The sequence below is a fragment of the Amblyomma mixtum genome, chromosome 5 (genome assembly GCF_055824585.1).
Source record: "Amblyomma mixtum isolate Tamu chromosome 5, ASM5582458v1, whole genome shotgun sequence".
NCBI lineage: Eukaryota > Metazoa > Arthropoda > Arachnida > Ixodida > Ixodidae > Amblyomma > Amblyomma mixtum.
This window is the reverse complement of record NC_143016.1, coordinates 96,901,312-97,045,490: the sequence shown is the minus strand read 5'-3', so window position 1 is coordinate 97,045,490 and position 144,179 is coordinate 96,901,312. Positions and strand designations below refer to the sequence as shown.

General features: G+C 46.7%; 1 protein-coding gene across 3 annotated transcripts; it reads left to right on the top strand.

The window, feature by feature from the left end:
* Positions 1-51,734: 51,734 nt before the first annotated feature.
* On the top strand, positions 51,735-127,928 carry LOC149343101 (uncharacterized). 3 transcript variants are annotated; one of them, XM_089545614.1, is made up of 7 exons: positions 51,735-51,930; positions 81,567-81,733; positions 87,139-87,275; positions 115,058-115,157; positions 116,001-116,071; positions 117,431-117,556; positions 122,800-127,928. In XM_089545614.1, exons 1-6 carry the CDS (start codon positions 51,898-51,900, stop codon positions 117,535-117,537), a joined length of 615 nt encoding a protein of 204 aa, XP_089401740.1. In that variant the 5' UTR covers positions 51,735-51,897; the 3' UTR covers positions 117,538-117,556; positions 122,800-127,928. The 3 variants fall into 3 exon arrangements, with proteins under 3 accessions (XP_089401740.1, XP_089401739.1, XP_089401742.1); XM_089545613.1 differs by having other exon boundaries at positions 116,001-116,075; XM_089545616.1 differs by having other exon boundaries at positions 51,736-51,930; positions 116,001-116,065.
* The last annotated feature ends 16,251 nt before the right edge of the window (positions 127,929-144,179 follow it).

The window sequence follows — 144,179 nt, the reverse complement described above, 5'->3', positions numbered from 1 at the left end:
GTTTTTATCAGACGTTGTCCAGGCGCTCCTACAAGAATACCGTGTAGTTCACAGAACAAGCACGGCGTGCCATCCTCAGAAGAACGGGCTGACAGAGAGATCTAATCAGACGCTCAGTGACATGCTCCCGATGTATGTCACTCCCGACCACTCTAACTGGGACCTCGTACTGCCATTTGTCACATACGCCTATAATAGCGCCGTCCAGTCTACTACTGGCTTTTCGCCATTCTTCCTCATTTACGGACGCGAACCTACCTGCCTGCTTGACACCATTCTCCCCTACCATCCTGATGCCTCCGACTGCTCGCCTGCTTCTGAAATCGCCCAGTATGCTGAAGAATGCCGCCAACTAGCCCGATCCCTCACGTGCCACGATCAACATTGACAAAGAGCGCCGTGATTCTGGTCAACCCTTTACCCGCCTACCTTCCGGCTCTCTTGTCTGGCTCTGGGTCCCTTCTGTCTCTCCTGGCCTGTCATCCAAGTTCCTCGCCAAATATCACGGCCCTTACCACGTGTTCTCTCAGAGTTCCCCCGTGAAGTACGTTGTGGAACCGTTAACATCCCTCCTCTGACCACCCCCACCGTGGCCGTGAAACCGTTCACATTAGCTATCTGAAGCCTTACCACCAACCCGTGATATGCACCATGCCTTGAGTCGCCAGGATGGCTCCTCTTTCATCGGGGGCCGTTGTAAAGACGAAGAAGCGCCCGCGCGGCAGCGGGACTGTTCTCTGTGAGCGCTTGCTTCGGGTTGGCTGGAAGTGCTGACTGTCAGTGAACGCCGTTCTGGGCTTTGTGCTCTGTGCATTGCTGTGCTTTGTGCCCGAAAAACCCATTGCAGCAGTTCCATTTCCATAGCTCTGAAGTCGTTTTAGATATTATGCTTCAGTTTAATCTTTATCCAGTAGTAAGCGAACCTACACGTGTACACGTGTACAGGGCACAACGTCCAACATACTTCACGTAATATTTTTGAGTTATCCTTTTTCAGTAGACGCAGCAGGACTCGAAATCATTGATAACATATCAGACCACAAGCTAGGTCTATGCACTACCCCTATATGTAACAAAGATGCTTCCACTAGATAAAAAATTACATAACTCGACTACAATAATGCACAAGATTCTGGCAATCGATCACCTCATTGATGAATTCGCGGTATTTGAAGAAATGTCTGAGCAGCCCTCCGCATATATTGAATCATTATGGCCCATGTTCAAAGACACCGTATACTTCTGCCTTCATAACTACGTACTTACTAAAAGAATAAGAACTAGGAAACATAACCCTTGGATAACACGCGATGTGATTCATATCAAACGCAAAGTAAAACGGCTGAGGAAATCTCTGAAAACAAAAAAAAACATGGAAACAGTAGTCGCCTTGCCATGGCCATTGGTGATTTGAAATCAAAGATCAAGACAGCAAAAACCAATTATTTCACGAAAACGCCGCCCAATTTTCTAAAAAGCTCCCCCTTAAAATTTCGCAATTTTCTAAAGCCTAATAAAGGAAGTAAGAACGCTAATTATATGAACAAGGTACAAATTATGCCAATATTATGAATAATTACTTCAAATCCGTCTTAACTGTTGATGGTGCTATCCCCCCTACAAGTCCTGTATACAGAGCACCTTTGACACCGATAAGTATAAGCGAAAGAGGTGTGTATCTTACTTTACTTGGACGCAAAAAAAAGCACCTGGCCCTGACAACATACCTAACACAATCCTCAAACGATATGCCGAATGGATCGCTAAGTACTTATACTTACTATTTAACAAATCATTATCGACTTGCACTCTGCCGGAAGAATGGAAAATCGTCAAGGTTATTCCTGTTCACAAATCTGGAAACAAGAACGAACCCTCTAACTTCAGACCGATATCGTTAGCTTGCACAATATGTAAACTTATTGAACACATCAATACTAAGCATATAACCACATTCCTGAACAAGAGCGCATCCCATCCCCCTCCGGCATGGTTTTAGAAGTGGTTTATCAACAGTAACTCAGCACCTGGAACTAATACGTGGTCTGTCTTTGAGCACTGACTACCAAAAACAGGTAGATATGATTTTTATGCGAAGCATATTGCTAGAGCTACCACTCACGCCGTCGCCGTGGGACCCCCACGTGACACCGTGACGTCACACCACGTGACACCGTGACGTCACACCACGTGACATCGGATGAGAGAGCCGGCCTCCGCCTCGCGCCGTCGCCGTGGGACCCCTAGCCGTCACGCCACGTGACACCGTGACGTCACACCACGTGACATCGGATGAGAGAGCCGGCCTCCACCTCGCGCCGTCGCCGTGGGACCCCTAGCCGTCACACCCGCGCATTTCGAACGCGCGTTCACACTCGGTGTAGGTGAAACGCTCGCTCCACCGGGCAGGCAGACGCGGCTTCCGTAGCAATCCAGGCGCTCACCCAACGCGCGTCTCGGGGTTAGTCGGCGTTCCGCTGTAACCATGCCGTTGTCTTCCCCCACGACTAAGGCTTCTAGTGGTTGTATTAAAATGACCAAGTATTCAACCAAGGAAAGCCATGTATTACCAAGCCTAGCCACTAATATGCTTCGCATTCCCCAGGCTTAGCCAAGCTGAGCCTCAGCAATTTTTAAGCATGAAATGCTTTTAGCCCCCGTTGTCGGCAGTGTGGTGACGTCACGCCGAGACCGAGAGCCATCATCCGGGCACTGAAATCCAGTCATCCGGGCACTGAAATCCAGTCATCCGGGCACTGAAACCCAGTCATCCGGGCACTGAAATGCAGTCATCCGGGCACTGAAATCCACTCATCCGGGCACTGAATTCCAGTCATCCGGGCTCTGAAACGAGAACATCCGGGCACCGTACGAGACTTAGCGAGATTTAACGAGACTCCGTAAGCCCTCCTACGCGACCGGCATGCAAGCGCTGGTTGGTCTCCAAACGAGACAAAATAACTGCTGCCAGTGCCTTCTCAATGTTTATCAAGATATCAGTGGAGCTGTGGGTTTGATAACGCACGGAATTATAATTTCCGATTTCTAATAACGCGTGCAAAAACCCCATAAATTGCATGTTGCACTTCGTTGTCGTACGTGATCCGGGGGAGAAGCGCTGCGTTCAAAGGGCAAGGCATCGTGCCGAACGGGTGGTGGCGTTCCTCCCTTCCTTTACGGTGCGGTTCGGGTGTCCACCGAGATGGCAGAGAATTACTGCGCCATTTCCTTTCCTCAAAAAACCTTGCGTTCAAATGACAAGGCATCGCGCTGAACGGGTGGTGGCGTTCCTCCCTTCCTGTACGGTGCGGTTCGGGTGTCCACCGAGATGACATTAGGCCCGTAAACATTTCATGCTTACTCTACTCTCGGTTACGGGAGAGGCAGAGATTTTTTAAGCATGAAATGCTTTTAGCTCCCGTTGTCGGCAGTGTGGTGACGTCACGCCGAGACCGAGAGCCATCATCCGGGCACTGAAATCCACTCATCCGGGCACTGAATTCCAGTCATCCGGGCACTGAAATCCACTCCTCCGGGCACTGAATTCCAGTCATCCGGGCACTGAATTCCAGTCATCCGGGCACTGAAATCCACTCATCCGGGCACTGAATTCCAGTCATCCGGGCTCTGAAACGAGAACATCCGGGCACCGTACGAGACTTAACGAGATTTAACGAGACTCTCTAAGCCCTCCTACGCGACCGGCATGCAAGCGCCGGTTGGTCTCCAAATGAGACAAAAAATAACTGCTGCCAGTGCCTTCTCAATGTTTATCAAGATATCAGTGGAGCTGTGGGTTTGATAATGCACGGAATTATAATTACCGATTTCTAATAACGCGTGCAAAAAGCACATAAATGCCACGTTACACTTCGTTGTCATACGTGATCCGGGGGAGAAGCGCTGCGTTCAAAGGGCAAGGCATCGCGCCGAACGGGTGGTGGCGTTCTTCCCTTCCTTTACGGTGCGGTTCGGGTGTCCACCGAGATGGCAGAGAATTACTGCGCCATTTCCTTTCCTCAAAAAACCTTGCGTTCAAATGGCAAGGCATCGCGCTGAACGGGTGGTGGCGTTCCTCCCTTCCTGTATGGTGCGGTTCGGGTGTCCACCGAGATGACATTAGGCCCGTAAACATTTCATGCTTACTCTACTCTCGTTTACGGGAGAGGCAGGGTTTTTTTTTTTCGATTCCTCGAAAGCATTCGACGGCGTTTCACACACAAGCTAAGAAATTAGAATGCACACTTGGTAACAGCCCCATTGTTAAGTGGATTAAGGACTACCTATCTGGTCGCTCCCAATACGTCTGATTAACTATCAGCCTTCCTCATTAGAACGTGTAACATCAGGGGTACCTCAGGGCTACGTCTTAGCTCCAGTTTTATTCCTGTTCTTCATCAACTATCTGCCCTCGTATGTCAATGTTAATATTAAACTATTTGCTGATGATTGTATAATTTACCGCGAAATTAATACACCAGATGACCACACAGCACTAAATCTCGCTGCAGAAGCCGTATCTAGGTGGTATAAAGACTGGCAGATGGCCCTTAACATTAATAAGTCCGCTCTTCTCACAATAACAAAAAAAAAAAACATCGGTCGTCTTACCTGTTGTTAAAACGCCCCTATCACTCGAGTGAACAGCTATGAATACTTCGGTGTGATAATATCCCATGATCTCAGATGGTATTCACATGCCACCTATGTAACATCAGCCGCCGTCAAAAGACTCCTGTTCGTCAAAAGACATCTTCAACAAGCTCCTCCTCCAACAAAACTGATTGCATACAACGCTTTCATACGACCGGTACTTGAACACGCGAACATTGCATGGCTTCCGCATACTGAATATCTCATAGGAAAATTAAAAGGTATACAAAGAAAGGCAGTAAGATTTATGTTTAACAAATACAGGCCTACTGACTCACCCACCGAACTACTCAAGAAAGCCGGCATTCTCATTCTGGAAAATAGAGCTAAACTTGCACGACTAAAACTACTTTACCAGCTACTCCACTATCAACTTAACCTTGATGAAACCAGGTACCTGATTGCCCCAGAGACAAGACCTACACGTCACATGCATTCAGTAACATTAAAAAGCACACATTTTGTACTGACTGCCTGAATTACTCCTTTTTTCCACTTACAATAAGAGAATGGAACACCCTTCATCATTCCATTACTAGCAGCACATCATCTTTACTCAGTTGGTAGAAAATTATCTTCACTCGTAATCAGACTTCAATTCTGAGCCTTTGTTGGCAGCTTCCTTTTTATTGTCTTTCCTTTATCACACTAGTGTTTGTGTGTTTCTAATCTACACACATATCCCACGTATTGAATATGTGATCGTGTCTTCAACTAACTGTAAATTCCGTCGTTCCTATTGCTGTGTCCCATGACTATATATTTATGTACTGAACATTAGTTAAGTGCGGCACTGTAGTCGCTTTATATTGCCCTTCAATGCTTTTTCTTGATCACTTTTTGTGTCAATAATTTATTGACGTTGTTGTGGTTTTTACTTTGTCATGCCTTGTTCCGAGCGCCCTTCCTGTTAAAATCCCTAGTGGATTGACAGTATCTCTAAATAAATAAATAAATTAATTATTGAACCGGATGTGTGTATGATCAGTGGTTAACTTTACTGTCCTTTTCTTTTTATCTTCTTTCTGCCTTCTTGCTCCATCAACTGAACAGACTATGTGAGCAGACTGATGCATTTCGATGAGCTAACCTCGTTCGCTTTGCCCAACCCGGTCTGGGCCGAGCAAACAGAGATACACCTATAGAGACACTTATGGGCGGACCGACGAACCCAGCCTACTACCAGTGGTTGGAAAATTTAAATTGAAACACTTTCGGGGCGTACACAACGTAGTGGTGTTCGGGGCTCAAGAGCTAACAATCGAAGGAACAACGAAAAAAAAAGGCCAGACAACAAAGCCAAGGATGAGAAACTAGCTTAGTAAAAACGAAATAGCAGCTGTGTGGGCACCAGCGACGACTAGCACAAAAAAAAAAAAAAGAAAGAGAGCGGTGAAAAGCGCAGAACACGCCGAACGTCAGCAGACCGACTTTTCACTCCTCCTATTCTGTTGAATAACGCGCCGTGTTTTGACGCGAATGCTCGGAGCATATAGGAGTGGCACTTCGGAGAATCCAATAAGGACACTCACTGGAGCGAATAAATCTTGCGGCGAATTTATGCAACACGCCAAGCGTTTGTGGCCTTGGAAGCATAGGATGCGCTCGAGCGACTGACGTCTCGGTTTTTGGTCTCGATGCTTTTCTATTACTTCTTTTTTTTTTCTTCTGGGGAGCGGAATGCAAAGGACGTGATCCGCTCAGTACAGTGTCGGTTGTCGTTCTTTTTTCTTTTGTGTACATAATTGAGGGCCTGTTGTTGTCGTGGCAAACAATGACCAGTAAGCCAGTTGCGCCATTCTCCCTTTGTTGAAGCGAGGTTTCTCTAAAGCTTTGCAGTTGGCTCCAAGCCAGGGCAGTGATCCCTCAACGTGTTAGCTTTATGTCTGCTTTTTTTTTGTTCTCCTGTGGCATATGCAGGGCGGTGTACTTCTATCTGCATATTTATCGCATTCGTAGCCTCTGGCACAGATTCAAGCACGGAAAGCTTGCTGCACTACGTACGAGAACTACATATAAGTCAGTGAAGCGCGTCCTTGAATTGAACTGATTGATATAAATGATAACGCGAAATGTCAGAGGCACTTTTACGGTTCTCACTTCCATGGGACGCAGCTATACCAAAATTAAAAAGAAACACAGGGAGGATAATAAGAAAGGTGACATACTTTTGGGCAGGTGTTCAAGAAAAAAAAGCAACTTGCGCCCTTTACATGTAACATGTGGGAATTGAATAACGAAATCTACCAAAAGGTCTCTTGCAAACATAACTGAAACACAAAACCGAAATTGAAGGAGTCAGCTATATATAAATGAAAACCGAAATATTGGTCTACTGTGAAACGAAATACGGTAGAACTATTATTAAGGCGAAAGCCGTTAATGCCTCATACTGTCGTTAGCAGACGCGTCGGCAGCCGTGTCGACAGACGCGTCGGCAGGAGTGTCGACAGACGCGTCGGCAGCCGTGTCGACAGACGCGTCGGCAGAAATGTCGACAGACGCGTCGGCAGCCGTGTCGACAGACGCGTCGGCAGGAGTGTCGACAGACGCGTCGGCGGATTCATCCGCCTTTCGGCGTCACTGCTTAAAAGGCTCACGGTTCCAGCATGAATAAAGGCGCATCTAGTGAATGCATGGGCTTCATAAATAAAATAAAAGGAGTAAAGTCAAGAAAACGAAAATAAAACATAAAATAAGGAAATAAACAAAAATAAAAACAAAATAAAAATAAGATGTGAAGACAAAAATAAAAAAAACAATAAAATTAAGAAAAAGAGCAAAAAATAAAAAAATATGAGAAATAAAAAGTAAATAAAAAACAAATAGTGGGCAGGAAACGCTTTCGCCTTGCAGCACTTTAGAGAGCCAAAGTGCCCCTTATGTTTTTAACTTTATACCTACATTTTTGAAATATTGCACTGCTTTTAAAATTAAAGATGAAACATGTCTTTGCTTCGCTCAGCTTCCGCTCAGTGGAGGGAAATTACGAGTGAGGCGACGACTTCCACAAGTGTTTTATTCGTAGCGAGTCAACCTCATAGTTCTAGAAGCCTACTTCTATCAAGTTTAACCCCCCACCCCCTCCCCACACTCTCCCCCCAGCCCCCTTCTGCCGCCAAGTTGCGAGAGGTTTATGGCCGTCTGAGGTGAGGTTGGCTCTCGGGGTCGACCGCGCTTTATAAGACATAGACGTTCCCTGGAAAGAAGCGTCAGAAACTGCCATAACACTCAGATAATCATTGTAACCATCACTACCACATCATTATCATAATCATCATGATTAAATGTGGTCAGAAAACACCAGAGAAGTAAGACCAGCTGTCAGGTTCCGCTGTTCTTCTGAGTGACGCTAAGTTCTTAACTGCCGATGAAGCTCGTCGTATAGCAGACCGCTATACGTGGATAATACAGCTTAAATGACGGTACAGTTGGTGAAACATAGTTTTGCGCAGAACGCTTGTTGGGCTTTCAGAAAGCGGTACATGCAATGGGCTGTTAAGGAGAACACGGGCATAAGAAGAATTAATTCCAGACGTCAGTCATCGTGAAGCAAGATGCGGCGAAGGCTAAGCAGCAGCGGAAGCAGCGGCGACGGCGGCGCCGAATGGCCAAGTCTGCCCTCGGTTCGCCGGACGACGGAGTGGTGCTGCTAATTGAAGGACGGCTGTGTCCTCGACAGAAGTCTCGTGCTTCGCAGATCCGGCGAGGGAGTTCGGGGACGTTCGATCACCTGCTGGGAGGCAACGTGCAGAAGACTTGCCGCAGTGACCAAAGTGACCCATCAATGTTTGATAACTCTGTCTCTACCCCTTCCCATCCCCCGAGCTGCGAGAGAGCGAGAGCCCAGCACCACCCCCTGCCGTGGGTGGTACCCCACCCTGGGTGGTACCCACCCTGCCGTGGGTGGTACCACCAGAGTCCTCAATTTATCATCCGATTGGACCTCGTTCTTCGAACTTTATTCCCCAGTCAGGGGTCTGGGGAATACGAACCCTATTTAACGGGATGTTGCGTTGTGATCGGAGCACTCCCATCTCGGCTGTAAATATGTAAAATAAACCTTCTGTTGAGTTTCCTCCTTAATGGAGTTCGACAGCGTCTTTCGGAGCCGGAACCTGCGGACCTGAACGACCCACCCAACTCCATACTCATATTTGAAAGGGTGTGCGCTAAAAAGACGTACACAGCGCTTCTTTCCTGTCGTCTCTATCTTTTTCCTGTGTACGTCTTTTTAGCGCACACCCTTTCAAATATGAATATGTACCAACTAGCCCGTCAAAAAGCTTTACTAATACCCAACTCCAGGGCCTCTCCGTCCTCAACAAGGCGCATCGTCTGCAAGTGTCGACAGGGAAGCCGGATCGACTAACGAGCTTAACTGCAGAAGCGAGACCAAGGAGGCATTTCTAAGTGACCCATTCGTGCAAGCCCACGGGTGCATTCTTCGAGACGATCGGCTTTAAGAAAACCCAGGAAAGGAATGACTAAGGTACAGGACATTTCCGTCCTGTCTATTTTTGTTTTGCTGAATATTCAGTGGAAAGACTGAGCCTTTATTTCGTGCGCAGTGTATCTGGACTTTGGAGCTTTGGAGTTTTTGAGCTGAAAAGCAGGAATGTTCCAGTATGATAGCAATTCCTTTAGGAATAGGACCGATACTTACTTCGCAGATCTTCAGAGTAAGCGATAAGATTGTTGTATCACTTTGTGCCCCACTCTGTGCGGGATGATGAATAAACCACCGACTTTTCGCCATTCAGCGGGACAAGGACATTGCGAGTGGCAGCAGATTGCAAGCGCCTGGACGTCAACGATAGAGGTGGACTCAGGCGGAGCGAACGCATTTTCGAATATTTGCATAAGCTTTCAACAGAGCCAATGACATCAACAACTTCAGATAAAACGACACGCAACGCCAACAAGTATCGAATCTAGTCAAAAAGATCAAAGCCCTGAGTCAGTCAGGTTTCTCTGGTGCAGAACCGTTCAAAGCACACAAAGCGCGACTCAGTGGGGATTTTCGCGTGCGCCGTGCGCATTTCGCGCTTTCTGAGACCAAATCTCGAGCGGAATACGTTATATCAATGTCACCGGGCTTTTTCCTGGTATTTTGAATGCACAATCTGCAAACAGGATTGGACGACTGGAAGCACGAAAGCAGGAACGACTGGCTTCTACTCCTTGTATTCTAGGGTAGTCGCAAAACTTCCTCCGCGACCAGTTTTCAGGACGAGAAGAGAGTGAAAAGAAGCAAGCACACAGAGGAGGAATCCAAGCGTTGAGGCGCGAAAACTCACAGCGTGGTCGCGCAAAGTCGACCTCACCGATCCAGACAGACAAACAGATAAGCACGCACACACTCTCACGCAGCGCGGGCATCGGAGCGCATAAACTGGCGGCAACCGATCGAGCGTGACAAACGACGCCACGCGTGTTTAATGAATGCAGCCGATGGAGGCTCCTCGTCCACGGCCGGGAATTTTCGGGGGGGGGGGGGGGGGGGGGTGGAGAAGGAAGGGAGGGAGGGCGGAGACAGCCGTGGTTGCGCGACAGGCGAAACGCGGAACGCCGGGACATGCAAACACTCGTTCGACCAGACAGATGATGCGTCCTGGACACGCCATACGCGAGAACGTCATTGGCGCTTCTCCGACGGCATCGGCGTTCGCGCTACTGCGGGACTGCTGCGCCTCGACCGCCGAAGAGGGGAGGACGCGGATGAATGCTCGCGCCAGCGGCGGCGCGCCGGCGCGAAGCCGTGATAAGTTGCCAGCCGGGCGAGAAAGAGAGCACTCGCTCGCGCCAAAAGAAAGATAAACGCAGGCCGCGTCGCGAGAAGGTCAGGGGTGAAGGATCAAAGAGGCAAAACCGAGGCCCCGGGCTGCTGCTCTTCCTCTCTCCATCTTTCCCGCTTATCTTGGTATGTGACTGGCGTCCTTGGTTGGGCGCTGTGCGGGGAAGCCGCCCGGCAGTGTGTATAGCGCGTATATGTTGCGTTTTGGGCCGCCCGTTTCCAACGGTCTGGGACTGTGTCTATTTCGCCCGATGATGCTTTTTTCTGCTCCGTTTTTTTTTTTCGGTTAGGGATGGATATAGGTTTATTTCTGGGGCGAGCGCGAAGAGTGGTCGAAGGTTCCCGGTCAGATGCGGAGGAATTCAATCGTTACCGCTGCAGGCAGCAGCGGAAGAGGACGAAAGAGTTGAGCTCCGGAGAATGGACATAATTCAAGTGAAGTGAAGCCTATGATCGCTTATGTTTTACAAAATTATGTTGAACAAAAAAAAAAAAAGACGAAGGCAAAGAAAAACGCGTGCTTTCTATTTACATTATACTTCCGTCTTACTCGACTGATTTGAGCATGAATGTAAGCAGGCACGCACCCCTTAACATCCCCCCCCCCCCGACGCACGTGCACACCCATGTACACAAGAAGCAAAAAAAAAAAAAACATGTATAGGATATGACTAGGGCCCGGAAATTTAGGCACTAAAGAACTCTGTAATAGGCTGGCATCTAAGCTCTAAAAAATGCTGTAATAGGCGTTGCAAAACAGAAATAGGCGCTTTGAATAATACACTTTATTCATATGTACAAGATTTGCCAGTCAAGCACGAAGCGTACGCAGTCCTCAACTGAAGCAATAAAGCGCATTCTCAGGTTTTCGAACTAGAAGCTCCTTCGGTTTTCGGTTTGTACTTTTCGATGTCACATGAGGTTAGTGGCGCGAACCTAAAACATGAGAGTTCATACGGCTCAGGCCTTCAAGTGATGTGGCCGTATCGTCTCCGCGTATTAAGTCTCTGATTTGGAAAATTGTTTCTAGGCATCTGTTTTTTTCTACCAATTGTTGCATCTTCGTAGCAGCAGTAGCGCCCTTTCCTTCCACTCCCCGAAGTGCTGCTGATACTTCTGCCACTACCTTCAATGATTCATCTATTGAGAGTCCAGCCGTTTGCAATTTTGTGATCCTTTCCGTCAATGATGAGTAGTTTGCAATAATGTATGTCAGGTCTCTTTCCAAACTCGCCTCTTGATACACTTCGAGATAAACACTTCGTTACACTTCGTTCAAAGCACTATTCGACAAAAACGTTCGACGAGACCCCCGCCTTTTGTGAGTGCATCGGCGCGCGTCTTTCAACATACTTAGACAGATGTCTCAAAATTGAAAAACAGCACCGAGGACTGAAATGCCGGATTTAGGAATTTATAGGCAAAAACTACGGTTAAATAGGTAGTATTTCCTAAAAAATGACAGAAAGGCAGGCAAAAGCAAAAATCCCCCGTTTAGGCATTTATAGGCATGTTTAGGCAAATGCCTTAAGTTCCGGGCCCTAGATATGACGCACACTGTTTCCATGTCAGCTTTCTCAATAAATTTTACGCTTCACATAGCATTCGATTAATATATGCTCTTATCAACTTCGTAGTGGCAGTTCATTAAGTAATAAAATTTAAAAAAGGGTTTTATTACAAGGAAGCGCCAGGAAGTTTCAGACCACGCTGAGAGATTTACAAGGGCCCGAAGGACTGAAAGTTTATACAGCGATGAGCGAGCGTTCGATTTCCTATATTGCCATATGTGAAAGAAAACTTAATTCGTGCATTCACAGCTCAACCTGAAAATTCGTGATTATTTCTTGGAAATTATTTTGCACTGCTAAAATCAAAGTTAAAGTTCAAGATAGGAAAAATGCAAAAAAAAAAATAAATAGACCGTGGCGTAGTATTTCTGATGCAACCATACGTACCACGTATTTACAGATAAGTGATACGTAAACAGAACAGGTTCTGGGTTCAGAGGGAGGAAAACCCAGTCAAGAATATAAAGACGTAGTGCTGCCTATTGCGGTAGCCCATTGTTCTTACAGCCGCCGTGGTAGCTCAGTGGTTTTGGTGCTGGGCTGCTGAACGCGGGTTCGATCCCGACCGTGGCGGCCGCATTCCAACGGATTCGAAAATCTAGATGCCCGTGTATTATGCGATGTTAGTGCACGCTGAAGAATCCCAGGCGGTCGAAATTATACGGAGCCCTCCTCTACAGCGTCCCTCATAGCCAGAGTCGCTTTTGGACGATTAAACCCCATAATACCAAACCAAACTTCAGTAGAACGGCGAGTTGAGCGAGTTGGTACATACTTGAAGAAACCAAAAATTGTTCTAAGTGGCTTGTCGTGAATTCGGGGAAAACTAAAACACAACGCTATGTGCCACACCGCGTCATCTACACGTCGTCAACCTATACTCCGGCGTACATTTTTTAGTTCATTTTCACATGCTTGTGGTCTTGAAACAGATGCTCTGAATCTGTTTCCGTTGCATGCCCCCTTTAAAATCACCCCAGCACTTGATACTCTGGTCAAAATTACCCTTTCCTCATTTAGGCCAGTGTTGCTTTCGCTATGAATCGAAGTGCCCTTGAAACTTCTACACAGTTCTGTTATACGCAAGAAGTTGCTTAGAAACCGTCGGCTTTTCTTCGCTTTCAGTCGTTTTGTTCTTTTGCGTTAGGTAGCCGGTTGTGGTTACGCTTCGTAAGGAACAAATAATCATTGTTAAGCAGAAATGCGCGAATATTGGAAAATTTTGAGTAACGGATTGAATATCGTGCTATTCGATTCGCTGAATGAACCAAATAGCGCATATTCAATATTATTCGAAAAGAATGGAATATGTCCTCACTTTTTTAAGTAGTTTACGAATTATTGGTGCTGCTGCGAACAGCTAAATGCTTCGTCAGCGCCACGTGTGCCCTCTTCCGCCCTGCTCATCTTATCACACAGCGTCACGGCCAAACACAGCTTTCCTTTTCCTTTCCTTCTCGTTTTCTTTGACTTGCTACAAAAACGCAAGCCAGGAAATAAACCTCGTTCTTTTTGCTCCAGCCACCCGTCTCGTTTCATCCTAGCGGGCTCCGTCGCCAGCCCGTTTGTAACAGGTGCGAAGTTCTAAGAAGGCTCGCCATAGTTTTCTTCGAGGATTGTTTTAAAAGTAGGGCCTACTCCGACGCCACACAGCATGCCGGTGAGTGATGGAGGGTTAGGTGCGGCGACGCGGCCCACGCGGTAATGCTCATTAGAGGCCTCCAAGATGAGCCGACTCTGCAACGCTCAGGAAGACTGGGCTGCCTTGACGCCCGGTACAGTAGGTGATGGCTCATAAGGTAGCTCTTGCCCCTCTCATCTAATGAGCCGTGGCGCTTGTTTATTCTCTGTCATCAGCAACAAAAGGTAGCTTTCCTGTAGGTATGACATGACCGTCATGAAGTTAATCTAAAAACTTCGCTTTCCATACCTTGTAGTGAAGATTATTGTTACGCCTTTAAACAGGTATAGCTGTAACTCCTTAAGTTACAGCAGCGTATCGCAGCGCCCCCGCCAGCGCTTCGTCGTTTAGCATGCTCATTTGTTTTTGTGCGAATATTCTAAGCAGCAGACATTATTGGTAAAAATATTCAATTTAGATTTGCTTTGGTTCTAGCATTATTCGATTCTAATTCGATTCGTATTCGATTCGGTTTTGAAAAAGTACTATTCGCACACTCCTAAAGATAGAAGTATTTATTCAGAACTAATGAAAATGTCGGCTGCATTTAATAGGACGGGCTCTCAAGCACCAAAGTATGCTATCAGTCGCTTTTGATAAAACAATGATGCCAACGTACACTTATTACTTATTTAAATAACCTGACTGAGTACCCCATGTTGGCGTATTACACGAGGAACATCGTGCAAGCAATGTTCATTATGTAATAGAGAGGTCCCGTGCAACAGTAAGAGCAAGACGGGAACGAGCTTTTTCTATACGCTTTATTTACACTGTTTACGTTATGAACATTAACTATGCAATGTGCATCAATGAAAGCACGAACTTCGCAAACAACGGACAGCATCCATCCACGTTATTTGTGTGCAAGAGCAGGTGAAAGTGAGTAATAGCCGAAAATAATTGTGTAAGAAATGCGTTTAGCAGCAAGCAAAGCTTTGAGTTGTGCGTGAAAACCATTCCGCAGGCCTCAAAGCTTTGGTAGAGATAAAGGCGATCGTATAGTTAATACAGTCGTTTATGTAGGAGGTATTCTTCCACGTAACGTGGCCATACAGACAAATAGCGACTAACATAATCCGACTGCTGTCCGCATGTGCTACCAGCAGCCCCCCCCCCCCCCCCCCCCCCCCCCCCCCCCGCCCACCGTTCCCCCTTTCCGGAGTCTGGTGGCAGAGGTGGTAAAGGCTACTGGTGCCAGATTCCACCTTTCTGACGCAACAGCCAACAGTCTCCTCCCAAACGCATTCTCCTACCTAGAGGGCTGCCCACCCTCACCCTCCAGAAACACCCTCCACGTCCTACCCACCAAATTTCACCCCCCACAAGGCCTCCAACCCTCGAGAAGCCCTCGCAAATCAAATTCAAGACGCAATGCGAACACCAGCTGCCTTTCAGAATTCCCACCACCTGGAAAGGCTTCAATCACAGAAGCTTTAACGCAAAATCACCACTGCCTACACAGGATCGTCTAATCAGACTGTCTAATCGTCTGTACATTTTTGCGTAATTAAACTGATGGTCGATGGCGGAGAATTGGGTTGAAACTCCGAGTTAGTGCTGTCGAACAATGATCATTTCATGCACATGAATCACACTGAGTTAGGTTCTCCCCAGACAGCAGATTTTTTTCGCTTGTGGAAAGTTTTCTCCTTGCAGGCCAAGGCGTGTCAAACCTGCTTGCGTTAAACTTTGGCTTTGACTTACACAACCCAGAGCAGCCGTACACTGAGCAAGGATACGCCCGCAAAAAAAGAAGGGCTAATTCGTGAGCAGGGCAGCAGGAAGAGGAGTTATGCAAATGTCTACTGGGGCAGTGTAAACGTGGATACCTTACGTTCCGGTTCAGAGCAGTTGTTGCAGAATGATATGCAAAACCAGGTATTACCATATAGTAAGAGGGACTTCCTCCTGATTTAATGGCGTTTCTGGAGTCGTAAAATCTCGCGAGTAAAATCAGAATTAAAAAAAAAATCGAGAGGAGAAAAGAGAAAAAGAGAAAGAAAAGGAAACAGATAGTTGTTCCAGTAGCCCTTGTACACAGAAAGTCATCCTTTGGACGGATCTATATTTAGCACAGATTAGCATACGCGGACTCGAAGCACCCAGAAAATGGCGCGCCCGGTTCAAGGCTATATTATTCCTCTTTGACTCTCAGACGGGCTTCTCCTTAAAGCATACGAATCAAGCGAGTCGAGGCTCGGCGAACTTTTCTCTACCTCCGAATAAAGGGACAACAAAAAAACCCGTAACGCAAACAACAAATCGTCCTGCGAGCCGGGAGGTCGCCAATTCGCACGCTCTTTTCTCAGAAGCCTGCTGCACCAGCCGTCCGCGCGGGAGCAGTGAAATTCGCTCCGGTCTCCCGGGCAACGCATGAATAATTGTCACTCGACTCGCGGTCACGAAATGTGACGTGCTGGGCGCTAAGCGCGGCCGTAATTACTCCGAGTAGGGAAGAGAGAAGAGAGTGAGACGCCTGCATTAACTGGTTCAGTGGCGAGAATACATTACCGCGCAGCGGCGGCGGTTAGCGAGGTGTTGCTGGAAAAATACCGGGGCCGGTAAAAAGCCACGCACGGCAGCGACAACAGAAAAAAAAGATTTTTTTTTTTTCACTCCTCTGTGTATACAGTCCTCGATTTCTGTGGCGGGAATCTTACGAGAAGATGCCGCAGTTCAAGATACGCTCTAAGCGGAAAGGAGTCAGAAAGGAGTAAGTTGTTCTCTAGCGCGCACTCCCTTTAAAAAGGAGTGCGACAGAGAGCAACTTACTCCCTTCTTTACTCCCATATAGGCGTATTCCTGTTAAGAGTGTAGAGTGTAGAGATAAGGCTGAAGATATTGCGAAGGGCTGAGTGCCAAGTTGATTAGACAGATTTCTAGCCTCTTGCAAGAACAGACGGCAGAAGTTCTAAAGCTACGCATACTGACATACTCGTCGAATACAAACAAAGAAATACACGTCTTGCAGACAAGTTAGTTGTCCCGACTTACCTGCAAGGCGCTTGCGCGCTTGTTATCTGCGATGACGAAACTCGTACGCTGGGCTAATTAGCGCGGCATGAGGCTGCGCCCCGAGCTTAGGCGACAGCTCGCTTTTGTCTCAGCGTGAAGACAAAAGGTTGGCGGGGCCTGCGTGAAGCCACGCTGCGCTGCGGCGTTCCGAGCCGCGCGTATATACAGACAGGCAGGCAACAGCTGCGCGGGGGCTCGGGCCAGACAGTACGCCTAGCCGGTCTACGGACTGCGCTAACGAATCTCGGGAAACGGGCCGCCGGCGAAATTGGTGTTTTCCCGTGGCGAAATTGGAATCTCTCGCTTCTTGAGAGACTGCAATAACGGAGAACGAACAGGAAACCGAGGAAAAGAAGGCGGAAATGTCGCTAACTGGGACACACGGCGACATGTCGGTGCGTCTTCGTTCGCGTTGCTCGTGTTGTGACTGGGCTAATGCGCCGCTCCACTCTGGTCTCGTTATTTATGTGCACGTGTGCACGAGCGTGCCGAGGGCGCGCTAACTAACTAGCGAGCAACGTCTAGAACAACGGTGGATGCAGAGTGGGCGTTGCACTGATTGAGAAGTATAGTCGTGGGGCTTTGTCTGACGTCATCAGCTGTTGACAGGAGTGTGATGTGCGGGAGTAGGTCCGCCAGTGTCGAAATCGGTAACAAATTACCTTCAACGTGGAGAAGTTGCAATAAATATCTTTCAGAAAGAAAACGTAACGGGCGACGAGCGAAATATCGAAAATTAGACACAAGAGTGAAGTTCTATAGTTTAAACAATGTAAAATTTATTCCCCCCTCGAGTGAAGGTAATAACTGTAGGGCTTCATAGTAAGTTCAATGGCACCTTCGCCAGCCTACCCTTATTAGCGCCTAGCGTTATTGATAACCAGTCGAAAAACACAACAGAAGGTGTTCTGCCATCGCGACAGACTTTTGGAGTATTTTTGGCCATGAACGTGCAGTGAAAAGAAATTTTTGCTGCAACAACAGATTTTTTTTTGTGCAATTGTGCTGTCCTCTTCGTAGCGGCAGAACTACGAACAACAACAACAACAAAAAAAACGCCACAATTCTATAAAAAAAATCCGGTCGTTACGACAGAACGACAAAAAGTTATTTTGGGACGATTCTGTCTTTCTTTATTGTTTTGACCAGGTATAAATAAAGAAACAAAATAAATTATGGTGAGAACTGAACATCCGGTGCGATTTCTTACAGAAATGACTGCAACCGAAAACTGTGAATAATTGCTTTTAAGCGCACAACGATAAGCGAGAGAGCGGAGGCCTTTATTTAATTTATCGCCGCCAAACTGCAGTAGCCGCACGCACAGAATGAGATACCGGTGGTGAAGTAATCGCTGCAGGGCTTCAAGAAAGAAAAAAAAGAAACTGCGAAGAAAAGAAATTACGAAACGAAAAAACAGGAAACTTTTAGAACGAAGGAATAAATAAATAAAGTAAATGAGAACAATTAAGCAGGGCTGGCGTAACCAAGAACACAGAGCGAAGGTCAAAATTCGGGCACCCGGTAAAAAGAGAAGTGCGGTGAATTCCCGATTCAATTGTTACTGTTCGTGTTTTAGTTCCCTCTATTCCCCACAAAGCCAGCTTGAACGAGAAAAGAACAACTAAACAACTAAAAACTACTCGTACTTCGTCGATCCCGATGCACCAGGCCGCAAAATTACGCAGTGGGCCTTCCCTAATCTGGACTTGGGGCGTCCAAAACCGGTCTGCGCACGGCTGACGCTCCGCACGGCGGGTGCCGACCCGAGCAAAAGTCGGGACCACTGCGGGATAATAGCCAGGCGTGGAGGCGGCGGCGAGGGCGCAAAAAGGTCAGCATAGGAGAGCCGCTGGAGCGAAGAAAGCCCGCCAAGGCTTATCTGGAGACCGAGCCGAGAGAGCACTCACCGGAGGGGAGGTATACAAGAAAAACCCCTTTATTCCCCCGACCAGTGAGGCGTGCTCAATGCCTTAGAAACATCACGCGCGGCTTGCTTCGGCTGTAGCGCCGATATATGTTGCGCTCTGGGTATTTTGTTCCACCCCTTTGTTTCTTCTTCTCGCTATTTATGTGCGTTTCGAGCTTCTTTTTTTTTTCGTCGGCGCGATAACCTCCCGCGTCTGCGGCGGCTGGAGCAATGTTCGTCGGCGGAGGCCCATTGTATCGCGGGCGAATATGCGGCAAAGCGATCGTCGACCCAGTCTCGCGTTATGGGGCAATCGCGGCACGTGTTTTCATGCAAAGAGGCGAATAGGCGAAGTGTTTGAAGCTGTGTTCTTTTTTTTAGATTTATTGCCTTAGCGAAGACGAGTGTTCTTGTACGTATAATACCACGACTGTTATGGTCTCGCACAGATGCTTTTTTTTTCCAGGGCCGCATTTATTTGTAATTTTGTACAACAAGGTTACGGTTTAAGAAATAAATGCCGGCTATGTACCTATTGGGGAGTTTTACTACCCTATTTGTGCACAGCGTACAAAGAAGGTTCCAGGTGTTCCGACCTATTGACTCGAGCAGATTTTTTTTTTTACTTTCTGCACCGCGCGCCCTTGTTACCAATGCGTTACAACCCGGTTGCACGGTAGTTTGCAAAATTTTTACTTATTGCAGCGTTGCGCATTTCAGCTGCCGGTACGGCAATGTATACAGATTGCGCCATTTCCGTGCGCTAGCAACCAATAAAAAAGGTACAGGTTTAGGTTTTCGGGGGTTCAACGTCCCAAAGCGACTTAGGCTATGAGGTACGCCGTAGTGGAGGGCTCCGGAAATTTCGACCGCCTGAGGATCTTTAACGTGCACTGACATCATACAGTACACAAGCCTCTAGAATTTCTCCTCCATCGAAATTCGACCGCCGCGGCCGGGATCGAACCCGCGTCTTTCGGGTCAGCCGCCGAGCACCCTAACCACTTAGCCACCGCGAGGTCCAATAAAAAGGGTTATACGAAGCTTGGGTAGAACAAATTTCAATATAAGGGCGGCGTATAAGAACTAGATGGTTTGGTGGGCTCGAGTACACCAAGTGCTTATAAATCTTGCAGCTATATGTATCACCCTGGCACACTGAGAGGGAAGAACGTAGTCCAGCAAACTACTTGTTTGGAACTATATTCAGTAGTCCTAAATTTTAAGAATTCGAGTAACTGCGACTTTGTTGGTATACCATTGCGAACTGTTAAATATGTAATTAACGAAATTGTCCCTGTTCTAGCTCACAAAAAAGGTGACAGGCTAAATATGAAAGGAGCACCCTATATTAGTGCTGACCATCTCGAAAAATTCGGAAAACTAATCTTCGACCAGTTGTCTTAATTTTTTAATAAACATAAACTGACTGAAAATCCGTCTACGGCTTTCAATAAGTCCGCATAACTCACACTGTTAGAACAAAAAGAGCATATTGTGCTTAACTTTGAAGGTAAGCGACTTACTGTAGGCGTATTCGTGGACTTAGGCCTTTGATGATGTTAATCACTGAATTCTACAGAAACTGAAACCTAGGGCATTAGACGTGTACCATTTGAGTTAATGAAGTCAAATCTAAGCAATATGCGTCAGTTTGCAGTTTTAAACTCAAATCAGTGAAAATAGCATCCGGCATACCACAAGGCAGCACACTTGGAACTTTGATTGTTATATTATTTACAAATGATATTGTGTCCATTAACTCGAATGCAAAGTTTGTTGATAACACTAATATATTCCTTTCGTCTAACACTTACTAGAACTTGGTTAGTGCTGCAAATGACATAACCCTTCGATGCAAATGAAGGCCTATACAAATTTGATGCTTGGTGGGAAAAAAATTCCCTGAAAGTAAATTTAGAAAAACTAAAGCTCTAATTTTTCCTATAAAGGTTACATATACTCTCGCTAACCACAACTTAGAAGTTAACTCAAGAAAAATTGAAGTTCTGAACGAAATAAAAGTGCTCGAAACTATTTTTCAAAAACGTATTCATCGCAGGGGGGTGAACAAGTTAAATTTATTCTGCAAATGCTTTGTCATGTCATTGGTTTATTAAATCATAATAGACACCTTTTACTCATGTCAGTCAATTTATTAATACAATATACACTGCTCCTATCCCATATTTATTACTGGCAGCTTGTCAGGGCAACGACGACTAACACAAATCTATATAAAGTGCCTATCGTTTCTTACAACAAGCACTAGAATTACATATTTATTTATTTATTTATTTATTTATTTATTTATTTATTTATTTATTTATTTATTGTACCCTCAGGGCCAAAGGCATTACAGAGGGGAGTGGGTTAATTAGGATAAAGAACAATGAATATAATACAGTGAAAACAGGTAGTACAAAATAAATTTTCTCCAGATAAACAACATTCAAAAAGCGTAAATAACATAAAATCAATGTACATAACACAGTGGAAACAATATAACACATGATCAACTTCTTTCAGAATAAACAATGTTAGTTAATGCGTCGTGAAAGGTTTTGTTATCTGCAATGGCTGCAATATCGGGGGGAAGGCGATTCCATTCCACAGATGTGCGAGGAAGATATGACTGAAAAGATGATTTGGTGTGGCATGTTGGGATGCCAACCTTGTGGCGGTGATCGATGCGACGTGAAATGTATTCTGGGGGTGATATGAAATAATCGTGAAGCGTAACGTGATGATATAGCTTGTGAAATAGTGTTAGGAGACCAATTTCACGGCGAGATTGTAACGGTGGGAGTGACACGTTAGATTTCATGGCTGTGATGCTTGCCGTACGGTTGTAATTTGAAAGAATAAAGCGAACGGAATTATTTTGGACTAATTCCAAGGAATATGCAAGGTTATCATGTGTAGGGTCCCATATTGATGCTGCGTATTCTAGTTTAGGACGTATAAGTGTTTTATAGAGTATAAGCTTAAGAGATGAGGGAGCGGCTGAGAAATTGCGACGTAAGTACCCTAACATGCGGTTAGCGTTATTAATAACGTAGTCAATATGAATAGACCATGTTAAATTTTGAGTGATATGAATACCTAGGTACTTGTATGTTTTTACCCAATCAAGAGGAGTGCCGTTAAGATAATATGAAGGAAGAGCGTTAGGTGCACGGGAAACACGCAAAGCTTTACATTTATTAATGTTTAATTCCATATTCCATGTAGTGCACCAGTCTGACACCAAATTGAGGTCTAACTGGAGAGTGTCAGTATCGTTAACGTTATTTATTTCCCGAAATATCACACAATCGTCAGCAAAAAGGTGAATGTTGGAAGATATGGCAGAAGGAAGGTCATTAATATAGATTAAGAATAGGAGTGGTCCCAGGACCGATCCCTGTGGAACACCAGATAGAACGTTAGCAATCGGTGAATTAGTGTTATTAGCATACACAAATTGCCAACGGTTAAGAAGGAAAGATTGAATCCAGTCGAAGACGTTAGGATTGAGATTAAGATGGCTCAATATATGTAGCAGTAATTTATGACACACTTTATCAAAGGCTTTCTAAAAATCCAGGAAAATGCAGTCAGCACAAGATGAGTTGTCAAGTATGCGGTATAGCTTATCAGTAAAGGCAAGTAATTGAGTTTCACACGAGTATGTTTGACGAAAACCATGTTGCGCAGGTGTGAAAAATGAATTCTCATCGAGAAAGGTAACGACATGCTTGAAAATGATGTGTTCTAGTAATTTGCAGCATGTGCTAGTGAGCGAAATGGGACGAAAGTTTTGAGGGGAGTGCTTACCACCGGACTTGTGAAGTGGAACCACCTTCCCAATTTTCCAGTCGTTAGGAAGGCTTTCTGTGTCGAGTGACTGTTGAAAAAGTTTGGTTAGTATAACTGAACTATAAGCACAAGTATTTTTTAGAAATTTAGCGCTAATCGCATCAGAACCAGGTGAAGAATCATTTTTCAAAGATTCAATTAATTTGGCTATGCCAGGTGAATCGATAGTTATAGGTGACATTGTCGGGAACCTGTGGTGCTGTATGTGAGGCAGATTAACGCTTGAAATGGAGGAAAAGCTTTCAACGAATGTGTTATTCAGCACGGAAGCACAAAGATCACTGGGGATAAGGTTACCGGAGGCATCTTGTAGTCTAATTAGTGGGTCGTTCTCAGGGTGTATAACGCGCCAGAATTTCTTAACACTCGTTTTCAAAATAGTTGTTAATTTGGCAGACAAAAAGGTATTCTTTGTTCGTTTAATCGCGTTGACGTAAGCGTCGGAAGCAGACTTGTATTTCGCCCATCGCGCGTTAGATGGTGAAAGCTTCGCGCGGCGGTATAAACGTTTCTTTTTGTTAGATAGTCGTTTGATGTGAGAGTTGTGCCAAGGTGCTTGTGGATTAGAGGTGACGATGCGCTTAGGGATATACTTATCAGTTAGTTTGTGAACCTTCGTTTTGAATGATATCCAGTTTTCTTCGACAGAGTAGTAGTCAGAGTTAGCAATAAAGTAATCAACAAATATGCCCAGTTCATTGTTAATAGCGGCAAAGTTGGCGCGTTTGTAATCTAGAATGATTTTTTTTATTTTGCTTGGTTTCGGACGTGGTATATTAATGCAAAAATTGAGCAGAACGTGATCACTGATGCCTGGAAGATAAGTTATATCAGTAGCTAACTCTGGATTAGTTGCTAGAATTAGATCAAGAGTGTTCGAAGCGTTATTTACTGTCCTTGTGGCTTTTGTTACTAACTGAGTTAGCGAAAACATGGTGCATAGTTCTAAGAATTCTTTAGCTTGATACGAAGGGGAAGATGAAGAAGGCGGCTGAGCAGTCCATGAAATAGTTGGAAAATTAAAGTCTCCAAGTAGAAAAAGTGGCGATGAAGGAAATCGTGCGCGAACAAGATTGATAGCATCGTGAAGTTCGTTAGTGAATGTAGACGAATAAGAAGGAGAACGGTAACAGACGCCAATAATCAGTTTAAGATGACCTATCACTATTGACGCAAATATTAGTCCTAATTCGCTGAAGACTTGGATACATGAAGATGGAATGTCTTTAGAAATAGCAAGTAAAGCACCGCCGCCACGTTTGGCTATTCTATCGCAACGATATACCGAGTAGCGATGAGCGTTTTGGAAGATTTCGGAATCCGATACATGCGTTGGGAGCCAGGTTTCGGTTAGCGCTATAATGTCAGCTGAGCATGTGTCTATGGCAGAAGATAAAGAAGTATGCTTGTTAAGTAGGCTCCTGACGTTAGTATAAAGAACAGATATCGACGATGGCAACTGTCCACTACCCCTCGCGATTCCCTACGGTGAAGCGGAAGATCCAGCCGCAGAATCCAATCTAGACGATTCGCCACGTGCCACAATTTCCTCAACAGTGTCCTTGGTAGGGTTATACATGAAGCATTTTTTATTGATATGCAGCTTGTTATAGCGTATCTTAAAAGAGCGAGGGCCAGCGTGAATATTTCCGAATTCAAAAAGTTTTTTTCCGAGCATGGCGCGTAGCCGGTGAGAAATCTTCACTGATTGTGATGTTATCCGTTTTAAATTTGTTACGAAGGGTTAATATCTTGTCTTTCATTTTAGTGTCAGAAAATTTAGCTATGATTGATCGACACTTCTCATCAGAAAAAATGCCTAGGCGATGTGCACGTTGAATTGGACTCGAGGGGCATACTTCGACAATCTTAGTCAAGGCTTCCAGGAGCTTAGATTCAGTGTCTGCCCAAGTCTCTTCCTCATCGGGTATACCCCTAAATATTAAATTTTCACGTCGCGATCTATCTTCGGCTTCGCCGAAGATAGATCCAGGTTTCTTATTCCAGGTTATTTATCCAGGTTATTTAACCAGGTTCCAGGTTCCTTGCTGTAAAAATAAAATTGATTGACTGTTTGATTGAACCAGTATAACACAACTAAAGTACAGCTCTTATGCAAATGAGTGTTGTTGAAAAAATTTAATTTTACTTCAGATACAATAACATGACGCTATTAAAAAAAATCTGCATATGTCACTCGCTCTCTTGGATTCTATAATTTTCATGACTCCCGAACAAACTATGACTGTGAGATGATTTGCAATACTCTTTGTAAGTTATTGAACTCATACATCGCACAATTAATAAATATTAGTAGAATGGAGAAACCTGTTGAAATATTGTGCCTAACTAATCTTTTCCATGAATCAAGCAGTTTATTTTGTGTTTTATTTTGAGTGTACGGTATGTCTCTGCACATATTCAAAAACGTGGTAACATGTTCGACTATGTGTGTCCGGAACATGGTATACCAAGTGTGCTGATATTGCTGTTGTATTTATTTTGGATCTCGGTATGCGTAAAATGGCACACATGTATTAGCATACCCCGCCCTGCTGTCACTGTAAAACTTGGGTTGGGCCTAGTTGGTACATGATGTTGTGAAGGTGTAGGTTGCGCAACCAAGGGACGAACCACGAAGAAAGACACAGAGACTCACACAAGCGCACTGTATTGGGTTTGAGGGCCTTAAAGCAGCTCACCGTTTTTTTTTTAAATGGGAATAAAATGCAATACTCCGGTACTGTCTAAATCCCGAACATCTCCTTAGTGTGACATGATTCGGGAAGTTGCCTGTGGACGGCTGAAGTCGGTTTGCGGCCACACGACACCATCTCGTTTGGTGAAAACGATGAATAACGAGTGCATAGTCGAGTTAGCGGTTAAATGCTATGCGTTTTTACGTGCGAAAAGCGTTATGGAGTTGCTCCATACACGGTTTCTGAGCCGAAAGACAAGAATGCCCAAATCTCTATAGTTTAGTCATCGCCCATAACCATGAACCTGCTCTGAAAAGATCCACGGTGAGCAGTTGCATGAGCAGATGCATGTACTATAGGGGTCAAAAGTCGAGTACTACGCAAACTTCAGTTCGACTACATCGTCTTACTTTTCTCTTGCAGTGCCTGCTGTCGGGAGTGGTTAGGAGGTGACCTTATTTAACTAGATTTACGTCAGTTTGCTCATGTACATTCGGCGCGCCTTTTTGGCGAAAACGCCGCAAGCGCTGCTAGGGCAGCGAGCCACGGAACAGTGCGCGGTGTACACGCCTTTTGATCCCGACTGTATGTGCTCCGTATTACAACTCCAGGCATAAAAAAAGATTAACGAGACTGTCGTAATCAAGAAATATGATTATGGTGGCAGCAACTTTAGTTTGCTTGGTTTGCTTTCAAATTACTACCCGGAGCACAGGCCGCACCGGAGCTAATGCCTCAGGACATCAAAATTGTTTCGCTCATGCATTTTTTTTTATTGCAGACCGGGAAGTGCGTCGCCTGGTGGCCTTAAACTTGGCGGTGCCTTACACAACACAGCGTAGCTACCACTGAGCTGTGGAATCAGACAAATAAAATTCGTGAAAAGGGGCGAAGAAGGCAGAATTATTCTAATGCCTCCGCGACAAAGGTAAACGGGGATGCCTTAAGCTATTTTTTGTGGCAGGCACTAGAAAAAATAAGTGATTACCACATGGTACAAACGACTTTCTCTGACGTTTATAGCGCCTTCGGCATCGCTGCGTGAAGTAACAGTGTGACGTAACTGTGTGCTCGGAACAACGTTCTCCGAGTGGGCCTGAGTAATGTGGGCTGGATGGGACATGCTGCTATGAGAAGTGGAGAGAAGGCAAGAGGAAGGCAGAGAGAAAGAGAAGGAAGAGGGAGAGGGCGCATTGAGCTGCACTTAACTGCCACCATATCTTCCACAGCGAAAAGCCTTGTAGCTCTTTAGTAGGGAAAAGTGTGGTTCGAAGGGTGGCAAAGGTAATTTTCGATACCAACACTGATAACCTTTTCAGTTTCTGATATGCTGCCTTTTATCATGTAGTACACGTTCGCAGCCTTGCCACGCAATGCAAAGTATCGTATGTATAAATGGAAGCTTTATTCTGCGGTTTAACTTTAGAGCTCCAAATAATCTTATATGGCAGTAGATAAAGCACTGAATGGGCCGTCATGGACATAAGCTTACGGAGTACGCTATCGCGCAAAAACATTTACTTCTGATGTGCCTTGCTACAAAGCCAGATGGTATTTGTTCCAGTGGGTGGAACAGGTATGTCCCGTCGTGCTTCTAGTCTTTTCAGCAAACTGGCTTCTCTGACCGTGAAGAAATAAATTGTTTCCTGCTAATTCGCATCTCGTAAGGTTTTGCTAACGATTGACCGCGAGAAGTTTCAATAACGTTTCCAGGGCACCAAAAGACACTAGGGAAGAAGAAGAAGAAAAAAACGGTCAATCGAAGTTCAAGGAATAGAAATATTCTGAACTATTTTTTCCACTCTGTGGAGGGCACGGGTGTAACTGTGGAGGAGCATAAGATTGCATGCTGCTAGCGCGCGCTGACAGCCATTGCGGTCTAATTTCTTCAAGTATTTAGTTTATGTTACGTGCAAAAATTTTCTCTGAAATAAGCCCTAGTTTTAAACGACCACCTACAATCTCGAGCTGCTTTCCATCTGGAAAAACATATGCTAAAAAAAAACAAACAAAAGAAACTAAGTTATGTTACATAGACAATCATTTTTTACGTATCGAGAGGACAAATGCCTCGATAGCAAGTACTCTCCGAACCGGCAGAGGCAGCGTGAATGTACCGAGTTCTAGACGAATGAATGCATAAAGATGGCTTAAAGGACCAAGGCTAAGCAAACAGTCATCTACAAATTCTCATATTTGGTCCGAGTCGCTGAGACCTTCAAGGAAGTGTTTTTGTCTGCAAAACTCCAGAGACCTCATTCATTAGTTGCTATGCTTGTCTTACACCCTAAATACTTTCCTTTGTGTTTCAAACCCAAACAGTCACAACTCATCTCCGCTTGGCTTTTGGGCAGAAGTGGTCGCGACTTGTTCGGGGCCTCGAAAACAAGCTTTATCGCTTTTGTTTTTGGGTTCCTTTTATGTAATGTCAGACATCGCAGAAACACACAGTCAAGGACGTCTGTAATGAATTGAAAGGCAGAAAGAGTTGGATTCGTAAGAAAGGCTCGCAGAGAAATATTTTTCTCCGCCAGTGAGCAATGGTAAGCGACATGAACGAAACAAAAAGAGACACCCTTTCGAGAAATAAAAGGACTAACGGAAGAAAACACAGTGTACTTAAAAAAAAATGCATTCAGTTGAAAGCAGAACTAAAGAAGAAGTTACAATAGGAACGACTGTTCTAACCATATCTGCAGAATCATAAACACCTGCTTGTTATTTTTATTGCATGAATGATAACATTACGTGGTCTTTCATGAAGAACTATCGCCAAGTATTACTGAGGGTAAAGTGATAAAATACACAAGAAGCTACATTCAGCGCAGTTGCTTGTTCCATCATTTTTGTGTAGTAGTTTCGAATGTTGATCGCATCGAAGATTAGAAAGCGCTACTGCTTCAATTTGTACCTGGATTATTTCCACACAAACGTACTTTCAGATGCCTCTTTACTAAATAAAAATAAAAGAATAGAAGCGAGGACATTTATCACTAACATGTTGTCAGAAAAGAAAGAAGAAAAAGTAGAAGAAAAAGTTTATCGAATCTACTTTTGACGACTCTGAGCCGAGGCACTTCTGATAATGCCAAAAAGTTGAAAGTGAACTTGAAACACGTTATTTCATCCTGTCACTTTCTTATCTCCACCAGACACAGTGAAAAGGACGAGCGCGCGGCGACAGGCAACGAACCGGACCGGAAGACGGAAGGAGCATCCCTAGGCGACGGCGAGAGGCGTCGCCGCTAGACGGCGCTCTCGCCTCCTCGGAGGCGCTAGTGGGGAGGACCGGTCTTTTTCTGGGGCTTCCGAAGAGCGCCGTCGCAGATCCACGCCGGCCACTCGCGGGGACCCGGCAGGATTCAGAGCGGAGCACCGGGATCAATATGGCGCCGGATGGAGTGTTGCCATGACAACGCCCGCCGGAGGCTGGGCTCAGGTTCAAGATCGCCCGCAACGGTGGCGGCGGCTGCGAACGCTGCCGGGCCACTGGCAAGGCCGTCGGGACGCAACACACTTCCAGGGCTTCCGTGAGTAGCCGCCGGCCCAGCCGGCCTTGGTGTGCAGAAGAAAAATGCTCCGTGTCAGTCGACCGGTTGTCAATCTGAATGCACGCTTGTCAAGCAGGCGTCGGCACGCGTGTTCCCTCTTACCGTTCGCAAAAAGAGATGTCAGACGCGCTGGAGCCGAAGTGTTTATCTGAAACTGCTCTGAGAGTACAGTACTTGGCGCTTTGCAGAAGTAGGTCAGCCCATTTCACGTTGCCGGCGTGGGTAAACAGCCGCCATGAGGGCTGATAACTGGGTTTTCTCGTGACACTGGCTTAAATGTGCGCATATCGCACTTTGTCTTAGAAAAAGAAGTATGGCATGAAGGTTTAATTATTTCGATTAACACAGCATAACCGGCGTAGACAATAAGAGCAGATATTCCATCGGATCTACCCCGTAAAGTTCTTTATACACATGTTTGGCTTTGCCTCACTTTAAGTGTGCACATAGTGAAGTACTCTTTACAGGCATATAATTACATGTAACTATGCTGTTGCAAAAAAACTGACAGAACAGTTAAAAATCTTGACAGCATGCTTGAGGACATGTATATTTTTAATACAACAGTTACATAGACTTATACTTTGAGTTCTCAGTGCTGAAGTATCTTGAACGCACTGTGCACCGGCGACATGGGTCACCTAACTCGTTCTTTGTTTAGGTGGAGACGAAATATTTTGACAAGTAATTTAATTAAATTGAACTCGTTTTCACGTTTCTAAGTTACTCAAACAAGCTAATAAACTGTTTTGTCCGGAAAAAACCAAACTTTTTACGGCGTTGAGGTCCTGCTAGAGCCAGAGCGCAAGAATTGAAACTAGTCATTTCATTGCGCCCATATTCCGATACAGTGGTTGACCAGAATAAATAGAAAGCTTCCTACTACTTTTTATAAAGCTGTTTTGTAATTTGTTATTAGGGCAATCTCAGCTCATTTATCATCTCGTTTCTATTCCGCTTGACATCGCTTTGAGAACTTAGACATCGCTGCTGAATGTATTCCGTTCAAACTTAATTGAAGATTGATTATGTGTAGCCAGTTTTATTTTAACTAAACTTGTCAGTGCATGCGTGAGTGATTTCTGTATTCTTTTTATAATCTATAATACCTATTTAAAATACACGCATGCGACATCGTTAGGGACATCCTTTGTCCAATTGCACCGGTACTTTCTGGAGTATGAATGACCGCACTTTTTGACAGAGATTTCAACACAACGCATCTCTGTATTTTTTTCTTGTGTTGAATCTGAGCAAGTTTGCTCTCACACAGTATTTCGTAAAGAAGCACAGTGTGTTAAAAAGTGTAGCTGCGCCGAAAGCAGCGCTAAAGTGAAGCGCAAGCGCTCAGTTCAAACTGGTGTTCAAGAATGTCTGGCGAGGAATGATATGACTTAGTTAAAACTTGATGGTTCATGTTTTTTTCTCGAAGAACCTCAGTACGAGCGCAGACACGGAGAGGCGCTTCTGTCTCATACAGTTTCATTGCCTCTTGATAACTGTGAGTAGTTGACCAGAGAAACACCCGGAACAGAAGCCTCACGTGCGAGGCCGATGGGCTGCCTGAGGCCTGAGATACTTATCTCCTTTCACTTGAAGGTTTCAGCGCGGTATATGCGCACCCTTCGCAATATTTTGAGCTTCAATGGTGAACGAGTCGCATAACAAGCACTTTGTCGATTTGAAAACAGTTCTCGAAAAACGTTATCAGGCGCTAAATTAATCCTTCGTCTTCTTTATGAAAGTGAGACTGGTCGGAACACTTAATGTCGAATAAAAATGCATCGTTCTTAGAGCACACCAACAGCTAAGAAAAAAAATGAAATGTAACATTCAAGCATATTTCACGCAATTTTTTAGATGCCCCTTTAATAAAAATCTTGTGCTATGCTTCTAAACGAACCCCTTTCTCCTATGTAATTTTTTTTTTCTGTGGAATTCTTTCTGTGGAACTCGAAAGGAAAAAAATCAGTGTGGCTTGATATAAATGCAAGGTTCGATTAACCTTTGCACCAGAAGATTCTTTATGCCTAGCGCAAGTGTATGCGCTTCAGTTACAGCTTGTCAGAACCAGCAGCTGTACTCTCCCTACTGGATGAATTTGGTCTAAGCGTCTACACGGGGTTGCTCAGCATATATTTTGCGTGCAATTTCTAAGAGCTACTTAAACATCATCCATTGTTTGTTTATACAGCTGCGCTACTCCAAAACGACCCCATAATAAAGCAGCAGAATAAAGCAATGAAGCTGCCTATGATATAGCAAAAATGGAAAGATGAAACCACGCTTTTCCAAGAGTTATTTCTTATTCTAGCGCAGCAGCAATACGTTGTTTACGAATTCACTCTTTCTTAGAAGGGGGATCTTAAAAACTCATGAACAGTCTGCTATCAGCACCAGGAGGTGCAAGATGCCAGAGGAGTTGCTGTTCGTGACGCGTCGGGCTTACTTTTTTTTAGAAAGCGATTTACTTTACTGGCGGCTTTGTAGGAGAAATATAAATAGCAATGTTGGTCAAATATTTTAGGGGAATCCCCCAAGGTGTAGTAGATTTTCAATAAGGGAGTAATTACTCATTGACATCCACCCGAGCGCAGCCATACGGCTAAAAAGAAACGTTATACAGCTTTCTCAGAAACTTCGTAGTTAAAGAAAAATTCGTCCTAGTCCGGGGTTCGAATAATAAGCTTGCCGTCCCGGTTAGCTAAATTGGTAGAACGACTGCTCCGGTGAAGCGGTTGTCCTGGGTTCGAACCCCGGACCAGGACGAATTTTTCTGTAACTACGAAGTTTCTGAGGAAGCTGTATAGCTTTCCTTTGTAGCCGTATGGCTGCGCTCTGGTGGATGTCAATGAGTAATTACTCCCTTATTATGAATAGCAATGTGCAAACACAACTATAATTATATCAGCGTCGGTATGGTAACAAAGGCTAATTTTTTTTTCCGTTCTTGTACGTACAAGAAGAAACTAGAGCAAGCCTAGGAGGAGAACTAGGAGGAGGGCATTTTGCCTCCTCGCTTAAAGTGACTGAGAAATTGGGGAAAATGATCCTACTGTAGAGTCAGCATGTCGCACTACGTTTGCCTCACAATGTGGACCCACTTTTGCATCTTTCTAGGAACTCAACATCAAAGCCACTCTTTTTTAGGGACAAATTTTGTTTCAAACCAGCACCAGAAAGACTCGTTTATATAGCCCCCCCACCCCTTGAAAAAAAAAAAGTAATTATTCCTCGTCCATTAAGATTCTTTTCCTTTTCTATGTCCTTGCTTGCTGCGCTTGTCAAATATTTTAAGCAGGTACTTCTCGGTGATTAGTGCGTATAGCCGGTTATAATGTGCAGAGAGTTGGAAGTAGCAGTCAACACTCCCCCCCCCCCCTCCCTCTTATCTCCCTGCCACCGGTTTAATTTCGCTCTTTTTTATCAAATCCACGAGCTGTCGGTGGTCAAAGCGTTTGTCTTTATTTTTATAGGAGCTTTTTTTCAGCGAGAAAATTAATTTCTTTAGGGGGCAATTTTCAGCGCTGCTTTTGGCATGTATTATGTTCAACATAAAGGAAAACTGCAAACGACCCTCCCCCTCCTCTCCTCTTCTTTCCCGAGGTAAAAAAAAACCATTTAAAAACGTCCATTTACATAGAGAAATTCTTCTTTGTTTCAGTTTTTCGGTGTTTGTTGCAATAAATCTCTGCGTGACACAGCTCGGCACATAACAACAGAGCGCGGGAAAGCACAACCTGGCATAGCGTCGAATATTTATCGCAGCATACTGCGTTCTTCATATGCACAACCAAGTTCAGATACGTACTTCACAGCAGAGCGTCGTAGCGTAGCTTTGTTTAGACTTGCATAATAAAGTGCAATGTAGCATACGTTAGCATAACGTTGCATAGGGTGCATAACATCGCATTGCGTATAACCGCGCAGCACTATACTATATTAAGAGCTGTTCTAAGTGTTCCGTGACTGATTTAATTCTAAAAGCTAGTGCGTACGTACCATGCTTAATATAGGTGGGCTTTCTAAAAACATTTTTCCGACATCATTCATTTCTCACTTTGATCCATCGCTACTACCATTTCTGGAATAAGGTTACGGCGCTACTTCTAAAACTTCTCTTGTGCTACCAATACACTCCTGCAAATTATGCATCTTAAAGAAAAACGCGGCAAATAAAATGGCCTGTTGGGTCAGAATGTTCAATTTCTCAGTTAATTTATTTTTGCGTGACTTTCAGGTCCTCTTCTTTCTCGTGGCGAAAAATTATAGCGGAGTATACAGTAGAAACTAAGAGAATGAGTTCTTTTTTTTTCATATCTAGAGTCGTCGAAAGTTCTGAACAAATCGCGCTTCGGATGGTCCCAGCACATCGCGGATTCAGAGGCTTTCGACGACGGAGCAGAGCCATCCTAGTATCACCGCGAAGAGGCGTGATTAGAATTACCGCATTTCTCTGTCCAAACGCAAACGAGGTGAAAAACGAGGCAAATTGGAGATTAAACTTTAAGCTTGGTTTTCTCGTCTTTCACTTTCTCTGAGATTGGTACCGCTCATTTTGAGCATTTCGTAACGAATTACAGTACAGTGACTCTGTTTTTTGCGCATAAGTCCTGAGACGTTTAGGAGTGGAATAAAACTTTCGATTTTTCTGTTTAGAAGCGCCACAGCTTTTGAAAGTTATTTTTGCAAGGAACATTTTCGTTTTACTTCCGCTGCATCCTTGCTCTGCGGACTGCAGTCACCATTATGTGACAATATGCATGTTGGAGTGGAACTATTGTTTTCATGAGCAACGGGTACTGTAATAAAAGAAGCTAATAGTTTTATTAGACAGATCAAGGCTTTGTAAACATTTTGACATAATCAACATTCGCATTTTCTTCTTAATTATTTATAACCCTTGAAATGACTTTACGAAAGTGTTAACTTAATTACTCACCAAATATAAAAATAGCTGGACTCAAAATGCTGTTCTGAAGTAAGCATAAAAACTTACACAGTTGTGCCGAATTTGGTTGCATTTCATGCATACATAACTAAAATAGTTTTAATTTCCGCGTCCGCCTCTAGGCAAACAGAAGCTTAAGAAACTCGTGTCCAGATTGGCGAACTGGTGGAATTGACAGATGCCTAGCTCATGATCATGCGCTTAGTCACAGTGCACCATGGTACTGTTCCTCAGCTCGTGAAGCGGTTCTTAGCTGACGAGAGCAGGATGCAATATCTGTCCTGCTATAAGATCCACCCGTGGTGTCCCTGTCACTGTGGCTTGCGTGGAGGTTTTCTCTCGTCTGGACATTTCAGGACTCACGCTTAGGAGCTTTCGGTAACAGGCGTTTCCTGTGGAACAACTTCATTATGCAAACCTTCTTGAAAAAATGCTTCCTTGAAAATAAAAAATGATTAACAAAATTGTTAGCTCGCGTGAAAGGTGAATTCTTTGTGTGTCTTTGGATGACAGCTTTGCTGCCTATGTAAATTTCTTAAAAGAACGAAACATGGTTTCACCTTAGGAGCAATAGCGCAAACAGGACAAGCGACCAAGAACGAGTAGACACACACAGCGCTAACTCTTCAACACATTTTACTAACATATCAAGTATGCACCAACAAGCCCGAATTTTCAACGTTGTTAAAGCATAGTTTCACCGTACGGGAGAACTTTATATCTCGAAATCCTGCCCAAGCAGCTCAGGTAATTGGCCCAATATTGGAAACATGTAGGGAAAAGCCGGTCCTATAAAGGACCAAAGTGAAATCATCTATTTGCAATACAGAGCTGATTTTCTGGGCTGCTTGGATGATTTTATTGACGCGAGGCAATTTTACTGAGCTGCGCATGGTTATGCAAACTAATAACCAAAGAAGACAGACGCAGGCAAAGACAGATAAGTTGACAAGATATCGTCGGGCCGTCACTTTTTCTTTTTCGTCCCATGCCTTTCCCTGCTCATTGCATACTAGTTTCTTTTTCTTTCACTCACAAGAACAAGAAGAATCCATTTTGTTGCGACCACCACGCAAACCAAAAGGTTTCTCGCAGCCTCAGTAAATCAACGCTCGGAAGGCTACATATCTACTACGCTCAGCTGCGTGGATTCTCTTTAGTCAGCTAACTAAAGCCTCAACTTCATTAACCCTGTGCCGTGTTGAAACAGCCAATGGAAGTCTGGTTCCCGGCTCGTCACCCTTCTAAAAATATTTTTTTTTTTTGCATTCTAACAGTCGTTTTAGGGAGGAATCACCAGAGACTCCATTGCAGTTTTCATTCTCTACGTGGTGGTCTTATACACTCGAAAGTTAAACTTTGCTTCAGACGTCCGATCCCTCTCAAAGCTCATATTCTGCACACCTACACGACTGATGGTACCGGCCAATAAGGAAACAATCAAGCAGGGAGCTAAGGTGCTTACATGGCTGAACAACTCTGGGAATTTTATCTAATAGGTCTACAAACAAATAGTGAAGCTAAGTTGTTTTCTTTAAGAGAGCCCAAAAGCAAATAGCACAGCACTGGCGTAATGTTTCACGTCGCTCTTAGACGTCGCTCTTAGCTATGTATTCCGCCGCATGCTGTTCACCTTTCGATTACAAAACCTCTCTTTCTGCTTCTCGTCGCATTTGCGGCTATTTTATTGCCTCGCCTTTTCTTTTGTCCCGGTGTTTCTTCTCTTGCTGGTGCCTCCATCGCGTTCTGCTGATCCCAGGGTGTCCTGACGCGTTCTAGCAGCGGCGAGCGCGCGTTGAAGGCTCACAAGGGGGCTGTACATCGGAGCCGCTGCGATCAGATTGTTGCCGGATGCCCGCATTGCGCGCGGCTGGGAAGTCAACAAATGTGCTAGGATGTGGCGGGGGACAGCTGAGCTCACCGCGATACTTTGAGCAAACAGGCCTCGCCGACGAGGCGGCGTTACGCTGGATGCGCTACGCCGGATGCAACGAGCCGAGAAGGCAGCGCGCTCGATGCTGGAGCAGGGCTGTGCGGTTCGCGCGGCGTCAGCTTAACGTCCTGCGCCGTGGGTCGTGCAACTAGGCCTGCGTAAGCATGTGATTTCATTAATGATTAAGAAGTGTTTTTGTTATGTTGAGCGACGGAACAGATGTACCTGACACCGCAAGTCAATATCCGCTGTTTGCTGTCGGTGATGATGTCGCTCTACATGAATTGCGGCTGTGGGAGCTGCCAGCACCAAATAAAGTCGCGCCAACTGAATACAAGCTGGATTTTGACCGATGTTCAACATTCAAGACGTGCCGGTATAAAGTTTAACGAACTATGCTGACGTGCAATGGCTTAAACGTATCACGTGAACGCACTTTGGAGAGCCCAGATGTCAGAAAACTTTGGTTGCACGTAGCTGAGCGTGGGCCCTTCGAGTTATACGTGTTATTTAGGGACATCTCTTCGATACAAATCAAAAGAGAAAGATATGTAAAATTCAGCTGTTACTTATGCCAGTGTAGAACAAATATGTCCTTGGTCATTCACGTGATTGCGTGACTTACGTGATGCCTAACCATCCACGTGGCATATTCGATTCAAGCGTGTGTAACGGACTGTAACGGAGAAGTCACCTGGACGACTTGTCTGTTGTTCGGCAGTTTTCAGAACTGTCTGTTTTGCTCGGTCGGGAAAGCGAAGACTCCTCTGCTTTGTAACAATGGACATGCGCTACACCTTTCGGAAATGCCGAGAGGCTGGTCACTAGGGATGGAAAGTTCTTGGACTACATGCAGTTTGTAATGACTGGGGCAAGTTGAAATTGTCTAGCTGCCTTAAGAATCAATAAACTACGATCTTCTCTTATCTCTCAGGGCAGTTATAAATACCAACCGTCATAATCTGAAGCTAAACTCGTCTCTGGGAACGCACAGGTAAAAACAAAAAACAAAACAAAATATAATATGAATCGAGCCGCGAGTAAAACTACTCTATAGCCGTTAGAACACGTTGGTGTCGATATCCGCAGAAATCCTAGTCTACGCCACGCGCTGTGTCAGGTTGGTTGGTCGTCCGCAAACAACCCGACATTGTTTCCCAAGGCTGTCCTGGTTCAAGATGAGCCGAAGGCGACAGAGGATAACAAAGAAAACGACAAAGAACAATACTGCCACCGAGAAGTCAAGCAGGAAGCGTAATTCAGGGCTCCGTAACAAGATTTTGCCGACCATCGCTAATGAGAGAAATACGGCGTCCGAAGGCCCGACGTCCGGCTGATGCCTGGCCAGGAACGATGGCGTCGTTGTCGCCGGTGCAAATGTCAGGCAGCCGCTAGTTTATTTCTTTCGGGAAGGAGCGGAATAAGAACTGCACGAATTGTCGCCCATGACGATATTCCTCTTCTTCTTGTGGTTTCTTGCCGCGGCTGGGGCTGGCTTTGCTTAATTAAATGGCTCGGCCTCAATTAAGGGCGCGCGCCCTAATGAGCTTCTGTTTTCCGAAGAATTCTCTCCTGATTAGCAAGAAGCGTATCGATAACATAATCTTTCTCTTCCCGCCGGCTGCGCTGTCAGCGGAAAGGGCGACAAAGCGTGCAGAAAATCAAGCCAAAAAGAAGAGTCCCCCAAAAAGCAAACCTTGGCCCCGATTGTGCGCGTCTGAAGTAGGTCACTCGAGAAAGCCATTTCGTATTTTCGCAACTTTCAGTGTCATTTAGAGTGAAGAGGGCTCCGTCCGACTTAATGAATCGCGCCGGGAAGCGGGCGCCTCGACTCGAATAAGGAATGATGCAAGTGCAGCTCACGGAGGGGAAAGGAACTAGCGTATTTGACGCTTTCACTTAAAGAGTAGCTCTGACAGCGTCCGGCCATCGCTCAGACATTGACACTCGACTGCTTCGCGGCCGGCGCTTGCGACTTTTCACTCCGTTGGATGGCGCCAATTTGATTAATTTACGCTTTTTGTGTTGGTTTTTAACCAAACGGAGTGCGAAGAAAGCGCAGAAAATTTTAGCTGTTATATTTTCTATGTATCTCCGAGACAGCTATTTCAGTCCTTTATTTTATTTTGGTCGTGGGTGCGTTAAAACGGCCTCTAAGGACCCCCCCCCCCCCCCCCCTTTTCTCGGGGGGAAAAATTCACAGGGACAACGGATTATCCTTTCTGTGGGCAATGGGATAGCGTTCGAAGCTGTTGGCACTTTTACCGGACGTGACGTCACTTCCGGTCTGATGGCGTCACAGCCAATACACGAATTTTGTGATGAAATTTTTTTTCCGGATGAGGGTTTTAATGTTATCGCATTAAAATATCGAGCATGATAGCATGGTGACAATAACAAAAAAATCGGGAAAACAGCAGGCCCTCGGGGCAAGAGAAAGTAAGGAAATATGCTAGCAGAAGTACTACAAATGCAAGCAATGAGCTATGCCGTTATACTGCTGTGTCTATGCGCGCTCACAATTTCTGAGACAAAGGACTCAGCAAAGGCCAGACAGTTAATTTACGACAGCGAGACTTCATCGCATTAGACAAACGCGAAGAGCGTTTGCAACGCAGAATCCCGAAGAAAGTTCGGGCATTAGCGTTTATTCGATTCCTAATCACCGTGGACCTCGACTCGCGGCTTCTATTAGGCACATTGATGATGACGATGTGTTTACATACACTCGCACCTCTCTTCTGTATTCGCCGGCCATGATTACCATCTTTCTTATCTTTTCCCCTCCCCTCAGTACAGAATATAAAAAAATAGCTCGGTACGACTTCTCTGCATTTCTTTGTAAACAGATCTCTCTCTCGATCGTCTTTCAGAAGCAGGAAACCTTCGTTTGTCGAATTGTGCTTCTGCTGTATAAAGCTGTAATAAGACCGAGGCTTGTGTATTGACGGCATCTGAGGGCATTATGCGAACTAGAATGGCGGAATCGATTTACAGCAGCCCAGTTTTTGTGTACTCGCGGGGCCTTGCAGTGTTTTATTCACTGGGGTTAGGAAGAGTTCTTAACCCTTCCCGTTCCATAAACAAACTGACCGGAGAGTTCAATTTCTTTGTCAACTTATTCATTTATTTATTACGCAGTCCTACAGCGCCCGAAAGCATTATTGCAGAGGGGCGACAAATAACATTGGCTGGTAAGGGCGAAAGAATAGCAACTAAAATACCAGAAAATAAGGAAGATATCATGACACAAGTATTAATGAAGAGTGGAAAACATGCACTGAAGGAAGACAGCTGCGGGCCTCAAAGAAAGTGTCACAAAAGTAATGAAAAACACGGGCAGGAGAACTGCACACCACGTCACACATCTGATAAAAATGCGCGGAATAGATATTCCGTTCAGCGCTCAGTGACGCCATCTGGCAGCTAGTTCCGCTTATTGATCGTCAGTGGAAAGAATGAGGTCCGGCCTTTTATCTGTCCGGCCTTTTATCTCTCGGATCTTCCACTGATGATCAAGTCGTCTAGTATAAAAGTGAGGTTCAAGCCGGTCTTTGCTATGTTTTCTGTGGTTTGCTAAAGATCCTTAACGTGACAGTAGTTAAAAAGCTATAATTGCTGGATACAAATCTCGCAGCATTATTTTGGACTTGTTCGAACATGTCAGTTAAGTAAGCAAACTGGGGATCCTATGCAGGGCATTCATAATCAAGAATTAATTGGTCTTATGTAAGCGAAATAGAGCAATATAAAAATAAATCAATAAAACATGAAAAAAATTACATAAACACACAGATGTGCGGGCTGGTCTTCTATAGATGAAAAAGTCCCCGCAGCAGAGATGAAAGATAACATCAGAAGAGATCAAAGGCCTCCTTTGAAAGGCTTTCGCCTCTGCGTTTTTGAGTTGTGCCATTCTATAGTAGCTGCTGTTCAAGGTATATCTACGACTTCAGAAAAACGCAAGAAAAACAGACCTAAGAAAAACGGAGTGTTAATTAGCGCAGAGTTTATCCGTGTTGCAACGTGTGCGCTACATTTTACGTAAATGACAGCACGACGCATGCAAGTTCGATGCCGAATACGCTTCGCAACACTGTCACGTAATTACATGCAATTGCGAGACTTTTTGCTCTCTTCTCCAGCTAGGCTGCAGACCTCCAGGCAAGAGCCCCGAGCCCTTGATCACACACAGCAACAAAAGAAGGAAGACATGTAAGGAAAGAAAGGCATAGAGAGACAGTGAGAGAAGGAAGGTCGGGAAATTACGAGGACACAATGAGGATGGACGAGTGACGTTCAAGGGCTCCGCAGGGGACCGCTGGAGGAGCTCTCGCCGGGGCGTGGCGCGTGCCGGGGCGCTGAGTGAGGGCGTGGTGATGTTGTTTCAACGGCGTTGGAACGGCGGCAATCTACTGACGCCAGGGTATGAACGTCACGTTGCTCGCCGCCAAGCGCTAACGTGTAGAGCGTATGCGAGTGAAGAGAGGGAGGAAGAAGTGAAAATTGAGCGTCAAGGGACGAGCATTTCTGGGTTACCAGCAAGAAAGAGAAACGAATTAACGAACTCTTGCGTTAACAATAAATAGGCGGGCTATGAGGTTCGCCGTAGTGAGGGACTGCGGACTGGTTTAGAACAACGGAGGTTGTTCTAATGTTCGACGAAATCTTCGTGGACTAGCGTTTTTTTTTTTAATTTTGCCCCCGAAAAGAAACTAACAGCCATGAATTCCATTGTTTATCACCAGGTATCATTGAATGCAGCATCGGAAAACAAAGAGTCCGACGAGTGTAATGATTTCGAGTGTAATAATAGATAGGCACGTATGCACTCCGCATACGACCCCTGACAACTGGGTAATGCGAAACTTGCCATCGCGACCGGAGAAGGCTTCCGAAACTCTTCCGAGGATTGACGAAACTGAAAAGAGCACTTAGAAGCAAGGTGCCACTGCCTGTCTCCAGACCTCGGCGCCGCTTTGACGCGAATACAACGCTTCCGACGTGTAAGCGATCCCTGTTTACGCCACGTGTCAAGATAAAAAAAAAAAAAGCACGTGACGTCCTTGTTGGGAGAACGGCGAAGAACATGAATACATTATTCACGCGTGCGTGCGAAACCAATCTCTCTACACTTTTTCCGGCGACGATCTCGCGTTCTCTGTAGGCAGATTTTGTTTCGGCGAGTGTTTTCAGGCAGCATCGCTGATATCAGCTTACCTGCGAGAGCCGATGAAGAGGTGCTTTCTTCGTACTATATCATGAGCACCTGCTAATCTGAGGCGGGGACTGCTTTTGTTGCACGAATGTTGTTGTGTTCTTTTTTTTTACTCACGACATCGCGATTTCATCCAAAGGTATCATACGAGATAGACAGGGTATCAGACAGACCTATAACTCGTGCCCGTACTCGTGCAGGTGGACGCCAGCACCACGTACCAGAAAGCGCGATTGAAAGCGCGTTTCCTTTCCTTTCCTTTCGTGACTTGCGCACAATTAGAAGTTGATGAAGACGACGACGAGCAATGCAAAGCGCGAGTGTGTGTTTCAATTTAACACGAAGCGCGATCGGCTGCGGCGATAGCATACGGCTTTTCCAAAGACATGCCATGATGGACAGACATGCCGAGCCACCAAGATCGTCCAAATCTGTGTTTCGAGAACAGTGTGCTTTGGTGAGGAGTGTATATGCTGCACGCGAAGAACCTCCAAGCTGGCTGCCGTGCCTAGATGCATGTGTGTGCCTCCCTGAATTTTGATGTTTTGATGGGGATGCAGTGTTGAGTTAGGGCTGTGGCGGGCTCCTATTAAGCAGCCCGGCAACTTGAGACGCGAACCAGTCTGATTGAACTTTTCCTCCTTTCTACGGAAGTTCTTCCATGCAATAAAGAAAAAAAAAGCGGCGATAGCATAGTGCTCTTGTGCAGTGGCCAGCGAAGCTGATGTGTTTGCTCCGTCGCGTGTTCGAAACCCAGTCGCGGCAATATCTACTTTATTTATGCACGTTGTCCAAGGTCACCCTCATTAAAGTGTACTACCCTCATTCAAAGTCTCATTTATTTCTCGCCATCTCCCGCATCACGTGACTGACTGAATTCAGAGGCTTCAGTTTTACAGGTTACGAGGTCAATAGTGCTTTCAAAGATAAAGAAGAAATAACGCATGACTAACATTATCTTCGGCTTCATTTATTCTCCAACTGCTCTTTGAGAGAAGCGGATTAGGATGAATTTCGCATTGCAACAGTGGTTAGGTTCCTTTGTATCTTAATGACCCTGTCACTTATTTACAGGGCACGCCGCTGACGTAACACCTCGTTTTACCCCTACTAAATGCCACTCTCTGCTCTACAAAACAGTTGTTTAATAGGTGCGGCAAAATAAACGCTAAGCATCTCGCACATTATCCTGAGTGCACAGCCCATTAAGCACGTGGCGTGCATGTTGCAGAGAAGAGTAGCACAGCGCGATTTTCCGCGGTAGGGAATTCTCACGGGCAGTGCAGAAAGCACTGCGACCACGGACGTCACTGTCGTTTCCAATTAAAGCTTCCTGAGAGACACTAATGCAATGATTTTGTCACGCTAACGGCGCCTGCAGCGGGATAGCGCTGTGTAATATAACGTCACTCACTCCTGAGAAGCCTTCGAAAGAACGTTTTGTAACTCAGTGTATACGCAGGGCCATTTGTGTGACGCTGAATAAGTGCCTCGTGAGGCTCCATGTAGAAGGGCTTAATGTGCACTATGTAATGTGGCGCAACGCCCGCGTTGCGCGATGTCATGCATCGCAGGTCGTATCGTATCGTAGAGCGAATGGCTTGGAAATAATAACGGTGCAGTCCACGGCGTTTCTTCGGTGTCGCTGTTTCATCGATCTTCCCCATTATTAGCTCCTGGGGTGCATTACAGCTCATGTCAACGCTTGCGGTCTTTTTTGTGGTGCAGGTATTGCAGCGCTTGTGGTCTATGCACTGCGCTGCCATTGTGACGCACGTTTTGTGGTGTTTTCGATCCCCTGTCTCTTTATTACATTGCTTTAGTGTGTTTTTGCTCGTTTTTTTTCTTTTCTTTAGCCGACTCACGTTTTGTTAGTCCAGTAGGTGCATGTGATGTATGCGTGTTTAATGAGCAAAGAGAAAGGAGAGAAAAGAAATAGCCGAAGGTAAGAAGGGCAAAAAAAAAGAAAGAAAAGAAGACGATATTTTTCATTTCAGTAAAACGCTAAAAATTGAGCTAAACTCAGGACACAAACCTTTTCGTTAATGTGTGCTTAATGTCTTGGGATAATATTGGTCGGTACTGAATAACCGTCTGTAAAAGACCGGCAGCAGGCGACTGCTGCTGAGTTTGAAAGATAATTTTTTGCACCTGAGGTTGCTTGCGGCTCCAGATTTCTGGAACCATAGCATCTGCGGAACACACTTTGTACTTCGCGCAGCAAACTATAATAAGCTGATTGGTCAAAAATATGGAGATCAGCAGACTGTCGCGCCACCCTGCGGCGGTCACAAAGACTTTTCAGGGTTGCCCAAATCCTAATGAGCAAAAAACTGCGGGGTGGCACATATGACTTAAGTGAAAGATCCTAGTCGGCACCTTCATCTGGTGAATTGCAAAGGTTGCCTAGATGTACATGCCGGAATTGCTAACAGAAGTTTCGCAGCTGAAGCATTCAGAGAGCGCAGGGTTGGCTCATCAGAAGACGTCGAGTGACGTGGCTTCCGCCGGCGCATGCGCAGGTGGCAGGCGGTGGTGAGCCGGCGTGGCCGCGAGCGACTCGCGCAAGGCGGGCGGCCGTCGGGGGCCCGCTGCCTTCAAGGAGGCCATCTCGAGGCGCCTCTCCCGCGGCTCCGTCCACGATGCCTCCGACTACTGCCTCACTGCTAAGGTGAGTACCACACACACACCGGCCTGCGCCGCCACTCCCACTACGCGCGACTCTCCTGCTTTGTCATCAGTTCTTCCCTGGGCAAGGGCGAACTACGCAGGCCTCGTTATACATGTTGCAGGCTGGCAATGACCGGCTGTCGCTTTGCGTTGTAAGGTCTCACTGCTTAGACCAGTACAATAAAACAGATAATAACAAGCAGAGGGTGACTAGAAAGTGACGCGTAAGAATATCGACAAAAGCATTTGTTGGGCGAGTTGGTGTTTTCGATGATCCATAACTACAGCGCAAACGACAGGACAGAGATGAAGAAGGGACACCACACAGCGCTGAGTCACAACTAAAGTTTATTGGATGCCAGCAGGTATAAATACCTCCCTGGCGGCCAGAAAGAATGCAGTCCACACTTACATATTGTATTCTCGCGCATGTGATTTGCTTCGTGGCACGTGACTGGTATACTATTATGCCAGTCACGCATGTAAGTGTGGACTGCATTCTTTCTGGCCGCCAGGGAGGTATTTATACCTGCTGGCATCCAATAAACTTTAGTTGTGAGTCAGCGCTGTGTGGTGTCCCTTCTTCATCTCTGTCCTGTCGTTTGCGCTGTAGTTATGGATCAGCGTAAGAATACTTTGACGTCGACTTCACCTGCAACGTCAAAACAGGGGCAGGCCTGCAGGACAATGAATCGAAGGGCTCATTTTATTTGTCAGAGCTCACGCTTCGAACTACGTTGTTGTGCAGGGCTAATGGGGATGCCGGTGAATGTGAGGGCTTGTACCAAAATTAACTTTCAGGCTCTAGGGCTGAACCTGCGGCGAAGATGGGAAAACAGTTGTACGAAAATCCGCGATCCCGCTTCCACTAGTATACCACGCTCTCTTAAGCCGACGTTGGTCACATGAACTGCAGATGCATTCTCGCCACTTGTTCTTTTGTAATCCTGGCCGACTTGTATGGACATGGTTGGACTTGAGGAGCAGCTGAACGAGAGAGTTTGTGGGCGGCACAGCTTTTCCTAAGTGGTCTCGGCGAGAGGGGATTACTGCTATTTTTGTTACTAATCTTTGAATGAACTGCTCTTCTGCTTCAAAAAACATTTCAAAAATATTCTTACCTGAAGATATTAGGGCTGTAGAAAGTTCCTCTAACTAGCCAGACTTCTGAGCTGAGCTAACAATACTCTCAAGGAATGTGCTGCTAACCATTGCTACAGGAAAGAAACCGAAAACAAGCAGGGAGAATGTGAAGAACCCAAGGAAGGTCTTAAGTGGGCGAATGATTCGGAGTCTGCACAAAGCGGCATAAGAGTTCAGCACTCTGTTTTATTAAAATATCGCCGTTATAGCACCCACAAGCAATTTCGTTTGAAACGCGTATGAGGCATCACCGCGTTTCTAATCTAGGACTTCACATAAAGAATTCCGGTACGGCATTTATACAAATGAATGCTGTGCGAAGAGGTACACAAATTAAACGAGCCTGCTTGCTTAAGCTCCAACTTTACTAGACGATAAACAGCGTGATATTTATAACAGCAGAACAATAAGGAACATTTCAGGAAGTACGATTTCTCAATAATACATAGGACTAAGGGCAACACCACAAGTAAAACCTTTAAGCGGGAAAACTTTAATCGGGAACTTTAAGCGGAAACATTAAGCGGGAAAAGGGAACGGTCTTCACTTGCGAGCAGCACATAGCACCTAGCCCACAGTACGACAGACCTGGAAGTTGCGAAAGTTGTGTTAATAGCTTCCATAGCACGCACCTCAGGTAATACGAAGAACCGCATCGTCGCTCGCCATAAAAAGGGAAACAAAAACAGTCTGAGACCAATCGGCGACGCCTCGCCCTAATGAAAGCTCTTGCCGGCAAATGGGATTCGGCAGGAAGGCGTTAATTTTGGCACCCGCATTAAGGGTAAATGTAATCAAGCTTTAATCTAGGGCACAATGGAGCACTCAGAACGCAACGAAGGCGACGCATTGGATCACACGATAAAAAAGGGAAGTTTTCCGGGCTCCATGTAGGTTGCTAACTTGGCGGCAGTGCGCTCACGGTGGAGTGGTGACGTAAGGAAATGGTGAAAAAGAATTGTGACAAGCCGATGAAGCAACGGTTCTATTAGGGCTTGAGTTTGTGCGAAATAATTTCTCGCAGTCTACGGCATACAAAAGGCCTTCGATTCGCGAGTACTTTTACGTGAATCAGTCCATTTGCGTCTTTACAAGTATGGACACGCAAAGGATGGTTTTCGTTCCCCAGGCTTGTTAAGACACCTACCGGATGCCTCACGGACAACTAACAGTGTTGTCACAGACGGCATTACAATGTTGCTGTTCAAATTTACTCGCGTTAACCAGAAGTCGAGAAATGTATTCTTGAGGATATTTAAACCTTATTCCAAGTTCTAGTTCGGCCACTTGTTTATTTTTTTATTCATGATACCCTCAAGGGCCCTCAGAGCATGCTCAAGAATTGAACCCCACCATTCACAGGGAGAACGCCACAATCATAGATACCATGAAACCCTTATCGTCACGACTGCTGTTAGAATCTTTTTATATACAAACTACAGATAATGTCATTCACAGAACGAAGGGTAATCTCCAGGATAACTACGCCCACTCACTGCGCTGTCAAGTGCGCATATAAGAAGCGGCCCATTCCCTTCATCTTTCATTGTGAACAAGAGACCTGTAAGGGTCCCGAAACGTCATGTCTTAAAAAGCATCTTTGGCGAGTGTATGCTTTATTTTATCACTATAGAGAGACAGAATGTCAGGCAGAGAGACAGAATAAAGACAAAAGTAAATAAAAGAAGAAATAAAAATGAAGAAGTAAGAAGGAAGGAAAGAAGGAAAAATCAAAGAAATGAAGAAAGATAGAATTAAGGAAAGAAAAATAAAGGAAAATAATGTTACAATTAAGGAATTAAAAAGAAACACAAATTAAGAAAGAAAGAAGAACTCAGGAAAAAGGAAGAAATAATGAAAGAAATCAAGAAAGAAAGAAAGAAGGGAGGAAAGAAAGGAAGGAAAAACGAAAGAAAGAAAGAATGAAAGAAAGGAAGAAAGAAAGGAAGAAAGAAAGAAAGAAAGAAAGAAAGAAAGAAAGAAAGAAAGAAAGAAAGAAAGAAAGAAAGAAAGAAAGGAAGATAGAAAAGAAGAAAGGAACAAAGGAAGAAAGAAAGGTAAGTATTGAGTGAAAGTGAAAAAGGAGAGAACAGCAAGAAGCTGAAAGGAAAGCGATACTGGCCACTCTTTTGTTGTTACGAGAAACGGCACGGAACCGGACACCGGGTCCTTTCAGTCGCTAGATGCTGTAAGGGTTCTTCGCCCATGGAACCCATTCCCGCCGACTCCAGGCGAATAGGTGAACAAAGTGAGGCCTGCTCGACGCAGCGAATGTGCGTTGTCCGAGAGTAAACAAATGGTTTATGTAGTCCCCTTGGAAGCCGCTAGCTACGGGGCCGCGAAACCTCCGTCGAGGTTAACGAATGGCAGCCCGCGCAGAACACCGAACGAGATGGAAGGCAGATACGATTTGATATATAACACGCCCCGAAATGACTGCCTGAATCCGCAGGCTCGGCTTTCCCCTGAGATAATGCCAGATGCGCCGCGCTGCAATTTCTATACGACCTTATGTTGGCCAAAAAGTTGCCTGGAACGCATCAGCTGGGGGTCGGGTATCGTGCAGAGGCGGATTTATGAGCTACTCTTGGGGAGAGTGGTGCGTAGAGATGTTGGGGGAGGGGCGGGGGGGGGGGGAGAGAGAAATAGAATGGTAGTGGTTTCAGTTGCACACCTGCTCTATTAGTAACAGCGAGTATACTAGTGGGAACCGTACAAACGGAAACACGGCGGAAGTAGACACGGGTGTTTCTTGACATTTTTATTTCGTTTGAAGAAAAAGGATTGCAACGTAGCTGTCTCAAAGAAAATCTGTCGCTTTCGGTCAGAAGAAAGGAGGCCGCTCGTGCCCCCTAATCCGTTCTCCCAGCTTATTTTTTAAATCCGCCTGTCAGTTTCAGTTTGCAGTTTGTTTTACTTCACATTTCTAAAACACGGATTATATAAACACTTTTTGGACCCATAGGCAACGGCTAGAACCTGATGAAAAGAGCGACTGCAGCCACGCTCAAATCTGTCTGAAACTAATTGGAAGAGATGAAACTGCTACACAGAGAGCGGAAATTCGCGAGGTCATAGGCAGTGGTGCTAACGACTGGAGGTGCAGTGGCGGAAGACAGATCGCTGAAAAGATGACTGCTACTCCCGTCCAATCGCTAGCTGGTAATAAGATAATTAACTCTCTTTTCCCTTCCAGAGGGAATTTAGCGACACTGTCTACTGCTTTCTGCTAAGCAAGACAAATAACGCACCCTGAATGCGATTTTACTTTTCTCTAGTAGTCAGGAGATACGCACATTTCGAGAAGCACCCGGAGATAAATAAAACACTAGAGTAAATCTGTCGAGAAATTTGTCAAGACCCGATATTTCTATTAAGAATCGGGAGGGACGTTAAAAGAATAAGGTGCGAGGGGGAAGTGAGGAGTAAAAACTTGGCGCAAGATATCAAGAACTCTCGAAGCGTGCCGTAATTACTTGCACCGGAAAGGATCCCAGATCGATGGCTTGCGTTCCGAGAGGGCGTAATTAGTCTGCGCTGGGGCTCGAGCTATAAACGAATGAAACAATTCCCAGCAGAGAGGCTATCAAGATATACGCCAGATGGAAACTGGCGATTCGAACGCGCTTTCAACCACCACGCACGTTCGCAATCTCGTCAGCGCTATTTACGCAGTGCCGACCGCACACGCACGCAAAAGAGCAGTTATTTGCTTTCAGCTGCAAGGCTGGTCTTCGTAAGTTCCGTTTTTTTTTTGCTATTGTCGCGGTGACAGAAGACGGTACTGCATATTTATCTAACGATGGAGGTGAAAAGTTCTTAGATTTTTAATCTTGTCTTGATAATCTGTTAAAGAAGGTGGCCTGTAGGCGGCGTTTGTGGTTCATATTCGAAGGATTAGTGGCGATACTACAGTCGCCGGTACAAGTACAGGGCACAGGCCTCGTAGACAGCGCACGGTACGTGACTACAGTCACGCTCAATACAACCTGCAACGCAGCGGCGGTGACAATATTGAAGTTCGTGCTTGATAGCAAATGAATGCTGTGTGATGCATGATGCAGGAGCTCTATCCTGAAGGAGCTCTACCTGCTGAAGTTGTAGCTAATCCATGGCGTTTCATTACACCCGGTTCGAACTGCTTCCTGATAGAAGATGTGACCACATTTTCCTTGTGTGGAAGTCATACTCAGTGCGACTGTAGCGGCACAGCTTTCTCTCTTCTCTCTTTCACTCTTTTCATGCCTTTCCCTCACCGCCCGGTTTAGGTGCTGACGCAAACTGCTAGTTTCTTTGTCTTGCCTCTCTCCATAACCACAGATAAATTTGAAACAAGAAAAAAAATGGGGGGAGGGGCACACCCGAGAGAGACAGGCGGCCGTGTAGCGTAGTAGCCAAAGTAAGCGACCAAGTTCTGTTTGGCTACATGGCATGAAGAGAATCAACAAAATACCGAAACCGAAATAGGGCGGAAGAAGCTCGTATCCGCCTGAATACACTAGCAGAGACTAGAAGCGGTCCCTCAGGACTGTGTAGTTAAGGTACTTCAGTAGCGTGTGTGGTAGCTTTCAACGCCAGCAAAGTGTGAAACCACGCGTCTCCCAAGAGCTTTTGTTCGCGACGGGACTGCACTCTTTCCCTCCACAAAGGCTTGTCTTAAATGAGGCAAAAGGAAAGGGGTCTAAGAGGGAAAAGGCAGAAAGAAACGGCGAGGAAGTCCGGGTTACTTACGGTACTTGCCCGGAAGAGGATGTAGGGTAGAAAAAAGGAGAAAGGAAGAAGCGCAGAAGGTTGGTAATGAGCGCGAAAAGACGGGTAAACGCACAGGGACACAACAGCAACAACTTGCGGCGCAAGGTTAATGAATGTTTCATGAGGAAAGCTAAGCGATGTAAGGGGCTTGAAGAAGGTGTGTAATGCTGCTGTCCATGCCACGCTGAGAGAAAGAGCTGCAGGAAGAAAATAGAAGGGAAAAGAACACAGCTTGAATGGGAGCGGTGAAGAGCTCACGTCCACGCTTGACCGCACACTGAGGAGCTGAGCGATTACGGACAGCAGCACAGCTCTGCAGATCTCACACAGTGCAACATCGCTGCACCGTTTTGTTTTGAAGAGGTGCAAAGCTAATGTCATTATTTTTTCAATCGAAATCGCCCGTATTTGAAATGAATTAAATCGATGAGCATTCCTCAGCCAACATCTAAGACGAACATTTTTCAAAGAACTGTGATCATCTTGAGCGGGTATTGTGTACCTCGAAGCAATGATAGCTGCAGCCAATATAGCGTATAGACTCACGTAAGGGTCGCTACTGCCAGCTTGACGACCGGTAATCTCAATAAGCAAGAAAATCGTAGAAAACAGTTTTGTTTCAAGTCTGCGACACACGGCACGACCATGCCGACGACGAATCGTCCCGTCCAGATCAGGCCTTCAACACTTATTGCGTAGAAGAGGCTTTGTGAGGAGGCTTTGTCATTATGTAGCAATGCCTTTCCGCCTTCGTCTTATATCAACTTTCAATGTGTTGTCTCTATGAAAGTTCGCCGGGCCCGCGGTAATTTGTCATACAATACAGGCTGTCACACAAATGGGGAACGCATAATTTGACTTCCATTGTAGTTGGAAAAACTGAGCGAAAAAATGCCGCTTTCGAGTAAGGGCCCGCATCCTATCAAAATCAAATCCCTAGAAGAAAAAAAAAAACATGACAGAAGCCAACAGCCACCGAAACCCAGAAGCATAGGGGATAGCTTTTGGTGACGTGCGCACCAGCGTTGCGAGAGCACTAATAGCGAAGCGGCGGAAACTTCAGATGAAGTCTACCTTTCCGTGGTGGCTTATTCACTTGTGGATATGAGAAAAATACTCTCGCTGTTTACATGGTACACACAACACAATTGACTCTCACGTGCTCTTTAAACGGGGCTGATTTTGATTTTTAATTCCAAGTTAGAAAAAGAAGTTCTTGCTTAGAAAGACAGAAACCGAGGTGGCGCTATTTCAACTGCTGAAATTTGTTTAGGCTGATCGCTGCTTCAAACACTGCGTTTATCAGCTTGTTTCCGGTATAGGATTAGTTTCCTAGAACTCAAAGCGGGAAATGTTGAACGACATTACACGACGCCAACAGTTCGACGCTGCTTTGTACATGGTTAGCGCGTTCCACGGTGGTGTTTACTGATTCAACTACTAGCTCTCCTTGCTGCGTGAGAGCGACGGGTGCAGTAAGCTGGCTCTCATAATCAGTGAGGCCCGATGAGGGTATGAAACCGTCGTGGGTGGACGATACTAAAGGCTGCGTGTTAAGGCATGTCCGCGACGTGTGCGGGTTCTCCGATGTCAACCTCCGCAAGGTACACACTTCGTCAGTGCCAGCGCACTTGCAGTACCGTGTAGGTAGGAAGGTGTCAGGTGCGAGGCAGCTTGAGGGCGACGGGGAACGCCATGTTGCAGCTTCTCTTACAACGCATAAAACCTGTGCACTTGTCGAACAGGAACAAGAGAGATGGCAAGAGAGAGAATTGGAGTGGGGGGGTGGGGGGGGGGGGGGTGAACTCGTAGAATGAGCGGTGTCCGCCACGAACACGCAGAAGCCGATCTCAGGAAGAGCTCTCCAACGAAGGCTAAATGAAAATAACGCAAAAAAAAAAAAAAGAGGGACCGGTAACAGGAGACAGCTTCGATGAAAGCCAGGCGCTCGGCAAACGTAGGGCCGCGCTGGGGAAACAACTATCTCGCAGCAAGAACAGCAGCAGGCTCCGGGTCATGACAGCCGTCGACAAGCCTCGCGGCGATGTCGCCGCTGTAAACACGGATTGCCATCGAGCGCGTGCGCTGGGCGGCTGAGACGTCACAGGCAGGCACGTGTTCTGCCGTGTGACGCCGGCCAACAACCCACAACCCACGTTGCGACGCGAAGGAAGAGCGGGAGAGCAAATTGAAAGAGAGGGCGGGCTCGAAGCGGAGACTTTCTCTTTGACCGTTATTTCGAACCCTTCCTCCTTTCTCACCGGGGCGCGGGCGAGACTTTCCTCCTCACCCAAGTCGCGCGGTAGCGCTCGCGCTCTAGCGACGCATCGCCAAAGCCCCACCTGGCGGGACGCTGCGCGGTAGGGGAAGGGGGGGTGTCCGTGCGTCGCTCGACGGACCACGCGGCGGTCACGTCGTGTACCTACCTAGTCGTCGTCGCCTCTGCCGTGCCAAACGCTCGCAACGCAACACCGCGGCCTCCCATTGTTCATGGCTGCCGGCTCAGCGAGAGACCAGCACAAGGTAAACGACAGGATGGGAAGGCTGCTTGACAGCTGAGAGACACCCATTTTGCACACGTTGAGGTTGTGTATATCTTTGTTGGCTTTTTTTTAACTTTCTTTACGTTCTCTTTTTTGCTGTTAAAGCTGACTGTGGCAGACCGTGTCTTCTTTCCTGTCTTGAAATTGATTTCAGCGTACAGTGCACGCCTTCTTCTCACCGCTTTCCTTTCTGCGAGGTGCAGCGGTTCTGCAACTCAAATGAATGCTTGCAAAAATGTAAAATGCAGCTTTTTTTATCCAGGGGCAAAATAAAATGATTGGGAAGTGTCCTCCCTAAAATCATTACGCAGCATTGTGTAAGCTATAGAGAGCGAGCTAGCGAATCGGTAGCTGATTTCAAAAAAGCTTCTCGTGAGTCTAACGAACAGGCGGCCTTTTGTATACGAGGTATCATCAGGACATCCGGCCACATGAAAGCGAGCCAAGGTGCCGGCTAATTGTGAACTCTCTGTTTATAGGTGTGAACAACTTTCAGATTTTGCATTCTAATTTCCAGATGTCAGCTCTAACTTCAACAAAGCTTCACAACACAGGGACAGCCCATAATCAGGGTGCTCCCTTGTTCCGAATAGGCACTGCGAAACTGGGATGAAGTGACGACACACATAATCGCTTTCCCGTGTCCCCATTTCGCCACTGCCCCGTTACGAAGTTCCCAATTCACGTATCGCATTAGTAGCCATCCGGTAGAAGGTCGTCCCTTTCAGAGAATTTCTTAATTGCCTGTCTGGGGAAGTCTAATTCGTGGAAACAAAACTTAACGCTGTCGCAAGTTTCGTCGTTAGAGTGTTCCGACGTTTACTGCCGGTTAACCTCCTCAGGCGACTAAAAAGAGCATTAAGAGAAAGCAAATATTCTGTGCGTTCGTGGCGTGTCAGAGATGTGAGCTGTTAAAAAATAACATCCCGTGCAGCGAATTTCCAGATGCAGGCTCGCCGTTAGTCGTTGCAAGGCGCTTCCAAGGCGCAACATTTCACGCTTGGTCGCCCTGGCTCGATCGCGACAAAGCAGCAGAGATCCACAGCTGCGGAATGACCGATGACACTTTGTACAGTTTCGTTCGGCCATTTTGTGTCGTTGCGCGACTTTACTAAAGCTGGGCGGTACAAAATGTGCGCTTCAGCAATGCATGCATTTTACGCATTTATCAGGAAGGAGACAAAAATGAACTTGGAATTAGTTGAAAGCAGAAAATATGCATTATTCGAGGCAAAAAACGATAACAATTTTTACTGACGAAAAAAAAAAAAAAACTCTGAGAGTGGAAATTGGTGTCATTTGCCTTCACAAAGATCCCAAAACTTTGCAGTCAACATAGAAGACTGTACTAATATTTTGTGCACCTTAATTGATTCTTAAGTCAGGCGAAATACTGTTTTCTTTTCAAGTGGATTTGGCAAGTAGGTGTAATGTACAGGGTGTATAACTGACCGCCTGTTCGGATGATATAGGGTGGTCACCAAGAATAGGCGAAAAGAGTCGAGCGCGACACAGACTCGGGTAGTGTTACGAGGTGAGAAGGTTTGCTCAGGTATGAACAAGGTTAACTTAAGCTCAGTTGGATACGCTTTCGTTACGCAAGGAGGGCTGACTTGGACAGTGATAATGATAACTGTGATGTGTGTCTAATTCTTACGGGAAGGAAAAATAATGTGTGTATTGCGTATTGAAGTACTTGGACAGTGATAATGATAACTGTGATGAGTGTCTAATTCTTACGGGAAGGAAAAATAGTGTGAGTATTGCGTATTGAAGTACTTGGACAGTGATAATGATAACTGTGATGAGTGTCTAATTCTTACGGGAAGGAAAAATAATGTGAGTATTGCGTATTGAAGTAGAGTCGACGGTCTTTCTTTCGTAATTAACCCGTGGTATCAAATCCCACCTGCGGCGGCCTCATTACAACGGAAGCTAAATGCTAAACCCCGGTAGGATGCCCGACGCCAGTGCACGTTGAAGAACCCAAAGTGGCCGATAATTATTGTGTGCCTTCAACTACGGGGTCTGTCGTAACTGGTGAGCAGGTTAATAGAAAAATATTGACCAACGTTCGCGCCCACAGATATGACTGTTACACTGTTCTACACGTTTAATGCCCATTTTAACACTGAAATGCTTTTAGGTCCCATTCTTGGCGAATTAACGCAAGCAACATCCGAAAACTGCGGCGAACCTGAAGTCGAACATGAAGCCGAAGCGAAAACCTCCGAACATTCTGTCCGAATTGCATCGACGAGAAAAAACTATTCAGCCCCATGCGGGATTAGAACCACCGCTGGCATAAACTGAGTAGCTTTGTGAGCCATCATTGTTATCACCATCACTACTCGGCCATCGCTGTTTTCTTTTTCTCATACCCAGCGATTCTAGACAAAAGCATTTTTGAGCTGGACACCGTAGACGACCGCGAGTTTCTCACTATAACAATGAATATATCCGCAGATAACCTGACAGCAGATATAATTTTTTTTCCTATTAACGTTTTCGCTATCGCCAAAAGCGTTCCTCATTGGTTTGCTATGGCAGTCTTAGGTTTTCGATGCGATCGATGGAAACACTTAGAAACAATGATTTTGCTACATATGAGAAAAATGGACCATTGCCTTAAATATTGCCATAAATTTTCAATTTGTTTGTCCGAGACTGTTGGACATGTATAACATGGTTTTTATTACTCACGTTTACGTATACGAAAGAGATATATACCAGGATTATTTACAACGCTTCCAGGTAGTAGTTGCGCTGAAGCAACTTAACGGTTAACACAACTAACACAGTTAAAAGGGTGGCAAGGAAAGACAACACATTGATAACGCAAATCAATCCGGCAGTAAGTCATTTCATCATAACTGTCCTTCAGCTGCTGCCTCATCTGGCTGAAATGTGTCCGGGGGGGGGGGGGGGGGGGGGGTAACAGCAGGTTCAGCATTCCGGTCAAACATACGCGCTTTCCACTGACTGTGCAGTCCAAGTAGAAAAATCATGTGACAGGTTTCGTGGTCATATTGAGTGGCCATCACTGCACGCTCTCTCGCTGCTTGATTAACAGGCTGCCTCACGCGCTGAGAGTTGGATATCGCCGTTATCGTCATCTTTCACCGGCTCATTCTGCGCTGCGAAAAATAATTTTTGAGAAAACGAAACGCACAGTACGTAGCTGTCTCACTTCTTCGTGGACACTTCAATCGCGCTGTGAGGGAAGGGAGGAAGGAGGGATTGAAAGAACGAAGAAAGAAAGAGGCAACTTTGTGGAGGGTTCCGGATAAATTTCCAGCGCGTGGGCTTCTTTAATGTATAGTGATATCGCACAGCACACGGGCGCCTTGCACTTATGGTTTGGTTTGTGGTTTAACGTCCCAAGGTTTGGTTTGTGGTTTAACGTCCCAAAGCGCCCCAGGCTATGAGGGACGCCGTAGTGAAGGGCTCCGGAAATTTCGACCGCCTGGGGTTCTTCACCGTGTACTGACATCGCACAGTACACGGGCCTCTAGAATTTCGCCTCCATCGAAATTCGACCGCCGCCGCCGCCGGGATCGAACCCGCGTCTTTCGGGACAGCAGTCGGGTGCCATAACCACTGATCCACCGCGGCGGCTGCCTTGCACTTACGCGCCGCAAATGTTTGTGAAGGCCGTTGAAGCGTTGGCGATCGCTATGGCGCTTCTAGCAGTGAAAGGGACCCTAAGAATATAGAGAGGCACTGTGCAGTGCAAAAAAGAGAAGCGACTGAACAAGATTGTGCTAGAAACACCTGTGCCACCGCGGTGGCTCAGTGGTTATGGTGCTCGGCTGCTGACCCGAAAGACGCGGGTTCGATCCCGGCCGCGGTGGTTTGAATTTCTTTGGAGGAGAAATTCTCAAGGCCCGTGTACTGTGCGATGGCAGTGCACGTTAAAGAACCCCAGGTGGTCGAAATTTCCGGAGCCCTCCACTACGGCGTCTCTCATAGCCTGAGTCGCTTTGGGACGTTGAACCCCACAAACCAAACCAAACCAAACCAAACACCTGTAGCAAACCACGTGACCAGCGGCGTGAACATGCCAAAGGAGAGGTGTTTGCGCCCCTGCCCGACCGAGGCGAAGGTCCCAGCATTCCATGTTAGGCGTACTGAGTCCACCGCTTCTTTGACACGTGGATGACTCTGGTCACACGGGTCACCACGTGCCAAAAGCGGTGAAAGAAGCGTGGCACGTGTGCAACTGAGAAAATCGGGTGATGGCAGAGGGTCCTGAGTGCTCTAATTTATTATTTAAACTGTTAATTTATTTCATTAATACTACCGACTGCATTTTAGTGGTTTTTGATGAAAGAAAATGGCGCAGTAACTGTGCGACTTTTCGGCGGACACCTCAAACGCGCCGCGAGGGAAGGGAGGAAGGTAGGAGTGAAAGAGAGAAAGAGATGCCATGGGGGAGGGCTCCGGAATAATGACGACCACCTGGGGATTTTAAACGTGCACTGACATCGCACTGCACACGGGCGCCTCTTGCGTTTCGCCTTCATCGATACGCGGCCGCCGCGGTTGGATTGGGAACTATAGGTACTCCGACCGCCTTCTGGTAGTCATAGCAGGAGCGGTATAAGATTAGAAAGGTTAAAAAATAGCGTGAAAAGGGGATTAAGGCAAGAAGATACACCTCTTTATAATCAACCTAAAGTAAAAAAAGCAAAGAGAGCGCAAGCAAATCATCCAACATCAATCAGGCAAGAACAGGAGCAATGAAAGTATACACTGCACACCAGACACACTAACACGACACATACGAAGAAATAGCGGGCAAAAAGTTTTCTGTGACGACGTGTGGCTAATGTTACGTGGCAGCTGGTTCCACACGGAAGTTGTGCGTGGAAAGAATGAGAACGATTAAGCTCTAGTCCGGCGTTTTGACATCAAAATGCCCTCCTATGTCGTCGGCAAGGACCTGACAGCGTGCGCGTGAATTTAAGGTCATGTCGTTCTGATACATAAGGAAGATAAGCGGCCCAAGGACCGGGCTCCTGAAAGGACTGGTGCTGTTGGGGAACTAGAGTCAGATACGTGAACAAACTGCCGTTGTGTGAGGTAGGAATCTAACCACTGTACGACTAGCCGGTTATTCAACGACAGGCTGACTCAGAAACGAGTTTTAATGTTTTTGAAAGAACGCTGTCAAACCTCAGGATGTGCAACTGTAGTCGGATAAATAAATAAATAAATAAATAAATAAATAAATAAATAAATAAATAAATAAATAAATAAATAAATAAATAAATAAATAAATAAATAAATTTAAGTCTGCAGTCAAGCTCTGTCCACACTCACGACCGCCGCACAGGATTCCTCCTCAGCATTAAAGAAGTACGTTGTTCAAACTTTTCATTTTACTAAACGAGAAGCTAGTCACAATAAAAAAAAATTATAAGCTCTTGAATTGTTTCGTAACTTGTTTAATATAGTGAAACACTAAAAAGTTGATTTCGTTTACTGTTGCGATTGGAAATTGGAGTAATACACTGCACCGCGGACCGCGGCCCAGTGTTAGCAACTGCTGTCTTTTAAGTTGTGTCCTACTATAGCAGCAATCGCTGTAAGGACTTGTTTTTGCGTGCGTATATATGCTACCCATGAGATAACCCGCAGTGCACAACTTGGCGCTATTCGGGATCACGACAAACAGAAAAAGCAAAAATAAAAAGCGCGAGCGTTAGAATAGTAAATAAAAAAACGACAGAGTGATAAAATATAACGCGGAGAAATCAGCATCATCATCAGCCTGACTATGCCCTCTGCAGGGCAATGGCCTATCGTATATCTCTCCTATCAACCCTGTCCGGACTTCTGTGCCAGCTGCGGCCACCCTATCTCAGAAAATTTCTTAATCTCATCCACCCACTTAACTTTCAGCCCCCCCCCCCCCCCCCCCCCCCCCCTCCCGCCCTCCTGCTACGCTTGCCTTCTCTTGGAATTCACTCCGTTACCCTTCACATTAAATGCTCTGCCCATTCCCATTTCTTCTTAGGAGAGCATAAAGTTGGGCTAGTTGGTTGAAATGCATACTGAAAAGTATCCATTTTCAGTATCCATGTCTTCTTCTTTATTTCAACTAGGACGTCATTAATTCGTGTTTGTCTTCGGACCCACTCTGCCCTTCTCCTATCCCTTAACCTTGTACCTATCATAGCTCGTTGCGGTGTCCTCAACTTAGGTTGAACCCTCTTTGTTAGCCCCCGTAACTCTGCCCCATAGGTGAGTACCGGTAAGATACAATTATGATATACTTTTCTCCTGAGAGAGATTGGTAAACTGCCATTCATGATTTGATAGAACCGGCCAAATCCCCGGAGGCTTCCCTTATGAATAGAGAGAGGAGTTTATTTAGAGTGAAAGGTAGAAAAGGGGCGATCCGTCAGCGCTGGCCTACTGTGACAGACATCACATCGATAGCCCAGTCACGCAGCCAGGAAGCAGCAGGACAGCCGCGATAGACATTTACGTACAACGTGTTTTGTGACAGCTGCCATTGTTTTGCGTTGAATTAGAACGTTGCGTTGAATTAGAACGAAGTTCTTAAAGGCAGTAGTTCTGCGAAGTAAAACATCCCTGTACTCTCCATCGAAAGAGGGAAACCACTAGTCGAGCTGCGATGACGCAGCTTATGACGTTGCAAGAACTGAGTTTGATTTACAAGCCGTACACAGCGCGCCCCGAGGAACTCTCATTGTCCAAGCATATTTTCTTTATTTCACATGGCTTCTTCGTAGCGTTCTCTCCTCTGGGAACTAAAAATGCATGCTTATTGCTGGCGTGACGGTGCTAGAGGTATATAATGATGTCATTTATACGACTAATTGGTTTGGGGTATTGCGCAGATTCTCACACATCATTAAAATTACCTCATGTACAGCTTACCTGCATTTCTCCCATTACGTTAAGATGCTGAGTTTTCCCCCTCCGCCATTCACCTGCAATTAGAGCCTAACGTATGTAGTGATTAAGAGAACGTCGTAGCCCATGGTGCCTATGCCTGCGATCCAAAACCAGCACATCGAGATCGCGTATGCGTAAATGGTTGCAGTGAGCTAAAGTAGTGGAGATAATGAAGCAGTGTGGACCACTGGGTGTCGTGGCCTGCCCTGTGCCTTTCGTGTAGAGCTACAGGCTTATGCAGCCTTGAGTTCTTAGAGCTTATAGCTAGAGCACGACCATGTCACGGTCGTTTTAAACAAAGGTCAAAATTATTCTTACTTGGAGCCTCACGGCCAGATCTACGAGTATCTGTCCATCACTGTTAGCAGAGCGATATGTAGGCGTTGGCGCTGCGGCGCTGCTTGTGGGTCTTTTCCTCTGTGAGAAAAACAGGCCATGCTAGAATTAGTACTGTATAACATTGCATGCGCAACGTTACTTTGCGATGTAGTTTATGTAGCTCGCAACCATATTCATTAGCTATCTTGTTTCTTCCAGCGACTTTGTGCTACTTGACATGATGAGGGCGCTAGGTTATTTATCATCACATGATTATGCATTACGACAATCAACTGATCTCCATCTATAATCAAGACTTCCTCGCCAGCTGGGATCTCGGCCATCGGCTGCGTCTGAATGCCGCATTCACGAACAACTATTTGTATCCCTCGGGGACAGGCCGTCAGTCCACACTGTCACAACTGCGGCTCAATAGAAACTTTGCAGCACGTTTTGTCGGAATGGCACGTTTTGTCGGAATGGAATCTTGTAGCACTTCCCCTCCCCCCTGCCTTGAATTGTATGCGCTCTTATTTAACGACCTGCCTTTTTTGCACAGTTTTTTTTTTATGCTGCAGGGTTTCTTTTTTTTTCCCTGTCCGAGCACCAGGCCAGCCGCTAGGCAGTGCAGTATTTGTAACCAGCGCCAAACAGGCAGAAATCGCTATCTCGCTGTCTCGCCCAAACACTGTCTGTCTGAGCGATCGTTGTCACCGTCCAAACACTGGTTTAGCCCGAAATCGAATCCTGTGTTTCTCGAATTAAAGATGGCCAAATTATGAATCTAGCCACATGCTCACTACCGCCAGCATGCGTACATACAATCTGCACATATTCTGCTAGCCATTTCATGCTTAGAACTAGGTATGCTCACTTATACTAAGCACGACTCTAGCCACCTCTTGCTTAATACCAGCATAGTTTATAGTAGCAAAGAAGCGTGCTTAGTAGATGCACAGAATTATAGAAGCAAGGCTCTAACCACTTAATACTTGATGCCTCGCTTCATGCTGAGTTGAAATAAGCATAAACTGACTGCAATTTTGACGTCACTTCATGGTTAAAAGGATTTCCCAAAGCATTACAACGTCTTACCATAAACAGAGTATTTTGCACCACTTTAGTTGCGATGCCATTATATATGCTGTAAATGCCTAAAGGAGCGCGTCTTCGAGGTTCTTACTAGTTTTGAGAAGTTCAGCGACACGTGCTCTTAGCCCTAGCAAATATTCGTTTCTGGCGTGCAATAAATCTAACGAGATTTTCGCCGAAGTCTCTTCGAAAGCTGCAGAATGTTTTTGTCAAAAACACAAGTTGGTTTCAAGACACAGACACGTTGGACATCCTGCGACTAAGCAAATCTGTTTAAGGAAATGATTTTAAACTACCCACTTTTCATGGTCCCTTCACTGCTAGACATGTTACTCTGAAGGTCTCCAGGTTTTTGCTTTTAAAAATTATTTAGGCTCAGATTTTTACCGCGTGTCTTTACGACTACGTGTCCATTGCAGTCTGTGACAATAACGTCGTTATTGCACTTAAACGTCAGACACGTCCAAAATGAAGTTCAAACTTTAACGTAGGCATGATGAGTAGGTACAAAAGGCGCGAACGCACTCAGAGTCATTTGAAACAGCAGAAAGCGTTGAAAGCAGGAATAAACGCGAGTAATTATAGCAGCGCTTGATGTATTGTCTGCTTGAGAGCTCTTTAGAAACGTCTTCAGCTTACGGTACTTAAGGTCTCAAGTTTAATTAGGACCGTACCGTATAGAGAGTGATTTAAAAGTCTTCGGGACAGTTTGGCATTTTGTTTTCGAAGGTTGTGACCTAGAAACATTAATTCAGGGACGGTTATCCCGATAATGCGTCTTTAAGGAGCTAGTGTTGAGAGATGAAAACAGTGTTTGGTACTTAGTCGCACAAAAAAAAGCAATAAAAAAGCACGGAAAACAAGCACCATTTAATCGCAATGCTTGAGAAAGTGAAGGCACTCCACTGTAGAAACAATTTTCTGCCTCGCGTCTGAGGTTGCCGTAGCAACGTCTTAATCTATTTCTTTGGTTCGTAAACGATCCGACCTGCGTCGTACGCCAGGAGTGAAATCAGCGCTGAAGCAGCGGGTGTTTACTATGCGATGGCAACGACATGACCAGCTCAAACAAATGATAATAATAGTAAAAAAAAAACATTGTCTAATTCAACTTCGTTGAAAAACACGGGCGCAAAAAAAAAAAAAAAAACTCCCCATTTCAGTTTTGTTGAAAAACACGGGCGAAATTCGCGAGACGTGTTGTATAATGGCCCAAACAACATTGCAGCTTGTTTTGCTACACAGTGCGCCAACGTTCCTGGAAAGTTAGCGCGCGGTGGGTTTTTCACCTCTTTGCGTTTCCTGCCAGGCGGACGCCAGCTGCAGGCGTCGTTATACGGTCTTCTTTCCATTCCTTCTTCCCTTCTTTCTTCCTGCATTGATGCATATAATTTTCTTGCTCCCTCCCGAACGCGTTGCGCTTCTTTCGTTGGGTACAGGTGCCTCCGACAGCTGACGACGCTACAAGCCTCGTCGCTGTTGCGAATTCGCTTACTTGCGACGCTGCTCTGAAACATTTATTCGCTAGCGCCTGTATTCGGCTCGTTGCATGCAGGCCAGGCGCACAACAAACGCTGCGGGCGAACGTGTCAGTATGGTGCATTTGCAAACGAGCTCCAACGGTAACGAACAAAAGTTAGGCGTGATTTCTGCATGACTAACGAGGCCATTCTCTGCGCAAGAGCGCAAGAGAAGCCACGTGGCATTGGAGCTAAAGGAAATTAATAGCAATGCACGGCGGCGCTGAGTGTATCCAGGACGGGGCTTAATGCATCGCTATAGAGGGCAGGCGAGTGGAGAAACAGAGCGCCCCCTATGTAGAGCGCTGTACACACGGAACGACCCCGGAGTGGGAAATCTGCACGCAGAAGAAAAAAAAGGTAAAAGGTAAAAAAACAAAACCCCGCTTTCTCAGTGAGTAATCACGACAGCTAGCGGCGCAAAGAGCGTTAATTTTAATCGAGACTGCGTGCACTCTATCGCGGTCGGTTTGCAACAAAGTTTCCATATAGCACCGAACTGGCTGCGCACGCTTAGAGTTCAGGTGAGTGAGCGGCAAATATGTCTCGGATGAAATCGCTGGCTTGGGTGAGCGAGTACACTTATGGATATTAATTTCGCCGCTTGGTTCGCCGAGAATGGCTTAAAATATTCACGCTGGCTCCGAATGACAAATGCCTCGTTTTTTCGGTTTGCGCTGAAAGCCACTAGTTGCGGTAAATATACACGCAGAAGAGTAGCCTTTCACGGCGATGCAGACCCCGATTATTACTCCTTTGACTCTCCTACCTGAGATGTGGTATTCGCATACCGCAAACATGAAGGCTACATTGAAGACCCCTTCAAAGCTTTGCCACTAGCGGAATAGTTGTTATGCTGGGAAGCAAAGTCCGCGCGAAACATGCTAACCAGGCGAATTCAGCGCTCTCTATTGGAGACAAAATTAAGCTCAAATGAAAATGGAAAAAGTGTGGAAGCATTTGAAGAACTTGATTAGAATCGCAAGAATATCATACTTGATGTGATAGTAGCACGGGACATAAAATAACATAAGCGCAAAGTGTATGTTATAAATGTGCCTTTACTCTGAATTCTACTCCTGTCATGACCTGCCGTTTCTGAGCATTTATTATTGCACTGCATGGCCCAGTTGAAAATGTTGAATCTTCGCTCTGGCGGCCTTCAGACTTATCCAGTTCCAAGAACCCGGCGAAGCGCACATCCCTCTTCAGCATGCCGGCGGTGTGCCCCTGTATAAGAAAGTTTCAAAAACCCTTCCATTTTCGGCTCAGGCGGTCCTTGACGCGTACTAACTCTGTCGTCGCACCACTCGTTCCTTCTCCTCTTCGTGCCCTTTTCGGCGCACACTTTTCATACACCTTCTTCGCGTTCCTCCCTCTTTTCTTGCCCTCTTCTCTCGTTCGTGCGGTGGCTGTCGACACACGTACACTCCGCGGGCGCATTTCCCTGAAAGTTGATTACAGCGGAGGAGCGCGTGCGGTCCACTGCTTTCAGTCCGCCCTTTTTGTCTCTGACCGGAGAAAAAAATATATAAAAATAAAAGTAGCGGAAGAGAAAGTAGCATAGAAGCCGAGTAGAGTACGGAAAGTGCTCCTCGACGGAAGGAACAACGTTCGCGAAGTCGAGAAACAGTTCAGTCTCTTCGGGAACTCGGGGAAGGTGGGAGAGGAGGAAGGGGGAGAGACTGAGAGGGGAGAGAGAGGCAGCTGAAAAAGGGGTGGAGAGGAAGGTGAGGCGGCTTCCGAGAGACGCCGCTTCCAAAATAAATGGTCCAATTTGGGTCCGGAGCACACGTGAACGACGCTGCAAAGTGTTTCCCTATCGATCCTTCTCTCTCGCGAGAACCGAACCCTCTCCTCCCTCTTTTTCGCTTCCGTGCCTTCGTGGTAGCGACGGGCTGCGCGAGCTGCAAAGAGGCAGAGCCGCTTTGCAGCTCTGTGTCTGTCTGTGCGTTTCCGAACGAAGCCGGCCAGCACAAAGAAGCGCGCGAGCCCTGGGCTTGTTTTAAAACGGCCGAAATAACGAGCCAGAGTCGAGGCGTGAGAAAAAAAAAAGAAAAGAACAAAAAGGACCGAAAGGGGGAAAAAAAAGAGGTAAAGAGGGAGGGACAGCGCCTTGGCAAGCACAAGAGTGCGCCGCTGTGTGTGCCGCGCCGCAGTTCCTTTGATCTCGGCGAGAAATGATTCCAGCCGCACTTATTCTGGTTAACGAAGAGGCCGAAATATGAAGAGCGCGGCGTGCTAGCTACTGCCCTGCTATTCATTGGATGGAGACGCGGTCCTTAAGAGCAACGTGTGTAACCTCGGGTAACAGCGTGATGCCTCTGGACCTTCGTCCTGGTTTATTTAAGCGCGCTCCTTCCTTCACTGCAGCGTTAGCTTTTCTAAATAGCAAGTGTGAGCGAAATGACCCTCTCTATCTTCGTAGATAAGCGTTATAGACTTCAGAAACAAAGTAGCGCGTTCAGGCGTAAGAACAACGATGCAGTTATGTCGGTTGGCGTCATCTACGTGCGAGGCGTACTTCACTCGTGGCTTACTTGTCCGCTTCCGTCATTTTATTACCTCATTTTTTTGAACCTCGCAGAGAAGCTTGGGCGTTTAAACGAAGATGCTCGGATCGTAACGTGGCGCATGAAGTATTCATGGCCGGGAGAGAGGAATCGCGGACCATTTTTATTGCCTGGTCTGCGCGTATGGGTCACACAGCTTCGGAGGTGCGTCGTGGGAGATACGGGCACTCAAATATTTCACCCGGAAAGACCGGGCGTTTAAATAAATTGCGGAGGCAATTTTCAGGGTTCTCTGAAATAATGGCCTCTCATGGAGGATGGCAGGATGGGGGGAACGCGCATTAGGAACCCTTTCCCAACGCTTGCGGCAGCAGAGCACGCGTAATTGGGTCAGTGTTTTCTGCCGCGCGTAATTTAAGGATCCACCGACCGCGGGAGGCGTTTTTGTTTTTTTATCTTGTGCGTATGCGCTCACTAGCCTTTGGCAGAGAGCTAGAGAGTCGTTTCTTCGAGTGAAAAGTGTTTTGTGCCCGTTCTTCGGATGTAATAATAGCCGCCATTCTGCGATTCTTATTTTTCGGTTCTGTTTTGCGAGTACTCTTATTCGACTCTCCTCTCTTTTTATGCAAGCGGAAGCGCACCTCTCACAGCATTGATGGACGTACATTACTGCCCAAGCGAGCGCGTGGAAGTTTAAGTGATTGTTTCCCTTTTTTTCTCCAGGAGCGTTTCCTTCAATGCCTCATCCTCCTCCAAAAGGCTATACCTTCAGATACAACAATCGTTCCTTATCCTGCCGCTCCAAAGAGGCTAGTATCTGATTCTAAACGAGCAAAATCTCTACTTTACTTTTTATAGTTTAGCATTCTCACGTGGTTGACAGACCAGCTACCTGGATTGCACAGGGATTTGTATCTATTTTTTGTAAGTTCTTTTCGCTCTCACACAGGCTTCAATGAATAGTATGAGCAATGTTGCTCTTTTATTTTTTTTTCCATTGCGTCTGTTTTGAGTTTTTAGAAACTTCAGTAGACAGTTTATAGACTGCCTATTGAATTTTCGCAAGGGATTCGGAAAGAGACCAGCGGCTGCGTCTTTCATATGCTTGGCACCCAACAGTACTTTCTTTTCGTGGGAGGCGTAAGGACGGCCAAACAAGAGGTGAGGCCCGTCCTCGCTGCTTGGTTTACCGTGAACACCACTCATAGACGTTGCACCGAGCGACCATTCTCCACACGCGATCTTCGTGCCGTTATTTTCTTGAGATTGGCCCAGACTAATGACGCTTAACGAACTGCAGTTCGTACTTAACACCCTCTTCTATCCTGACCGCGACGTCGAAACCCTGTCGGTGGATTCTGTAGGCGCAATGCTGGAAAAGCATACGAAGGAGCCGCTCCAGGTCCCTTGTTTTTCGCGCGGCTTAGCAGGTACAGCGGAGTGCTTTTCCTATGCTCTGTGTACAACACGGTATAGCGCGTCAGCGGGCCAATCGATAGAGCTACAGGCAGCTATAGCGTGTCCTAGACACGCCACGTGTCCACTTAAGCCTCTGCCGTGCTGCTCTAGTTGGGCTAGATAATAACCAGACTTTCTCGTTTAAGTCGCTCGGTCGTTATTTTTGACCGAGTCACGAGTAGCATCGACGGCGTTGTGGGTACCGCAGGTACGTTGTTTACTCGACGGGACTCGAAGCCTCCCATGTTTGCCGCCTCCTCCTTTCTCTAAACCTCGCCTTTCCCTTTCCTTCGATCCCCGCAACCACGCACTTCCCAACGGCACGGACGAGAAGACCAATCTCGCGTCGAGAGACGCGGAAATTGGCAGACTGGCTCTGGCGCGGGAACGACCGAATATCGAGGAGCGCTGTAAACAAAACGCGCAAACCACACACGAGGATGAGAACTCGACGCGTCGCCTCTTGTTGTTATACTGAAGCCTGCGTGCAGGCTTCAGTATACGTGACTTTCGGCAGTGCAGCAACAAATTCTTTCATCAAAGAGCACCGTCGTCAGCGCCGCGGTATCGACGTTCCACGCAGCGCGAATTCGAGACGGCACTTAACGAGCCAGTAAAACTCGCACGCCACGAGCCATTCATGATTTGCTGACGGCCGTAAACGCGTGCTTGCAGGGAGCGAACGAGTGGCTCCCGCGTCATCGACCAGCGGCTTCCGGGTGTCGTTAAAACTCCACTCCTGTATAGCCTACCGTTCGTGGCTGGCTTCGGCGCGTGCCAGCATGAGGAGGGGAGAAATAAATAAATAAATTGAAAACCGTTCGGATGCCGCACGCCGTAAAATTTCGGTACAAACAGTGCAGAAACGAGCCTGGGTTCCTTCAAGTCGGCCATGCCTCTGCGTTGCAAGCTGTTGGGTTATGGTGCGGTTTAAAAGCGGCTGTAACGCGAAGCTATACCGCTGAGCTTAGGACACGGGGGCTACTGCTGATCGCAGCAACGATAGAGAGTGAGTGAGAGAGAAGAGAGAGAGAAAAAAGGGATGCAAAGGAAGGATTTTCGATAAGCATCGACCGTTCTAAAATGCTGAAAAAGTCCGAGCCGGCCATGCCGGCCTGCAGTTAGAACTTCCGGGGGCCTATAAGAGCAGTGTTTAAGGCGCTTTTCCCTAATTATTTTCTTCACTTCAATAATGAACTTTCCGAACCGGGTAACAGAAGCTAATGATTACATTTTTTTTCCTTTTTTTTCCTCTGTGTTTGACACCGATATGCTCTCCGATATGCTTCCTCGGGTCTTCTTTTTAACCGGTTGTTAATAGAGGACAAATCCTGGCTCTTTGGCTGGATTTTTGGAAGAGTATCCAGACAATTTGGGCTTTTGCTCAGCTTAATACGTTGTGCAGTTCCGGTATAGGGGCTGTGAGTGGACCTACTGATTACATGACTTTACATATTTGAAACTATTTTTCGTCAAGCCGTCATCTTCATGAATTATAACAACACCGTCAAAAAACACATGCAATGACAATGTTTAACTTCATGGCCAGCGAAAGTATGAAAAAAAATTAAAACAAACTAAGACGGCAGTATGCCTGTGTTGCACATAGAGGCATTGATACATAAGAAATTATTCAAAAGAAAAATAGTGGATATACATTCCCACGTGTAGTGAGAAAACTACTGTACTAAAGTAAGCAGTCTACTTTCTACAAGGGAGGTTTAGATAATTAGGCTGAGACGGAGCGTTCAGAAATGTTTCGGTTCAATAATTAACTTCATTTTCAGAAATATCGCAGCGAAAAGAATCGTTAGCGCTTGAGATCACGAGTTGATTAATTTATATATAAAGCGTTGTTATCTGAACTATTGATGATGTTAAACACTGAAATTTTTTTGCTGATCAAACTTTCAATTTCATACCCATCATGCATGCGAAAGTAGCCTGCAGAGGGTTACGGAACCTATGATCCGCCTGTTAAAACTTGTGCGCGGTTGAAATACCATTAATTTTTTTATTTCGCCGGTAGGATGGAAGTATAAGGACATGGGAAGTTCTCCGAGGCGCAAGCGTTAAGTTCATGACAAGCAGAATGCCAGAACGCGCTATTTGAAGACACAATGTTAAGTTGAATGAGCCACATTATCATGCGTGCTAGCTAGTCTGAGCAGAATAACTGGCAGTGGTTACCTGGCTTATGTTTTGGCGAGTGGCTGTTCCTCGGACAAAGTATCAGCAGCTTATTCGAGAGCGGAATAACTCATGGCTTTCCATTTTTATGAGCTTTTACTGAAAGAGCTAAACACATTTGCAAAGACACCTATAGCTTCTTGTATTTATTGAGCAAGCCACTAAACATTATTAGGCCACACTAAAATGCTCCATCAGAAGTGCACAAAAACTTTTAATCATCCATTTGTACGGTTAGTGGCTCGGTGAAAGTTTAGGTATTTTTATGGAGCATAAAATTATGGCTTCGTATTAGGGCAGGGAATGTTTCTCTTTTTAAAAATAATTTTTGGACTTAATAATTAAGCGTAACAATTATGAAAAAGAGGAACCTTTCCCAGTGCTTTTTGGTTTAGGTGACTGTTGTGTTCCTTCGTGTTAAGTACACTAGTAATTAATGTAAGGCGCAAGAACAGAAGTGCCTCTAAAAGGCTATTCTGAGGGGCAGCACATTAAACATGACAGAAAGAAGAGCTATGGCAATCGGTTCTAACCGAGTGCATAGTTTGCGAATCTAAAATGGTAACTCTGGATCGAACTTCTTTTAGAATTTTATTTGTACAACCTGTCGGTCAGAATATCATTGCTGGTATTGTTAGAGGCTTTATGCAAATTCAAATTCTTTCAAATTCTTTATTTCTGCCTTGTAAAGATACAGACAGCGGAGGCGCAGAAAAAGCTGAGAGACAGCTTGACTAAGCCGCAGCCCCCTTTCGCTTGGCAGCAGTTTGACAGCAAGGCTTTTAATACAAAAGGCAGTTGCAAAGTGTGATAACAAGTATACAATAATGAGCAGGTACAAGAGAAAACGAAAGAACATTATACAATATTGACACAATATTCACATTGGGTAGACACAGGTAATGGCAGCAAATAAAAAAAAAAGAGAAAAAAAACACAAACAAAAATCCTACATGCTAGCATACAAAGCACGCAAAGACCTGTTTGACGAACTGAAAAGGTCAAAATTATTATATATATATACGCGTTTAGCCGGGACGGAAGAGTGAACTGCAGGCGTTCTCTACCCGAGTTTAACCGTGGGGTCGGGACTATCCATGTCTCCGCATACCTTGTTGTGTAGCTTGCATCTCGGGTATGTAGTTCAGCAAGTTTACGTATGTGGTTTACATTTCTACGTGTTTCCAGTTTAAACCGGACACTCAAGCGATATTTATACAAGTTGTGTATTTTTAGCACACCACTTTGTAGAAAGAGATCTTTGCTTGGCGAGTCCCAGGGGACATTGTAAACATGACGAAGAAACTTTTTCTGAAAAATGTAGATACGCTGAAGACAGCTAACCGTAGCTGTGCCCCACACTAGATGGCAGTTGTTTAAATAGGAGTAGAAAAGTGAATTATAGAGGAGTAACTTTACTGTTCTTGGAATGACGTATCTGAGCCGACTTATCACTCCGGTTATTTGAGCCAGTTTCGTGACAATATGGTCCGTGTGGTGTTCCCAAGACATGCTGGAGGAAAAAACTACTCCAAGGCATTTAAATTGTTCAACTATGTCTATACGTCGCGAGTTTAGTTTAATCTCGATGGGGGAAGGAAGTACTTTGTTTTTAGGACGAATTATCACAGCTTTTGTTTTCTTCTCATTTATACGCATGTATCTGGATTCGTACCACTTTTGTAATTCACTCAAGGTGTCATTGCATTCCCGAACAAGGAGATCAAGATCATTTCCAGTAAAAAAGATGCTAGTGTCGTCAGCGTAGATAATAAATTTAGCGGCGGAGTTAATGTTGGAAATATCATTTAGGTACATATTAAAAAGTAATGGTCCCAATATACTACCCTGGGGAACGCCAGAACTAACAAGTTTTAGTTCAGATGTCACATTGTCTATGCTTACAGCCTGTTTTCTATGCGAAAGATATGATTTCAGGATCATTTGAGCTAGTCCACGAATACCACAACGCTCCAAGTTTTTCAAGAGTACACTGTGGTTTACTAAATCGAATGCCTTCGAGGAGTCCACGAAGACACCAATAACAAAGGCCTTATTTTCAAACTGTGTTAGTATATATTCCTTTTGTTCGAGTAGTGCTAACTCGGCAGATTTATTTTTACAAAACCCAAATTGATTAGGTGACAAAAGGTCATGTTTATCAATAAAATCAGACAACCGTGTATACAGAACTTTTTCAAAAGCTTTCGAGAAGATTGGGAGTATCAATACTGGTCTATAATTTCCTAAATCATTGCGGTCTCCTTTCTTATACAAAACCGTTACTTTGGCTATTTGCATTTTTTTAGGAAATGTGCCCGTAGTAAAGCATAAGTTAAATATATCTGCAAGAACAGGGGCAATAACTCTTATAACATGCTTGACAGGCCTCACTTGAATGCCGTCAACGTCACAGCTATGGCTGTTATTTAGGCTTTGTACGACTGATATAACCTCCTCTGTCGTAACTGGGTTCAGAAATATTGTGTCCCTATTGTAAGAGCTAAAATAGTTGTTGAAATCACTTGACGGGGTGTTATGGGCAAGGGTGGTAAAAAAGTTGATGAAGGCATTTGCCAACTCTCTGCCGGATACACCTTTATTATCAAGCTTTAAAGCCCGCGGGGCAGCCTGTGGTTGCACACGCCTCAGTAAGAAATTCAACCTTGACCACAACAGATCGTGGCGACCATTTTTAATTTCAAGAAATGTCGCGAAGTATTCCGTACGAGCGAGATGTAGCTTTTTTGTTAATCTATTTCTGTATTTCTTAAAAATCCTTAGGTCATCTGTTGAACGTGTTTAAAAAGATTTTGTACAGTTTGTCTTTCGTTTTAATTTCTTGGCGCAGCTCAGAAGATATCCAAGGTTTGCGAGTTTTACGCTTTATTGCATGCACTTTTAGCGGGAAAGAGGAATGGTAGAGCTGTTTAAATACTCGGAGGAACTCATCGTAAGCCTCATTTGCGTCACTGGTAACGTCAATACTATCCCACTCAACTTGTTCCAGTGAGCTGTGAAATGAATTGAGGGTAGCATTGGTTATACTTTGGTACTTCGCTTTCTCCTGTCGGTACTTTACCAGTCTAGCCTTATTTATGCATGCAAACACTGGAAGGTGGTCACTGATCGCACATGATATTACGCCCGACTCAACTATCGGTTGGGAAGTGTTCGTAATCAGCAGATCAAGAAGTTACTCACTTTCTTGTGTTACCCTTGTTGGATCGTAAATAAGATTAATAAATCCGTTCGAGGCCAAGACTGCGTTAAAGTCTCTAGTAGAGGAGTTATCCTTCAACATATCGATATTAAAATAACCTCCAGCTATTAGAGTGTATTTGTTATCTGTTATAAATGAAAGAAAACAGTCGTAAAATTCCAAAAACCTAACCATATTTCCCTTCGGTGGACGATAGCAAACCGAAAACACGAACCTGCCAGTACAGGCTGATAGCACTTCAAAACTTCAGTAATAAGACTGTACGAGTCCAACTTGTCGCATTCAATGTCATCTGACACCAGTAAAGCCACTCCACCCCCCAGGAGGCCGGAGCGGTTCAAGTAATAAGTTTTGTAATTGGTCATCCTGTAAACGTCGGAATCATATGTGCTCCAAGTCTCACTGATCATGATCAAAGAAAAAGCAAATGAAAATTCGCCAAAGAACTCCTCTAAACACAATATCTTGTTTTTTACAGAGCGTGCGTTCAGGTGAATAGCGTTAAGCGTTGTCAGCGCAACACACGAAGCGGTGCGGTTCAAGTCACTCGGCAGATAATACATCTGCTGCATGTCGATTATGTTTCAAGAAGAAACTCGAAAGATACCATGCTGAGTGCTATAGCCGATCAAAATCGCTCTTTCCCTTCACATGAATGGCACTCATTCCCTCACTTCGCCTAACGAAAACCTTTCCATTGACATACCAAGTGAACTTATAGCCTTTTTCTTTGGCACAGACTTTAGTTGCCTGAAGCAGTTCTCTATTTCGGCGTGTTAAATTTTCTTGCATGAAAATGGGCGGGTCGCTATCTTTTAGGTTCTTCTTCAACCAGTTTTCTCTTGTAGCTTGCTTCGCAAAACGCACAATGATGCCTGGCGTCTTATCACGTTTAGCGGGAAGTCGATGAACAGTTGCTATCTCTGATTCCATCAAGCGAGGCACTCGAAGTTTATCAGCCACGTTATTTAATATGACTGTTAGATCCTCATCCTGCACTTCTTGTATGCCATGCAGTTCCAAGTTCAGCTGCCTGCTTCGGAATTCAAGATACTTGAATTCTCCTTTTCAAACTGAGCTTGTGCTGCCTGATTTAAGTCATCCTTTTTCTCAAGCTCCGATATCCTCTTTTTTAGGTCCATGATATCAGCCTCTTGATGGCCGACCTTTTGCTAAAATTCATCAAACTTCGAAGATATGAAGCTAAGAGACTCCTCCATGCTTTCAATTTTTGTCTGCCAGGGGCATCAGCCGCTCTAACTTTTGGTTAATTGAGAAGAGCGCAAGTTTGATATCTGTTTACGAGCCACTACTCTCTTTACTACATGTATTGCTACTTCCTGCACTTCTGCATGATGGGCACTGCCACGCTTTCTTTGTGGCTTCATACTTCGATTTGAAGGTCTTTTCAGTAAGACCAGCACATTTTCTAAAGTGATAGTTGCTCTCGCATTTGGAACATTCCACAAATTGAATTCCACAAGCGGAAATTGAAATTAAAAAAAAAAGCCTCGACGTCAATATTTATTGTTTGTAGGACACTTCCATCGCGATGATGAAACAGCTGTTGAAAATTTCGGAAAATTATTTTATTTATTTATTTATTTATTTATTTATTTATTTATTTATTTATTTATTTATTTATTTATTTATTTATTGAAAAGGAGCCATCCTGGCGTCTTAAGGGGAAGGAAGAACAGAGGGGTCGTAGTACGGCTTCAGTCGGTCGACGTGGACGGTTTCGCGGCCACGGCGACGCAAGTCCGCAGCGGGTGCAACAGGCTCAACAATATAATTGACCGGAGATGTTTGCTTGAGAACCCGGTAGGGACCATGATAGCGATGCAGCAGTTTCCGCGAAAGGCCGGGAGTTGTGGGAGGCACCCAGAGCCACACAAGGGTGTCGGCAGGGTAGGAGGTAGAGGCCGCGGAAGTGTCGCGGTCATGTTTTTGCTGCCACTGGGTCTGCGTGGTAAACGAGCGAGCAAGCTGGCGGCATTCTTCGGCGTACCTGGCAGCGTCGGACAGTGGCGTGGACTCGGAAATGTCGGGTCGGTAGCGAAGAAGAGTATCCATCGTGCAGGGGGGCTCGCGGCCGTACAGAAGAAAGAAGGGAGAGAATCCAGTGGTGGTTTGTGTCGCAGTGTTATATGCGTAGGTGACGAAGGGAAGAACTTGGTCCCAGTTGGAGTGGTTGGCGTCGACGTACATGGACAGCATGTCACTGAGGGTTCGGTTGAAACGCTCGGTCAGGCCGTTGGTCTGGGGGTGGTAAGACGAAGCGGTTCGATGGATAATGCGGCATTCCTTGAGGAGGGCCTCAAGAGCGTCAGACAGGAATACGCGTCCACGGTCGCTGAGCAGTTCTTGAGGAGCACCATGGCGAAGAATCAGGTTCTTTAGAAGAAAGGAAGCCACGTCGCGGGCGGAGGCAGATGGTAATGGAGACGTTTCAGCATAACGTGTAAGATGATCCACGGCCACGATAATCCAGCGGTGACCAGCGGGAGTGGGAGGGAGGGGGCCGTAGAGGTCTATGCCAACGCGGTCAAACGGGCGGGCAGGGCAGGGTAACGGTTGCAGTGGAGCAGGCGAGGTGTGAGGCGGACATTTACGCCGTTGACAGGATGGGCAAGATCGCACAAAGTGGCGAACAAAGCGGTACATGCCACGCCAGTAGAATCGAAGACGCAGACGCGTGTAGGTTTTCAACACGCCGCCGTGGGCACACTGTGGGTCCGCATGAAAAGCGGCGCAAATGTCGGTGCGTAGATGGCGGGGGATCACTAGGAGCCATTTGCGTCCGTCGAACAGGTAATTGCGACGGTAGAGGAGACCGTCCCGAATAGAAAAGTGACGGGCTTGACGTAAGAGAGAACGGGACGAATTATCAGTCGTAGGACTCGAAAGGAAGTTAATAAGACTGGCGATCCAAGGGTCTTTCTGCTGCTCGGTTGACATGTCGGCAGTGGCAAGCGAGGACAAGTCGTAAGCAGACACAGGAGCAGCCGATGAAGCACTAGGTAGCGGCGAGCGGGAAAGAGCGTCCGCGTCATTATGCTTGAGGCCGGAGCGGTAAATGACATGAATGTCATACTCCTGCAATCGCAGAGCCCAGCGAGCTAGGCGGCCTGACGGGTCTTTGAGAGAGGCCAGCCAGCACAGGGCATGGTGGTCGGTTACTATACAGAACGGGCGACCGTAGACATAGGGACGAAATTTTCCAATGGCCCAAATGATGGCCAAACATTCTCGTTCGGTAACAGAATAGTTGGCCTCCGCTGTGCTCAAGGTCCGACTGGCGTAGGCGACCACATATTCACGGAAGCCAGGTTTGCGTTGGGTGAGAACGGCACCCAGTCCAATACCGCTGGCGTCAGTGTGGATCTCAGTAGGCGCAGTCGGGTCAAAGTGGCGCAGGATAGGAGGCGAAACCAAAAGGCGGCGCAAGGTGTCGAAGGCGTCATCGCAAGCAGGCGTCCAAGCGGAGAGGTTGGAGCTGCCTGCGAGTAGCTGGGTCAGAGGAGCGATGATCGAGGCGAAATTTAAGATGAAGCGACGGAAGTACGAGCAAAGGCCAACGAAGCTACGGAGCTGCTTCAGTGAGGTGGGCTTCGGAAATTCGGCAACTGCACGAAGTTTGGCGGGGTCCGGAAGAATGCCGTCTTTAGAGACTACATGTCCTAAAATGGTGAGTTGTCGGGCAGCAAAGCGGCACTTTTTCAAATTCATCTGGAGCCCAGCGTCAGTAAGACAAGTCAGAACGCGCTCCAGGCGGATGAGATGAGAAGAAAAGTCCGCAGAAAAGACGACGATGTCATCGAGATAGCAAAGACAACTCTCCCACTTGAGTCCACTAAGGATGGTGTCCGTCAGGCGTTCGAAAGTTGCCGGGGCGTTGCAAAGGCCAAACGGCATGACGTTGAACTCATATAAGCCGTCAGGTGTTATGAAGGCAGTTTTTGAGCGATCAGTGTCAGCCATAGGCACCTGCCAGTAACCTGACCTCAAATCCAGCGAGGAGAAATACTCAGCTCCTTGCAAGCAGTCCAGGGCGTCATCGATTCGTGGCAGGGGATAGACGTCCTTGCGTGTGATGTTGTTGAGCCGGCGGTAATCAACACAGAACCTGATGGAACCATCTTTCTTTTTTACCAACACAACAGGAGACGCCCAGGGACTGTGAGAGGGCTGTATGACACCCCGACGGAGCATGTCGTCCACGTGATCAGAAATGACGCGGCGCTCAGAAGCCGAGACACGATAGGGGCGCTGGCGAAGAGGGGCGTGTGTACCGGTGTCGATGGTGTGCGCAACGACAGACGTACGGCCCAAGGCAGTCTGAGGAAGATCGAAAGAAGACCTGAAGCGCTGGAGGAGGGCGACGAGTTGATCACGTAGCGCGGGTGGAAGGTCAGCGTCAATGGCACGGTGGAAGACGTCGGAGGGCGGTGGATCATTCTTAACATCACAGGAGCTGAGCACATCGACATCGAAGGAAGCGGTGGTATCAAGAATAGGGTAGGGAAGGCAGGAATCAAGTTCTTCAATACGCCCGAGGCATTCACCTCGGAGCACTGCTGACGGGCACGAAGATGGGTTCGAGACGTAAATTGCACTTTGTCCATGGTCGATCGTCAGAACAGCAAAGGGAAGCAGGAGGCAGGGATGGCGGGCAGCGGTTTCGGAAGGCGTGAAGAAAACAGTTGAATGAGTGACGACGGCACAGGAGAGGGGTACGAGGGCAGCAGAAAACGGAGGAATGTCGGTATCAGTCGCGACCACAAGTTTGGCAGACTGCGTAGGTACGTCGCAAAAGGGAGCGTCACACAGCGGAGAAAAGGCGATTTCAGCTCGAGCGCAGTCAATAACGGCACGATGGGTCGAAAGGAAGTCACATCCCAGGATGATGTCGTGTGAGCAGTGAGACAGCACAATAAACTCGATGGTGTACAAAACATCTTGAATGAGGACACGGGCCGTACATGCGGCTGAGGGATGAATGCGCTGTGATGAGGCGGTGCGAAGCGAAAAGTCAGAAAGTGGGGTAGTCACTTTGCGGAGTCGGCGGCAGAGAGCTTCACTTATAACAGATACTGCAGCGCCCGTGTCGACGAGGGCGAGAACCTTGGCACCTTCCACGAACACTACGATTACATTAGCGGGACGACACGGAGGACTTGAGGAGTTCGAAACAAGCGCAGTTCTTGCCCCCGGAACTGCGGCTGTTAGTTTCCCTCAAGTGCGGAGCTAGAACGTCGCAGCATCGGAGAAGGGGAACGGCGAGTGGTGTAAATTTGGCGATCAGGGGAAACAAAGGGGGGACCAGGTGGACTTCTCGGCGAGGATAGTTCGGCATCGTACGGGTAGGAGCGCAGATCAGGTCGAGAAGGCGGAAGGCGCTGGCGGCAAAGCCGCGCGACATGGCCGGGCCGACCACAGGCGTAGGGGTGCGTTTATTAGGCGTCTTCAAGAGACCGAACCGCTGTGCAGGGTCTGGCAGCGTAGACCGGCGTAGCCAGCACCAAGAGAGAAGAGAGCGGGGGAACTTCGTCGTCGTCAGGCGCAGCGTAGTGTCGGCGCATAACTTCGTCGTCGTCAGGCGCAGCGCAGTGTCGGCGCATGGTGGTAGCGGAACCTGTCACACTTGGCACACTACATTATTTATTTATTTATTTATTACAATACCTTCAGGGCCCCAGTGGGGCGTTACAGAATGGAGTGGATAAAAAAGTAAAGATAATGCAGCAAAATGAAAACAAAAAGTGAATGCAAAATGTAATGTAATATAGCAAAGAAAGAAAAAACGTAAGCTTGAACAAAATACAAATTAGGTAACAAAACAGCCTAGTCAAACACATAGTTTTCCGCGGCATTTTTAAATAAACAGGTGTCAGAAATATCGGCAACCGAGGTGGGCAGGTGGTTCCAATCCCTCGCCGTCTTGGGTATAAACGAATTAAAGTATGCATTACTTCGGCAGTATGGAATGCGTACCTTGTGGCGATGATCCGTGCGAGGTGATATGAATGACGGTTCAGATACAAGATCCCGTTTTAGCTGATGATTGTGGTAGTAAATCTTGTGAAAAGTTAGCATTCGCGCGAGTTTTCTACGAAGGGAAAGGCTAGGAAGGTTCAAAGTATTTTTCATTGCAGTTACACTAGCAGTGCGGGAAAAGTTAGACAAAATAAATCGGGCGCTACGATTCTGTACTGACTCTAACTGATTAGTAAGAGTTTCATGTCCCGGGTCCCACACAGAGCACGCGTATTCTAATTTCGATCTAACTAAGGGTTTATAGAGTAGTAGTTTTAAAGAAGATGGAGCCATGGAAAAATTACGACGCAAGTAGCCAAGCATGCGGTTAGCATTGCTAACAATATAATCAACATGTGCCTGCCATGAAAGGTTAGCAGTTATATGAACCCCTAAATATTAATATGTGGAAACTTGCTCAAGGAGAGAACCTGAAATATTGTTGGGAATAAGATTTTCGTTAGCAGATCGGTGTGAGATACGCATGACCTTACACTTGTTAGTATTCAGTCTCATGAGCCAACTATTACACCAATCAGATACCTTATTTATGTCACTTTGAAGTATGGATGAGTCTGAAGCGGATTTGATTACTCGATAAATAACGCAATCATCTGCGAAAAGCCTAATTGTGGAGTTAATAGAAATTGGCAGGTCGTTAATGTATATTAGAAACAATAGCGGCCCGAGTACGGAACCTTGAGGCACGCCGGAGGTAACAGAGCATGGTGAGGAATCAGCGTTATTTTGCGAATATTTCCAGATAAACATTTTGAAGAGAAATCTTTTCGTGGTGTACAGAGTTCACCTTATGTTCTTTTGCCTCGAAATAATATTGTACAGTCGCCCTGAAGGGGTACAGGCACAGTAACTACGCGGCGCTAATTGTTTTTGTTACATTTAGAGTCATCTTTGTGTATTACAACTGTCATCGTTTTCTGTCATTGTTCACAAAGCCAGCATAGTCGACAACGGCAAACAGGAGCATCTAGCAATTGTTGTTCTTTGTTTAAACACCTGCCCCAGTCGGCTTTTCGATGAAGACATTGTGCAGATACAACCTCAGCGCGCTAACTGTGGCCAGTTACTGAATTATTGGGTAATCTAAGAAGGGCAACGCGGTTTCTCTGACAAAGCTAAAAAGCAGCCCTAGACAAGAACCGACCGAAAACGAAGAAGAATACCGCGGCATCCATTTATCAGAGTGAAAGTTTTGCAATAGTAATGAGTCGGATGGGGCATTTGCCAGGCCCTGAATTGCAGATTAATGTTACACGTCTGCCGACGAGTTACTTCTCTTCTCGTGTGAGGTGGGGCTGTTTCTGTCCAGTCTGATGCTATTTGCCACTGTATGGTGGTCTGATGGCACACAGGGCTCGTTTTAATCAGTAGACGCGTATTGTGTCTCGGTGGAGAGTACAAGCGAAATAACTTCGGATTTTAATCTAGTAGGAGCGCTTGAAATGGCAAGCGCCGAGGGAACAACGTCAGCGCTGGGATGTGGGATTCTTAAGCGAGGAAATCGATAAAGTAACGACGAGCCAAAAATCAATAAATCACAAAAAACACATCAGTACATCGCCACTTCAGAGGCGCCGAGATTGTGTTCCGAGCTAACAAAAACTTAGTCTACGAAAACTAAAATAAAAAACGAACATATGGACAGAGTTAGTCTTATGTCTTAGCGACAGCGAGGAACCCGTACCACTACACTCTTCCAAAGTTTTAAATCTAAGTAGGAAGCAGTTTCGACAACGAATTCGTTTTTGAAAGGCGAGAGTGAAATTGCGTGCAGGCGCGACCGAGAAAGGTTCTTACAAAAGCTCTAGGACAATCGCATTCCACCGTTTTCGCATAAGGGTTTCCCCGCGTTCACTATAGCAAGTGCCATGGAAACGAAATTGAAGCCGCGAAGCGGCTGCAGTCACAGAGAAACAAACAAGAAAAAAGCGCCGCTCTAGCGGCGAAACAGATTAACGCGCACAGCGCGGCCACTGACTTTCAATGTGCTTTTTGTTCCAGCACCGTTTAGCGAGGAACAACCTACGTAAGCGATTCTTTGGTGCTTTTGTATACCGCACAAACGACGTCAATAACGGCGCCATTCTGGCCGGGTAGAGGCATGGGCGAAGGCCAGTGTTCGAGAAGGCGCAGAGAAACAAACAAAAGAAATTGCTCTTGCGGGGATGCGCTCCTGGCGTTGAACAGTAATGCCAAAGAGAGTTGCTTGTGGCAGGGCTTTCGCTATAGGCCGGCCCGGAGAGCAGTGATTGGGGGCGGCTTGGAAGCAGCCCCCCCCCCCCCCCCTCCCTGACAGCTCCTGTTTTGTAAGTGACGCCGGTGGCATTGATGGACGACGATCGGTTGTGTAAGGGGGCACGTGGACTTGCGGGAGACCCTGTGTAGGCTGTTTAGCGTTTAACCTTTCTAGCTTTCTCTGCAGCTCTCTCTCTCTCCCCCCCTCTTTCTCCACCTTCTCCCTCGCGTCATTGTGCGGTGAGTTGTAACGCATGCTCCGTGTCAAGAATATTGCATCGGCAACTGGGATTGCTTTTTGCTATTTATTTGATTTGTTTACCGAGGTAGTCACGGGGAAGCCACGTGGAATCTACCGGCGATGGTGTGGCTGTTGAGTAACCGGATCGGAGCGAAGCCGGAGGCATATGAGAAATCGGTCACGGAGACAAAGTTCAATGCATTCTCAGCACATGTGCTGCGACTTACCTCTGGTCTTTATAAAAAGAACGGCAAGAAAAAGAAAGCTAGATTGCGAGCAGTATTGCTGTCGTGGCACCCTCGGATGCATTACGCCGAAACATGCTTCTGAAACACAACACAGGTACAGGCTTTGTCAAAAGTTTGGAGCCCAGGAGGTTTGCTTTTGAAGCACCCTGTGTGGTTCGTAATGCATCTCCAGCGCTCCAAATTTGCTGAAGGTAAGAAGATTTCTGGTCCTGCCTCCTCCAATGGGTAGGACTACCACGAATGTTGCAGGAGTCCCACTGCGAGGCTTAGAAGCAAACCCCCTGGGCTCTAAACTTTTGACAAAGACTGTACCTGACAAGGTGAATCTGAGCGTAAGTTGCTTCTACTATGTTTCTCGTATACAGTACGAATTCTAGAGAGTGCAGGGGGAAAGTTTTTACGCTTTCAGTAGCGTTTATGATCAGTGGTTGAAAACGAGCAGTGACTTCAAACTTCCCTTCGTTTCAACTACAAGAAAGAAAGTATGAACACTTTATCTATGACTTGACACGATTATTCCAGCGAGAAGCTGTCATAGAATTTGGTATTTGTTTTGGTTGCTATTTGGCTGAGCTTTTGTGCAGTGCGAGCAGCGTGTATGGTGATACTAAATGCAAGTGGCTGGTCGCCTTCCTTTTCTTATGCTTCTTTGTGGACTGATTGCACTGAAGTTTATTTCGGATGATGCCCCTCAAACAGCTCCTTACTCTTGTACAATAAATCGATGTGAGCAACGCCTCAATTTTGAATTTATTCCTGTAGCACGTAAGTGCGATTGTGTTGCTAGAGAACTTATTTAGCAGACGGGAAATGTGAAGGGACAATGGACCACTTCAGGATATCGGTTGCTCTGGAAAAGAAGACACATAAGAAAAATAAAGAGTAGAAACAGCGCACAGGACTTGCACTAAACGGTATACGTATGCCACACGAATTCCCGAGTTCTTCACTGAGCAACTAAAAGCTGCGTGTCGTTGTTATCACCCAGAGAAAAGAGACTAAGGTATTTTCGCGAGCTGACAAAGAGAAGCGTAGGACATGGCAGTCTTTCGCTATCATGAGTGACAGACCACCCGCAGCCTAAACTTCCTTCTCAAGACTGCATGCTACATACAGTGTCAAAATCCCGATTCTCGCAGGAGACTTGCAACTAGCGGCGCAAAATCAGCGCTCGGGGGGAAGTGCTGTCAGTTACCATGCAAAAATGTATCATTGGTGGCGTCGCCGCCACTCTGTTTGGCCGAATATGGCTTTCGCTGTCAATAGCTTCAATGCCAACGGTCTTCAACCATGTATAAGTAGCGAGCTGTTACTAGCAACTCGCTCAGACGCGAAGAATTCGAGTTATTTGTACGTACATCGAAAGAGCATGGGGTCGTCACCATTGCTCGTCTCATCCAGATCCGATTCTTTCACGTCGGATTACGAGCCTGAAGCGCAAATCTTTTTCTTCCAATACCGGTGCACGCGTTGGAATAGAACAATGTTATTGCTAAACATAAGAAATAAAGAGCACGTTCGTGGCGCTGCCGACAGTCTGAAGTGTGTTCAGGAGCACCCATTGAATTCAGGCGTGTGTTTGTCGCAGCTGATCGAGGAGCTGAACGTGGGCGTGGCCCTGTTCCGGGACGTGCTGCTGAGCGTGAGCAGCGCCCAGGACGGTCCCGAGCTGCGCCAACGGATCCGCACGCTGCGCCAGCGCTGCGTGGCCGCCTGCGTCGACGCCGCCCACCTGCTGCTGCCGCACATACGCAGGTGAGCACGGACCACGCGTATTTTACGCCGCATACGAGACATCCATGGGAGATGCGGGTGGAGGTCATGAAGCTCTTCGAACCTGACTGGGTTGAATAGCAGTTATCCTTCCGGCCCTAACCCTGGCACGTGGCAGTTGGTGCCAGTCGACAGACCCTTGTCCTTTCCTTTTCATTCTTTTGCAGTCACATTCCACTACAAATAGAAAGAAAGGCAAGAAAGAAACGGGAGAAAGAAAGGGCAGGCAGGTTAAGCTGGCATATTCTCGTTTGCCATGGGAAGGGGTATAAAGAGAGAGAGAGAGAGAGATAGTGAACGTGAAAAATGTGATCCTGGAGCTCAAACAAAACTTTGATTATTGTCATTTGTCCTTTATGGTCAGTGGGAATAATGTGCACAGTGTGGCCATAAGTAAGGGCTGAAGAATTCACGCAGCCCTCACAGCTTTACGAGCCTAAAGGTCGGTCGAAAGGACAAGGCTCGCTGCAGCCTCTTTGCAGGTTTTGTGCTCCGCAGAGCATTCGATTCCCCTGAAGCACTAACCACAGTGTGGTCGAGGGCGGTGCCTTACAAGTATATTGAACGCGACTGCACTTTCCACTTAGGTTTTCTAAATGAAGTTACTTCTATTGTGCTCTGTCATTCGTATTCAGTGCCTTCGTCTTTGCACGAGTGAAAAAAATGTTCAACTAAATCACTCACCAGCAAAAGCAGACCTGTTTCTGACAACCGTTTTGAGGGCGGCAAGTGGCGCTCTTTCCGGTATATTAAGAGCGAAAAGAAAGGAATAGCACGGGAATGAGATGGCTAAATCTCCTGCATGCCGCGACCTGTGCTTATACGTTATGTTCCTTAATTTGAGCTGATCTCATACTTTCTATGAGATAAGTATACAATACTCTATGCACTACAGCTCATTATTCGCGTACATTGCTCGTTACCGTGAAAACGGCAGCTGCATTTTCTATGCTCTGTCTCCGATTCACAATTATGAGCACACCGCTGTACCCCGCCCAAGTTCTCCCCCGTTTTTTGCTTGCTCGCTCACCAACACTCGCGAAATGTTTCCAACCTCACAGTTCGGTTGGTGCTGTTATCTGCCATTGAGTAAAGTGCTTTGTGCCAATACAACCCAAGGAACTGGAAAAAGAGACCGGCTCATGTGGTACTGAGGCCGTGTTTCACCGCAGTGCTTACTACACTAACCGAGTAAGCCTCTTACTGCGGTCGTTGAAAGAGAGAAACAACAAAGACAAAGATAGCAGCGCAGAAAGCCGTAAAACGCCTCAGACGACAAAGTGAGGGATGGGAAGAGAGAAGTTAGGGGTCGTCTTAAATTGGGAAGTTTCGATGGGGACTTTGGGAACAATGCGGGCTGCTTTCCAGACTTTTTTGGGCGACCGGCGTTGCCTTCGCGACTGATGTATACGCCAGACTGGGACAAAGACGGCACAGCGGAGCCGTGGCAGGAAACAAAGTGGATCACTTCCGCTCTCATTCTTCAGAAGCCGTGCGAGAAAAGGCTAGCAGTGGTAAAAAAAGGCAGAAAAAAACAAGGGATGTTCTGTCGGACGGAGGCTGGCTAAGAAGCGTCAGAAGTAGTATACGACCTGCGTTAAAAGCCTTGTACGAGGGGGCGGTACGAGAAAGAAGCGAGAAGGCACATCGCGCCGGCTGCATTAGGGAACCTCGGAACGTCTCGGCAGCGGCGGGGCTGGGCTAATGGACGCCGTGCGCAGCGAAAGGCACGCCCCCTCGACGTGAAGAGGAGAAGCTTGCTATGGACGAGCTCAGTACTTGCCCGGCGCGTCCCGATCGGGAGCTATATGAGCGTATACACTGCCGACGCAAAGGCGGACCGAAAACGGAAACAAGGAACGCGGGTATGCGGGCAGATATAGCACGGCCATTCTTCCTGTCTCGCACGGGTGGGCGAGCGAGCTCGACAAATGGGGAGATGCGGCGGAGGCGGCGCCTTCGAGAGAGCCGGCGGAGGTAGTACATAGCGCCGTACGTTGTCATAATCGATTGAGCAGAAAGCAGCGGCCAATTTGCCGGAACAGTGACTCCGCAGCCGGGACACGTGGTGTTGTATACTCGGTGGACGTTGTAGCACCTGCTTTGATTCGATTTAGGGCGGTTGGAACGCGATCGTGGTGGTAAAGGCATCGATTTCGCGGTATGAACAGTAATACTCCAGAAGAGCGTTCTAGTCTTTCTCTCTCTGCCTCACTTCAAGTGTTGTTACAGTGTATCCTTTTCTCTGTAACCCCTTGAGCTACTAAGGTCGTTATGTTGTGATTAAGTAAAGCCCTAAATAGGCCCTAGTTGGTTTTTCATGTTTAACTTCGATACTGCGCAACTCATAGGGAAGAACAACACTAGACTCAAAAAGTACACATACAGACAAGGCGCAAACTAGTATGCACCTTGTCTGTATGCATTGTTTTTGCGTTTAGCATTCGTTTCCATGAATAGCGCATTAATGAAGTTAGCCTTATTCTAATTAATTGCATGGAAAACTTCTGCTCGTATCAGTATGGTGGAAATTAAGCAGGTCGCTCCAATTGTAGGCACGCTTTCAATCTTTTTCATGTGTTTGCAGAGCTAACTCTCTTGTTCTTCAAATTAAAGATAATTTGTTTTTATCTCGGCTAAACCGAGGGCTCACTTCGTTTAACGGCTCTTTCGGTTGAAGAGAAGAGCCGCTTTTGTTTTATTTTCGAAAACTAATGGAGAGGTTTCGATACGCGCATCTGCACGACACGAGTTAGTTCTCGTTAAATAATAATTACTGGCGTTAGGTTTGATCACAATATTGCAGGCAGAAACTAACTCGAGCTTCACTGCGAAATTTTATAACGCTTCCGATTCTCACGCGATTTCTACGTGTCCGTTGTTTTGAGGAAAAGACCACTGCTAGCCGCATATCACCTCAAAACCGTTCCTTCAAGACAAAGCGCTCATATCACAAAAGTTATTTTTCTGCCGCGCATATTGTTATTGCGGCGTCCTTGGCAGCCCGGAGGCGAATAAGATATTCCGCGGGGGAAGTTGCGAAAGAACTGCGCCACTTTCTTGGAAACTCCTATGGTTCGTGTGCGCGGCTTAAAATCCCCCCAGCTTTCGCGAAGCAAAGACGCCTCCATTTCGAATTCGAATGTAGGCGAGCGAAATTTGCCGCCTTAGCGGACGAGTTAAGAGAAAAACCCGAGCGCGAATCGAAGTAGGCGGTGCGAAGGGCCGGCGCGTTTTCAATATATATTCATGAGCTTATCTGCCGCGGCGTACAACGGCGAGAACTGCCCCGTACGTTGTTATGCGTTTCAGGCTTGTAGCGGTCTCCTATACGATCTAGATACTTGTTTCATTCCCCCCCCCCCCCCCCCCCCCCTCGCTGTGGCGGGACGTATGGTACAGCTAATGAATAGTAATAGTAACAAGATCGATATATGTCCTCTTCTATATCACTCAACGAGCAGAGGCTGCAGCGCTTGACGGAAACGGTTCATTAGGAGCTAATCAGGTTCTCTTCAATCTTGTTTAGCATACACTGAACTCTCTAGTCAGCCGATGTTTCGTTTCCCCTTCATCAGAATGAAACCCCGGCTTTTGCGTGCGCTAAGCGGTTATCATATGCGCGGCGTTAGGGCAGTATGAAGCCTCAACGCCGACCGTGAACACCGGAGATAATGATGCACTAAACCTTTGTGTTTGACACAGCGCGTTGAAAATTGTAGCAGGGCTATATCTATTTCCTTTTCTACGCATCCTGTTGTTTCACACGAACCAAGTAGTACGAAGGGCGTACTGCAACAGCTACTTTCCTTGCGGCTTGACGAAGTATACGGTGCAACAAACTAATGGAAGTCCTCTTAGAACAAAAGGTTACAGAATGAAGCATATGCAGCGTTTATCACCACCATCATCATATACATCATCACAGCTAAAAAAGATCGCTCATCCTCCTCCTCGTCAGCTTTATCCTTTGCCTGCGTCCGAATGTTTCATTCTTACCCGTATTGAACTCACGCATCCCTGCATGTCAGCGCACCCTTTGCTTCATCTGTTTGCTGGCCGGAGTTCCACGAAAAAAGATTTCCACTGTCCGAGTACCTTTATTGTTCTCCATTTGAGATAACGATGGCCTTCACACGGTTCCTTTTTTTTCGATCTCGGATTTTCTTGCTATTTTTAGCATGATCTCCGTGATCGCGCTTTTTTGTAACTCTTCCCGCTTGTGCAGATTTATACTGCGATACGTGTACGGCCTTACTCGTGTGGGTTTGTGTGTCGGGCGTCCGAACGCAAAATTGCGGCGCTCCCAAGCGGTCGCGCTGGGTACCATCGAGCAAGGAAGAACAGAAGCCTGGCGGCTATCACCAACTAGGCATTGGTGCTGGGCAGTAGAACATGCATGAATGCAAACTTTACCGCTTTCGCGATGTGCAAAAATCTTGTTATTGTTTCTGTTTGAACGTTTGGGTGGAAGCCCGTCTAGCGAGGGGCAGGAGTAGCAGCAGTGAAAATACTGCCAAATGCACAGTCTATCACTGAGCCTACTATACCAGATACGCTAGGCTAATTTTAATACGGGCAGATGCCGGACGAAGACCACTTCTAATATTGTTCCGCTGCTTGCTGCGAGGATTTCGTCTACCGCCGCCTGTGTTCTATTCCTTGTAAACATTTGCGAATATATTCCCCTCCACGTAACATTATTCACCGCAGCAAAAATAACAGCGCTATGGGCCCAGAGAAATTAAACATAGCGAATGTGTATTTTGGGCTCTTGATCATAAGCTGCCTGCAGCCGTATTTTTTGAAATCAGGCTAGTGGAGAGCGCGCACATAGTAGCGAATCTCTCAGAGCGGCAGAGTGGCAGAGCGGCTGAGTGCCAGATGGAAGAGCGACAGGGCGGCAGAGTGGTGGGGTGAGGAAAGTTACATGCCACCTACTAACGTGGACCCAAAGCAGTTCCCACAACTATACCGCTTTGCAGCAGCTTATGCATCACACAGAGAATTCCAAACTTTTGCTCAAGGGGATCCAATACCAGAAGTCTTTGGTTCACAGCTGAGTGCGTAGTTCTTCACACAGGAGCAACAAAAGCCGAACGGGACGAAGTAGCAGAAAAAACACACAAGATGGGGGGCAGCATAGAGTGAATAATTATTTTGCGTACGCGCAGAATAAGCACCAGTTAAAAACTATAAACACAAAACGCGAGCACGTCCGAGAGTTCAGTGTAGCAGTAGGTCTGGAGCTGTTTTCTGCTGGCTGGCAGTACAGTGTTCCTCTTCTATTGCAATATGACGGCACTCAACTTAACATGATGTGATTTCTTTCGCCGGGAGAGTGTAGGAGTTAAAAAGAGGTTTCGCTTTCTTTTCCCGTGTCGCAGCGCTGTGTCCGACGGCATCCCGGTGGATTCGCAGCAGCTGGTGAACCTGGTGTGCTGTACCCAGTTGCTCCTGCGAGAGCTGACCAAGTGCCGGGCGCTGCTCGTCGCCCACAAGATGGACATGCAAGACTTCTCCGGTGAGCCAAACTATGGTGGTGGTGGTGAAAACATTTATTAAGAAGGGACAGGAGGTATGTTTGGATCAGCCCGCAAGGGACCGATCCTTACAAACACTAGGTGGAGGTCCCTAGTATGGGACCCCAGTGGCGGTGGCCGCCGCCAGGGCGCGCCCGACTAAGGCTTGTTGGGCCTGTAAGTCGTGGCAGCCGAGCAGGGTCGCCTCCCAGTCCTCCCGGGTTTGGTTGTGGATGGGGAGAATAGCCAGATTGGAGGGGCAGGCCCACACCATGCGATAAGTGTCAGAAGACACCGCACTACAGTGCGGGCAGCTGCCGTTAAAGGAGGGGTCAAAATGTTTTAGTGCTGCCGGGCACATCAATGTATTGGTGAGAAGGCGGAGATGGAGCCTCTCATCCGCCTTCTTCAGGCCTTTAAATGGGCTAGGGTAAAGACGATGATTATTTTGACAGTAGGTTGTAATATCTTTGAACGTATAGACCGGAGGAAAATTGGGTTCCTGATCGGGTGGAGAGGAGAAAACAGCCTGGTGAGAGAGCGCGCTGGCGGCTGCGTCTGCTGCCTCGTTTCCTGCCATCCCCTGATGAGCAGGGGCCCATATAAAGTAACGGTGTGTGGGGTCCGTATCCCGTATGCAATTTTGGTAGATTCGATAGGCTGAGAAGGGAGTGCAGCCTTGTTCGACGTTCCGACAGGCCCCTTGCGTGTCGGTGATTATGTATTTTGAGTCGGAATGTGAGGCCGCGAGAGCAATCGCGACCTCTTCTGCTTGTGTTGCACTGCTGGCTCTGAAAGTGAGGCCGTTAACTGTGTTGCTGTTGTGAACTACCGCGACCGTGTACCATCCCCCGTGGTAAGGACAGGAGGCGTCCACGTAGTATACACCTGTTTTGTTGCCACAATGTCGGGCTAGCGCTTCCGCTCGTGCCAGGCGCCGACCGTTATGGTCTTCGTGTGACATGTTGGCTGGAAGAGGCTGCACGTGGAGGGCACGTCTCCACAGTTCTGGGATGTGAAACCTGTCTTCCATGGGGGGGGGGGGGAGTGGATATGGAGTCGAGCAAGAAGGCGGCGACCCGTCTCCGTTAGCGACAAGCGCGTGTACTGGTCTGTAAGTGCGCCTCCCGGAGCTCCCGGAAAGCCGGCTGTTTGAAGTAGTGACGGGGAGGTCAAGGGCACGCTTAAGAATTTTGCAAAGGATGACCTCAAGCGCATCCTCCTCTTGTTTCCGTAGTTGGAGATAAGGAGTCGAATAGAGAATTCGACTGGTTACAAAGGCGTTTGCCAGCCGCAAGGCATCCTTACTTTGTAACCCCCCGCGTTTGTTGGAAACCCGGCGGACCATGCGGCCCACCTGGTCTCCTCCCTTACGGAGTTTGGCAAATGTAGTGTCTGGCCATCTGTGTTTGTGGATGTAGATTCCTAGTACCCGTATCTCGTCACTTTCACGTATGGTACCGAGCTACTGAGAATTCTGCCGCTCTTTTTGCTGGCGAAAAACTTTCGATTACACACATTAAGGACACGTCGGTGGCAGAGCTCTTACGCCAGCAATCTTGAAAGTAACCGATCGCCGTTCCCCGATATCTTCACATCCCTGTATACCAATGCTATTGCGTAGCGTTCACTTTCAATATTGTCGGCTGATTCCGCTCAGTCATATAAACAGAACCGGGTTTGTTAAATAGAATTCAGCGCAAAAAAAAAAACAGACAAGGGACGAAGAGAGACACAGTGTGTCTCTCTTCGTCCCTTGTCTGTTTTTTTTGCGCTGAATTCTATATAACATGCTTCACCAACTAGCCCGGCAGCTTGCTCTCCAGAACCGGGTTACGGCACTCAAATGGCAGCTGCTCCTGCCTGTCCATCAAAACTGAGGTTGCCTGATGCTTAACGTTGCTAATGCGTCCTGCATGCCTCGGTGCTGCAACCAAATTCAGCGCCGCAGGCTCTGCAGCCCGGAAGTCATTGCTACGGAAACGGAAACGTATCACTGCTTCCTTTTCGGTGCCTAACAGGCACGGAAGAAGGTTCCGAACTGTTCGGCACGATGGGCCTCTGGCATCCGTCCAGGTGCATATGGCAAACGTTTCTTGCTTCAACCAGCGTTGAGGTAAACACAATTCACGTGGAAAGCATTAGGAACATTGCCTGGCACCAGCCAGCCGTTTTTGCGCAGCCCCCAAAATGCGCAGAAAGCCCTGCCTTTTTCTCTAAGGTTCCCGAAGGGTCCATAAAAAACGCCCTCATAAAACCGCTTTCATACTTTCTGGAAAGATAGAAAGCACACGCTCTTGCAGGTTCTGCCGTACCAACGGAATTCAAAATGGATAGGAAGCGTTGCGCCAAATGTGTGTTCTCTTTACTGTAGGCGTCCCAGATGCTGCACTCTAACTTTTTGCTGTGCGAAAAAGAGAGAAGGATTTACAAACACGCATCGGATTTTCGCTGCGCCAAACAGTTCAGCTTCGCTTTTCACCTGTCCCGCTTTCAGGAGGCTCTCATAGGCTGCTTTGCGCAAGCAGTTGCGTTTCGCCAAACATAAATCGTGGGATTTCATACGAGAGACGCAGAGGATACGAGAACGAAGAAAAATATGATGTGTAATGGGAGAGGATTGATGTTTCTCTTTAAACATTTAGATTTTTTCCAGACAGTCAAGTTTTTCGCTGCATTTTTCCTGCCTAATTTGAATTTGAAATTTAGAGACATGTTGACAGCAAAGAAAATTACGGAGGCCACTGAAGACTGCTTCCGTGCTTTGAATGAGAACGTACTGTCTCATCGTAAGCTCTGCTGTGAGGTTCATTAAATATTCCTTCCTTCCTAATGACTCACCTACTCATTAGCGTAAAGTCGTAAGAAAACGCTTACACTTGGATATCCTTTATTCGCCAATGAGCAATTGCCCGTGGAGGCTTGGCTTCAGAAAAAGGGAAATTTTGTGTCGCTTGTGAACTGCCATCTCTGTGATTTCATCAATTGTAAGGACGTAATTCTGTTTTAGGACGTCTTTCAACGGACCTTGATAAAGCGAATTTATTTGACTTCGCACACCATACGGTACCTTACTGGAGGTCAATGTGTTGATGAACCTCTAGATATGTTTTTTTTTTTCTGATTAGACTACACAGCTTATGGAAAACTAGAATGATGGATCGGCACTGTGGATTAGTTGTTTGGACGAAATCTCACTTCTGCCAAATGATTGTTCATCTGAGCGAAGTCTATGAACCGACAGACTTTAAACTGGAGTGGCCCTCCCTCTTAGTAGTGTGCTCAGCCTTGTTGTCTAGTTCTCTGTTGCTGTGCCGTTTTTTGAGATATGTTTTATGCCATTTCCTTAAAGCTTTGTAAGTAGTTCATGTAAATAAAACATAATTTCATTGTAAGAAATAAATGTTTAAAAAACAAGCGGTGTGTGGCCTACGGGTTGAATGCTCGCCTCACAAGCTGGAGGTCTTTGATTCGATTCCCCGGACCTTGTGAAGAAGCTATATTTTTCTTCTTTGCTGGCGACGTCACTATCTCATGGTCTACTGCTGACGTCATGCAAGCGCATGGGGATGTCACTGAGGAATTTCGTTCCATGGACGCCGGCGGACGCCGGCTTTTGTGCTAATGGGACACAAGGCTTTAGCCTTAATAACTACACAAAAATAATACCGCCTCAAGCCATCACTAAGCACACGGGAAGCCAATGAATGCTGTTTGGTCCACGTAAGCGTTTTAAGCGCAGGGCAAGCCTGGAGATGTTCGTTTCATTCTTTTCTTCTTATCAGTAGAAGCGAAATCTCAGCGATATCTGAGCAATGTCTGTTTCTGATTGTGTCATGAGCTAGGCATTAGGAGATATCTGCTTCTCGGGAATCTTTCGCAAAGATAAGCTAGTTCGCCTGTGAAGATAAACGAAGATACAGAGAGAGATAGAGAGAGTGAGAGAAAGAGAGAGAGACTACAAAGTGTCTACAAGGCGCCAAATTTGTTTTCGTCACAAACTACAACAGCGATAAAAGTCATCATGAATCCCATTCAGTAGTCTATAGCCAAGAAGGTTCCGTTCCTGCTCTTTGATTTTTTTTATATTTGCTTTAACCTTAAGTATGCATATCCGGGTGCCATCACAAGCGCCGCTACAGAAAATCACGCTTTAATGACTCGACCAGGCCTTTCCTTGCAGCGCAGATGTATGAGTGGTAGACATTATTTTGCTCATGAATTAAAAATTACGCGCGGTTCTCAGGTTGCAACGCTGAAGGTTGTGTTGACGACTCCGTTAAACGTGAGCACCGATAATGCACGTCTTGCGCCTGCCGTCTGACCGAATACTTCGCGATACTTTCGTTGCATTTAGACAAGCTATGAGTGAGAGATGCGAGGCTTTCGTGAACAAACACATTTCTGTATCAGTGTCGGGGCACTGAATAGCGAGGTCGTTACTTGCACATACGGGCCTTCGGTGGCAGTCGCGCGTTTCTAAATGTCTTTAGTGCGAACAGGCATGCCCAATTATGAGGAAGAGGTTTAGTTCCACATTTACTCCACTCCACACCGCTAAGTGTTACTTTGTCCGAGCTACACAGCAGAAAGTCTGTCGTTAGGATGACATGTTTTTCATTCCCCAAAATTAATGAACTGTATATTTTTGTTTCTTAACTGAGCCATGTTTAGCAGACCTTTCTTCGTAAACAAAAACGTTTACCATGTCTTTGTTACTCCATCGACTCATGAAACAATAAAGGTAAACTCGAGCACATTAACCACATTAAAAGAAAAAAATGCGGAGTGTGTTGCTTACGTTCAGCGCACTTAGCTGACGCGTGAAGTTATATCTAGTGAAGCAGCGCAGCGGCACAGGGCCAAAGGGAAGAAAGGGACGAACACAGCGCTGATGTTCGTCCCCTTCTTCCCTTTGGCCCTGTGCCGTTGCGCTGCTTCACTAGATATGTCAGACCAACTCGCACACCAGTTCATGGCGTGAAGTTAAGGTTCACCGTGATTGGAGACTGGATTAAATTCGATCAGCCCCTCCCTCTTCCCGCCGCCGCTCTGGGTCACGATCATTAAAGCGACAAATATATGACAGTTGTCACGGCTTCCGCATTATAGTGGACGTTAAACGACAACCTCAGTCCCAACAAACTTTTACTGCCCTTTAGGAATGCTTTAAAGCGCGACCAGTTGAGCATTCTGCATTCGTGTCGACCCTTTTCATTCGCCAGTAGGAAAACTGTTCATTCAAAGATGATCGAAGGCAGTGTTTCAGGAACGGGGCTCTTTCCCCATTTCTTTTTCTTGGGAAGCCATTCATTGCGAATCTAAGCAAATGTCACGTGCCGTACCTTTCCGGCGGAAACCTCTGTTTGCTGCTCAGAATCTACGCTTTCGCACAAAGCGTTTCCACCCTTATGTGGAATGCGTCGTAACCCAAAAGCTTCCTTTCTCTAACTCTACTTACTCAGGCTTTCGGCAGCACCCGCGCTTAGGGACTCACAAAGCACGTTCAGCGCCATCATCTGCGCATAAACTCCCAGAAGAACTTGGCAAGGAAGTAATGCACGAAGAGAAAGCGAAACGACCTCTTCATGCAGCGCGACTTTCTTTCGAGCTGGGCAGGACTCCAGAATCGGTTCCTAATGGTCCCAAGGCACGCGGCCTCTTAGGAGGAAACTCCTCGACTCGCAAAGGAAGGCAGTCTCCCGTTCCACGCACTGACTCTGTTGCGATGCCAGCATCACATCAGCAAAGGCATAGCCGGGCCCGGTTTCGGGAATAGTAGGAGGAGGGGGTGGGGTAGAGCTTGTATGAAAGAGGAGGAGGAAGATGAGGAAGGGAGAGAGAGGGTCTAGCGTCTGTGATCTGGTGCGTGCGCGGTGGGCGCACCAGCGGGCTCCAGCCCGCATGGTGCGCGGATTGCCCGCTTTCCTGCGTGCGTTGTGTGTGCGTGTGTTCGCCATTCCGCAGCGAGCAAAGCCTGAATCCCGGAAGCCGGGACGCGTTTTATTCCTTTTCTTACTGCGCTACGTGACCCGCAGACCGCGGAGAACGACAAATAAAAAATGGCTTGGCAGAGCGGGACAGCGTGGACGACGCCGACGAGGTACATCTCCGAGTGTACTCGGCCAACGGCGGCGGGGACGAGCGGCAGGCTGGGATGGCGGTTGGGCACCGCGGCTAATACGACCAGAGAGCGCGCGCGCTGGCGCCGGGTGGGTCGGCTTGCCATGCATAACACATGAGCGAGGTGGTGAAGAGCGCTTGCCGGACGCGACATAATGCCGTCGATGTGTGTTTTCGGGGCGTAGGTGGCCGCTGTGTGTGTGCGCGCTTGAGCGTGTCCTGTGAGGCTTTGTGTACGTTCACGTCTGTGTGTACCGCAAAGGGGCCAACTGTTCTCTTACTCCGCTCGCGTTCACCGGATCGATGGAACACAGTGGCGGGCAACGGTGCCATGCTTTCCATTCTCCCGAGAGCAACTCTATGTGCTCCCATCTCGCGCGAGAGGGTGCGCCTGCGTGCGTGTCGCTCCACAGTGTTTGTGGGAAAGCAAGCGGAAAGCGAGGGTAAAGTGAAATTATGTCGGCCGGCGGCAGGAGCAGGTCGGAACAGAAAAGGCGAAAACGAGTTCCGCGACGGGATCGACCCAACGAAGCGAACAAAGGGTCCGCCCCCCCCCCCCCCCCCCCCTTCCACTCTACCCGATCCCTGCCCCCTCTACACATGCCCCTCCTGGCTGCTTTTTGCTCGCGCGGTGTGGTTGAGACCAGAGTTTCGATTGTGCGCGCGACATAGCCCAGCCTTTTTTTTTTTTCCAACTCTAACCCCGATGTCGAATTGAACACTCTCTTTTCTGCCATTCCACCACTATCTTTCGTTTTATTTTTGCAACGAATAAAAGGCGCGAACTAAAAAGCGTGACCTTTTTTGAAAGGCAAATATAACTTACACTTCCCCCGGCCTTCTCTACTTTTTTCTTTCTTCCGACTGACCGCGTGTCGCCTGAACGTGGAGGCAGGGCAGAAGTAAATGAAATAGCTGTAAGCCGTAGCCTCTATACCTGCAATGTTGCCTGACACGATCCCGTAGCTTGCCTGCAGTGAAGTTTGCATCTGGTCAAGTTGTTGCACTGTTAATATTCTGCGTGTGCCGACTCGGACTTGCGCCGATTCGGCCGGAAACAGATGTTTTCTGCTCTTATTTTTTTTAGTTACCGTCTTTGGGTTCAGTTCTTCTTTTCAATACACGGAAGCTTATATTACTCTTCGCGCAGGGCTTTAATTAGCACCCGTGACCTGTGTCACTTTCTCAGGCTCCCTAGAGTATAAATCTGGGGCTGCAAAAAGGAATACAGTTGTAAGAAATAAATAACACAGAATGCAGACATTGATCTCCAGCTGCTGCCGCTCGATACGAACGAAAGTTTAATAGCGACAACTTAAACATATCGACCGAAGAGAGTGAGTAAGAAGTTTCGCGACATTTTTGACATTTCAGACTGACTCGAAAGCCGATCAGACTTGACACTGAGCATTGAGATTGGCCTTACGGCAAGAAATTTTTCAGTGACACTTCGTTGAGACGGGATTACTGGAAGGAAAAGTTTAAGAAAACGGACTGTTTCGAGTGCGCTACTTAAGCCGTAAGAAAGAGAATGTTAGAGGAATGAAATGGCAGCTGGAAAGACGAAAGAAGTCCATCGGAAAAAGGAGGGGGTTGCGCCGTGGATAACCCTCCGAGTACACTGTTTTGTCAATGCTGCAATTTTAGGACGACATCCACGTAGATAAAAATGTGAACAAAATGAATACATTCGTTTCTTCATTCCCTTTGCCAAATGCCTTGAGGTCACCGGATATTCCTTCTTTTTCCGGTGTCCTTGTCTGAAAACCGATTGAAATCGGTCGCCCTTTTTTCCTCCTCAAACGTTTCGCGAGCACCGAGAAAAGAAAGAAAAAAGAAAACAAGCCCCTCTTTCTTCTTTTTGAGTTCTGAATCCCTTCGGCTGCTGGCGAGCAGTCTGACCGGTTGCAAAATTGGTAGCTCCGAAGAAATCTATTTGGAAATCATGTTTTCTTAAAGCGCAACAACAAAAAGGAAGGAAGATGAAATTGCCATAAGGCGCACTGAACCTCGGCAGCGCACTTCACAGTGCGGGGCAGCCGTGGACGAGTTTCATAAAAAAACTCAGTTCCGCACGAGGCGGGGACGATTGAAAGAGAAATGATGGTGCAGGCAGATGGTAGGGAATAAAGAAAAAGAAACAATAAATCAAGAAGAAAATATTTTAGCTCTCCATCGAGAGAGACGGCACGCAATTTTGGGCGGGTAAACTGCGGGTAGACCAAAGGCATTTCGTTTCGCTTTAGGAAAACTAAAAGAAAAAAGAAAGAGGTCGTCTCTGGTGTAGTTATCTGTCTTTCGAGAACTTCGGGAAGAGTCCTCGAGCACGAAAAAGACGAGACTTGAGTGTTCCCCTCTCTCTACTTGCCCTCATCCACAAAAGCTGAAGGCCGAAGAACGCTTAGCCAGCACAGCTTCACGGTTTTTGCAAGGCGGGCACCTCACGCTACGCACCTGAACGGTGGCTGTCTTTCCGGCATCCGTTTTGTATTCAATACTTCGCGACTACTGTACGCAACTAAATTCAGAAGAATATTTCTTGGGGAAAAAGAAGAAATGAAAACGAAAAATTGAGGAACATGCCAGCGTCACTCTTTTCCGTCGAGATGGCAGGCTGAAGAGGCTTAGCGTGTTCCTCAATAATTGAGGTGGAAGCAAACGGATGATGGAAAAGCACCGCGAAATGATAAAAAAGTTTCCCTTCATACTTATGCGTCTTTCTTTGCTCTTCGGATTTCAAGGTAGTGCATTTACGCCTACCTTGCTTGATAAAAGTGGTGAGACCAGCTAGTTCTCGCGCTTTTTAAGCTTCTATACACACGGCTGTCAAATGCGTCTGCACCAAAAAACTCGTGCTTTCTGTTTACCGAAACGAAGAGTAAATTTACTGCCGGTCGCAGAGGCTAAATTAACTAACATAAAGCCCCATCTCATGGCCAGTCCGAGCACTAAAATGTCTTATTTTGTTCGGAGAAACCCTGCCTCGTGTTTTCGAAAACAGGCAGCCTGAATGACGTTAAATTATGGCGGCAGGACTTTTCGCTTCGCGTCCACCGATAAGGACATGAAAAACGCAGCAGATCACTGGAGCTATGTTATAAATTTCAGCTAAACGAAGTGCGTGGATGGCCAGTATTGAAATATTAAACGAACTAGCCTCGGCGACGTTTCCTTTCTTTTTGTTTTTTTTTTTCTGAAGAGCAACTGTTCAGATGCCGAGAGGCAGACGGCAGGTTAGAAGCAAAATAGAACGAAGAAAGAGAGAGAAAGAGATCGCCTTATGGTATTGCGGGCTGCTGCGCGAAGGTACAGTGAAGTGACTGTGAAGTTTCTTTCTTTTTGTTTCGCTCGTTCGGTGAAAAGAATATGAGCCTCTTGCTCCGCCCTATATAGCTCCGTTCGCGGGGGGGGGGGGGGGGAGGTAGCATGAGGACGAAAGCGAACGTTGCGGGAAGGCGGGCAGGCTTCAGGTCGCAAACCTTAGAGCGCTAGGAACTCCGACAGGAGCACAATGGCGCTTGATTGATGATATCCACGCTCTTATACCAGGGAACGGGAGCCCCGGTGGAGACTTTTGCTCGCAGTTCGCTGCTCTTTGATGCATGGAAAACGCTTTACACCGGACACTGCTTTTTATTTCAATATGTTTTCTGCATCATTTTTTTCCCCGCTCTTTAATTGAGCGTGCCTTTGAAGCCGGCTTTGGGTAGATATAGAGACAGACGAGTAGAGAAAGGGAGCGGCGGCTGGGAAGCCTTGATGAAAGGAAGGCATGTCGGCTCTGGACCGCGGACATGAAAGGAATGAAGCGGTGGTGGTCTTGGGGGATCACCGTGTAGGCATGCGGTCATATAGCTCAAGGCTTGTCGTGTTGTGGCCGCCAAACTTGTTCTATGCAGTGGAACGGAAAGTAGGGATTCGGCTGTAAAGTATATGCGAGGCGGGAACCCGTCCGACCAACATGTCGCGTCGCTGTTGCATGCGGTTTCCTTCGAGAAGCTCGCAGCTTCTTTTTATGCTGAGTATTTCAGCCAGTAGTATTGGGCCCTTTATCAGTGCAGAGACCAGCGAAGACTGACTTCTTCAGTGCTTATTACACGAGAAGCCTTAATATTCCGACTGGTTGGTACATGATTTCAGGAGCAAGTAATGGCGGGAAAAAGCAGGACTACAGGCAAGGGCGTCCGCAGAATTTTTGCAGGGGGGGGGCCCCATTGGCTGTTGGCGCCGGAGGGGGGGGGTTATGTTCGTAGCAAAAAGGCACTATTTGCGGAGTAAATTTATTTATTTATAAATAAATAAAATAAATAAGTAAAATACACACATGAAAGAAAAATTACAAACAGCAAATTAAAGCGTGGCTAGGAGAGATACATTGGAGTTTATCAACGAAGAAACAATTAAAATTAATAAAAATGCAGAAAGATACTATCACTTCGTGGAGAAGAGTGCTCAGTCTTGCTGCATACGGGTTCTCGACACACCCGGATTGATGACCAGCACACAGCACAATATGTTCACAAACACGCAACGACAGTCAGTCAGTAAACAGCAACTGTAGACGCCTCGGATTTTTCTGGGCGAATTGCGTGATGACACGGGTGATAAATTCATTCCTGTGCTTCATTACACGCTCTCGGTGCACACTCATCATACAAAGGCCGTCCAGTCTGTCGTTTGTCATCGTTGAGCGTAGCCACGTTTTCACTCTCCTCATTGTACTGAAGGAGCGTTCGACCGTACAGGTAGTAACTGGCAAAGCCAGAGCCACCTCAATGGCTTTTGCAACACCAGGGAAGAATGTCTTGGCCTGATGTAGAAGCTCGCAGTAAGTTATTTCTGATGGGTCCCCAGTTTTGTTGTACCACATCTCGTACCAAGAGATGGCCTCTTCCTTGAAGTTGTCGATGCCGTAAAAGCACTGGAGTTCTTCGGCGAGAACAGCGAACTCAACACGGCTCAAGTGCTTCATTTTTGATGGATGCAGCTGGAGAAGTTTGAAGCTCCTCTCATTGCTTTCAGAAAAGCGCCGAGCTAAAGAAGCAGTGAGGGAGTCCAAGTACGGCACATATATTGCCACACGGTAGTATTCCTCCGGCGACTGAATCCCGTAGTTGTCTCGGTGGGCCTGACGAGAGACTTGTCTTGGCACAGATATCACCACATTTAAGTGATTGGCTGCCTCCCTTGCTGCATTCATGATATTAGAGAACTCCTCTACAGCGTTCGTCCGGTGGCCGCGAAAAATACGTTGCAGCTCAGTGATGTGGTCATGCACAGAATGGAAGTCCATGGATACACCTTGCAGAATGTTCGTAACTGGTTCGAGCCGAGCGCTGTACTTCGCTACAATATGCAAGCAGACGATGAAAGATGAGCTTGTTGTTGCGCAGTAGAGGATGTGAGCTCGTTGTCTAGTTGCAGCGTTCGAGCATGATTCCGTGGACGCGAGCTCCTCGAGTGCTTCGACTATGGCCACGTAATGCTGAGAGAAGATCCTAATAGACTTATATTTTGCAGACCATCTTGTCTCACACAGCATCGGAATGTTCGGCACCAATTTTCTCCGGAGTACGCTCTCGCGGAAGAAGTTTATGGTTTGTTTGATTATGCCAATTGTGTTTCGAATTTCAGAGACGTCGTTCAGATCGTTGATGACGAGATTTAGTTTGTGACTTGCACAGTGGAAAAATAGTGCCTTCGGGAACTGTTTTTGTATAATTTTGTTCACTCCAGCTTCTTTTCCACCCATTGTAGAGCATCCATCGTACCCCTGTCCAACGAGGTTCGAAAGAATCAGCCCGACATTCGTCAAAAACTTCAAGATTGCCGCGGCGATGCAAGCGGAGTTTAATTGCTCCAGCTCTACAAATCCCAAAAACTGCTCTCGAACGCACACTTCGGCTCCCGCCTTGTCAATAAAGCGAACGCCTATAGACATCTGCTCTTTTCCTGAAATATCTGCAGTTTCGTCAGCAAGAACGGAAAAAGCAAACGCTTTGTTAGCTTCGGTAACTATCTGCTCTTTCAGGATGTCGCCACAGATTGTGATGATCTCGTTCTGGACGCGGACAGAAGTGTACTTGGCATTGCCAGCAGAAGAAGCGAAGTGCTCCTGAAGTAGAGTATCTCCAGCTTCTACACGAAAGTCAAGCAGATCATTGAAGACTCCACTATCGGACTGCTTGCCGCGAATTGGCAAGTCATGCGTCGCGCAAAAGACAATGGTGGAAACTATTGGAAATAGTTTCTCACGGTTCCTTTCAACTTGCGCGTGGAGTGCTCTGTTCAGCTGCTCTACAACGGGTAGCTGCTTGCCTTTCATCACATCCATAAAGTTCTGTGAGGCCGTCATTGCCTCCTGGTGCCATTGGGATTTTACGTGATCCCTGCACGCCTCGTGCATTTTTCTGTAGTTACTGAAAGCGCGCACGATAAAACTTCCTTGAGTACCCCGGTGAACACGTGGAGGAAAAATGACGCAAAAACGACAAATAGCGCCTTTCGCTGTCGCTGAGTACGCAAGCCAGGGGGCGTAATCTCCCAGCCATTGATGTCGAAAAGGCCTCTTTCCAGGTGTTACATCCTTCTTAAAATCGTATGTAACATTTGGTGACCATGGCTTAGTAAGAAGACGTAACTTCAAAAAGTCCGGTATGCCAGTGAGTTTAGCTTTGCCTAGAAACTCTCCTAAGTCATATTCTTGAGGCAAGTTATTTGTTTTCTTGATGTTGTCTCCGGACTTCGATCCCAAGCAAGGAGAAAGGGAATCGTCTCGGCTTACTGCGTGACCGGAGCTCGCTGGTGAAGTTCCTTCCATGGAGACGACGACGTCGGCTACTGTCCGGTGATGAAAGGTTGCATCGCTCTGGTCAAATCCGGACTTAAATCCCAAGAAAGGAGAAATGGAAACATATCGGCCTGCTGCATTACCTGAACTCACTGTTGACAGAGTCCCTTCCATGGAGTCGACGACATCAGCTACTGTCCGGTGATAAAAGCTTGCATCACTCTGTTCAAATGCTACACCGTTGTCACATATCACACCAGAATCTGCAGGGGCGCATTTGGATGACGCTTCGTCAGACAACCGCTGACGCTTGAAGAAGCGCCGAATGTCCATCATTCGGAACCGCGCGAGACAAAGCTGGCTATGGAGTTCTTCGGGGTTGGTAGTGTTAAAAATATATACACATTGATTGAAAAAACGGTTGAATGCGTACGTTGAAAGCAAAAAATGACTATATATACAACGAAAACTTATTTACAAGATAAATGCACGCTCGCAGCTTCATACACCTCGCTCCATCTTGCTCGCGCAACCGCACAGTCGAGTATTTGCACACACACTACTCGCCGCTCGTCGTTTTCTCGTCCGCTGTCTTGATTGTTCTCAGCTTCGTTGACAACCGGCCACTAAAAATACCGAAGCACAAACACAGAGGCGCGCACACATGCAAGGGCCTACTTGCCGCAGTATCCCCGAATACGCACTGTTGGAGTTGAGGGTTCAGGACAGGAGTGCCGCTGAGCGAAGAGGTAGATGGCGAAAGGAGAATAGGTTTATTTACATTTTACATTGGTGGTTAGAAGTGAGACGATTCTGCCGCATCCGCTGTCGAGTTTTATATCCTTCTTGTTCCCTAAAGTCCCTAGGTTGAGGACGCCCTTGCCGGAGTGAGAGGGGCCTAGAGCTTTCACCTGTGCGCACACACACGACACTGCACTCATGGTCACGCCCCCTTCACATGTGGAGTCTGAGGGAAAGAAGGTTGTCGTCGAGGTAGCGTTGACGGCGGTAGGTGATGGCCTCCGGCCAGCCGAAGGTTTCTGCGGGTCACCGACATCTGTTGATCATCAAATGCCACCCGCCGCTCGAGGCCAGACGCGAGGTCACGAAAACGCCGAAAGTGGTTCCTCGTGCTTGGGTCGGAGATGAGGCCCGCCAGCTTGTCGCGGTGCTTGGGCACGCCAAAGAGCAACCGGAGACGAGGCCCTTTGTTCCCTGGCACGGTCACGGCAAATGGGGAAGATAACGTTCGTCTCCCCGAGGCGGCGGCGGCGTTCTACACGTGCAGGCACTTTATGAAGGGGGTCTGGTTTTGTTCCTGCACTCCAACCGGGCAAACTCCGTAATTGAAGTCAGCTGGCACCTGGGTCCTCTCGGTGCTTGTGGTCCATGGTGGCAGGCCCGAAAGCAATCACCCTCAAGTCGCTAGCAGCCATACACAGTAGAAACAGGCGTGCTGGCCGCCACCCGGCGAGACTTGTTGTCGTCGTTCCTAATAGCACTTTGGGGGTGAAAGGAACGCCTCGCGACTTCCGAGGGGAAGGGACACTCGCCACTCCGGTCGGAAAATTTGTTTTGTGTGTTTTTATGGGGTTCAGAGCCCCAAAACGACTCAGGCTATGAGGGACGGAGTAGTACAGAGTTCCGGATAATGTCGACCACCTGGGTCTCTTTACCATGCACTGACATCGCACAGTACATGGGCGCTGTTGGGATTTGAGGCCCAGCCAGAGGTGACAGGCGAGCCAGGCGAGCCAGGCAGGCGCCATCGGGCTGCCTTGACCAAAGGCGCTGGCTTCCGGAGAAGATGCAAGGAACGCTGGTGTGGGGGCGCCTCTGGAGACTGCGTCGCCGTGAACAAAACCAACTGCTAATCCCCTTTGCCGAAGATTCTGAAAGCGGCGCTTCTACCGAACTGCGCTCTCCCGTGGATCGGAGGAGACAGCGAGCGGCGGCGGCGCCAACTCATCGCCTGCTTGCCCTTGAGCAGCCCGACAAAGCGGGGGTGGACACGGCTGATTTGTCCCTCCCTCCTGAAGAATTCATCGGTGGCCGGATTGTGCACTGTCTGCCTCCGTGTGGCTATCTCTCTAGAGATCAAAGAAACAGGCACCCATCTCAAGACGCCTCGAAACACATGCTCGCCGGTGCCGCTGTATGTCTGCAACGACGCGTCCCCGGACGCGGCACTTCGCAGATGTGACCCAAAGCTGGAAGCGGGGCCGCTTTTACACTTTTTGCTGAGCGCACCGCCGCCCCTGGTGTGCGGCCATCACTCACGGTTAGAGTGAGTGATTTTCCAGGGGGGTGCAGCCGCCCCCCCTTGCCCCCCCCCTCCGGACGCCCATGACTACAGGAGATGCACTCACTCGTGCACACTAATAAACGAATACTTCACCGGCTGCCAGCGTAAGTTATAATACATCTCTGTTCGTTGGTGCGATGCGAAGCATCAGACGGAGGACGCACGGCGCATCTAATAGGCTGCGTCTGATTACACAAAAAAGTTTTTTTAAATGAGCCTTAATAATAACCAGTAGCCTCTTCGCTGCACGCCAATAGTACAGCAGTAAAATGAATGAGGATTGTAAGGGGGCTGGAAACAAGCTTTGTACACAGTTGACAGTAAAATATATTTGCATGCCGTTGTTTTGTTCTTCATTGCGGCCACGAAAATTGCCAAAAAGGGGGCGTGAGGAACATAGTTGAAACAGGTAAATATTTTTTTTTTCTTTTTTAGACCTGAGTTGCTTTTAGATCCTGTTCTCTGCAAACTTAGGCGAAGATAATCTTGGAACCGCGACGAACATGAGGACGCGTATGGCGCCGAACCTGATGCCGAACACACCGAACTCTACGAACCTTTCTTCCGAAACGGGCATTCGAAGCCGTTGAGAGACGGCGAAAATTGGGTTACTGACTGCGTGTTACGCCGATTCCCTGTCCAGATCGCTCGGAAACCGTGGTGCTGGCCGGCGTAAACTTGACTCAAATGTCAAGGTTGTGTTTAGGTGCTCCCCAATTTAGGGATAAACAACGAACACAGAGAGCGCGTCTCTGAAAGAATAGCGGTTAGCGCTGCTGCATTGCGTGATGTGCACTCGTTATGCGAGTTTGCATCAACGCTATGAGACGACTTCCGTCTCAACACCACTGTTGTCACCCCCCCTCCCCTTTCCAAACCACCCTCCATTCAACGAAGGACCGCGCGCCACACTGGAAAGCTGTTTCTGGAAGGGAGCCTTCTAGAATCTGCTACGCCTTTCTTGCAACGCATTTCATGCCGGAGCCCATTCTGGACAACAGCTATAATTCTTTTTCTCGCCATTTGTCTATAAGCGGCGTCTCTGAATATTGTTACGTAGCCGTTGGGGCTCGTAACCGAAAGCCTTTAAGGGGGGGGGGGGGGGGGGGGGTTGACCTGGATGGCACCGGAGAACAAGCCAAGAGCACCCAGAGGAGGCCGGGACCGAGCTTCTGCCTCTTTTACTCGCCGGTGCACGATACTTGCGAGGAGCAGCCACACAGCGGCTGCTGGTGGAAACGCGGCATTACCCCCCTCCCTAAAAAGAAAACATCGACCGATGCATGCGCAAGAAAATAAAGAAAGAAAATAAGCAGTTCTTAAGAAAATGTAAGAAAATAAGCAGTTCGTAAGCAAGGATGGTGAGAAAATGAACAGTCACAAGAAGCATGCGGTTATGGCTTGGCGGTAGGCTACTACCGGGGCTCGCGCGAAAAGTACGCCTTCATTCGCACGACGTGGACCACTTCGGGCTTCTGCTGGCGGCGATTAGTAGTGGAAGAGCCGTCGGGAAGAAGTTCGTCGCTCAGCTGACGGACCGCTATGTAGGGACCGAAGTACTGCTTTAGCAGTTTCTCGGAAAGTCCTTGTCGTCGAATCGGAGTCCACACCCTGTAGTCCGGTCCGAAGGTCACTACTCGATGGCGGTGATTGTAACGCCGAGCGTCTCGGCCTTGCTGGTTCCGGATGCGCAGTCGCGCAAGCTGCCGTGCTTTTTCGGCGCGCTGAGTAAATTCCTCGGTACCAACTTCGGGGTCATGGCCGTCATGGGGTAACATGGCCTCTAGCATGGTGGACACTTCGCGGCCATACAACACAGAGAAGGGCGTAATGCGCGTGGTCTCTTGTTGCGCCGTATTGTACGCGAATGTGACGTACGGCAGGATGTCATCCCAAGATTGAGGTTCAACATCCACGTACATAGACAGCATGTCGGCGAGAGTTTTGTTGAGACGTTCGGTCAGTCCATTTGTCTGTGGATGGTAGGCGGTGGATTTACGATGGGTAGTGCCACTCAGCTGCATGATGGATTCCAGCAGCTTGGCCGTAAAAGCTGTGCGTCGGTCCGTGATGACAACTGCAGGGGCGCCGTGCCCGAGGATGATGCGCTCGACGAAAAATTTTGTTGCTTCGGCTGCCGTGCCGCGTTGGAGGGCCTTCGTTTCAGCATAGCACCTGAGGTAATCGGTCGCGAAGATTATCCACCGGTTGCCCGAGGAGGAAGTTGGAAAACGGCCCAAAAAGTCCATGCTAAACTGCTCGAATGGAAGTCGTGGCACTTGGACAGGCTGCAGTAAACCAACTGGCCTTACAGACTGTATTTTCCGTCGCTGGCAATCGGGGCACGTTCGTACGTAGTGGCGTACTGCCGCCGAAAGTTTGGGACAGTAAAAAATTTTCGAATGCGGGCCAGAGTTCGAACATAGCCGAGATGACCGGCGGTGGGCTCATCATGACATGCCTGCAAGATTTCTTCGCGGAGAGTCTCTGACACGACGAGGAGATAATCTTTTCTCGTTGGAGAAAAGTTGATCTTGTACAGCACGTCGTTTAGGAGGCAAAACGAGCAGTGCGCTCTGGCGAAGGGACGGGGTACTTCCGTAGTACGCGCTTTCAGGAAGTCGATGAATGGTGCGAGCGCCGGGTCCTCACGTTGGTGCTGCGAAACAGTGACTGCGTCGACAGTTGCAATAAGAGGGAAGTCTGGCTCTTCGTCTTCGTTCGCAGACTGGATAGGCGAACGAGACAAGCAGTCGGCGTCGTTGTGCTGGCGCCCGGACTTATACACGATGGTCATGTCGAACTCCTGTAGACGTAAACTCCAACGTGCAAGACGTCCAGAGGGATCGCGCAAGTTCGTTAACCAGCAAAGAGAGTGATGGTCGCTCACGACCTGAAAGCGGCGGTCATAAAGATACGGGCGAAATTTCATCACTGACCATACAACAGCGAGGCATTCTTTCTCGGTGGTGGAATAATTGGATTCAGCACGGGACAAAGTCCGGCTAGCGTACGCGATGACTCGCTCAGCGCTGTCCTGCGACTGCACGAGTACAGCGCCGAGGCCTATAGGCTCCCAAAGCATCGCCGGGTGGCGCTGCTGCGCCTGATGTGCAGCGCCATCTATGGGAGAAAAGTAGAAACTGGGGCGCTGCTCGCTGCTCGCGCTGCTTTCACCACGCTTCTTTGCACGCGCGCTTCCTTGCACGTGCGCGCGCCCGCGCTGTCGCGATGTGTCGCCTGCATGAGCCACAATAAGATCGTTCAGACTGACGCGCAGTACTGCAATGCAAACTTAATTAAAGGGGGGAAACTGATTAGTCGCGTCTACTGTGTGGAGCAGACGGTCGACGATGAGGAGGCCCATTTGACTGTAAAATGCGTTTCTCGAGTGAGTATTAACGTCGTACTGTATGACGTGTAACTAGAGGTAAGTCCACGGTATAATTATATGCTCGAAATATGCGAAGTACTATCAGCTGTGAGAAATAAAGCGAGACACTTGTTGATCGTAGTTGTCAGTTGTTGCATGCGATGCGCAGGGCGATCCACTTACGTGCGAGTCGAAAAGACATGCGACCAGGCAACAGTTCGTCAACATTCTACTCCACCTTGGGGGAACCCCCTAAACATTTGACCACCATTGTTCACACTTGCAAGTGCGACCTGCGGGTCGCCTTCTTGCTTGAAACGAAAACTCTCCGGAATAACATTGCTTGCGCGCTTTCGAGAATTTCGTCTGCTTTGACCGCGTCTCCTGCACTCGCGCTCGGTGCGATTCTCAATGCACTACGGTGACCAGGAGGATGTCGTGACGGTATTGATGTGCACCGCAGTCGTATAAGCGTCATGATGACAGCGGCGCGCTTTTTAGGGCCGGCCTGCCGACCTGTTTGCCTGCCGCCGCCGTCAGAAAAATACGCTAATATTGTTTGTTCGCGTTCATACCAAACCCTGGAGTAGAGCAACGTCAAAAATGAATCATTTTTGAGGATCGTTGGCCAATACCGAGCTGCTGGTAGAAGCGATAACTGCGATACAAGCATATTTCTTTTTCCAAAGCCGCTTTGCTGATGCCCAGTGCTGCTCGCCTGTTGTCACCTGGCTCCGCAGTTAAAGGCATCACGGAAATCGGTCACGTCTTTGTTTTATTATGTGACGGTGAACATAGTAAAACGGTGACGCGAGTAGCACCTTTATTACAGCGCTGGCCAGTTCCGAAGTGCCCTCAGCTACAGCATCGGTGCGAAATGATTAGGCTTAGCGACGACTACGGCAGCGAGGGAGCAGCGCAGCTCGTCGCCCGGCGTGGCCGCGGGCGACGTCGTTGCCGAAATCTCTACTGTCCGCGGACGGCGTCATTGCCAAAAGCTCCACTGTCTCGCCGATTAGTTCAGCGGCTTGCGACTCCCAGTCGCAAGGCTGGAAAATCGAGCAGCGAGCGACTTGCCTGCGCGTCGTCTGTCACTTTTTTCGTGCATGGTAGGGACAGACTCACTGGCTCTCCGAAGAGCGCGGCCGCATACTCGCGTGTTCGCGGTAAGAGTGGATCACCGTGTACATACGCTTTGGTTTTTACATTACGGCCTTCGTACTACCTCCTTTTTGCTTCGCTGAGACCGCGTCTGTCAGCGCGAAGATTGCGCCTCGCGCGACTCTCCCGTCGCACGTGCACACAAAGCTAGCAGGGCGTCTGCTACGGCGCCGCCCCGAGTTTCCGCTGCTCGCCGCTGCGGCGCTGGCGTCGCGCTCCCAAACTTGAGCTTGGGTTCCCTATAGGGAACCCAAGCTCAAGGGAACCCAAGCGGCGAGCAGCGGAAACTCGGGGCGCCGCCGGAGCAGACGCCCTGCTAGCTTTGTGTGCACGTGCGACGGGAGAGTCGCGCGAGGCAAAATCTTCGCGCTGACAGACGCGGTTTCGGCGAAGCATAAAGGAGGTAGTACGAAGGCCGTAATGTAAAAACCAAAGCGTATGTACACGGTTATCCACTCTTACCGCGAACACGCGAGTATGCGGCCGCGCTCTTCGGCGAGCTAGTGAGTATGTCCCTACCATGCACGAAAAAAGTGGCAGACGACGCGCAGGCAAGTCGCTCGCTGCTCGATTTTCCAGCCTTGCGACTGCGAGTCGCAAGCCACTGAACTAATCGGCGAGACGGTCGAGCTTTTGGCAATGACGCCGCCCACGGACAGTCGAGCTTTCGGCAACGACATCGCCCGCGGCCACGCCGGGCGACAAACTGCGTTGCTCCCACGCTGCCGTAGTCGTCGCTAAGCCTAACCATTTCGCATCGATGCTGCAGCTGAGGGAAGTTCGGAACTGGCCAGCGCTGTAATAAAGGTGCTACTCGCGTCACCGTTTTACTATGTTCCTCGTCACATAATAAAACAAAGACATGATCGATTTCCGTGATGCCTTTAACAGCGGAGCCAGGTGACAACAGGCGAGCAGCACTGGGCATCAGCAAAGCGGCTTTGGAAAAGAAATATGCTTGTATCGCAGTTATCACTTCTACCAGCAGCTCGGTATTGGCCAACGATCCTCAAAAATGATTCCTTTTTGACGTTGTTCTACTCCAGGGCTTGGTATGAACGCGAACAAACAATATTAGCGTATTTTTCTGACGGCGGCGGCAGGCAAACAGGCCGGCAGGCCGGCCCTGAGAAGCGCGCCACTGCCGCTGTCATCATGACGCTTGTACGACTGCGGTGCACATCAATACCGTCACGACATCCTCCTGGTCGCCGTAGTGCATTGCGAATCGCACCGAGCGCGAGTGCAGGAGACGCGGTCAAAGCAGACGAAATTCTCGAAAGCGCGCAAGCAATGTTATTCCCGAGAGTTTTCGTTTCAAGCGAGAGGGCGACCCGCAGGTCGCACTTGCAAGTGTGAGCAATGGTGGTCAAATGTTTAGGAGAATCCCCCAAGTTGGAGTAGAATGCTGAACTGTTGCCTGGTCGCATGTCCTTTCGACTCGCACGTAAGTGGATCGCCCTGAGCATCGCATGCAACAACTGACAACTACGTTCAACAATTGTCCCGCTTTATTTCGGAGAGCTGATAGTACTTCGCATATTTCGAGCATATAATTATGCAGTGGACTTAATTCTAGTTACATGTCATACAGTACGACGTTATTACTCACTCGAGAAACGCATTTTACAGTCAAATGGGCCTCCTCGTCGTCGATCGTCTGCTCCACACAGTAGACGCGACTAATCAGTTTCCCCTTTTTAATTAAATTTGCATTGCGGAACTGCGCGTCAGTCTGAACGATCTTATTGCAGCTCATGCAGGCGAAACATCGGGACAGCGCGGGCGCGTGCACGTGCGAGAAAGCGCGCGTGCAAAGAAGCGTGGTGAAAGCAGCGCGAGCAGCGAGCAGCGCCCCAGTTTTTACTTTTCTCCCATAGATGGCGCTGCACATCAAGCGCAGCAGCGCCACCCGGCGATGCTTTGGGAGCCTATATTGCTTTCATCCGTGTGGACCAGGGGCATCGAAGTGGGCAAGCACAGGCTTTGTTTGCAAGCGGTGCCGTAATTCATCGAATGCCTTTTGCTATTCGTCTGTCCAGGCGAAGGTGACATCATCTCGGGTGAGACGCGTCAACGGGGCAGCGACTCGTGAAAAGTTTGCAATGAATAGGCGGTTATAGGCACAGGGTACCAAAAAACGCCGGACTGTCTTCTTGTCGGAGGGAGTAGGGAAGTTGGCGACGGCTGCAGTTTCGGCGGGATCGGGCTGAACACCTGGACGGCTGATGACGTGGCCCAAGAACAGGAGCTGTTCATAACCAAAGTGGCACTTTTCAGGTTTTAACGGGAGGCCGACAGATCTTATAGCCAGTAGCACGGTAGAAAGACGTTGGAGGTGTTCCCTTAACTTTGAAGAAAACACAATAACGCCGTCCAGATAGACTAGAAAAGTTTGCCATTTAAGGCCGGATCAGACTGCGTGGGGGCAATATAAACAGTGCAACCTCACACGCATATTTAAAGCAAGAACGCTTCGCTGAAAAAATGCTGCTGATTTAAGTGGGCACAGAAATGTATTTCACTAAGTTATGGCGAACTTGAAGGCTTTTTAACACAAATTGTTGTTCAGCCTCACTCGAGCGAAAATCTGCGTATGTAGGTCGCGTCTGCGCTATTTAGGGGTTATGTGTACTCGCGCCTGAAGCCCAGGTCAGTCACAACTTCACCGAAAGATGCTACACATTCGCGTCACATGACAGGTAATTTGAAATAGGGCTTAAGGTGACTATGTTTTTTAAATTCTTGTTTTGACGGGTAAAAAAGAACACATGTAAGCAATAGGGGTGAGCGCTTGAGCTAGTTAGATCTTGATGCCAAACATCTGGAATAACGCACTGATGCATTACGGCGTTATAGAGAAGGAAACACAATTTCCTTAGACAGCTATGCCATAGCTGCGTGCTATGCTTTCCGGCGGTCTTCTACGCTTTACAGCGCTTAACGATTAAGGCGAAGGTTCCCGACTTACGCGTGCTTGTCGATGACGTAGCAGTCGTGTCCGCGATCACGTGACCAACCCGCGCTCATAGCCCGCACCTCACGACGCTAACTTCGTCTTAATCAAGTGCGGCTTATAATTGCGACAAGGCGGCGCCAAGCCCATTGAAACGCTTCTCAAGAAAACATCCTGAAATTGAATGCCGCTTGAAACAGCCGAAGCAGCGTAGGGCTCTTCGGACCAAGCGATGCGTTCGAGGTAGGAACGACGCGCCGAAGCCGCACGCGTGAGACATGATCCCGAGGCGCAGATTAACGAGGTCTTAACCCTTTGAGGGTCGAATTATTTTGAAGAAAACTTTCCCAGGTGGTCAAATTACTTTATTGCGGATCTTGAATCTACAAAATGTATATAATCGAGAATAAATAGTAAAAAAAATAGGAACAGTACTTTGGTGACAGCATCACTCACAACTGGAAAATGTTCAATAGAATAGAATAGCAACTGTGATAAGCAAACTAAGAGCAGCACCAATAAAGATAGAAATCAACTTTCGCCACCTCTGCAAAACAGTGCCCACAAAGAGAAAACACGTTTCGCGCGACTCCGTTGCGATCCCGCGGCGGAATCGAAACCGCGTAGGCGCGTTGCCACAGAGGGCGAGAATACCTCGCGAGCAACGGTGATAAGCAAGCTAAGAGCAGCGCCATTGAATAAAAATAGAAATCAACTTCGGCAGCCCCTGCAAGATAGTGCTGACAAAAAGAAAACTCAAATTTCGCGCGTCTCCGTTGCGATCACGCGGCGAAACCAAAACTACAAAAGGGGTGTCGCCGCAGTCTGTGCCGCCGCGCTAAAGCTAGACATAAGTTCTGCTTATCTCCGTAAGAAGGCAGCACAAAATTCAAACACTTCTTGTAAGTCCTAAGAGGTGGCAGCACCTCGCGGTGAGCACGCATTGTTCTTTTGGCGCAAAATTTCAAACGGAAGATCGAAACCGTACCCGTACGGCAAAGACCTTGAGGGACAGAAAACCGTCGACGTACATATACGGCAAAAACCTTCAAAGGGTTAAGCTGCTCGTGGAGGAAGACGCCAGGATTCGCAGGAGCGGGCTCGCCAAGCAGAGGCTGCCCCAGTAAAATAAGCCAGGATTCGCAGGTTCGCGCTTCTTCAGCTAGCGCTGGGCTTCCTCATTACTACGACTGTGTAATTTCCATTTAATTTCTTACCTCTTAGTTTTACACTAATGTCATAATATTTTAATCTCGCTTGTCCTCTAGTGTACACCCTTCCTTAAAGGGTGTGAAAGGGTGTGCGTTAGACGACCGCTTACTCCCTTTTTACTCCTTTTCATTTAGAGTGTACAATTCCTTGTTTTTCGCATAGTACTTTTACCTCGTAATGTCTGGAAAAGGAGAGAGAAGTTCGGTGTAACTTTGAAGAAAAGAGCATCTAAAACACTCTTGATCTGACATTCCGGCGTAAAGTGAAAGTGAAAAATTGGCATAGACCAGGCATCTAACGAGCAGAACAGGCTACCCGTCTTCTGTAGAGCCGGAGGGTGAATACGCGTGCAGGAAAAGAAACAAACGCAATCGGCAGAGGAATAGAATTGTAGAATGTAAACTGGCGCGAAAATAAAGTATAGATGAAATAGAACAAGCAGGGCTTACAGATTCAGGCAGAGTGATTGGGTTAGGGTACTCTCAAGGATGAGGAGGCAAGTCGGCGTACCTGGATCAAAACAGCTGCAACAGGAACTCACTGGGGAAGCCTCATAGTCCTGCAGTGAACTGTCTGGTTGGCATTGCTGGCAGTTTCACGGTAGTGTCGATGGCAAGGTCATATTCACCTTGACATTCTGAACTCATGCTCAGACTCAGACTCGGTACTCTAAACCCATGCACGTGCTTTGCTTCCTATAATTCTTGATCACTATGGGTGTTGTTAGAAATTTGCGTCCGATATGGAAGCTTGCGAGTCCACGGAACAGCGATGTACTGTTTACTGGCGCCAGCGAAGAACCTCCCCTAAGGTTTCTAGGTTAGTCTTCAACTAGTTGTTCGGTAATTGGAAGCACAGCGGAAATAATGACTCAAGGCTTCACACTGGTCATAACTTTTAGCGGTGTGTATTAGCATCTTGATGTGTGTGCCCCTGCCTACCTAAGGCCTAGCGTCTGCTGGCTAGCAGACTGGCCGTCTATGCCCAAGTATAGAAAAAGTGAACGCGTTCGCCGGAGGAACTCGAAGGCACACCGTGTTATTATGTCTTTACCACCTCTGTTTTAGGTTTAGAGTAAATCTTGAACGTTCTTTTCAAAGCGCAGTTGTTTTCATAGCGAATAATAATAAGCAAGTAGAGAAAGAATAAAAAATTCGGCAGATGCACTAAAACTGCTTACGTGTGGGAATGCGAAAACATGTCACGGATGCAAGACGTAGTCGTTTGGTTACGGTTTGCGAACTGAGTTTTCATGCGATCACTTTTTGTTTCGAAGTATCGCATCGCCCATACACGCACGCACACACGCGTATGACGCCACCCGGAATGCTGTACGACGAACTGTTGCGTCAGAATTTTGATACCAAAGTCTTGGAAGGTGCGCAATCGAAGGTGCATATGTTGTCAGTTTGAATCTTTTTTGCTAGCGAGCCTCCAAGCTAACTAGCACATGCATGCTATGTGCAACGAGAAATCGCATGACACCACCGGGAACGCTGTACGACTAACGGTTGTGTCACAGTTTTCACACGAAAGCCTGGGAAGGGATACAATTGTAGGTGCATATATGGTCGGTTCGAATCCCTGTCGCAAGCTAGCCTCCAACTTGACTAGCGCATGCAAGCTATATGATACGAAAAATCGTATGACATCACCCGCAACGCCGTACGACAAGCGGTTGCGTTACAACCTAGGTAAGAATCTAACCACATGAATGGCGCCACATGAAGGTTGGCCAACGGCGGGTATATGCAGAGGAACGGCATGCATAGGATTGTCCGAAGTGGCGGTGCTGAGCTTGCTGTGTGTGTGTCATGCGGCCCCTTGACGTCACCATTTTTCATTCCATCGCTGGGATTTTCTGTACCATCTGCGACACACACACACGCACACACGCACGCGCACACGCACACACCACCGGCATTTCTCATCATGGGACTATTTATGCTTTCGCATTAATAATGTGACGCAACTGAGAGATATGATTCACTATGAGCTATATGCATCTTCAAGTGTTTGAAGGAAGTCATTGAATTTGTGCTGCGTCTTAGTAAGAAAACAAACAGCATTCGTAGCACAATGTGTCTTACTCCTGTTTCGCAACGCGTTTGCATGCGAGCCAGATCTTTTTTTTTTTTTGATCCCTGATCAACCCTTTTGCTCACGGGTCCGGGATCGCTTCTCATTTTGCTTGTTCGCATTCTAAGCGCCTTCAGAGCGCTCCGTGTGTCGATTTCGCGGGGGCTTGCGTGTACGAGAAGGTCTTCGCAAATGTGAGGCGAAGTGACTGTTCCGGTTCGGTCTCCCCCGAGACTGTTTTTGTACCAAATCCAAAAAAAAAAAAAGGATGCAAAGACAAAGGAACGAAAATGCCAGGGCGAACGGCTCTCGTGAGAGACGACGTGTTTGCGAATCGCCTCCGAGCATTTTTATGGACCCGGAGATGTTTTTTTCTTGCTCTTAGGACAACGAAATGCTACTCCCAAAGACGTGCCCGGGTTTCCTAAATCAAAAGAGAGGCCGCCACGAGGAAAACAGGGGTGCTTATCCTTTTATGGTTCAGAGACAAACGCGGTGAACTACTTTAACACAATTTGTCAACGTGCCTCCGAGCCTCCAGCCTCACCCACACCTTATTTTTCTAATTCTTGCTGAATTTCCTATCAACGTAAACAAGCGAGAAAGGAAAGAGTCTGGGCAAGCTGGGGATCCGTATTCAAGATGAAAACATATCACGCAAAGTCGGGTCCCAAGCGGCGCATGTAATCGGCCCAGTATTTTAAACGTATTAGGAAAGGCTAATCCTTTGTAGGGCCACCCCCTTTTTTTTAATGCGTTTTCAATATTGGGCCAAATACCTATGCTGCCTGGGGCTTTGTCGTCGCGTTTTCTTTTGTACCCTATGTTTTCTTCTAGTGTAAGGCAAATAAGGCACATTTATTATTTTTTTAATATTCTCACGGTTTACCGCACGGCACTCTGAAAGGGCGCTTTAGATGAAAGCGCTAAAGGCTCTCTCGTCTTGGGTGCCGCAGCAAGAACTCGCAAGATTCACGGTTTTTCACCAGACCCGTTACTGTTTTGCTGGCTGTTCTGACTACACTTATTTTTTGTTAGCTTTAAACTCTGAGCACAACCACATACTAAATGACCGGCATGCACCGTAACCCACTGATGTGGGCAGGACATTTCGTATACACTTTACGCTTGTGTTTGTTCGTTTGTTCTTTCAACGAGCGGGACACGCATTAGGAACTGCGCTCAGCTGTTTTCGAAATGCACACGCCGAGAAGAAACGCAGGTCTCACGAACCTCGCCATCAGTGTCCGCGCATGGCGAAACTCCTACTCGTTCTATTCTGGCTTCCGTTTCTTGTTTCATTATCGCCAACTCCCGCCGCGGTCACCAGGAGATGCGGGTCAGTAGTAAGGTCTGCTGAACTAACACGCTACTCTTAGCCCCGCTGGCTGCCTCTTTCATTCATCTCCATTACGGGCATTCACATGCGCGACCGCATATTCACACGCATTCAGCGCTATTTTTGTGTTTCCGCCGCTTCTTCGGGCAGCGGCGGCATCCAGCCGGGCCGTATACACATCTCGAGGCGTGACGCAACCAGGCCTCGCAAGCCGCTCTTTCGTCACACCCCTAGCGGCGAGGGAGGATTTCAGGGCCTGCCAGCGAGGTATTTTCTAACATATTGGAATGGAAGCCCCGTGTCGGGCAGGACGCCCTAATATTTCAGGCCTCCAGCTGTTGCGCTGGCCGGCCGGCCGTAAACACAAGCGCTATGTATTAGGCCGGTGATGAAAGACGCCCTCGGATTGCTTCGCTCGCTGATGCTCGGCGTGTGGCCTTTCGCAGAGCCGGTGGGGCAGGGAGGAGTAGCGGTGCTGGACAAGCTGGTCCTCTGGAGGCCCCCGCCTAAAGACTACCACCTCGAAGAACTGCGCTCCATTGACAGGTAAGAGCGTCGAAGAGAAGGCTGATGCAATAAAAGCCGACGTCCTTCATGTCCAAGTTGAGAGCGTGAAATCTCCTAATCAGCTGGGTAGGGATTGTGAGAAAAAACGCTAGGTGTGGGAGCCTATTTTTGGAGAAGGAAGAATTAGAGTTATAAATGCGTCTTGAAAACAAAATTCAGCGCACACGGATGAAGGACACAGGACTCGCCATTCTTTCGCAGCAGTTATAAATGCGAATGTTTTAGGCACAGAGACAGACAGAGAGGAGGGGAGAGGAGGGAGACGAAAGTGCAGGGAAGTTAACCGGAGGAAGGCTCCGGTTTGCTACCCTGCAGTGAGGAAAAGAGGGAGTGTAATGGGGAAAGAGAAAAGAAAAATGAGTTAAAATCAAAGGCTATCAAGTACGGTCGTACTACAGTCAGATGGATGCCTGTAATAAGGAAGACCTAGCCGCAGTAAAGACCGAACACGGGATTGCCGCCCACGAAATACGACACTATAGAGGACTGTCCAGCAAAAGTGCTATTGCCTCAACAAAACTCAGTCAAACCGACGGAGTTAGCCATATCTAACCAACCAGCCCACACCGCTACCACTACGAGACCTTGTATATAAATATAACTTTCACTTGAAACGTAACGCTAAGCCTTCTCCTCATGAAGCGCAATGCTTTTTAAAGTTGACACACTCATGAATCTAAATGTAAAACAATTGTACTAATACGGCGCAGAGAAAGTTTTCGATTTCTTGTACTCACCGCTTCATAAGATAAGAACGTGGGGTAATTTCATTATTAATCTTAGCGTTTCTTTTTTGCATCTGTCTCATTCTACCTCACGCAGAGATGCGGAGAACGTCCGGACGGTGCTCGCCGAGATGCAGGAGTTCATGCCTCACGAAAGCAACTGTCAGTGCACGTAAACCTTCCACAAGCCTCTTGCATGCTCTCATTGGCGAAACCACTGCGCGATTTTTTATGGCGAAATCCAATCTGCGATCGGTTGCACGTTTTCTTACTCCGCGAAGCAATACTCTTTTTTCATATAGCAGTTTGGATTCAGGTCCTGGGCTCCAATTGTTGATTAGGAGCATCTCGTTTCGCGAAAGTTCGCTCCATTCTGCCCCCCCCCCCCCCCCCCCCCCACACACACACACACACACACAGCTCTGAGCCTCGTCTTATGCCTCAATTGTGGATGTTTATTTCCCGATAACGCAAAAAAATTTTTCGTTTTTTTGCGGATTCAAAGAGATGATCCAGATCGGTAATTGGAATTCGCCTTTTTTAGCTGAAGGCGCTCTCTATAGTGGAATACAACTCAAGAATAAAGTGGCAGATGCCCTTCGAAGAGTCCCTACAGCCAATGCCGTCCACCAGTTGTTATGACGTCGTGGTTAATCCTTTAGCTTGAAATCCTAACTGCTTGGCCTTAATGAAATAGGATTAATTACGTCGTGATGACAATCGGCCAACACGTAAGACTCTCTGAAGGTCTTGTTGGTAAATAATCTTTTGGAAATGTTGTGAGCTAAATTGATATTCACAAGAAAAAGTAAAAAAAAAGTGTAAGAAGTATCTCCTTCTTACTGTCAATGCCAGTTTAGCACACACAATTTCTGAAAGCCTTCTTTGAGAGGCATTCGCCTCTTCGTTCTTGAGTTGTATCCGACTATGGTTGACGTTAGGGTGGATCTAATAGCTATATATTTAATACGAAAATACTCTAGTGTTGTTCCTTCTTGTATCCTCAAAGATGCTTCGGCAATTTGCCTGCACGCGAAGGAGAATTTGAATGTGCTGTGATATATCTTAATGCACTAGCACAGCCACGTCCGAACCAAAGCAATTCATGATACGTTCGCACAAATAACACGGGTCAGCATGAAAGACGCAGACGGGACTAGCGCTTACTAACAAACAAAAATTTGATTAAATGAGTCAGATCTAGCACGGGTTCGCTTCTTTCTCGTTGTCCCATGTTATCTGCGCTGCCGTATGCAGTGTCAACATGTGCCAGCTTGCTCAGCTTTCCGTATTGGTTAAATGTCCGTGTACTGCCGGTCAATTTGACTTCTGCTATTTCAAACATGCATTAGTGAAAATTTGTAGATTCAAAATGGGCTCGCTCAACCAGCGCCTTCTGCGTGACTGGAGGCGCACAACTTTGCGTTTAACTAAATCACAGAGCTCGCTGGCTGACCCTTAGAGCCTGCCCGAATGGCGTCCAGCATGCCTGCCTTAGCCCTAACTGGATGACTCCGCGTTGCGCAGGCAAGAACCTGATCGAGGAAGGCCTGTTCAAGTGGCGCCGGAAGGGAGGCCTCTACGGGCAGCTGGGACACCACCTCTGCTGCCTCTGCCGCTCGCACATCAGCTAGCCCCGCTGAGCTGCGCGAGGCACGAACGATTTTTTTTGCTTTAATTTTTATGCTGTCCTTGCCTGTCGAAAAACACGACAAAGATTTTTTCTCTCATCACAACAGTTTCGTGTAGCATTCTGGAACCTCGCTTTGTTGCACTAACAACAGAAATTCTTGTAGTACAACACAACTTTCTGTTGTATTTCTCTGTCGCTTGTCGTAACGACAAAACCAGCTTTGTCGTTACAACAGGCGACCTCGTAACACTGCAGAAAGTCTGTCGGTACAACAGGACAACAAAATTTTTTATGATGTTTCGCGACTGGCTCTGTCGTATTTTTCGACTAGGTTCGGAAACTCGTTTCAGTGTAGTGCCACTTCTCTGTTCGCCGTTTGCTGCAACTACGCTCTCCTGCGCTGGTGCTCCTCGGCTCAAAGGGAGCATGTACTACCAGCGTCAGCTGAAACGGGAACAAGGCAGTTGAAACGGGAACACCAAAAGGAAATCTTAGCTTAAGAAGACCAAATACCAGCACAGCTGATTTTTATTTTAGGTCATGAAGACCGGTCTTTGGAAGCGTAATAGTCACCGCCTGTATTTCTTCCCCCAGATTATAATATTTTCGTGGTTTGGTGGTCCTGTTTGACCCTGATGGTACAGGTACAAGCACAAGCAACTTAAAAGCGAACGCTTGGTTCGTACTCAATATCCAAACTCGTCTTTACCATTGCATCAATTTTGACAGAGCCGCAGGGGGATAATTCATTGAACGGGAAACTGCATAGAGAAAGGCAAAAAGTATGCTTCTCACTCGAATCGGGGATGTAATTTTCGATTTCGTGCAAATAATCTGTTCTGTTCCCCTCCATATTCCTCGTACCTTTACAGGGACCATAAAACGAGGCACCGTATTATCATGCTACCGATAACCACGCCCTATGTACGCATAGCAATCATACTCTCTGTCTCTTTTCTTTTTCTGAATAGTTTTCCTTTGAACGAACGATATGTGGAAGAGTTCATCAAGTTCGAGTTAGATGCATAAGTATTATAGCTCTGGGTCCTGGGTGCAAAATAAGGGTTTAGCTTTCACAGTGCCTGTGCCTGTATTTTGAACTGGAAAGGAACACGAAACGTGCGACTGGCATTGAAGCGAAGACACCAATAAACTTTTCAGTGGTTTTGAATGGATAAAGCTGTACGATGCTGTGTTAGTCTGGGGACTTACACAAGGTACAGCGAGGTGTTGTTGTTGTTGTTGTCTTAGTGGCATGGCACATACCCACCACAGGGGATAGGCCAGAAAAGGAGGAGAGCCAAAAAAAAAGGTAAATTGGAGCCAAGCTAATGATTTAACTTTGATTGCCAAGCTAATGATTTAAGCGAGGTTTTGAACAGTAGCGTCGTGCTTTTCTTCATAATTAGGCCAGGCAACTTATGTTTGGAAGAAGAAAATATAGCAAATTTATGCAATGAGCACAGGAGGTCGGTCGTAAGGAGAAGAAAAGTTCTGAATCTGATGTTATGCTGTGCTCAAGGTAACGAGATACAAGGATGAGGAAATAAGCCTGTAGCGGCGCCGTTAGCAGTGCTGTTATCGGCAATTGCGCAGCCGACGAAGAGGTTGTAGCCTGGAGCCCGAGCTCGAACCTTTGCTCAGTTAAGAACTATTCGGCATTTGGCCGAGCCACCAGCGTCGATCGTCCACTCCACCGGCTCAACAGCCGCGACTACCGGGCCTCCTTCAATAAATTTGGACGACTTTCCACAGCCCTTCTCCTGGTTTGATCGAGGGAGGAAATGGGGTCATAATCGTGCCCTCTTGCGCTATGCATAAGAGAACAAGAGCGCAGTTATCGCAATGAGCTGCTTGTCTAAGAAGAGAGCAGATATAGTTGAAGTTAAATGGAGCGCAGCTGTAAAGGGAAGCTATGCATCTTTTACGAAATTCTTCGCTTGTTTGAAATGTACACCACCGTAGGGAGGAGTAGGCAAACTTTATTGAACAAAAAGTAGCTTCTTGAGCTTACGTGTGGGGACCTTATTCCAGGGTTCCGCAGGATTGAACTGCCCTGCGCACCTGTTGGATGAAGGCCCGTTGGTCTTCCAGCCTGTCGCTGGGCAGCAGCGCCTCCAAAAGGACAAAAGACGTGTTTGGCGTCTGCAGATTGTTTGGTGGGGGTTTTTCAATACACGTTGGAGCCGTTTGTTTTTTAATGGCGCGCACCTCCACACCTGATTGTGTTATACGACTTTAATGTTCGTTGTGCGCAAGTGCACGTGCCAGCACGTGCTGGCAGGCTGAGATGCCTCTCTCAGATGCGATAGGAAAGCAGGCGAAAACAAACCTCGTTGCTGCACAAGTGGTACGCTGGGCTTGAGATAAAAAAAAAGGGAAACCGGTCAAGACCCCGCACTTGTAACCGACTGCCGGGTCTTGACGTTGAAGCGTCACTATGGCGTCTTGACGCTAAAGCCTTAGCTTCGCTTCGACGGCCGCATACCTCAATCTTAACGTCGTATCCTATTTGCGAGTCAATTCCCCGGCCGCAGCCGGTCAAGACCCGCAAAGAGGATTTGGCGTGAAGACTCTACGGTACAAGAAATGTGTCAATAATAACCAGCACGTGTTTCTGCAGCTAGCTGATCTTAAGGCCAATGTACCAACTTACACACTTCGGCACCAAGAATTCCGGCATGTTCCAAGTTCTAGAACTCAATTTGGATGCCAGATGTTGTGTTCCACTATGCCACGACTTCTAAATACCTTTTGTACCAGCAACGTACAATTGGAATAATGCAGCTTGCGTTCCATCAAAACCAGGTTCCTCTCATAACTTGTCAATGTAAATGAAGTTTAATTTATTGGGGTTTAACGTCCCTTAGCCTCAGTCGCTTTGGGACGTTAAACCCCAATAAACTAAACTAAACTAAACTAAATGAATGGTGGAAGAGTGATCTGTGCCATGTGTATATTTTTGTTTTCTTAATAGTATTTAATCTACAAACTAACAGAGTATGCATTTATATGTGATTACTTTGTGTGCTGTTTCGCTGTATGCCATGTACAGGGGGGCGCCGGTGCATTCAAGCGAAATTTTTTTCGCTTTTTGCCGGTGCCTACCCACATCTTTTTGGTGTAAATAAAAAAAAAGAATGAATGAATGAATGAATGAAAAGCTAAGGCTTTAGCGTCAAGACGCCATACTGAGTGCCACACAAGATAAAACAAGAATGCATCGGCGGCGGGCGAAAGCCGGAAGAGCCACAAAGACATTTCATCAGCAATCCCGGGGCTTCGATTACGCACTTTCCGCATGTGATCGTCTGTTTCGAGTTACACTGCCGTAACCGAAGCGTCAAATATTGGAATGCCAATATTCTAGAAAAACGAATTAAAGTACTGAGCCCATTATATTGAAAGCAAACGTTTCTGTAACGTATCATAAGCGACTTCCACGCGCCTGCGATTTCGAACCACAAACAGCACTCTCAGTTAGCGCCATTGAAAAACGAAATGCGAGCAGCATCAACCGGCCGAAGAAGCGATAAGAAGGGAGTAGCGACATGGCGTGGAAGTTGGAAAGAGCGGAACGAAAAGCGAACGGCACCGCGATTTGCAACGAGCGGCAGTTTCCTTCCAACGACAGTCATCACCCACAAACTTAAAAAGCGAAGACATCAAAGCGCTAAGCCGATCGTTTCCAGGCTTTCTCGAGTCATTGAGCCGTCTTTACGGCCATCATTTCTATTCGCGCGGGGCAGAACGCAAGCGAATAGAAAAACGAAACCATAAAAGCTGCGATCCACCCACGCTTGCGCAGAGACGACTGATAAGAAAACTCGCGTAGAGGAAAAAAAAAAGCGGTTTAATCCAGTCGCGCCGAAAGCCCCGGGCGATTTAATCCATGGTGATGCATCCGCGCAACCATCGTTTAACGCCTGAACACGTTTTCTCGAGCGTTTTACGCCAAAATAATATTCTTGGGAAACATCGTCCGTCACGGTTCTTTCACAACCTTCGAAGCGGCCAAGTATGAAGTGCACTTTTATAAGTTATTAGATCGGCCAACGCAACATAATGCGCAGCTAGAGATGGGGGCACTGTTCCCATAAAGGATTTATAGCCAGATTCTCAGCAATGCATGAGCCATTTTCTGTTGCGGATATATGTTTTTTGTTTGTTTTACGTCGGCTAGAGGCGAGACGTTCCTGGAAGTTAAACTATGGATCAGGAATTTCGCAGTTTATAGTGTGTGAACAAAAAAGCAAGTAAGAAGAAAATGATAGTACTCAAGCTGTAAGAAACGACTTGGGGTGGATAGGCCGTCAAGGCATGTGGTGAAAGTTAGAGGTGAGCGAAGCAGTTTAGAAACTGCCGCTCACGTCAACTCGGTTGAGGCTCGGGTTTTTACGCACATATAATATAAGGTGTGGTGTTTTGCGCCTATGTTGGTCTGGTTCGTGTGTGGTGCTAGCCGGTTTTAAACATTCGGTCAAGCGCTTTTACGCCGTCGTCATGTCTTCTCAGGCTGGTAAAAACAAAAAAAAGTATTCGTTTTTGTCCTTGTCTTGTCTTTGATTTCAGTCCCTGTACGTGATTCTTCCCGAGTTCATGTATTTCTTCCTCTTGCTTCTTTTGCTATCACTTCCGTCAATTTCTCAACATTTTTTAACATGGAATGAGAGGAACCAAGGGAAAAAAAGCTCGTACATAGGCTGAAACGTAAGAGAAAATTTTACCACGATAACTTCAGTAACTAGTTGTTTTGTTACCTCCCTTGGAGTAGACGTTCGGCTGAAAGGCATCTGTTATCTGCCAAGTTTAAACGTTGACTTAGCCCAGTGCGGGCATGTGTCAATTTGTAGCCTTTGCCTCGAACAATTTCTCTTCGTGATCTTTCTATTTTTCGTCCGAACTCGGCACGTGTGTCGATGTAGGCACCTGCAACTGAATAAGGAGTACACTCTTACGGTTGCTTCTTTTCTTTTTAAATAAGGACGAACCTTTCAAGTACGGCAGTGTTTACACGGGAAGGGGGTAGTCATTCGTTTCATTTCTTCTGAGTTCTCGCTGAAACAGTCTAACAACTAATCCCTGAACAGTCCGTTTACGCTAATAGCTGAAATTTCTAGTTTCACGAGAGCGCGGTTCAGTCATGTAATTGTCGCTTCTTCGGGATGAAGGGGGACGAAAAGTTCGAAAGTGTTTTCCGTGTCGTAATTTCGGTAGCAAACCCACACTGAATACCCTTCTTGTCTCATTCTATTTTTCCCAGGCGGCTCGGGTAAGAAGAGGTGGCGTCTAGGCATCGGAGCCCAGTGTTTTTGAACGTGGCCTCATCGCCAGTCGTCCGTGGCTTGAAAGAAGCGAGGTCGGTGGACGTCCACGACGTGGGAAGAGAATACAAGGAGATGAAAAGAAGTCGTCCTGCTCTGACGGCAACCACACGTCGCGGGACGCGTGCTACTCCCTGTGGCTTTCATTGTGTACACACAGCGACTGTTCTTCACTGTCGCGTTTATGTTGAACGGCTGGCCTGAAATGGCGGAGGTTTATTTCAATACTTGCGGTGGAGGCAGTCCTACATTCTTAGCGGAGAGGGTTAAAAAGGAAGTGAGCTGTCCTCTAACGCTCTTCCTTTTGAAAAAGTGAGTGCGCTAGAGTGTAGCTTACTCAGTTTTTACTTCAAAAAATTAGGGGGCACTTTGGCTCTCTAAAGTGCTGCAAGGTGAAAGCCTTTCCTGGCGCAATGTTTGGCATTGACGCTTTACGCCCCCTTTCGAAGCGGATGACAACTATTTTATTAGTTGTCGGGTGCTCCAAAAGAAGGCGTCAGGCATCCGTGGGTGACCTCATTACTTCGAATCCGCGCACTCTGACGTCATAACAATTTCGACCAACCGAAAAGCGTGACACCTCTGCTGAGAACCTTGCGTCGACAACGATGAGGCATTAAAGGCTTTCGCCTTAATATAGGCGTATTCGTGCTTAGAGTGTAGGGCTCTTTCAGCAGGCACCGCTGCATAGCAGAACACAGCAGAGAGTTTCTAGCAAGATGAGTGGCTTTAAATTAAATATTTTTTTCTGAATAGTCTGATCTTGGGTGCCGATATTCGAAGATTCAGGCGAAGTGGCGTACCTGAGCGCTAACTTCGTGTATCCTTGGGCGTAAAGACGAAAACTTTTGTTGCGTAAATTTGATTAAAAGGAACCATGGTCAGATGACAACGCCGTAAGAAAGCATGAAGGATACAGCGTCTAATAAAGCTGTTGAGGCGTTTCAGGGGACGAGCTGGGATGTGAGGATTTCACCACGAAGCTTTTATTTTCACTTTTATTCATGGCCCTTTTGAACTACACCTGACTGTTGATCGGCAGACTTTTGTAACGTAACCCACAGGTGAACTTTGTTATAGTCTTGGTAAACGAGGGAATTTCGGGGAGTGAAGGCTTGGGCTAGTTGGTTGTCTGCGATGCACGAAAAAACAGAACGTGAAGAGACAAGCGATGTATCGATGTTCTGTTCTTCTTTCTTTTGACATTGTATCCCTTTGCGTTGTTTTTTTTTCGTTAACCGTGGCCAGTCTCTATGTCTCGCTCACATGCGAAGTGCCTCCGGGTGTCTTGAAGTTACACTTTGCGAATTATCTATGAGCTGCTCACGAAACGTCAGACCAAAACTATCCGGATTAAGCTGCCAGGGTTTCTGCACTGTGTCGTGTTAGACCGCACCAAAACTTCGTGCACGGTTAATGACATGCACTGGCAGAACTCGAAGTAACGGGAACGTCTTCGGCACAGGTTTTTACGTGGCATGATATCCACAACTTCTCCGCCAGTGTAAAAAAGAAGGCGGGTTATAACTTATGATTCACTAGCATTTTCGCGCAGTTGTTACGCGACAGAAGTGATTCCGTGTCCTATCCTTATGAGCACTTCGTGAATGGCAACAGGGTGTTTAATGAGCACTGTTATTTGGGAAAAGGCAAATGGTATTCACTATTACTCGTAGTGTAGGCCGGATAGTGTAGTGGGGTTGTGAGACCGGCAGTTACTCGCGAATATATCCGCAAATCGCATAAACAATATTCAGCGAATGGCGGAAGCTTTGCGCGGTTCGTACGAATAGCCCAGTGATACCTTTTCATTCGCGCTAGAGAGCTGACACACGTTGCTTAGTTTTTTACTGAATTTATGTTGCTTCAGACATGTTAGATGGTATGGCACTTATGTTGGGTCTAGCTGATGTTTGACTGCATGGTGAAAACACAAGCATAATCCAGGTCAGTCAAAATATTTTTTGCGTTATAAGTTCATGGTTTCGCTAAAGTAAAAAAACAAAAAATTCACTTTTTGAAATGGGGTGAGGAAATGTAAGCGCATAATTTCTTCTTTTGTCAGTTTGCTGTGAACTTGAAACATTACTTTTGATTGGATCATTTCGTTCCTCTTACTCGTTTGTCATCAGCTTAAAAAACGAATTTTCGCTCCGAGCTCCTGAGAGATCAAATAAAACTCGAGAGATTTGTAATAAATATTTATCACCAAACAACATAGTCGGAAGGAAAACTGCCAGGATGTTTGGTGGTGAAGACTCCTTAACTTATTTTTATTCCATAGACCGGACCCTACAGCACGCTCTATACAATCTAATCTTTAATGTTTTTTCATGGAATGCAGAGCAAGGTTTTAGCACTTCCGCTGTTCTTGGTAGACTTTGGACATGTATAAGATATCTTTTTTTTTTTTTTTTGCCCGCAACTATTTTCGTGAACGGCACTATGCTGATTGAGCACGCAGACCTAGGCCGTCGACCATATAAGTTTCGCGAGGCAAAATCTTGAACGCCTTTTTCTCAAATTACGCCCACTGGCCAGCGCCATCTATAGAGTATAAACTTTACAAGTTTGGCGACTGCCACGTGTACAGGGGGCGGTCTTGCCATCTCCGACGCATGCTTGTCGACGTTGCAGGGACTTCTCAAAGCCCGCCCGCCAAGTCCAATACTTCTTTCTACTAAGATACTCTTGTCACTTACTCCAGCGAACTGAAACGCACCACTACGCAAGAATGCGCAGACCACAGTTTCTAAAGCACCCAATGGAGAATCGAGAGCACATTCCACAGAGAGCTCCCACTACAGCTCCCTTTCTCTTTTTTTACGGGCGTTCCTTTGAGCGAGTGTTTGGAGCATGCGCCGACTTGCCGTACTACGTACTAAAACCCGATCAATGAGCGCAAGCGCTCTTGTTCCTGGAGTTTGCACTGCGCACGCACATCCTCGCCTGTTGAGCACGAACGCTTTACTCTAAAGCACCGGACGCCCCGACCATAGCTGCGAGAAAGCTGAAAGCGCGGCGGCGCACGGTACGCAGCGACACCACTATAATGACCACACGTTTTTTCACTTCACTTTAATATGCGTGGCTACCGCAGTGTCCAGGAGCCTCGCGCAATCATTCGCTTAGCGCACATTTCACACACGTAATCATGAATGTGTATCTCACACGAGCATAGCGCACTCTCCACTTAATACGCTACGCGCACTCATATAGGAGTTCTGGCCGCGGCCCGGAGCGAACACCCGGCAGAAGGGGTAGAAAGAGAGCTTAGAGCGTTTGTACACCGTAGACTATATCGTAGTCTGGCATTGCAAGCACCATACGTAGTGATTCTTAGCACCTCTCGGTATCGACGTGTTTTTTCTATCGACTTCAGAACTTATGAATATCTAGTAACGAGGGGGCGGGCGTCGGCGAGTGATGACGAGAATGAGGTTAAAATATTGGAGCTGTTCAACGCGTGCATTCGGCCGTCAAACTCATTTTGACTGACACCTTGCGGCAAAATGAGCCCTGGAAGTTCCTTTCGCTCGTCCCACTGTGCGATAGTGCGTTTAGTTTGTTTGCATGTAATCGTATATAGTTCTCAGCAGTGTCTAAAATTGCGATGGGGCGGGTTTTTGAGTCCATATACGTCGTTATGTGGGACTTTACACAGGTTGCTAAGGCTGTCGGCGAAGACAACACTTAGAAGTAAACAGATATAGATAATAATTTAGGCAGCTTGCTTTTTTTCTGAGCTTATGTCTCGAGCCGATGTGGATGAAATAGAGGAAGCAGGAAATAGGGAGGCAGAGGGGTTAGCCAGTCTACCCAGGCCCTGTTCGGTAGCCTGCACGTGGTAAACTGGAATAACGGATTTAACGCAGGAAATTCTGTGTGTGTAAATGTAAAATGGGCGTCATGAAGAGAGCCCAAAGAGAGCGCAAAACCCCAGCTAGACCACCATAAAAGGGACTGGTTCGTTTTTAATAAATACATGCGTCTGTCCTGGTTCCGCAAAAACAAATACGAAAATTTGATTAGCGGTGTCCAGTATTTGGCTTGGAATTCACGGCTCCCCTCTGCAAACTTAAAGTGCTCCTCGAAATGTCTCGCGGTAAAATTACGCTTCCATTGGCTGCTGTAAGAATTTATCTTCTCTGTTTGCACTTCTAATTCTTGCTTTCGGTTTGCTGAGTGGGGACTGGTGTGCTTCGTAATTGTTATTGATTCAAAGCATCAGCAGGATTTGATAGCGCAATCTTTTTATTTTTTAATTTAGGTGGTAGCTTTCTACGAGAGAATGGAATAAATTCGTCTTTGCCGGGTAATTATTTTTCTTTTTTTTTTCCTTTAGTCTGACTGCTTGAGCAGAAGCGTTGTTCACCTACGCCATAGCTGGACAAGCTAGTGAAGAAGTTACTTAAAAAGCGAAAGAGTGAACGACTGCGGAACAGTCGTTACTAAACAGCAACAGATAGATGAGCAAAAGGAAAAGGCGGATATGCGGCAACCGCTTTTGTTTGTTATTAGACGATCTGCTCTCAGTGTTCTCGACAAATACACGGCGCCACCCTGAATAGTACTTGGTGCTTAGTGAAATCGTGCCTGTGATACAATACAGATCTCTATACCAAACTGTGCGGTGATCGAAGGTTTCGCGGCTTAGGTTTACGCCGGGGGCTAATACCATTGTTTGAGCGCTCTGACCGGCCTTCACATTGTCGGACGGTAAGGCCGTGGACGGAGGGCAGAGTTCGTGTTCATCACTGCGCACTGTTCTTTCATGTTGTTTAGCGCACGCTGTTTCACGGGTGCCGAACGAGTGTGCAGTAAAACAAAACGAAAACGAGTGAAAGAAAGCGAAATCAGCTGACTACGATGGGTGCTTTCTACGGAGGATATCCCGCTCCGCAGGCCAGTTCAGAAGGAGCTGGGTTCACCCATTCCCATTTCTTTCCTTCCGAAAAAAAAAAAAAGCTTATACATTATACCTATATCGATATATATTATATATACACATGCTATATATTATATCTCACGATACATCTAATAAAGAGATCTTGGGGTTTCCTGTTCACTTTGTCGTCTGCTCATTTCTTGTGTGCTTGAGGATTAGTGCCTTGCAGCGGCAGCGAAGTTTTTGTGCCTCTACGTGAGTTGTGTGAAGTCCTTGCAAACATTTGTACATAGCGACAACATTCTCAGATTAAATGCTCAAACTATTTCTTTTACTGCTTAACATTTTTAAACGCTTCAATGAATTATTGGCTTGCTATACATGCAGCAATGCTTTGCTTAGTAGGTGATGCTGCTTAGATTCTCATCTCGAAGGCAAACTGGCACTTATTCGCTCTGTACATCGCTCGGAGTGCCATTTTATCGCTTGAGGCATTTTATCGCCTGAGAGCGGTTTTGCTATCTTCCTTCAATACAGAGCTAAAAAGAAACTGGCTGCGTAATAAAACCATCAGCCGTAGTTTGACGACGGCGTTGCTTAGAGGGACGCTGCGGAGAAGTTCACCTAATTTTTATTCTCAGAAAAAAAAACTTACTGCTTGGCGTCTTGTGGCTCTGTTGATAGTTTTTCGACAACAAAAGATGCATTTAATGCGAGAAAATTGTCGCCCGATTGAGACTCGTAGCGTTGATGACTAAAAGACTGCTTGATCACCGAAGGGAAGTGCATGGTGATGTGGCTTACCTTAGTTACCCCCCCCCCCCCCCTAGAAAGAAAAGGAATTTATGCCACATTTTGGGAGGATAAGAGTTAATGGAGAATACCTAAGTAATTCGCTGATGACATTGCCTTGCTAAGTCACTCAGGAGATGAGGTGCAAAAAATGATCAGTGAGTTAGACAGGCAGAGCAGAACGGTAGATCTTAAAGTGAGCATGCCGAAAACCAAAGTAATGTTCAACAGTCCCGCAAGGGAACAACAGTTCGCAATTGGTAACGAGATCCTGGAAGTGGTAAGTGAATACATCTACTTAGGGCAGGCAGTGTCCGCTGACCCGGATCATGAGAGGGAAATAACTGGAAGAATAAGAATGAAGTGGAGCGCATATGGCATGTTCTCTCAGATCATGAATGGCAGTTTACCAATATACCTCAAGCGAAAAGCATGCGACAGATGTGTCTTACAGGTACTCACCTATGAGGCAGAAACGTGGAGGCTAACAAAGAGGGTTCAGGTTAAGGTAAGGACAACGCAGCGAGCTATGGAAAGAAAAATGATAGGTGTAACGTTAAAAGATCGGAAGTGGGCGAAGTGGGTGGGGGAACAAACGCGGGTTAATGACATCCTAGTCGAAATCAAAAGCAAGAAATGGGCTTGGGCAGGGCATTTAATTCGAAGGCAAGATAACCTTAAGGGTAACGGAGTGAATTCCTAGAGAAGGCAAGCGTATTAGGTGGCGGCAGAAAGGTAGGTTGCCGGATGAGATTTATTTATTTATTTATTTATTTATACATACTGCAGCACAATTATATGCGCTATGGCAGGAGTGGGAAAAACACAAAATGCAAGGTAACAAAATGCAGCAAAATGTACAAAGTGAGCTCTACAAAAAAGTTAAAATCACAAAAGAAATATCAAACAAGAAAGGAACTGTTAACGACAGGGTAAGAATACACAGCTATTATGCGTCTTCAACGGCAGTTACAAAGTTCTGAAATGGACGAGAACGAATGGACCCAGGTAGAGAATTCCAGGCTTCTATTGAACGAGGAAAAAAACTGAATTTGAACAAATTAGCAAGCGCAAAATACGGTATCAAATTAAGCTCGTGATGACTTCTTGTAGATGATAATCTTGAAAAAAGAACAATCTTGAAAAAACGTAGCAGCAAGGAAGAACGAGGACGAAATAGACACACATACGACAAGATAATTGCTGCACTTCCAACTGATTTTTATTGAGAAAACCAAAGCTTAAGTAGAGCGCTACTATCACCTCGCGGCAGTCAACCGCATTGGTTCAAAAACACCATTTCATTATCTTGAAGAGACAAGGAAGCGGTGCTAACACACTGACCACCTGCTTTTCTGATGTGATATGCCTAAATAATTTCTCTTTCCATCCAATCCTTTCCACGCCCAATGAACTTAGTTTTTCAAAAAATGGGTTTACACTTACAGTCCCGGCAGTGGAAAGCCAGATGACCACTCTTCCCTTCTTTCACCAGATTGTAATGCTCCCTAGCTCTACCATTAAAACAGCGTCCGGTTTGACCAATATACATTGTATTGCAAGTGAGGGGAATGCTGTACACTATCTTAGTTGTGCAACGGGTGAAACCGAGTTGGTGGCTGATAGTGCAAATCGACTTTTTCTTTTTAACCATCATTGGGCAAATTTTTGATGGTTTGCTTGGGGCAAGAGCCCGTTTACAACGTATCTACTTGCAACTTTCTTATGAGATACTCTGTGAAGGTAGGGAATTGCTTGAGTTGCCAGCCTCTGATATTGCTTTTCTGGCTTTTTGATGCTCTCTTTCTTTTGTAGCAGGCTCTCTGCGACTGCTGACATTGAATATTAGGGAAATCCGGACACGCGCAGTCGCTCTGTTTGCGTTTGAACACCTTAAAACATTTGGTTGGTTTAGTTTGTGGGATTTAACGTCCCAAAGCGACTAAGGCTATGAGAGACGCCGTAGTGGAGGGCTCCGGAAATTTCGACCACCTGGGGTTCTTTAACGTGCACTGACATTGCACAGTACACGGGCCTCTAGAATTTCTCCTCCAAAGAAATTCCAGCCGCCGCGGCCGGGATCAAACCCGCGTCTTTCGGGTCAGCAGCCGAGCACCATAACCACTGAGCCACTGCGGCGGCTGAAAACATTTGATGTGGACATGACCTTTCCAAAGCGGAATTGAGGCAATTCATGGCTACTACTCTTTTGATTATTTTTGAATGAGCACTACTGTAAGGGAGGAGTGCCTTTTGTGACCTAGAATTGTAGATTTATCGTATATGCCCATCCAGAAAAGAAATTCTTAGGTCAAGAAACTGGACGCTATTTCCTCTTGGGAGTTCAGAGGTAAACTTTAAGCCTTTAGCAACCGTATTGAACGCAGCGTTTTGATGCAAGAACACCAGCAACAGCTTCGTCAGTAGTACTGGGACCGGGTAGCTTGGTCGGGCCGGGAAAGGACGAGGAGGGCCAGAGACGGGGTTACGAGGAGAAAACGAGAAAAGCTTTATGCAGGAATATTTACATGATTTACAAGTAAGAGCAACCAGTCGAGAATTAAAAGTTCATAGCTTTGACCGACTGGATGAGCCTTGTCGCCAGGGCCCAAAGCGTCCGTTCTCACTTAGGACGCTTGTTAAATACCCTTCACAAGGCAATGGCCAATTCAACACGAGGCACAGCTCGGAACAGTTGCACAGCACATAGCACTCGGAGGCACCGTGGGGAATGGGCGAGGAGGATTCGGAGGTCCGCTGATACTTCGCCCCAAGCTGCACGTGTCCATCCAAACGCAGGTGCGGCGCTGTGGTCACTACCTGAGCGGGCTCTCTCCGGTCGGGAGGGCTCTTGTCAGGCACGGTCAATTACTGGAAGACACTTTTCCCTTCTTCCCCCGTCGTCTGTTCATCATCGGTCGCTTCTTTCGGGAAATCAAAGGGAAGGTCACTCGCACCGAGCCGAGTGGCCGAGCGTGGGAAGAACTCCACAGGCTACTTCCCAGCCAGTCATCCTTTTTTTTTTTTGGTGGGGTCATCGTGGGGTCAATCGATCTGTCGAAATTGCCGCTACTGTTGCCGCCACCATGGTCATCCCGGTCGATGGAATCTGGGCTTTAACCTGAGTGTGCATCCCATTCATAACAATATATAAGACATGTGGCTTGTCCATTATCACCAGATATTCGTGAACACATCTAAAAATGCATATGTTAGGGAGTGAGGTGAGCAAGCTTTTGTCAATGCAAGAAAGGAAAATGCCAGAATGAACGGTAGCCACACACGACCCAGTGAAGATTCCTGCTTTTTGTGCTAGTTATTAAAATTAATTGCAGTTGGGTGCAGATAAAACTCCAGAAGAGCTAAGAAACGGTTACATCTCACACCCGACTGGTTTTGAAAAGGCACTTCTCCCGAATCCTTAATTACCTATGTAACAGCTTTAAACAGTTTTTTGTGTGGTAAAACCAGACGCTGTTTTAATGAGAGAGCTAGGGAGCATTATCATCTGGGGTGGTATTCTGCCGGTGTCGCCTTTTGCGACATGTCGCATATGGGCGGGGCCTAAAAAAGTGCTTACAGATGCTCGAAGAAACGGAAAAAGCGGCCGGCACTTTCGTCTGCGGTGCATTCATTCACTCCGAGAAGCGACAATTTACCACTGCTGATCCACTAGCAGCAGTAGTTTCGTATCTTTTATAGCAAGAATATTTGCCATCACATGACGTCTAATGTTCAAAAAAACATTTGCAAATTTAATATAAACTCGCTTTACTTCATTTAAGTCTATAAAACACCGCGAAAAAGCTCTAAATCTATTTTTCTTTCGTTCCGGACGGTTGTGCTAGGTTTCGGCTGCGTTTCGGGCAGTTGCAGACGGTAGCAGTGTAGTTGGAGGTCACATTAGGCTTGCGCGCTCCAGAATCGAGAGCGTATCTAAAAAACTAGGCTGAATTGCAGCTTAAACTTTATCGTCGAAGCAAGGTAAGTCATAGCGAAAAGTAACAACACCAGTAGTTGCCGGTAAACATGCCGACCGGAATCGCAAGGACTGCTGAATTGGCTGAAGCGGGCGGCTCTCGCTTGAAAGGACGTCGCCAAGTTTTCACGCCAAGGGCGCAAAAGCCGCAACTTCCGATTGCGTTCGTACGCTAACGGTAGCCCGTCGCCCGCGCGAATCGCTTCAGCGCATTCCGTTGTTCGACTAAGCGTAGTAAATTGGGGCGACGTCACGATGACGTAGCAGGAAGGCGGGTCCGTGTCGTCACGCCGCCGCACCGCGGCTCGAGCCAATCAGCGAAGAGCGAATGCGACATGTCGCAAAAGGCGACACCGGGAGAATACCACCCCTGGTGAAATAAAGGAAGAGTGGTCATCTTGCTATTCACTGCCGGGACTGTAAGTGTAAACCCATTTCTCGAAAAACTAAGTTTCTTGGGCGTGGAAAGGAGTGTATGGAAAGAGAAATTATTTAGGCATATCACATCAGAAAAGCAGGTGGTCAATGTGCCAGCACCGTTGCCTTGTCTTTTCAAGGTAATGAAATGGAATTTTTGAACCAATGCGGTTTATTGCCACGATGCGAGAGCTGTACTTAAGCTTTGGTTTTCTCAATAAAAATCAGTTGGAAGTGCAGCAATCGTCCTGTCGCACATGTGTCTATTTCGTCCCCTTTTTTTCTTGCCGTTATGCTTTTTCAAGATGTATCAATACCAAATGGCCCAAACTTCGCTGCTTTTGTACAAGATTAAGAAGTTTGAGGGGATACGGTGGCCGCAGCTGGCAAAAGACAGCGTTAATTGGAGAGGCTTGGGAGAGGTCTTTACCCTACAGTTGGTGTAGTCAGGCTGATAAAGATGGCGAAATTTTTTTTTGCGAAACGGTGGCGTTGCGGCAATACTCGCATTCCAATTTTTAGTTATTTATGCGAAAGTAGATTTCCTATATTTATAGAGCGGCAATCAATTGATGTAGGCTGCGTCACTGTTGTTTTAAATGGTTGCGCGCTTTAATATGATTCTCGTCGCAGCCGGAGTCACAAATTTTGGTCGCGGACCTCGGGTTACGTGATGTCGTTACTTACAATCGTGGCTTCGGAAGAGGCACTGTAAAGTAACGTGATATGTGTCCAGAATAGTGTGTCCTAAGTTCAAAAAGTATGTTTGTTTGTTTTCTCGTGCCCACCCTGAAGTTTGAAAGGACACGTAGGAAATTTGAAATTAGTCTGCTTCAAATTCTAACGCATTCTAACGATAAAGAAAAAAGACTTCTTTCATAGAAAATGGACCATCCATAAGCTATAACAGTACAAAAAATGAAAAGCAAGTGTCGCCACGGCCGTCTGATTTGGCAAGTAAACGACAGTGCGTCGATAGCAGCCGCGAATCCCGGAGGCTAGACTACAACGCCTACCAAACTGGAATCACGGATCCCTTTTCAATGTGGACGTCACGAGTTTGAACCGAATGGCGGAAAAGTTCTTAAAGACAATTTTCTGAGAAATAAAACGTCTTTTGCAGCCCAATAAGCATCAATACAGCCTGAAAGAGACATAAAATCAATTTTTAACTGAAGCACACATATCGGACGGATGCGTTCTCAGTATCTCTTCAAATGATAGCAAAACCATACAGTAAAAAAAAAAGCGTCTACATTCTTCTGCTCTCCCGCAAGAAATCACTACGCTTTAACGACCAGTGGCGCCTGCTTACATTCTTAATTGCCTTGAAGATTATTACCTGGGTTTAATCTGAAGAGTTAAGCGCCTAAATCATGGAAAAAAAATTGAGACCGCTGTCAGCTTGACATGAACTTAGAGCAGTGACCTATTTTGGATGGTGACCTATTTTAGCAGAGCTACTGGAACGAACACAGAAAGGTCAGCAGGGTCATAATTACGAACAGCTTAATTATTCCAGTTTTCTTTGTATGTTTTTGGCAGTACCGAATAAATTAGTCACGAGTAGCCTTTGCGGAGTCGCCGTTTCGTCGCGTTCAGCTCCTTACCGTCACCTTTCTTTTTGAGTCAATTATGCACGCACTGACCTATAGCAACGAGTTCTCTCCCTATTTGCTCAGCCTTCCTCTATATAGCCTAGAAGAACCAATTGGGAGCCTGTCAAACGGTCCACGCCGCTGGAGGAAAAGTGGGCAAAGAATATGTTTAATTTTATGCTTCGCATTAGAGCTTTTATAACTGGCGCCTGTACAAGCAGCAGTGATAAAATCTTGAGAATACCTGTGAATTGTTATGATCAAACAAAATCGTGTGCGGCTGTGTCCGTGTTTCGTTAGTGGTATCTATAATAAATTTGTCAGCGATTGGCGCAGGTGTTTGAAATGGACGTTAATTCTATTTTAAAACATGAATGTGTAACTGGGTGTACAAAAAAAAAAAGAAATACCCATGCCTGTTTATTTTAAGCTGAGAGAAGAACTACAAGCGTTGGGCATACCATCATGACACAGTGCAGGCGGCCCGTTTTCATGCTTATATATTTACTTCTTCTTGCTTCCTCTTTTTTTTTCTCGACTTGTGGTAGGTCCTTTTCTTTGTGCACCTTTTGTTTTTGATGACGAAGAAAACATTTTTTTTTTTTTTTATGGCGCAATGTCATCTTCGGAGAAGAGCGCCAAACACACGAAGACTGGTCGGCTCAGGTCGAGGACATAGGCATATGCTGTCGTTCAAATTTCCAAGGGTGTAATAAGACCACCAAAAGCGACTTTTCTTTTTTTGAAGCTGCCTAGCTAAGCAGTGTTTCTCAAGGCGGATCATGCCTCAGATCATATAGCATGTCATGTAGCGCAGATCATGTCGCAATATTTTGTTCACACAGGATTTCTGTATGTGGTCATTTTATATTTAATAGAAATGCATGCTTTAGAAAATGGATTTTTTTTTTACTGCACACGTTACGTATGCATACTGGCATGGTACTTGTCGCAACTATATACCACTGGCTTGCGGCAACTTGTCTTTGCCTGGAAGAGATTGGCAGTGAGCAAAGCGGCTTGCGAGAAAACAGCAACTAAAAAATTAGTCGCAACTCGAGACGAATATACGTTTTCCCCCTTGTATACCTTTGCAGGGGTTTCAATGCCAGCGCATCTAAACATCGAGCCTGAAATCGCGAAACATGAGAAGACAGGACAAGGAAGATTCTGTTCAGCAGACACAAAAAAAAACCCGACTCTCACAAAAAAAAAAAGACTCCGAAAACAACAAGAACAAAAAATGTCATTAGTGATGCCATCCGATTACGTTTACCCTGGCTTTGATAAGAGTTCAAGCTCATCAGGTAACACCAAAATCAAAGGGAACCTGACGCATCGTTTTTTAAAATGCGTTAAACTTCGGTTACTTCCAACATGAGCTTGTGGTGAAGGAGTAATGAAGCTTGCGGATCACCTCGCTTCTCTAAAAGTCAGGTTTGCTGTTACATCTGACTCTAGCTGTATAGCTGTATATATCAGAATTTTCCCGATCCCTCGCTAGGTGCTGCGGCATGTATATGCTCGTCTTGTTTGGCACTGTGTCATCTCCTGCCCCAAAGATGCACAACCGTAGAGCCCGAACGACCGCCTTCTCTGAAGAAGATTCCTACAGAAAGCGCCGCTGTTTCGAGAGGTATGTTTCGTTTGCAATGCTGTAAACACATAAAAGTTCCGTCACATATACATATCGCTTCAGGAGAGGAATAACTCAAGGAACATTGAGAAGAAAGCAACAAAGAATAATGATGAGTCGGTTCTAATGGCTCAAGGTAAGCTTGGCCAAAACACGCAATAGAAAATTAGTTTTTGAAAATCAGTTTTTGGGACAGGAAATTGTGCAGTAATTGTCTCACTTCTCGGCGAACACCAGAACCGCATCGTAAGAGAAGGGAGCATGGTAAGAGTGAGAAAAGAAATGAAGAAAGAGGTGGCGTAGTGGAGGTCTTCGGAATAATTTTGAGCACCTGGGGATCATTAACGTGGACTGACACCGCACAGCACACGGGCGCCTTTTTGCGTTTCGCCTCCATCGAAACGCGGCCACTGCGGCCGGGTTCGAACCCGGGTAACCCGCCTGAGTAGACGAGTGCCTTAGCTATTGAGGCTCCACGACGGTTAAAAGCGCAGTAGCTAACGTGTTTCTGGTCTGCTCGAAAGGACAAAGGCCCATTTCACAACGCATTTCTAGTAAAGCGCGAAACCGAGCCATGGGAAAACTTGCACCCATTGGAAAACCGGCGGGCACCAGGTGACACTGGGCATCGGACCACCTATTTTCCGGACATACAAGGCAAATGCTCAAAGGACTAGGCCATCGCCAAGAAGGAACCGAAGAATAAAGTGGTAAGCGCATAAGGTGGTGATTCGCAGCGACACGCTCAGGGTTGCCAGATGGCTCCGACCTCAGGTAGCCAAATTGGCCTCCGCAGTAGCCAAAACGTAGCCAAAAGCGAAATTTTTGCGTAGCCCAAAAGTAGCCAAAAATATTTGTTTTTGTGACGACATTTCTTAAAGGGGCCCAGAAACACAATCTTAGTTAACTGTTTTGCCTGTTGATTGCTACAGTGAGTTATAATGGTGCAATTAGCGTCGGTAATACCGCGTACATTCCGTTTTTTAATATTTTAATGTCCTCCGAAAAACAACTTCATGGCTCTGGTGGTGTCGCCACACAGTGGCGGGTTTTTAGCAGCGGATATGACATCACCTGGCGCGAGCTTGATGACTGGACAAACAGTAAATATACTGCAAAATGTGTGAATAAATAGAGACACATTTTGTCACCTGTCTGCGTTTTATATTAGATCAACAAAAACAACTTGCTTGTCTTAGCTAAAAGCCCTGCAAAGCAAGTAAAATAAAAATACACCACCAGGGGCGCTCCGGCATGGAAACAACGCTGCCAGTCTCAGCAAGAACGAGTTACAGAGAGCAGGCAACCATGGAGTACAAACTTACGCGACGTGCTCTGGCTGGCTGTTTTGATTGGTTGCGCCAGGTGCCGTCATTGGGAGAGCGAAATAGGAGTGGGAAGCCCCGCCAAAATCGAGTTGAGGGCAGCGTTTTGTTTGCTTGTATTTTGAAATTTCTTCACTGAATAACTCCCGTTCCTGTGCATCGATTCCTGTAATTCTTTTTAAGTCAGCATCTGTGTGACATAAAGAACCCACCTGAAGTATAGCCGGTATTCCCCCAGGCAGTGTTTCGCAGCCCCTTTAAGCATATTGAATTAATTTTCGGCAGAAATATTTACATATTAGATTTCTGATGTCTGAGGGGGTGCGCACGGCGTGTTCTTTCCGTTGTTACGTTTTGCACCCGTCATGCGCGCTAACCAGTGCGGCTAACCAGGTGCGCTAACCAGGTCCTAAAGATGGGGCCGCAGTTCCACTTTGCAGGCGCGGCAGTAGGCCATATCACCTGAGGCGGGTGGCGACAGCCAGTCTGCACGCGGGAAAGAACGGCGGCGCTATATAACGCAATCGCAACTCTAGTTTAGGAATATTTCACCTTTTAAATGTTCGCGCGCAGATTAGACACATCGACAGTGAAAATACCTTAATGTATACTTTCGCAGCCTCCCATTTCAATTTTATGCTTCAAGAGAAAGGTTCTCATTGAGAGCGTCACCTCAAAGCATCTAGCATGCAACTTCTTGAAGCTACAATCTACGATATGCATAAGCTCAGAATAAATGAAGGATATGTGCCATTAGATGATAACCTATGTCGATTTTATCTTCAGTCTAACAGCACGTTCACAATAATGAGAAAAAACATATTACCCTTGAATTCCGGCTCCTTTTTCCATTTCTTTTTGTCGTTCTGGTTGTACACCCCCTGTCAAAAGTATATAGCCCAAGTGGTTTTGTGAGGCCTGCAGCATAGCTCGTTATGCACCCTCAGCAACCATGATCTCTCGAAAGAGAAAAGGCATTGAGTCCTCAATCCTCCTAAAGTTTGGAATACTTGGTGCGCCAGGGAGCCACGCTAAACAGCTTCGAAGCAAACCCCTTGGGCTGTATACTTTTGACGGGGGCTGTACTTCGTCCACTTGCCCATTCTGAAAGTTCTCGTAGCGACGGATCTAATGGCATGTCACGCCACTAACTTCCGCCGCCTTCGTTAGTTACAGTGGGTTCCGCGCCGCGCCGAAGGATGGCTCCATGGCTGCATGGCAGATTACGCAACGGACAGGCGCTCTCGCGTCGCTCGCGATGAATCTCGAGGGCTGCACGTGTGCCGCTTGAGGCTGCAGAAAAAGCGTAGGCTCTTGCAAGTGGCGCGCTTGCTGTGTCCACCACGAGAATAAGAAGAAACAGAAAAAGACCTTATTAATGCGTAAGCATTACTTGCCTCATGCGTATCTTGAGCAGAATGTGTCCACAGAACCAGAATAAACAATACAAGAAAAGGACATGCCTGGCGGTGGTTTTCCAACCAGCCACCTACCGCAGCCAAAGCGGACGCCCAAACCACTATAGGCCACGTCTACGTACGGTTAACGGTTAACATGTGAGGTTCACGAAACCAGGCAACAGAAGCGAAACAGTAGCATTTAATGCTTACGCGTTCGCACCACGTAGGGAGACTTAAGTTCTCTTAGTGTTTTCCCTCCATTCTGGTACCATGGTCACCCGTGGTGCACCGTCAATGGGAGAACGCTCACATGTGCAGACGGCAACAGTCTATGTTCGGTGGCACGCGCGCGCGGGTTCCAGGGGGCAACTTTTACGTAGTGTCCACTCTTTATAAAAGAAATCGAAATGCCATGATCCTTGACCGCCTGAAACGCTTAAGTTTTCACGAACACAGCGTTTAGAAATTGTCATTTTGTAGCAGACGCGCTCAATTTCTTTAACCTGCTATAGACCTTTGCATCGGGCAATCGAGTCGTCGAAACGCCTTCTCTCTCGACTGTCGGAAACCGGTTCCGACGCAGCCTCCACCGTGCTTGTGCGTGGTGCTCACGACAGCCCAGTGAACAGTATGGGAGCGCCCAGGGCGCCCTTATTGCAAAGGTCTATAGCCTGCATTTTGATTCCAGCATGCCTTTTATTTCTGTCACTGTATAATTGTAACAGAGCACATCATATAACTACTTTAACTTTTTTTTTTCACGCATGAAAAAGATGTCGCCCAAAAGTAGCCACATAGCTAAAACGAAATTTCTGACGCCAACTCGGACAAAAAGTAGCCCAATTTGGCTATTAATAGCCCAATCTGGCAACCCTGGACACGCTGCGCGATGTGCCGAAAGCTGCCAAGCCACTGTCGCTCATCACGTAGGTCAGTTTTTGGGCTCGAAAAATTTCGCCCATTTCCAGGAAGCAGCTCGCGAGACTAGCTTATAGCAGAGGGGCTTATGGGTACGTAACTTTCAATCCAGCTCTTTGCGAGGGAGGTTTGCTTTTCAAGCGCGATTTCAGAAAACAAGCTACCGATGCCCGCTTTATAATAAATACCAGAGGAAGTGCCAGGGGCGCTGTCATGAGCCATGCCATCCATCCATCGAAACTGTTAAGTAAAAATCTGATAGTGGAACAAGAAAAGATAAGGCGAGGTGACTGAACGTCGAAGCGGTGGCAATCGATGCTACACTGAAAACGCGCCGTCCGTCGTCGTTTCGTCCTTCCGTGTCGGCGCACCAGCGGCAGCGGTAAGCGACGCGATCATAAAGAAGGCAGTATGCATTATTTTTTAAGCCTTATTATTCGCTAGCAATGATAGAGATCATATTCGTCCGTGGTGGCCAGCCGAAGAATGAGGCGGGGTGAACGAAGGGCAAGAGACGACTTAATGGCCGCTGCCCTATAGCGAGCGCTCCGTCCCGCGCCACTGCCAGCTTCCTCTTCGTATAAGATACGCTGACGTGCATATCGCGTAAACTTAAGGAAATAGATAAAGGCATTCACAGACAGAAGGCTCAGCTACCAACATCCAACTTAAGAGGCAAATTACTCCAAGCTCACAATAATCTAGGTGTGCTCGAGAGAGGTGCATATAACTACGGCAGTTTTTCTGCGGAATTCTTGTCGAAAGAGGAGAAAAGGCGTTAGCCTGATGTTGTGGTTCGGGAAACAAAACAGCTTAGGCAAGAAGAAAAGAAAAAACAGAAAATAATACATGTATGGGTCCTTACATTCCCTTTTTCTTTGCCTCCGCGCCGTCTGTATATAGACAGCGCTGCAGAGTACGACTGTTGTTCCGTTATGACCTAATGTATTGGAGTTTGCTGGCCGTGCCCATACACGGCGTCACTCAAATAGGTAAAGAAAAACAAAACCGAACAAAACAAGGGAAGAGCCGCCATTTCTTCAATTACGCAGGGCGATGATGGGAATGTGCCAGGTTACTGTAAGGGAAGAGCATATTGTATCGTGGCAGGAAAATAAAGAAAAATCAATAACGAAAGCAATAGTAAAACATTTCTGGCGCGTCCTGGGCTCGGAACGCCTGCCGGCCGAATGTTCTTCGCCGGCTCCTGGTGGCGTACGTAACGCCTGATAAGCTGGCACGCGCAAATCAGCCTTACCTGGGCGAGTAAAGGTCTGCACTGACTTCCGCGTTGGCAGGGCGACTGCGTAAGCCTCTTTTATTATTGTTTTTTTTTTTCCACGGCCGATGTTTCGAGAGATTGCGGGCTCCCTCGTGATTGTGCCAGGGCCCTGGAAAAAAACCGCTGCTTCCCACGTAGAGGCACGGAAGTGGGCTTACCTGCAGAAAGCGTGGGCACTGAAAGGGTCTCGCTGCTTCCTTGCGCTCTTCACGCCTTTAGTTGGCACTCTTTTGCTTGTGTTGTGGAGTACGGAAAAACATCGGCGTTACGATGATGCCGTGCCTATCACCCTTTTCAGCACACCAGCTATATTGGGACGGTTGCATTTACCGCGGAAAACTTTCTTCGCGGAAGCCGTGGAGGTGTTTTTCGCTGAGTCGAAATCAATGAAACCATCTTACTTTCCTATTAAGAACGTCTCGAATCTTCGGCAATGGATTTTGTGCTCACAACAATTTACGCTGTAAAACGAGGAGTGCGGAAACAGAAGCGCTACTTTATCTTAAATTTATAACAAACCAGGTAAAGGAATTCTCTTCGTTGTTTTAGCTGTAGCTTAATATTGTTTTATACGTACTAATCAAGTCAAACAAAAAAATGTGGCGGTGGAAAGCATTTTTCACAGCCACAGACACAATAAAATTTTACAACCTTTATCGGCCAGAAATTGACGGGTGGTCTTCAGCAAAATGTGCCCAAACAGGTTAGCCAATTTCTAAAGATCCTTTTTGGCCCACATCAAAGCTGTTACTTGCACATACTAACATTTGTGCATCTAAAACATGACTAAGACAAAAAGTTTGACTTACGGCAGCACTTTAGAAATCCATTATTCACAAAAATAGCATATCACTTGGCACCCCGCATAATATCATTCTAGAAACTAGGTACAAATATTTTGGAAAGTTGCTGAATCAGGTAATTAAAATATCAAGTGAAAACTACAATAACATAAAAATTCAACAGGTCAGCGGCGATAACAAGGCCACGTGGAAAGATATTAATAGAACACTAAACAGGACGAATGGGCAAAACAATATACCTGCAATTCTTGTTGACCAGGCTATAACTGCAGAAAGCACTGCCACTTCCGAAGCCTTCAGTGAACACTCTGCTGCAATACCTGAAAATTTATCCCCAGCTGCTCCTCGTGAAACACAGCTCAGTCCTACAGACAGGATGAGCAATGTTCGTTAACTTTTTTTTTTTTACAACCACTCACATGCCAAAAAATCAAGCACACACTACTAGTACTGAAATACGCCGCATCAATTGGGCATGATCGCATTACACTATCATTGTTTAAAGATGCTCATTGTACATCACGGAACCACTAGCAGGCGTTTTGAATGACCTTTTCATGAAAGACATTTTCCCATCACAGCTTAAGATGTCGAAAATCATACCAACTTTTTTAAAAAAAGAGAAAAGTTCGTGGTTGGAAACTATCGCCCAATATCAATATTACCACCTTTGGCCAAAGTTGTGGAAAAGGTTCGTTCTCACTACTAGATCACATTTAGCTGCAAAACAATTTTACGCAAGTGAACAATATGGGTACCTCAGGAGAAAAACAACTGAAGTGGTACTACTTAACATAGTCGAGAAAATAAAGCAAAATATAGAAAGCTACTTATCATGGGCGTATTCACAGATTTGACCAAAGTGTTTCACTTGCTTAATCGTGACATATTAATCAGTGAATTGAACAACTGCGGAACTCGAGGCCCACCCTTAAAACTAATGAAAAGCTACTCGCTGAACCGCGAGCAATATGTCATAACCTTCAGCCATGTAAATTAATAACCAACTGTGACGTGTCGCAAGGATCCATACCAGGTTCTTAACTATTTTCGTGCTGTATTAATGATCTGTCCACCTACTTGTCGGAAGATTATCTAATACGTAGGCACTAACATCATTGTAACTTTTATTTATTTATTTATTTATTTATTTATTTACAAATACTGCAGGCCCTTCTCGGGCCCATGCAGGAGTGGATACAAAGAAGACAATACAGGGGAACAAGTTAGGTACATCTATAATACAAAATAAGAATTCATCATCATAGCGGCATCGTGGTGGTAATGATGCCAATTCAGGGAGACGAAAATAGCGGGTTCAGTACGGAAACAAGTATAGTTACAAAAAATAGGAAATGAAAGTCAGCATCATAGCTTTATCACGGTGGCATTACTGATGAATCAATGCTATTGACATGCTGTATAAATGATTCAACTGAGTTGCAGTGTACAGCTGTCAGGGTAGTTTGTTCCAGCTAGATATGGCCGCTGGAAACAAAGAATATTTATGAGCATTTATATGGCTTATGGGTTGATGAAGTGCTTTCTTATGGTTAGTTCTCGAAGAGTGACGAAATGGTTCCTGGAGGTATGTTTCTCTTGATATGTTCAAATCACCATGATAAAGTAAGGACAGAAATTTTAGTCTTGATGTTGTTCTACGCTGTGCCAAGCTGTGAAGATCTGCTTTGTTAAGTAGGTTAGATACGCTGGAATGTCTGGAAAAGCTTGAGTATACAAAGCGCACTGCTAAGTTTTGAATGCGTTCTAGTTTGCCTATCAAATATTGCTGATGTAGACTCCAGATAATGTCGGTAATGCACAAGAAGTTTACAAGAAAGCAAACGATGTCTTGGCCAAGCTTTCGACCTGGTTAAAACACAACCATCTATTAACTACTCTACAAAAAAGCCATTATATTTGCCATTGTTTTTAAAGCCATTAAAAGGCCATGTTTGCTGCAAAGAATACACCCTTAGGTAGTAACGCAAGCATTTGGTTTGCAACTCACATGTTACAAAGTTAGTTAGTTAGTTATATGGAGTTTTATGGCGCATGAGTGTTACAAAGTGGTAAGCACAGAAAGGTTTATGAGTATGCTTAGGCAGCAAACTTCAATGCGCAAACATGTTCAAGAAATAAGTGAGGATGTACCAAAAAATTCCACTACTTTGCAAACTAGGCTACCTCTTTCCCATCAAAACCCTTCTTTCTCTCTATTATAGCTTCATTCACCCTCATATTACATGTGCAATAAGTGTTTTACGGCTTAGCATATCGT

Coding starts and splice junctions, on each gene's coding strand:
- LOC149343101 (XM_089545613.1), top strand. CDS start 51,898: ATGGCTGCCGGCTCAGCGAGAGACCAGCACAAG. Junction 51,931..81,566: donor CAGCGAGAGACCAGCACAAG/GTAAACGACAGG, acceptor TGTTTGTCGCAG/CTGATCGAGGAGCTGAACGT. Junction 116,076..117,430: donor GAAAGCAACTGTCAGTGCAC/GTAAACCTTCCA, acceptor CGCGTTGCGCAG/GCAAGAACCTGATCGAGGAA.